This window comes from Natrix helvetica, assembly GCF_964273705.1.
Source record: "Natrix helvetica genome assembly, chromosome: 1".
NCBI lineage: Eukaryota > Metazoa > Chordata > Lepidosauria > Squamata > Natricidae > Natrix > Natrix helvetica.
In genome coordinates this window covers 9,683,266-9,805,981 of record NC_138548.1, presented here as the reverse complement: position 1 = coordinate 9,805,981, position 122,716 = coordinate 9,683,266, and the positions used below count along the sequence as shown (strand labels likewise).

The window sequence follows — 122,716 nt, the reverse complement described above, 5'->3', positions numbered from 1 at the left end:
AGTTGTTTCAGAGTTATAATACAATACAATACAATAGTAGAGTTGGAAGGGACCTTGGAGGTCTTCTAGTCCAACCCCCTGCCTTAATACAGAGATGTTGTTACCTCTAGCCTGAGTGTGCCTTTCCTTTCCCCCATCTAACAGTAGGATGGAAGGATGGATTTGCAGGCTCAAGCTGAGAATGGCTGCAAACAGGCAGTGCACTAAGCCAGCTCACTTATTTCTTTCTATTTTGTGTTTTAAACCGCCCATTTCCCTGGTGGCTGCATTTTCACAATCTTGTGCGTGGTGTGAGTGTCATCCCTTCGAAGGAGCTTTCAGAAAACCTGGACCTATTTCAGATTTGGGTAGGTCCGGTTGAATGAAAAGAAGGACCTCCTAGGGGGTAACGGGATAGCGGTTTTCCGATATTTGAGGGGCTGCCACAGAGAAGAGAGGAGATCAACCTCCAAAGCGCCCGAAGGCAGGACAAGAAGCAACGGATGGAAACCAATCAAGGAGAGAAGCCACCTGGAATTAAGGAGACGTATCCCGACGGGACGATGAATCCCCGGAACGGCTTTGCCTCCAGAAGTTGTGTGTACTCCAACACTGGAGGTTTTGAAGAAGAGACTGGGCAGCCATTTCTCAGGAATGTTATAGGGCTGTGATGGCAAACCTCGGGCAAACGTACCACAGGTGGCATGCTTAGCCCTCTCTGCGGGCACGCCTCCTGCCAGCCAGCTGGTCTTTAGGTCTCGGGGCGCAAGCACGGGGGGGCACATGCATGGGGTGGGTGCTTGCATTGCATTTTGGGGGCTCACGCATCGCCCCCGCACCCTGTTTTGGCTTTCAGGTTGGTGCAGGAGGCCTTCCAGGCCCAATGTCGGAAGTGTTGGAGCGGGGGGAGCCCACAGGGTTGCAAATGCACGCACGGGGAGGGGGGTGTCACACCTGCATGCAATGGGGTAGGGGCAGGGGTGGGTTCCTGCCAGTTGTAACCTCTTCTATAGAAGAGGTTCCACAAATCTACAGTGCCGTTTAGAACCGGTTCCAGCTCCCTCCCCCCGCCCGTCTGCACATCATCAAGATGAAAAGCGAGAGGAGGAATTCTGGGAGTTGAAGTCCACAAGTCTTAAAGCTGTCAAGTTTGAACACCCCTGGCGTTTTTTTTTTCTAAAGGGTTAGGGTTGCAAGAGTCTTGTAACCTGACAGCTTTAAGACTTGCATGCTTCAATGCCAGAGTTCCCGAGCCAACATGACTGGAGGAGGAATTCTGGGAGTTGAAGTCCACAAGTCTTAAAGCTGTCAAGTTTGAACACCCCTGGGTTTTTTTTTTCTAAAGGGTTAGGGGTGCGAGGGTCTTGTAACTTGACAGCTTTAAAACTTGCACACTTCAATGCCAGAGTTCCTGAGCCAACATGACTGGAGGAGGAATTCTGGGAGTTGAAGTACACAAGTCTTAAAGCTGTTAAGTTTGAACACCCCTGGGGTTTTTTTTTCTAAAGGGTTAGGGGTGCAAAGGTCTTGTAACTTGGCAGCTTTAAGACTTGCGTGCTTCAAATGCCAGAGTTTCTGAGCCAACATTTTGGTTGCTAAGCAAGAACGTTGTTAAGTGAGTTTCACCACATTTTACAAGTTGGCCATGCCCACCTGGTCACATGGCCGGCAAGCCACTCCCACAAAGCAGGCCACACCTACAGAAGAGGTTCTAAAAAAATTTGAAACCCACCACTGGTGTGGGGTGTGCTTTCGTGACGACAAAAAGGTTAGCTGTCACTTGACTAAGGGTCTCCTGCTTGAGCAGGGAGGGGGGTTTGGACTGGAAGACACCCCCCCCCCCAAGGCCCCTTCCGAATCTGTTGTTCTGTTACTCACTTGAGCTGTCAACACTGCAACCGCATTGGATTCTTGGATGGCCGTCCTGGAACTCAACAACAATGCCGTTGCTTGCCTTTTAACTCACACCCAAAATTGTGCAAATCCCAGAGAGGGATTTTTGGGCAAAGGGAAGGCCTTCCCCGGGAGACAGACAGTGGCGGAAAAAGATTGCACTCCTCGTCGTGGGTTTCCACCACACCGTTGGCAACCTGTCGTGGCGGAGATGGGCAAATCTGGAAACACAAAGGCGGAGAGAGAGAGAGAGAGAGAGAGGAAAGTGTGTGACGGGCGGCGGGAGCTGGCTGGCGCTCCCTGTCTTAACATTCCAAATTCTTGGCACAAGCGCAGGCCAAGGAACGTGTACAGACAGACACGTACTGGCTGTGCAAAACACACACACACACACACACACACACAGAGAGAAATTTCCTGGAAGGAAAACCTGGATCCAGACACACAGAGTGTGTGTGTGTGTTTGTGTGTATGTGTGTGAGAGAGAGAGAGAGAGAAGGTCCAGCAGGTACCAAGGAGAGCCACAGAAGTGGTGTTACTGCAAAACAGCGTTGTGGCATTCCCGCTCACCTGCTTCCTTGCAGAATCCAGAGGGAAACTTGGAATAACAATTTTTTTAATGCTGGTTTTTCTTCTCCCCCGGCCTCAAAAGTGTCAGCCAAACTTTGCTTCCATTTCTCTGCAGATCTTGGACAAAGATTGCCGAACGCGTCGCAGGTAGTCCCAAACGTACGACCACATTTGAGTCCCCAAAACTTAACGTTGCTCCGTGAGAAATTTGTGAATTGTGAGTTTTGTCCCATTTTTCTGGTTTTTCTCGCCACATTTGCGAAGCGAATCACTGCAGTTGTTAAACGAGTAACGCTGGCTGTTAAGTGAATCTGGTGTCCCGGTTGATTTGGCTTGTTGGACGGTCGCAAAAGGGGATCCCATGACCCTAGGACATTGCGACCGTCGTAAATGTGAGCCAGTGGTCAAGCATCTGAATGTAAAATATATCCCCGTGCGGATGCTGCAATGGTTGTAAGTGTGAAAAACGGTCACAGGTCCCTTTTTTCCAGTGCCGTTGTAAATTCGGTCACTAAATGAACCGTTGTAAGTCGAGGACTGTGTACAAAACCCCGCTGCTGAAACCGGACCCAACGGTGGCGATCACAGGTAGCCCTCAACTTATAATAGTTCATTTAGTAATCGTTCGGAGTTACAATAGCCCTTACGAAAACTTACGACCGTTTTTCACACCTATGACCGTTGCTGCATCCCCATGGTCGTGGGATCATAATTTGGACACTTGGCAACTTGACTCATATTTATGACGGTTGCAATATCCAACTGTCACACGATCCACTTTTGCGACCTTCGAACAAGCAGCGTCAATGGGGAAGCCAGTTTCACTTAACAACCTTGTTACGAACTTAACAGTTATAATGATTCACTTAACAACTGTGGCCCCAAAGGTCACAAAACGGGGCAAAACCCACTGAACAACTATGTTGCATAGCAGCAGAAATGTTGGACTTGGTCATGGTTATAAATCAAGGGTTTTCTTGCATCATTAAACAAGTAGTCCTCAACTTAGTTACAACCATTCGTTTAGTGACCAAAGTTACCATAGCACTGGAATCCATCCGTCCGTCCACCGGTGGCTGTATTCTCCCCTTCCTTTCCACCCTTCTCAGCATGATGGACGTCTCCAGAGAGCTATGGAAACCAAGGAGCACCCCAAAAATAATCTTCCCGGAGTAAGTCCACTCCCCCCTCCCAAATGGACCTCACTTATTAGCTGGTCATTCAGGGTCAATGGTGGTTACAAATAAATGCAATAATACAATAGCAGAGTTGGAAGGGACCTTGGAGGTCTTCTAGTCCAACCCCCTGCCTAGGCAGGAAACCCTATACCGTTTCAGACAAATGGCTATCCAACATCTTCTTAAAGACTTCCAGTGTTGGGGCATTCACAACTTCTTCAGTTGTTCCACGGATTAATTGTTCTAATTGAAATTTCTCCTCAGTTCTAAGTTGCTTCTTTCCTTGATTAGTTTCCACCCATTACTTCTTGTCCGGCCCAACAGCTTGCCTCCAGAAGTTGAGTGATTCATCATTGGAGGTTTTTAAGTAGATGTTGGATAACCATTTGTCTGAAGTGGTGTAGGGTATCCTGCCTAAGCAGGGGGTTGGACTAGAAGACCTCCTCTTCCCTTCTATTCTCTTTAATGATCTTTCACCCAGGTGCTGTGGAGAATAGACTGACCCCCCTTTTCTCTCCCAAGAGCCCCTCGAGTGCTGGAAGGCTGCTCTCATGTCGCCCCTAGTCCTTCTCGTCATTAGACTAGATGTTCCAGTTTTTGCAATTGTTCATTGTATTTTAGCTTCCAGAGCCCTAATCATCTTTGTTGCTCTTCTCTGCATTCTTTATAGGGCAGGGGTGTCAAACTCAAGACCCGGGGCCCAGACCCGGCCCGTGGGGTACTTAGATCTGGCCCACAGACCTTTCCTGGAAACAGCGAAGGACTGGCCCACGATGCGATCCTCAATGAATTCGGGTTTGACACCTCTGTTCTAGGGTATCAGCATCTTTGAAGAATAACAGAGTTGGAAGGGACCTTGGAGGTCTTCTAGTCCAACCCTCTGCTCAAACAGGATACCCTATACCATTCAGACAAATTATCTTGATTTATGCACCAAATGGAATCAGAAATCAAACGCCTTTTTTTTCCTTTTTCAATTTTCCCTGCAAATTTTTCTTCCCTTTTCCCTCCCTTATTTTTCTACAATTTTCTTTTGCATTTTGTATTATAAACTAATAAAGAAGATCCATATGATTGTTTTTTTTTTCTAAATCAACATCTAATTTTAACTGCATGACCAAGCAACCAGTTTGCTTATTATTATCATCATCTCCATTATTTTGACTGCACTAGCAACAAGCAAGGCAGTCGAATTCTTAAGGATAATGCTGTTACTATAATGAGGGACTGTTGCTAGCACCTTTGAGGAATACAATCAAAGGTAAACAAAACTGCATAAACTTGATCGTGCTTTTAACAGTTCAAAGGGTGCTAACGTCGGCCTTAATTTGGGAGAATAAGTGATGCCAAAGCTGCTGCTTGTGTTTTTCTGGGTTGTTGATGTTTTTTTTTTCAGCTGAGTTGGTCTCTTTTTTGTGTGAATGAAAATGGAATTATTTATTTATCACACTGTTTTCCTCATGTCCTGCAGCCAAAAAGAGAGGGAGTAAGAGAGACATAGAGAGAGAAAGAGAGAGTGTGAGAGACAGAGAGGGAAAGAGAGAGACAGACAGAGAGAGAGACAAATACAGAGAGGGAGATAAATACAGAGAGAGAGAAACACAGAGACAGAGAGAGAGACAGAGAAACACACACACAGAGAGAGAGAGAGACAGAGAGAGAGACAGAGAGAAACAGACAGAGAAAGAGAGAGAGAGTGACAGAGAGAGATTTAGAATTTATGGATACGATCCACAAAGAAATGTCTGGTTTTTTCTTGCTTACATTTTAAAAGACACAACAGGAAAGAAAAGGGCAGGAGGAAAAAGGCTTAGGTTTACTTCCTTACATTTCTTTCTTTCTTTCTTTTTTAATAAGAGCTGGAAGGAAAAACAATGCTCCCTTTTTACAAATGTCCGTGACCCTGCAATTATAGAGGTTGTTTTAAAAACAAAGGCAATTGTGCAATTGAGGGACACCTTTCGTTTACACATGTTGAATGGGCAAAGTACAGTAGCTAAATCTGAATAACAGAATTGGAAGGGATCTCGGCGGTCTCTTTATCCAACCCGCTGCTCAGGCAGGAAATATTATCCCATTTCAGACAAATGGCTATCCAATCTCTTCTTAAAAACTTCCAGTGTTGGGAGAACGAGCCAGACGTCGCGACGACACAACAATTAATTGTTCTCACTGTATTTCTCCTTATTTCTAGGTTGGTTCTCTAGGTTGATTAGTTTCCATCCATTGATTCTTCTCCTGCCTTCAATTGCTTTGAAGAATAGGTTGGGCCTCTCTTCTCTGTAGCAGCCCCTCAAATATTGGAAGACTGCTATCCTGTCTCCCCTGGTCCTTCTTTTCATTAAACTAGACCTACCCAGTTCCTGCAACTGTTCTTCATATGTTTCAGCCTCCAGTCCCCTAATCATCTTCATTGCTCTTCTCTGCACTCTTTCCAGCATCTCTGCAGCTTTTTAATGATATGGTGACCAAAACTGGATGCAGTATCCCAAGTGTGGCCTTACCAAGGCATTATAAAGTGGTATTAAGACTTCACATGATCTTGAGTCATGGGCTCAAGCATGAGAGAAGACATGATAGCAGTGTTCCCATCTTTGAGGGGCTGCCACAAAGAAAAGGGAGTCAAGCTATTCTCCAAAGCCCCTGAGGGCCGGACAAGAAGCAATGGGTGGAAACTAATCCAGGAGAGAAGCAACCAAGAACTAAGGAGAAACTTCCTGACAGTGAAGAAGACAAATTAACCAGTGGAACGACTTATTACCTCCAGAAGTTGTGAAGGTTCCAACACTGGAGGTTTTCAAGAAGAGACTGACTTTGTCTGAAATAGTATAGTGTCTCCGGCTTGAGTAGGGGGTTGGACTAGAGGACCTCCAAGGTCCCTCCCAACTCTCTTATTCGGGTATCTGTTGCATATTTGACAATAGACTTGAAATTAAACGACCATGGACACTAGGGGGCAGTCTAACCCTATATCTTTAAATTGCATTGGCAAAGGAACAGACATTTGAAAAAAAATAAATCTGGGAAACGCTTCCCACTTTCCATCTGTGTGTGTGTGTGTGTGTGTGTGTGTGTGTGTGTGTGTGTGTGTGTGTGTTATTGCAAATCAAAGGGAGAGTTTTCTCCAGACGTTCTTTAAACCGGAAATCCAGTTTGTTTGCTTGACAATAGAGGAGAAGCAGCGCCTGGCTCTATTCCCAAAACAGGCTTAGCCCCTTGTTACTGAATTACCATTTCTTAGCTTTTGCAATGGATGGCTGTGAAGGTTGGACCATAAGGAAGGCTGAGCACCAAAGAATGGAGGCCTTTGGACTCTGGTGCTGGAGAAGACTCCTGCACTGAGTCCCTTGGACTGCAAGGAGATCCAACCGGTCAGTCCTAGAGGAGATCAACCCTGACTGCTCTTTAGAAGGCCAGATCCTGAAGAAGAAACTCAAAGACTTTGGCCACCTAATGAGAAGGAAGGACTCCCTGGAGAAGAGCCTCATGCTGGGGGAAGATTGAGGGCAAAAGAAGAAGGAGGGGACAACAGAGAATGAGGTGGTTGGATGGAGTCACCGAAGCAGCAGGCATGAGCTTAAATGGACTCCGGAGGATGGTAGAGGACAGGAAGGCCTGGAGGAACGTTGTCCATGGGGTTGTGATGGGTCAGACACGACTTCACAACTTACAACAAACCTTTTGCACAAGACATCAAATCTTAACATTAAGCCAAGGCTTGGATTCACATCTTTCGTTCATTTAGTGACCATTTGAAGTTACAACAACACTGAAAAACATGAGCTTTTTTCACACTTATGACCACTGGAGCATCTCCATGGTCACAGGCATCCAAAAATCAACTGACTCGTACTTATGACGGTCGCAGTGTCCCTGGGGGGGGTCACATGATCCCCTATGGCAACCTCCTGACAAGCAAAGTCAATGGGGAAGCCGGATTCAGTTAACAACCGAGTGACTAACTTAACAACAAGCAGGGATTCTCTTGCCACCCGTGCCGAGGAAAGTCGTAAAATGGGGCAAAATTCGCTTACCAAATGTCTCACTTAGCAACAAAAATTGGGGGCTCCGTCGTGGCCCTTAATCAAGGACTAGTCTTTGACTTACGACCCCAATTGGGACCCCAAATTCTGTTGCTAAGTAAGGCAAAGAGAGTTGCACCTGGTTTATCACCGCTTTTGCCACGGTTGGTAAGCGAATCATTTCAGTTGTTAAATGAACCATGGGGTTGTTAAGTGAATCTGGCTTCCCCCACTGGTTTTGCCGATCGGAAGCCAGCTGGGAAGGTCACTGCAACCGTCATAAGTACATGCCAGTTACCAAGTGCTCGGATTTTGATCATATGACTATGGGATTGATACAACAGTCATAACAGCGAGGACCAGTCCTAAGTCCCCTTTTTTCAGTGCCGTTGTAACTTCGAACTGTCACTAAATGAATGGTTGCAAGTCAAGGGCTACCTGCACCTCTGGGTATTAATACAATCGGACCACCAGGGGGCAGCAAAGCAATACTCATCCTGGTACTCATCCTCTTACCATTCTATCTATAAACCCGCCTCAATTCTGGAACTGCTATGATGTCACATAGCTTCTGACCAATCACTGTGCAAGGAAGGGAAAAAGTCTTTTTAGGGCCCCATCCAGAAAATTATTGGATCCCATTGAGTTTCATTTGGAAAGAAAAGCAAAATGCCCGAAGTTTTCTGCAATGGAAGAATCAAGGCTGTGTTTTGGCCTGGCAGTGAAATGCATCGTTTCAAGTCTCCTCCCACCCCAAATTATGATTTTTCTCCATCAATTCTCTGCACAGATACTTCCCTCTGCAGCTGTGTTTGCCAACCGGCGACTTTTAAGACGTATGGACTTCATCTGCTACCTACTACTATATAAAGTAGAAGAATGTGGGTTGGACAGCATCACCACCAGATGGACTCGTAACTGGCTGACCAACCGCACTCAACGGGTAGTTCTCAATGGAACTGCATCTACATGGAGGGAGGTATGCAGTGGAGTACCCCAAGGCTCTGTTTTAGGCCCAGTACTCTTCAACATCTTCATCAATGATTTGGATGAGGGAATAAATGGGGAACTCATCAAATTTGCAGATGACACCAAGCTGGCAGGAATAGCCAACACTCCAGAAGATAGGCTTAAGATACAGAAGGATCTTGACAAACTTGAACATTGGGCACTATCTAATAAAATGAAATTCAATGGTGAAAAGAGTAAGGTTCTACATTTAGGCAACAAAAATGAAATGCACAGGTAGAGTATAGGTGGTGCCTTGCTCAACAGTAGTAATTGTGAGAGGGATCTTGGAGTCCTAGTGGACAACCATTTAAATAGGAGCCAGCCGTGTGCAGCAGCTGCCAAAAAAGCCAACACAGTTCTAGGCTGCATCAACAGAGGGATAGAATCAAGATCACGTGAAGTGTTAATACCACTTTATAATGCCTTGGTAAGGCCACACTTGGAATACTGCATCCAGTTTTGGTTGCCACGATGTAAAAAAGATGTGGAGACTCTAGAAAGAGTGCAGAGAAGAGCAACAAAGAGGATTAGGGGACTGGAGACTAAAACATATGAAGAACGGTTGCAGGAACTGGGTATGTCTAGCTTAAGAGAAAGAAGGACTAGGGGAGACATGATAGCAGTCTTCCAATATCTCAGCGGTTGCCACAAAGAAGAGGGAGTCAAAGTATTCTCCAAGGCACCTGAGGGCAGAACAAGAAGCAATGGGTGGAAACTAATCAAGGAGAGAAGCAACTTAGAACTGATGAGAAACTTCCTGACGGTTAGAACAATTAATCAGTGGAACAGAAGTTGCCTCCAGAAGTTGTGAATGCCCCAACACTGGAAGTCTTTAAGAGGATGTTGGATAGGCATTTGTCTGAAATGGTATAAGGGTTCCTGCCTAGGCAGGGGGTTGGACTAGAAGACCTCCAAGGTCCCTTCCAACTCTGCTATTGTACTGCATAACTCCCAGAATTTCCCAGTCATCCATCCATCGATGCTTGCTGGGGAATTCTGGGAGTTGAAGTCCACTCGTCTTAAAATAATGGAGGTTGACAAACACTGTTCTATAGACGTTGTCACTTAGCAAAGATCTATGTAGGTAGCCAAGACTTTAGCCTCCTGCTTATGAAAAAGAAATCAAGGGTATTCATTTGGCTTGCTTCTCTCTCTAACCAGGTTTGTGCCCTAGTCGTAGGGAAAACATTTTATCTGGAGAGAAATTCAACATCCTGATGTAGGAAAGTTAGCACCCACCCTTCTCCTAGGAAAATGAGGTGTTTTAGGAAATATTAAAAGGGCAGAATATTTCCCCCTGAAAGGGAGGCACAAACTCACACACACCCCACCTTTGTCAATGGGCCATTAAGGCCTGAGTCAGTCTATTCTACATAACAAAGATCTCCCTCCTTCAGGCAGAACCATAATAGGAGTCCCAAAGCCCCTTCATTACATCATCACCCAGCAAGAGTCAACCAAGCTTGGGGAAAGTGACTTTGGATCGTTTTTCACCCTTAAGACCGGTGCAGCATTCCCACGGTCACGTGATCAGAATTCAGATGATTGGCAACTGATTCATATTTATGACGGGCGGAGTGTCCTGGGGTCATGTGATCCCCTTCGGTGACCTTCTGGCGAGCAAAGTCAGTGAGGAAGCCAGATTCACTTAACAACCGTGTGACTAACTTAAAACCTGCAGTGATTCACTTAACGATGGTGGCAAGCAAGGTCGAAAAATGGGTCAAAACCCGCTTAACAAATGTCTCACTTAGTAAGGGAAATTTTGGGTTCGATTGTGCTCGTAGGTTGAGGACCATCTGCATTCCCAATTTGGCATTTCAGGAGAGTCTGCACTAAAACCTACATGGAATATTCTCCCTCCACCAAGATTTCCATTCCGACCCCAAGTTGAGATTCAGTGTCCAATCCACTCACACACACGGGAGGGCAAAAAGGGAGTTAATTTTTCCCTAAAGATTTTCCTTTTGCACAAAACACAGGAATTTGGATTTTTCTCTCCGCTGCCTCGCCTTTTTCAGCTTCATAAAGATCGACAAATCCAGAAAGAAAGACAGGAGCAGAAATCCATAGCAGATTTAAACAGAGCCGTTCTCTAAAAAAACCACACCTAGCTTAATCTGTGAAAGCAATTTACTTGCAATTTTTATTATATTTATATCTATTGCATTTATACAGAGTCCTGAGTTAAATTCAGAAGCTCAAGGCAGCATACATGCAGGGAGTCTCTGACTTACGACCATATTTCAGGGCAGAATTTCCATTGCTAAGCAGGAGTTGTTAGAGCAAGACTGGAAATCCCAGTCCCCTGGTGATTGGACCAAGGTCACCCGGCTGGCTTTTGCCCCTAAGGGAGGACTAGAACTCCCAGTCTCCTGGTGATTGGCTCAAAGTCACCCAGCTGGCTTTTGCCCCTAAGGCAGGACTAGAACTCCCAGTCTCCTGGTGATTGGCCCAAAGTCACCCAGCTGGCTTTTGCCCCTAAGGCAGGACTAGAACTCCCAGTCTCCTGGTGATTGGCCCAAAGTCACTCAGCTGGCTTTTGCCCCTAAGGAAGGACTAGAACTCCCAGTCTCCTGGTGATTGGCCCAAAGTCACCCAGCTGGCTTTTGCCCCTAAGGGAGGACTAGAACTCCCAGTCTCCTGGTGATTGGCCCAAAGTCACCCAGCTGGCTTTTGCCCCTAAGGCAGGACTAGAACTCCCAGTCTCCTGGTGATTGGCCCAAAGTCACTCAGCTGGCTTTTGCCCCTAAGGAAGGACTAGAACTCCCAGTCTCCTGGTGATTGGCCCAAAGTCACCCAGCTGGCTTTTGCCCCTAAGGGAGGACTAGAACTCCCAGTCTCCTGGTGATTGGCCCAAAGTCACCCAGCTGGCTTTTGCCCCTAAGGCAGGACTAGAACTCCCAGTCTCCTGAGAGTTCAGCCAACGTTCATGCCTAAGGCGGGACTATTACCCCCCAGTGTCCTGGCGATGGGCACAAAACCAACCAGGACTAGAACTTACAGACCCCAGTTTTCTAGCCGGGCGCCTTCACCCCTAGATTAGACCCAACGGCTTCATTCCGAAGTAGAGTACCCCTGCACATGGAGGCTCTACCCACATTTGAGAAGGGCAAGAATTGGGCTGCGGGATGCCAGCCGAAAAAGAAAACCATCTGGGAAAGCGTTTCTAACCGCATTGTCAAGGGTTTTCCTCCCCCCCCCCCTTAAATACTTTATAAAGTAAGGCTGAGAGTAAAAGAGGCCCTGGGAGAGAATGTCCTTGTCCTTCCCCTCTCCAGTCCTCCCCCTTTTTAAAGGGTTACTCAAATCCCAGACCTCTAATAGTTCCAAGGTTAGCTAATTATCCTCTCCAATCCTTTAGCTGTTAAGCTGCTCGTCCCCTCCCACTCGCAGAATTAATTCCCTTCCCCTTCAGCCCTTTTAAGCTTTAAATCCCCCCTCCCCTCCCCTCCCCTCCCTCTGCCTTGGGAAAGAGCAATGCTTCCCCCCACCCCTTTTTAAACTCCACACCCGGCTCCAGATCCGCTCCCCCTCCACTTCTTCCCTGGGGGTTAAATCAATTCTCGCCTCCCCCCCCCCTTTCTTTCCATTCCCAGCTTCAGCCCTCCAGACCTTAATCCAATTTTCTTCCCCAGTCCTATTAAATCAATGCACGGAACAAAGGCACTAGTCCTTTTGAGGCGGCCAATCCTCTCTCTCTGTCTCTGTGTCTCTCTCTGTCACACACACACACACACACACACACACAAACAAATAACACGGTTATTTGGAGCCTTAAAAAAACCAGAAGGGTCCAACCAATTCAGCCGGCTCTTGGCTGTTCAGGGGACGCGAGCGTTCCTCGACTTACAACCGTTCAATGTAGTGACCGTTCAAAGTTGCAACAGCTCACTTAATGGCTGTTCCGACTTATAACAGTTCATTCAGTGACCCTTCAGAGTTACAAGTGACAGTGAAAACAGGGACTTGTGACCGGTTCTCACACTTACGACCGATGTAGCATCATTACGTGATCAAAATCCAGACACTTGGCTGCGGACTCGCATGTATGACGGTTGCAACGTCACGTTGCTTCTTCTGACAAGCAGAGTCAATGGGAAAGCCAGATTCGCTTAGCGACCGAGTGACCAACTGCAGTGATTCATTTAACAACTGTGGCCAGAAAGGTATGGGGAAAAACTCGATGCTTAGCAACAGAAACTGTGTGGGCTCAATTGTGGTTGTACGTCGAGGACTTACGGTAGCTATATGCTCGGAATCCCTGGCCTTACGCATTGAAATGGCAAAGAAATTATATATATGTAATTCAGGTTCAAATCCCAGTAAGGGTATGGCTAGCTGATAAGAGCTAAATAGCTTGAAATAGATCTATACTGGTCGCCCTTTACTTATTTACCAGCACAAATACAACACAAACATAGCAAAGGCAACATTAAAAATATGGTTTTCCGCCTGGATGGTCTCCTGGAGTGAGCCGAAAGACAGAAAAGGGAAGCAGTGTGTTCCCTCCCATATTTGGGCATACCAGGGGTTGTGACACAATACATCCCACCCACCTCGATTTTCTGCATTGTGCTCATCAGAACAACCTACGCATGATTATGTGAGTCTGTGGTTTTCCGAATTCACCTAATCCAGGGGCCGGCAAACTTAAACACCCAAAAAGCCATTTGGACCCGTTCCCTACAGAAAAGAAAACACCGGGAGCCACAAAGGTCCTAACTGGAAGCCCCCTGTTCAATTCTGGAGCTGACCGGAAGTTCAGTTCCCCCACCATAGAGTCTCCTCCTAGAGTGGCATACTTTTTCCTCTACCTGTCATAACCGAAAGCCCTATCAATGGTGGAGACAACTGGAAAACCCTCCCCTTGCCATAGAGTCTTCTCCTGGCGCACTGTGCTTCTCTCCCCCCACCCCCACCCAGAAGCTCCTCTCAAAATTCTGGGGTCGACCGGTGACGGAGCTGCAGCAGAGGGAGGAAAGAGCCACATGTGGCTCCAGAGCCGCAGTTTGCTGATCCCTGACCTAGGGCAGTGTTGGCAAACCTTTTAGGCACCGAGTGCCAAAACGGAAGGGTGTGCGTGTGTGTGCCGGAAACCAGAAAACCGGACGGCCAGAGCACATGCGCGCACCAGGAAGATGAACTTATGGTTTCTGGCATGCGCATGCCAGAAACTGGATGATCCTCTTTCCGGCCCGTGCATGCACACCCGGCGGCTGCGTTTCCCGTTTCCGGCACTCCCGTGCGCATGAAGACCATCTGGTCTTCAGAGCAACGGGTGACAGCTCGCGTGGCCAGAGACATGGCTCTGCGTGCCACTTCTGGCACGCGTGGCCTAGGTTCGTCATCACAGACCTAGGGATCGCAATTGCAATTTGGGCCAGCCCGTCTTATATACCTGCCAGTTTCATTCAGTGAGACGACAGAACTGAGCAAAGCGCACTTCGTCCTTGACTTACACAGCAACGCTTGGGCCCAGAATTTCTGTCGCTAAGCGAGATTGTTGTTAAGTGAGTTTTGCCCCATTTTACGACCGTTCTTGCTAGAATTGTTCAATGAATCACTGCCGTTGTTAAGTCAGTAACACAATTGTTAAGTGAGTCTGGCTTCCCCATTGGTTTTGCTGGCCAGGTCACAAAAAGGTGATTAGATGACCGCAAGACACTCCTGTTGTGGCCCGCCAGTGGATCTGGCAGCAGATTCGGAGAGTGAGGAGGTTGGGGAGGAAGATGGGCCAGTCCTGGAGTCTGGGGAAGGCTCTGTTGAGGGATCTGTGTTGGAGGCAGAGAGGGGGCCAGGGCCGTCTGACAGTTATCAGCTGCCTTCGGAGTCAGAGATCAGTGAGGAAATGACGGTGAACAAAGGTAAGTAAATCAGTTTGAGGGGAAAGGGGAACCGTCGGATCACTGCAACCGCCATAAGTACATGCCAGTTGCCAAGTGTCTGAATGTTAATCCTGTGATGCTGCAGTTGTCGTGAGTATCAAAAATGGTCCCAGGTCACTTTTTTCAGTGACGTTATTACTTCGGTCACTAAACGAACTGTTGTAAGTCGAGGACTACCAGTTATGTAGTCTTGCCTTCAGAGGTTGTGAATGCCCCAACACTGGAAGTCTTGAAGAAGATGTTGGACAACCATTTGTCTGAAGTGGTATAGGGTTTCCTGCTTGAGCAGGGGGTTGGACTAGAAGACCTCCAAGGTCCCTTCCAACTCTGCTATTGTATTGTATAGGAACCATGCTTAGCCGCAGACCTGCAGATTCAATGAACCAACAAAGCTTGCTTTTTCTGCGCTTGGGAGGTGAACAAACCACCATTCCAGGATTAAATACCCTCCGTATAAAATGGAACTCTTCAGATACAAAATTTACAACAAATCCCCGAATTATAGGATGAGGTGGAGGGAACCAGGCAGGTTAGTGTTGAAATGTTCAATCACTGAATCCTCCCAAATTCAAGGAGAGGGTCTTTTCAGACTCAAATCCTGGGGGAGGAGGGGTTTCTTTGGACACTCTCTGTTGTGGCCTGCCAGTGGCCAGCAGAGTCGGACAGTGAGGATTGGGGAGGAACATGGGCCAGTCCTGGAAGCTGGGGAAGGCTCGGACAAGGGCTCTGCGTCGGAGGCAGAGACACGGCCAAGGCCGTCTGGCAGTGATCAGCTGCCTTCGGAGTTAGACAGCAGTGAGGCAGAGGAACAGCTGGAGCCTGTTCCCAGTGTGCGCATGCGCCGAGCGGCCAGAAGAAAAGAACAACTGAGAAATCAGGGTCGACTTGGGAGTAAAGTCACAGGTGGAAGGTGATTGGCCCCTCCCATAGGAAATAAAAGAGGAGCGAAAGGGGAGTGGGATTTTGCAGGAAACAATTCCTTCGTTCGGTCATTCGATTTGTTTCAGGAGTGTGAAGATCTGTCCTTGAATCTCCGAGACTCTGTGCCCAGTCTTTCCTTGCACAGCACCTCCTTTGGGAAAATATTGACCTGGCAGCTTTCCAAGCTAGATAAGGTCTGTGGTCATAAATACTCCTTGGAAAGACTGTTTGCCAGGCCTTGCTGAATGTGAATGAGAGGAATTCACATTCGTTTAATAAAAGGGGTTTTGCCGGGACCAGGACTCTCCCTCGTGCTTTTTGGGGAAGCCTTGATCAGAACATCTCAAGGGATTTCCTTTGGCAAGGAAAGCCACTAGGTTTCTTCAGCAGATCTATTTATTTTATTTATGCATCATTCAGAGAGGGTCCAAGCCACTTGGGACAAATATAAAAATCCCCCCCCCCAAAGAAACAAAGGGAACACATTTAGAAACAGGGGGGGAGGGGAGAAACCATAGAAAATGCATAGAAAGATATGGTCAAATATATAACATTCACTGCTTGTCTGGTTTCCCGCTTATCCATTAGTCTCCATTGCCGTGTTTCCTCATCCTGGGGCCCTTTTAAGCCGTGTGGACTTCAACTCCCAGAATTCCCCAGCTCGCTTGCGGAGGCTGGTAGGCTCCATTTTATAGGGGGGGGGTAATTTTATATGAGAGTTTGTTTAATTCTGGAATGGTGGTTTGTTCCCCGGCCAAGAGTTCATTGAATGTACACGTCTGTGGCTAAGCATGGCTTACATAAGGGAGGTAGTCCCCGACTTGCAACAGTTTGTTTAATGACCATTCAAAGTTATAACATCACCGAAAAAAACTGACTTGGTTGGGATCATTTTTTGATACTTAACGGCCGCGGCTGCATTCCCGTGGTCACCTGGTCAACATTCAGACACTTGGCAACTGGCATGTACTTACGGCGGTTGCAGCAACCAAACAGTTCCCCCTTTCCCCCAAACTGATTTACTTACCTTTGTTTGGCATCATTTCCAAGATTCTAGTCCTTAAGCTGCAGTCACTCATTTAAGTGGTGATGTCTGTTTTCTCCTTGCTCTGAGGGCTTTCAGATCGAATTCTATTTTTCTGTCCAGATTGAATTTTATTTTATTTTTTGTACGGGAAAATATATAAGACTACCTGCATACCCATGCTCCACTACAAAGCTATGTGATCGGGCTTGATAAATTGATACTTACAGCTTGAAAATTAATGAATAGTTATGACCGGCGTCTCCTCTCCCCTTCTCTCCCTCAGACTTGCCCCAGAGGCTTCTCTATCCTATCCCCTTCTCTCCCTCAGTCTAACTCCTTAGCATTAGAGTGTTTTTCAGGTGGGGAGGGGAAGTAGAATGTCTAAAGATGAGTCACATGCTGGCCATACCTATGCCCAAGTGGCAGTTGGAACAGAATTCTTTTCAGGTGGGGAGGGGAAGTAGAATGTCTAAAGATGAGTCACATGCTGGCCATACCCATGCCCAAGTGGCAGTTGGAACAGAATTCTTTTCAGGTGGGGAGGGGGAGTAGAATGTCTAAAGATGAGTCACATGCTGGCCATGCCCATGCCCATGCCCATGCCCAAGTGGCAGTTGGAACAGAATTCTTTTCAGGTGGGGAGGGTGAGTAGAAGGTCTAACTCCTTAGCATCAGAGCATGTTAATAATAATGTAAGAAATACTAATGATCTGTTGGTCGTTTCAGAAAATCCTTTGTTAGTGAGCACCTAGAAGCCAAGAGGAACATACGTGCCGAATTTCAAGTTAGTAGACTTTACGGTTCTGGAGATTTCATGATGATGCATGAGTAGTATTTCGCTTTTATATACTGTACATAGATTCACGGTTGGTCTGGTTTCCCGCTCATCCATTAGTCTCTATTGCAGTGGTGGGTTGCAGGCGGTACGCCCCGGTACAGGTGTACCAGAGCCTGCCCGGAACACCGGGTACCGTTCCGGTACGGTGCTCTAGAGGGCCCACCCGCCCGCCTGAGCTCCTTACCTGTCCTTTAAAGCCTTCGGCGCTCATGGCATGTACAGCGCCTGCGCAACGCTCCACCGAGCACCTGGCGCATCGTGGAGGCTTGCAGAGGCGTTGCTGGCAGGTACGACACATGCGTGCGCCACTTGCGTGTGCACGCACACTACACACCTCTATGTGGGGGACGCCGGGCCCGTTCCAACTGCATCGGTTGGAACGGGGTCCGGAATCCACCACTGCTCTATTGCCTTGTTTCTCATCCTAGGCCATGTTAAGCCGTGTAGACTTCAATTCCCAGAATTCCCCAGCCCGCTTGAAGTCCACACTGCTCTAATAAATGTAATTTTTACTCCCTTTTTCATCCATAATTCCTTCTCACCCTCTGGACAGGTAAGAGTTAATCCTTCCTCTGGGAGATCTTGGAAGGGTTAACCTGGTTGATCTCCTTCTCACTCCCCTGGCCTTGGGGGATTCATTTACCTCCCCCTTTCCACACCCCTCTATTTTTTCCCCCTCGGGATTTTCCTCAGACTTTAACCCCGTTTTTCCTCTGGTTTGTCGTCCCCCCCCCTGCTCCCCCCCCATTCTTGACCAAACTGAATCCACAGAGCCAGGCCTTTGAGAAGCTTGCTGTCCCACCCCCCACAGCCCCCCCTTGCTTTGCACTCGTTTCCTTCTTCTTTCCTTTCTAAAGGTTAAAAAAAATCACCTTCCTTCCCTAAGTCCAGACTTTGCAAGAGTTCAACTGCTCCCCCCCCCCTTCCTCCGCTGCAGTTTGTCCTGGAAGCTTTCTGGCTCTTGAAGGGTTAACTTGTTCCACATTGGCTTGACCTGTGTCTTTTCCCCTCCTGTTAAGAAAAATCTCTCTTCCTCCTCTCTGCCCTCTTTTCCCCTGTTCCCCCTGCCCCCCTTTTCTCTTTGTCCCCTTTCCCATCTGTCCCCCCTTTCTCCTGTCCCCCTTTTTACCCTGTCCCCTTTCCCCTCTGTCCCTGCTTTTCCCGTCCCCCTTTCCCCTCTGTCCCCCTTTCCCCCCCATCCCTGCTTTTCCTGACCCCCCTTTATCTGTCCCTTTCCCGTCCCCCTTTTCCCGTCCCCTTTCCCCCGCTTTTCACCCTCTGTCCCCTTTCCCCCCTCCCTGCTTTTCCTGTCCCCCTTTTTCCCTCTTTCCCCCTTTTCACTCTCTGTCCCCCCTTTCCCCATCCCCCTTTCTTTATTCCCCCTTTTTCCCTCTGTCCCCGCTTTCTCTTTGTCCCCCCTTTTTCCCTCTGTCCCCCTTTCCCATCCCCACTTTTCCCTCTGTCCCCACTTTCCCGTCCTTCTTTTCTTTGTCCCCCTTTCCCGTCCCTGCTTTTCCTGTCCCCCCTTTCCCTGTCCCCACTTTCTCTTTGTCTCCCTCTTTCCCCCTTTTCACCCTCTGCCCCCCCTTTCCCCATCCCCTTTTCTCTTTATCCCTTTTCCCTTTTTCCCCTTTATCCCCCTTTCTCCATCTGTCCCCCCTTTTCCTGTCCCCCTTTTCGTCTTTCCCCTGTCCCCCATTCCCCGTCTGCCCTTTTCCCTGCCCCCCTTCCCTTGCCCTCTTTTTACCTTCTGTCCCCCGTTTTCCCTGTCCCTCAATGTCCCCATTCTGTCCCCCCCTTCCCCTGCTCTCTTTTCACACTCTGTGCCCCCTGCAGCCCCTCTCCCCACTTTCCCCTCGGCCCTCCCTTTCTCCTTCCGTCTCCCCTTTCTCCCTCTGCCCCCCCTTTTCCCTTTCCCTCCTGATCTTAAAAGGGTTAAAACAAATCTTCTCTCCCTCCCCCTCCCCCCTCTCCCCCCTGCCCCCCTTTCCCCTCCCCCCTCTCAACTTTTCCACCCTTAACCCCTTTCGCCTCTCCTTCCCCCTTTTCAAGGGTTAAACCAATTTTCATCCCCGCCGGCACTTCAAGGGTTAACCTAAAAAAAAGAGAGAGAGAGAGGAAAAAAAAGAAGCGGGAGAGCGAACGAGCGCTTCCCTTCTCTCCCCCCCCCCTCCTCCTCCTCCTCTCCTCTCGGCTACCTCGCGTTCTATCCAGATTGACACATTTGCTACGGGAAGCCGCGCCGGACCAATCAGGCGCGTCCTGGGGTTTTGTGGCTTTCCCCCCCTCCTTCCCCCGCCTCCTCCTCCTCCCCCCCACGTGGGCCGCGAGCGCCTTATTTATTTCTTCCCTTCCCTTCCCTTTCTTCTCCTCCTCCCCCCCGCCCCTCTCTCCCCCCCTCCCTTCCCGGCGCTCTGATTGGTTGCGGCGCGTTCGACTGTGGCGAAAGAGAAAGCGGCAGACCCCACGTGGAGCTGGCGGGCGTTCCATTGATCGCTTCTCCCCCGCAAAGCTGCCGCGGGGGGGGGGGAGGCGTAAAAAAAAGAGAGAGAGAGAGAGAAAGCGAGGAAAGGAAGAAGGGGCGTTGAAAAGAGGGGGGGGGGGCTTCTCTCTCTCTCTCTCTCTCTCTCTCTCTTTTCTTTCTCCCTCTTGCAAACACCCCGACAGGGCAGCCCTGACCCGGAGCCACCCCGCCCACGCTCTCCCTTTCACCCCCCCCCCGCAAAGGAGGAGGCGCGGGCGAATCCTGCGATCCCGGGTGAGTGTTTCCCCCCCGTCCCTCTCGCGCGGTGGAGGTAGATCTCCCCTGTCTCCTTCGGGTCCGTCTCCCCAAAGGTGCAGTGGGTGGGTGCAGCGCTTTCAACGGTAGGCGGTGAGGTTTAGGAAAGGGAAGGGTGGATCTCTTTCCTGCTGGGGGATCTACTCGGTCGTACCTGCTGGCTGCTGGACTATTGTTAGGCTGGGAGAAATCATTGGGGGGGGGGGGCGATTTTGTATCCGGGACTTGCTTTGGTTGTTGTTTTTTTTAAAGAAGGGTAGGGGGGCTTCCTAAATCGGACAAGACGCGAGTTCCTTATTCGTGGGAAAATAGGTGGCGGTGGTTAATTGGGGCGACGGTTAATTGGGGTGCTTGCTTGGTGTGTGTGGTGGTGGGGGGTGCTGTTCCTGTTATTTCTTTCTTTAATACAAAGAGGCATCTGGGGTTAGGAAACCCCCTCCCCGCATCCCCCTTGTTTTATCTCGTGCAGCTCCCCTTCCTCGCCAAATACCCACGAATTAAACTGTGATTAATGTTACTTTGCTCCTGGTTTTTTTTTCCTCCTCCCGTTAAGCTGGGTTTCCCTGGGAAGCAAGCAAGAGAGGGCTGGTTGCCAGCTTCAGGGGCGGCAGCATCTCTCTTAAGTCCTTGAAATCTCAGCCCAGTGCCTATATTTTTATTTAAATTTATTATTTCCTCCCCCCCCCCCTTCCTCGTGGCACAAGGGATAATAGACCACCCTGAACATGTGCCGAGTGCTTTTTCCTGGCTCCTGAAAAAAGAGAGCCAGTTCTACCTTCCCACCCATAAGGACTGGATGGGGTGGGAGTCTGTTGGGACAGGGTGCTGGTGGTGAGGCAGGTTTTAAGATCCTTTATTCAAGATCCGTAGAGAGCATTTTGTTTGATGTTGTCTATCAGTTTGCAAGAACTTTGGAGAAAACAAGCTTGCATTGTTAATTACCCTGCCAAAGATCCCCACTGGGTAAGATCAAATCTTAATAGGCGGTCTACACGCTTTTCTGAAACCAGGACTAACATCGGTGGCCCACAACATGGTTAGATTGGAGGTTTGGGGGGGGGGGTGTATTCAGACAATACAGGTAGTTCTGGACGTACGACCGTAATTGAGCCTCCAAATTTCTGTTGCTAAGTGAAACGTCGGGGAAGTGAATTCGATTTTTCTCGCCACTCATGTTGTTAAGTGAATCGCTGCCATTGTTAAGTTGGTTAAGACGGTTGTTAAGTGAACCCGGCTTCCCCGTGAACTTTGCTTCTAAGAAGGGTGGCAAAAGATCACACGATCCCGGGACGCTGCAACCGTCGTAAGTATGAGTCCGTTTGTTGCCAAACATCCGGATTTTTGGAGGCATGTGACCATGGGGATGTTGCAACGGTCGTAGGTGTGAAAAACAGCTGTAATTTGCTTTTTTGCAACACCGTCGTCACTTTGAAGCGTCGCTAAATGAGCTGTTGTAAGTCGAGGACGTTTAGCCTGCTTAGAGAAATGAACTTTTAGTCTGTTTGTGTGTTTAGGGTTAGGGTGCATTGATTTGTTAGGCGGGATTTGCCCAGCAGACAAGAGAAGACTTAAATCATCATTAAAGGTGAACAGAATAGAGCCCACTTTGCTTTCAGATGCTTTATGAATTGTGCAAACGCTTCCTTTTCAATCATTGACGTCTTTTCCCTAAATTGGGGGAGAGTAAGAGGCACATGCAGATGTGAAGTTTCCATTTGTTGGGACTTTTGGCCTGGGAGATGGAGACTCCAGATGCAGAAGCAGTCTATCTCCCACCCTTTCACTTCTTTTCCCCAATCTGTCAATGCGCCTCCTTATTAGAGTCAAATTTCTAAGTTGTAGTGCCAGTGCTGTTTTTTTTTATATCTCCATCTGTTTTTTTTCCAATCCCAATTTGGGATTCCAGCTTTTTTATTTCAGAAATTCATTAAAATATGAGTTTTTTCCATGCATTACAGCTAGTCCTCAACTTACAACAGTTCGTTTAGTTACAACGGCACTGAAAAAAGTGACTTAGGACCAGTTTTCACACTTAAAGACCATCGTAGCATCTCTGTGGTCACTTGATCAAAATTCAGACTCTCGGCTCGTATTTATGACGGTTGCTGTGTCCTGGGGTCACCTTGGCGACCTTCCAACAAGCAAAGTCGATGGGGAAAACCAGATTCGCGGAACAAACGTGCGACTACTTTTAACAACGGCAGTGATTCACTTAACGAAGGCGGCGAGAAAAGGCGTAAAGCGGAGCCAAACTCGCTTAAAATGTATCAACGTACGTTTCGGGGTCGATTGTGATCGTAGGTGGAGAGGACTGCCTGTCTGCTTTTATCTGCAGGCGACATCTCGCCTTCTGACTGCATCAAAGTTCCAGTTTCAGACGGTGGTCGTATGTCGAGGACTGCCCGTTCCTTCACGTAGTTGATAAACCGGTGAAAATAATTGAGTTTAAAACTGATTTATTGTGGGGTGCTTTGTTGTTGTTGTCTGGTTGTTGTTGTTGTTTTAAGGAAAACCCTGCAGGCAATCCAAGTTTGAGGGTCCTTACACACACACACACACACACACACACACACACACACACATGCCTTATGCCTTCCTTCCCCTGGGGTTTTGCACATCCTTCCTGATAAAAGCTGGCTTTGGTAGGAGGAATTGGGGAAAGGGGGGTGTGTAGTCAGGAATGGCTGCAGCTGGGAGGGTTTTTATATCCTTACCTGCGAAGCAGGCAATAACTTGGGGGGGGGGGACGTTAAAATTAATCGAGGGGCGCATGTAAGGACAGCTGAAAAGAGGGAATGGTGTGTGACGGTTAAAACAAAAAAATGAAATAGAAAAGAGCCGCGTGGGGTTGGTGGGTGGTAGGTCTCTTTCTCCCTGGAGAAATTAAAAAGGGGAGGGGGGTGAGTTGTGGCTCCTCCTCCCCCACCCACCCACCCCCAGTCACACATGTGTTAAAAAGGAAATTTATGCTTCCTGAAGTCTGCAGCCTTGGGAATTGGAAGCGGGAGGAGGGGGGAAAAAAACACGCCCTTGACATGCCCAGAGGCGGCCTTGTTCGCCCTGTAATTTCCTTCTGAGCAGACAACAGATATCCTTCCGGTCTGCGAAGGGCCTTGGAGGGGTCAGCATCTCTCAAACCGATGATGCGTTTGGGGTTTTTATCGGTTAGGGCAAAAAGGGTGGCTTTCCAGCAGTCTTTGGAGGTAGTCCTCGACTTACGACCGCCGTTGGGGACCAGAATTTCCGTTGCTAAGCAAGGCGGTTGTTTAAAAGAGTCACGCTCGATTTTACAACCTGGTGGTGGTTGTTGTTGTTGTTTTTTGCCTTGGTTGTTAAGCAAATCGGTGCGGTTTTTAAGTGAATCGGGTGGTCGTTAAGCAAACCCGGCTTCCCCCATTGACTTTGCTTGGGAAGGCCATAAATGGCGATCATAAATGCAGGCCGGTTGCCAAGCTCCCAAATTTTGATCATATGATTGGGGGAAATGCTGCAATGGTTGTAAGTGCAAGGACCGGCCATAAATCATTTTATTCAGCCCCCGTTCAGTCGCTAAATGGATGGTTGTAAGTCGAGGACTACCTGTAATTGCTACAGGCCTCAGTGGACACAATTTGGGCTGCTGAAGGAGGGGGGTCTTGTAATACTTTGTGGCTTGTGGATCTTATTGCTTTTGGTTGTTTTATTGCTTTTAAAAAAAATAGAGCATGTTTTAGTGATTTAAACTACAATTTTTCCCCCATGATGGGTCCCTTATTGCTATCCTAAATCAGGATTTAAGCCATGATTGCAAAGAAGAGAATGCAATGGATAAACCATAGTCCAGGGGTGTCCAAACTTGAGAACTTTAAGACTTGTGGACTTCAATTCCCAGAATTCCCCAGCCAGCATGGCTGGCTGGGGAATTCTAGGAGTTGAAGTCCACAAGTCTTAAAGTTCCCAAGTTTGGACACCCCTGCCATAGTCGAATGGTGTAGAAGGGCTTCCTACAAGAGGCGATGACCCCATACTTTGGAAAGGAGAAGAGAAACGTGTGGCAGGCTTTCTGGGGTGCTAGTCCTCATGAAGCTCTGTTTTCCTCACCAACAGAAGGATGACGCTTATCCCCAATACATGACTTGTGGGTTTCTTTTATTTCTTGTTCATTAGTTCCCGTTGCTTCGACGATGTGGCGTAAAATAAATTAGGTGTAAAATAAATAGATGCCGATAGGCAACTCTGTTCAGTCCCAATAACGGCGCATTTTATGACTGCTGGAATAACATTCACGGCTCATTTTGAAAATCTCGTCCGCCATTTCTAGACTGCTTTTTGCTTACAGCTTTGTACTAAAAAGGTGCTTAAAATTCAGAGTTTCACCACCTTGGCAAGTTTTAAGACGGGTGGACTTCAACGAACAGAATTGCTCGTAATTTCTGACCTGGGACCAGGACAAGATAACGGATGCTTCCAATATAACCATGTAACGTCTTCTTCTCCCTAGGTTACCCCCAGAACGTGGGTTTTCCCCAAACCGGAGACGTAGTGGCCTTACCTAAAATCACAAACCTATGGTTGATTTACAAGGATGTTCTCCCAGAATAGGCCCCCGGTAAGTTATCTCTGGGTTGTTTTTCTTTAATTTCCCTTCCACCTCCAATCTTTAGGTTCCCAACTCCAGCCGAAAAAAATAAAAATATACTTTATTTTAGGTTGATTGAACTCCTTATGCAAATGTCAGTGCTTCAGTGATGTGTTTCAGACGGTTGGGATCTTTTTAAAAAAAAGTTTATTTAATTCATGGTCCCTCCTTTATTACTTTTTTGTTTTAATAAATAACTCCAGCCAGCCAACATCCCTTAATATTCTTTCCTCCTCCCCGTTTTCCTCAGAAACAATAGGTGGGACAGTCTGAGACTGAGAGACTGGGCCAAAGTCACCCATCCGGCTTTCAGGGCTAAGGTGGGACTAGAACTCACCATCTCCTGGTGATTGGCCCAAAGTCACCCAGCTGACTTTCAGGGCTAAGGTGGGACTAGAACTCACCATCTCCTGGTGATTGGCCCAAAGTCACCCAGCTGGCTTTCAGGGCTAAGGTGGGACTAGAACTCACCGTCTCCTGGTGATTGGCCCAAAGTCACCCAGTCGGCTTTCAAGGCTAAGGTGGGACTAGAATTCACCATCTCCTGGTGATTGGCCCAAAGTCATCCCACTGATTTTTGATGGCTCGGGCTGTGTTTTTAATTGGGGGAGGGGGTGGGCAGAATGGGAATTTAACTGATGACCTTACAGGAAAATATAAGCCTTTCATGAAGACTCAACCTTCTGAAATACACGTAGTCCTCGGTTTACAACGGTTCCTTTAGTTCAAAGTTTACAACGGCCCTGAGCAAAGTGACTTATGACCGTTTGTCACGCTTACGACCATTGTAGCCACCCCATGGTCGCAGGATCAAAATTCTGGCACTTGGCAACCAAACTCAAACTTGACGACGGTTGCGGTGTCCCGGGGTCACGAGATCCGCTTTTGCGACCGCCTGACGAGCAAAGTCAACGGGGAAGCCAGATTCACTTTACAACCAGGTTACTGATTTAACGCCCGCAGTGATTCACTTAACAACAGTGGCAAGAAAGGTTGTAAAATGGGGCACCCGCCCTGCGGCCTGTTTTTTGTTCCAGGAGGTCCAAAATGGATCATAGGGGGGGGGTGGCATCCCTCCCCACCTGTGGCTCATTTTTGCTCCCAGGAGGCTGCAGAGAGGCAGTATTGCACTATGGGGGTGGATGCGCGGCTTCACCACGCGGTGTCCAAAAGGCTCACCATCACTGACATAGACAGATAAACTCCATGAAGATCTGTCCCCCTATCTGGTCCTTCAGATCTTCCACACCTGCCCAACTTCCCGCTGTAAATCAAGTCCATTCCCCTTGATTCTGGCCCCCCCTCCTCGTCTTCTCTTTCCTTCCCTCTTTCCCAGGATCAAAACCTTCTCCAGGGAGTTGAGCTTTTGCATCGATTGACCAATTAACTGCACACTAACAAATCACTGTCAGATAGATGGATTTTGTCCAGCTTGGTTCTTCGGCTCTTCCGATGATGCCTCCATCTCCATTTCCACTTTCCGTGTGCTGGTGCCCCTCCTCCTCCTCTTCCTCCTTCTTCTTTTTTCCCTTCCACCCTTCCCAACATCAGAGCCTTGGCCGGAGAGCAGAGTCGTCGCTTCGTATGGCTGAAAACATAAATAGGATCCTGTTCATTCCTGCTGCACCATGGAGCAAGAATTGTTCTGTGGTTTTCTTGACTGTGCGTAGAATAGAAGAATAGAATAACAGTTGGAAGGGACCCCGGAGGTCTTCTAGTCCAATCCCCTGCTTAGGCAGGAAACCCTACATCACTTTAGACCAGTGTTTCTCAACCTTGGCAACTTGAAGATGTCTGGACTTCAACTCCCAGAATTCCCCAGCCAGCGAATGCTGGCTGGGGAATTCTGGGAGCTGAAGTCCAGACATCTTCAAGTTGCCAAGGTTGAGAAACACTGCAAATGGTTATCCAACATCTTCTTAAAAACTTCCAGTGTTGGGGCATTCACGACTTCTGGAGGCAAGTAGTTCCATGGATTAATTGTTCTCACTGTCAGGAAATTTCTTCTTAGTTCTAAGTTGCTTCTCTCCTTGATTAGTTTCCACCCATTGCTTCATGTTCTGCCCTCAGGTGCCTTGGAGAATAGTTTGACTCCCTCTTCTTTGTGGCAACCCCTGAGATATTGGAACACTGCTATCCTGTCTCCCCTAGTCCTTCTTTCTATTAAACTAGACATACCCAGTTCCTGCAACCGTTCTTCATATGTTTTAGCCTCCAGTCCCCTAATCATCTTTGTTGCTCTTCTCTGCACTCTTTCTAGAGTCTCCACATCTTTTTTACATCGTGGCGACCAGAACTGAATGCCATATTCCAAGTGTGGCCTTCCCAAGGCATTATAAAGTGGTATTAACTCTTCACGTGATCTTGATTCTATCCCTCTGTTGATGCAGCCTAGAACTGTGTTGGCTTTTTTGGCAGCTGCTGCACACAGCTGACTCATAGTTAAATGGTTGTCCACTAGGACGATAGTCTTCTCAAGTGTCTTCTCCAACATTGCCTTCAAAGCCATCAATGTTCTTCTTTTCCAGCTTCTTCAAAGTTCCACTTTTAATTCCATAAAAAGTCGTATGGAAGATCCTACCTTGCGCAATTCTGATCTTTGTAGGTCTAAACTTTGCTTTAAATCCATTGCAGATTTCTTTTTTTCTACAGTGCTTCCGAGGACATAGAAATAAAAACAGCTCGTGGCCAAAAAAAATAAATAATAATTGGCATGTCAATTGCGGATATTCCTCGACTTGCAACCATTCATATAGTGACCGTTCAAAGCTACAACGGCACTGACATCACGTGATCAAAATTCAACATCATATGATCAAAATTCAGACATTTGGCAACCGACTCATATTTATGACGGTTGCAGTGTCCTGAGGACATGGGATCACCTTTTGTGACCTCCTGACAAGCAAAAGTCACATGAGTCATCCAGATTCACTTAACAAACATCTTTGCTAACTTAACAACTGTAATGATTCACTTAACAACTGTGGCAGGAAAAGTCGTAAAATGGGGCAGACTTCGCAGTGCTTTTTACAGCCCTCTCTTAGCGGTTTACACAGTGAGTATCTCGCCCTTCCAACAATCTGGCTCCTCAATTTACCAACCTCGGAAGGATGGAAGGCTGAGTTAACCTTGGACTTAACACATGTTTCACTTAGCAACAGAAATGTTGGGCTCAACTGCGGTCGTAAGTCGAGGGCTATCTGCATTATATACCTGGTGGTGTAAAGATTTCTAGTGGGCGAACTCCAATGCTTGGAAATTCTTTTCTGGAACTTTGTTATAAAACGCCGAAGTGGCAAATGTTTAACTGGCTGGGATGAACTCCTGCCTTAATGCCAAGCAAAGTTCGTTGGAGGGGGGGAGGGGGGCTTGGTTTGTGGGAAATCACCTCTAAGCCGATTGGAATGTCAAAATTAAAAAAAAAAATATTTTGCATCGTTTTGAATGCTGAAAATTGCCCTAGGACATCTGGAGCAGAAGCAGTAATTCATGCACAAATGGGGGGGGGGGGGGGATGAGTGATGTGCCTTGAAAACAAATTTTCTGGTGTGGGTTGGATAAGGCAGCGGTCACCAACTGGTGGTCCATGGACCACTGGGAGAAAATGTTGCTGGTCCACAGGCAAATTATTTGCATTTTTTAATATTGCACTAAATCAGAGGTCCTCAAACTACGGCCCCTGGGCAGGATTCGTGCAGTGAACGCTTGTGTTGCTGCAGAGAGTCTCTCCCTTCGGGGTCTTTTTGTGTAGGTCGAAGGGGGACAGGAATTCCAACTTGGGGTCTGCTTCAGCTTCCTGGTGGGGGGCTTTGGGCGAAGGCTGGAGGGAAGAGCCGCTGGTGGCGAAGAGCCGGAGGGCCTCGTTCCAGTGGGACTGCACCGTGGCCTGGAACTGGCTAACCATCTCAGCCCGCTGAGCCTCCAGGCGCCGGTACCTGGCCTTGCACTCCCGCAGTTCTTCCCTCTGCTTGGAAAGCCCATGCTCCTAGTCCTTAGTGAGGTGCTTCTGCTGAGCCTCCTTCTCGGTCAGATCCAATGTGAACTGAGCTGTTTTGTCGACTCTTTCTCAATGGGGGCTGCTTAGCTCCAGCAACTGCTTCCTGTTGGGGCCCTAAGGAGCCCGGGTGACAAACGAGTAAGAGGCTGGTGAGGGGCCCCTTGACGTGAGTGACATCAAGCTGGCCACGCCCACCCAGTCACATGACCACCTAGCCACACCCAGCCAGCCGGTCATTGGGCAGATCATATTAGCGGTCCGCGGGGTTTAAAATTATGAATTGAGTGGTTCCTGAGGTCCGAAAGGTTGGTGACCCCCTGGGTTAAAGGATTTCTCGATTTATAAAAGTTTTCCTCCAAGCAATTCTTTCATCTGGGGATGTCAAACCATGTCAACTTTTAAGTCTCGTGGACTTCAACTCCCAGAATTCTCCATCGTTATGCAAATCCACTGTCATGAAGTGACCCCATTGTTCACAAGGGGGCCGATTTGCAGACGAATTGCAGAGGATGCTCATTTAACAATCGTTGTGCGACCGGGCAAATGGAGGACCGCTTAATGGTGGTCATTAAGCGAATCACCCTTGGGAAAGCGGGAAGGGGGCAGGCAGGCAGGCAGGCCTCTTTCCAAAGGGGGCAACAGAATGGGAGGGGAACGAGGGCCGGCGCATGGTGCTTGCTCTGCCGTGGGTCATTTTGCCACTGTCTCTCGCTGTCTCCCTCCCAGGCTCACCTACAGACGCCACCTATGGCCACCACGGCTGTTGCTGCCACGGCTGCCGCCAGTGTCATATCCACCACCCCTCAGTCTTTGAAACTGACTTACCCGGAGATTTTGGACCGGATCAAAGAAGAATTCCAGTTTTTGCAGAACCAGTACCACAGGTAAAAAAAAAATAGATGGCCGTTTTCCCAGGGGATGTTGAGCTGAGTGGATGGTGTGGCTTCTTCCTTTGATCCTGTTTGTGTGTGTGTGTGTCTGTGTGTGTATGCGTGCACCGAAGCCAGCCTTTCAATTCCTAATTTAATCCTCGGAGCTGCCATGAAGTGTTTGGATGATTTTGTCCCTCTGGGTAAGGAGCCTTTTGCAATCCAAAGAGGCTGTAGTCCTTGACTTAACAACCACAATTGAACCCCAAATTTCGGTTGCTAAGCAAGGCTGTTGCTAAGCAGATTTGTCCCGTTTTATGACCTTTCTTAAAAGGTCTAAGGGACACGGTGGCTCAGTGTCTAAGATGCTCAGCTTGTCGATCAGAAAAGTCGGCCGTTTGGCCGTTGTAGTGCCGCATAACGGAGTGAGCTCCTATGACTTGTCCCGGCTTCTGCCAACCTAGCAGTTCGAAAGCACGTAAAAAATGCAAGTAGAAAAATAGGAACCACCTTTGGCGGGAAGGGAACAGCGTTCCGTGCGCCTTCCGTGTTTAGTCATGCTGTTTAGTCATGCCGGCCACATGACCACGGAGACGTCTTCGGCTTTGAAACGGAGATGAGCACCGCCCCCTAGAGTCAGGAACGACTAGCACATATGTGCGAGGGGAACCTTTAACTTTGCCTTATGACCTTCCTTGCCACAATTGTTAAGTGAGTCTCTGCAGTTTGATCATGGCAGGTTGTACTGCAACATTGTACTTGTAGAAAGTGGTCCTAAGCCGCTTTTTTCAGTGCCGTTGTAACTTCGAACAGTCACTGAACGAATGGTTACAAGTCGAGGACTACCTGTAAAGTCTGCGTGGCCTCCCATAAGGGCTTGTCCTGCAGTTTGGGCCACGTTTGGATCGCGCCAAATTCGGAAAATCTATTATATAGAACAGACATAAAATTCCTGGCCTATGGAATATTCATAAATTTCATACATTTTGAAATATTCATAAAATTCCTGGTCTTGGGAATATTGAGGCCGAGCTGTGTTGACCCCCACTGGCACTGGTGGACGCCCCAGGCTGCCTATTTCACTTTTCCCCATCAAATTTGACCCGTTTATCTGCTTGAATCAATACTTCCTACTTTTGAAAACAAGCAGAAGATGCTCTGTCGGCAAACTACAATTCCCATCAGCCTGAGGTCCAGAAGGATGGGAGTTATAATCCCAGGAGATGCCAAAAGGCTCCGTATTCTGGGTCAGGCATCCCCAACATCTGGGCCACAGCCCATTCAGAATCGGGCCGTGGAAGCAATAGATACACAAAGCAGAAAGGATGGAGATGGCTGCTCTGGATCCTTGAGTGGCAGCTGTCTCTTTGACCCGGAGAGGGCCCAAATCAGCGTTGAAATGCTACCGGTTCGGACTGGTAGCATTTTACTACCTTGAACCGGTAGTAAAAAAAATGCTAAGGTTTGGGCAAATCGGTATTTCCGACGATCAGCTGTGACGTGTGATAATATATTAGCCGAGATCATTGGATTTCCTGCTTCCTAGCTAATCTATATTGCGTGTCACAGCTGATCATTGGAAATCGAAGGCCCTGCGCATGCATGCGCGCACACATTTGCGGACCGTTAGCAAAGGTAGGTTGATTTCACCCTTTGGCCAAATCAAATCAAGGTCGCTGTGAAAATCCGTCTTGACTTATTTATGTAGTTCAGCGATCCCCACTTTTCTGGCTCTGCGGACCGGTGGGAAGGGAAGGGATGATTTCGTGTGAACGATGTGTCACTGTGCGCGAAGCTCCATTTGCACAAACGGCAGCCACATGTGTCGGCCGCGAGCTTTGTGCACCTACACACTCGCCCACTACTCGTTCAAAGGTCAAGACCTAGGGGGTTAGGTAAAGGTTCCCCTCGCACATATGTGCTAGTCATTCCCGACTCTAGGGGGCATGACTCTAGGGGGCGGTGCTCATCTCCGTTTCAAAGCTGAAGAGCCAGCGCTGTCCGAAGACGTCTCCGTGGTCATGTGGCCGGCATGACTCAACGCCGAAGCCACACAGAACGCTGTTCCCTTCCCACCAAAGGTGGTTCCTATTTTTCTACTTGTATTTTTTAAGTCCTGTTGAACTGCTAGGTTGGCAGAAGCTGGGACAAGTCACGGGAGCTCACTCCGTTACACGGTGCTAGGGGTTCGAACCGCCGACCTGCTTCCTCATCGACAAGCTCAGCGTCTTAGCCACTGAGCCCTGATTTAATTCATCGATTTATTAATTGTATATGCCGCCCATCTCACCGTTGGAGCGACTCTGGGCCACTTACAAGAGGCTGCAACGATAAATATCAAACCGCTTAAGCTGAATGAAGTGTAGAGTTTAACCCTAGGGTCCGTAGGTCTTTAGTTTTTAAGCTGTTCAAGTTTCTAGGACTCATGACTGCGCATGGTGCTTGAGGACACCGGACAGTGCGAGGAGGGCAGCTAAAATGGGACGAGGGGCGTGGTGGCGCAGTGGTTAGAATGCAGTATTGCAGGCAAACTCTGCCGACTGCCAGCAGTTCTCACTGGTTCAAAGGTTGATTCAGCCTTCCGTCCTTCCGTGGTCGGTAAAATGAGGACCCAGATTGTTGGGGGCAATACGCTAACTCTGTAAAGGAGTGGTGCGGTGGCCTAGAGGGGGAGCTCTTGTCTCACTATCGGGAGGCTGTGAGTTCGATCCCAGGTAGAGGCAGATATTTCTCTCTCTGGGCGCAATGGGAATAAATCTGCTGAACAAAAGTCCGCATTGGCGACAGGAAGGGCATCTGGCCATTAAACGTTCTGCTGGCTCCATTCAGTTGCTCATACTCCACCCCGCAAGGGATTATGGGGTCATTAAATGATGGTGGTGATAGGCTGACTCTGTAAACCGCTTAGGGAGGGCTGCAAAGCACTGTGAAGCTGTATACAAGTCTTAAGCGCTATTGCTTTTGCTTCAACCAAAGCAATTTTGGGGAACGCGGCCCTCTTTGCTGAAGCCGTGAATAGATTATGCAAACTAGACAGGGGCTAGAATACATTATGCAAATGCGGATCTGTATTTGCATGATTTATACAGGGAGCCGCATCGAGGTTTTCTTCCCTGGGAAAACGGTATCTTTGATCGGCACCGTTATTTTGGGGTTTTTTTTTTCTAAAAGGGAAAGGCAATTTAGCAGGAATGGGGTACAAGGTTAGGCTGGGCTTGTTGTGTGAACCGGGCCTTCTCAAGCGCCTAGAGCAGGGTGTCAACCCCGAAGCTGACCTGACCGAAGCCATCTCGGAGCTTCATTGTTTCCACACTGGAGTTGAAGTATAGGGAGAAGGGAATAGAGACACGTAGCTGGGGTTTTTGTAGCCAAAATAAAATGCTTTCTCTTGGGAACCAAGGACATTCTCACACCTGGCCAGAGGAAGGAGGAGTGATGTCCCCAGGCAACCAGCCAGCGCCTTGATTGGACCATGTGACCGACTGGGGTTGAGGGAAAACTTTCACTTTTAATTAGGTGGAAACCGCGGGAACCTTCAGAGTGGGTTTTCACCAGATCTGTGCCAATAGTTTTTATGGAAATAGTGGAAGTTTTTAAGAAGAGATTGGACAACCATTTGTCTGAAGTGGTGTAGGGTCTTCTGCCTAAGCAAGGGGTTGGACTAAAAGACCTCCAAGGTCCCTTCCATCCTCTGCTATTCTATTGTAATCTATTGAATTCTATTGTGTTCTATGGTATGCTACCCTACCCTATCCTTATTCTCTATTCTACCCTACCCTACCCTACCCTACCCTACCCTACCCTACCCTCTTGTTCTGCTCTATTCTACTCTACTCTACCCTAACCTACCCGACCCTCTTGTTTTGTTTTGTTCTATTCTATTCTACTCTATTCTGTCCTACTCTACTCTACCCTACCCGACCCTCTTGTTCTGTTCTACTCTACTCTACCCTCTCCTACCCGACCCTCTTGTTTTGTTCTACTCTACCCTCTTGTTCTGTTCTATTCTACTCTACCCTACTCTACTCTACCTACCCTACCCTCTTGTTCTGTTCTATTCTACTCTACCCTACTCTACTCTACCTACCCTACCCTCTTGTTCTGTTCTACTCTACTCTGTCTACTCTACCCTCTTGTTCTGTTCTTTTCTACTCTACCCGTCCCGACCCTCTTGTTCTGTTCTACTCTACCCTCTTGTTCTCTTCTACTCTATTCTACCCTACTCTACTCTACCCTACCCTACCATCTTGTTTTGGTTCTACTCTACCCTCTTGTTCTGCTCTATTCTACTCTACCCTACTCTACCCTCTTGTTCTGTTCTTTTCTACTCTACCCGATCCGACCCTCTTGTTCTGTTCTACTCTACCCTCTTCTTCTCTTCTACTCTATTCTACCCTACTCTACTCTACCCTACCCTACCATCTTGTTCTGTTCTACTCTACTCTCTTGTTCTGTTCTATTCTTTTCTGTTCTACTCTACCCTAACCTACCTCTTGTTCTGTTCTATTCTACTCTACTTTCTTGTCCTGTTCTATTGTATTCTACCCTATCCTACCCTTTTTCTGTTCTATTCTACTCTACTATACTCTCTTGTTCTGTTCTATTCTATTCTATTCTATTCTATTCTATCATACCCTACCTACCCTCTTGTTGTGTTCTGTTCTATTCTACTCTATTCTATCCTACTCTACCCTACCCTACCTACTCTCTTGTTCTGTTCTACTCTCCTCTACTCTCTTGTTCTGTTCTATTCTATCCTACCCTACTCTCTTGTTCTGTTCTATTCTACTCTATTCTATCCTACCCTACCCTACCCTACCTACTCTCTTGTTCTGTTCTACTCTCCTCTACTCTCTTGTTCTGTTCTATTCTATCCTACCCTACTCTCTTGTTCTGTTCTATTCTACTCTATTCTATCCTACTCTACCCTACCCTACCTACCCTCTTGTTCTGTTCTACTCTCCTCTACTCTCTTGTTCTTCTCTATTCTATCCTACCCTACCCTACCCTACCTACCCTCTTGTTCTGTTCTGTTCGAATTCTATTCTACTCTATATATCCAATAATGCTATTCTTTGAGGAATCTAGCTGCCTCGGAGTTGTGCTTGCTATGGATCTATTACTTGAAACCCTGACACAGAGGTCCCCAAAAACCGGGCGGTGGCATGCCCAAAAAACCAGGCCACGCAAACAAGCAAAGTCCCATCTGCGGGATGCAGGCAGCACACGAAACCACGTCCCCTCCGGTCCACGGGAAAATCCTCTCTCTACAGAACCGGTCCCTGGTACCCCAAAGGTTGGGAGGGGGGGTCTCTGGCTTAGAGGATCATCCAGACGCCTCTGTTTCTTTGAAGAAGCTCGAAGGATGGTGCAATCTGTGGTCTTCCTTTTATCTTCCCAGCTTGAAGCTTGAGTGCGAGAAACTGGCCACGGAGAAGACAGAAATTCAGCGACATTATGTCATGGTGAGCAGCTTTTATGGTGCTGATTAAATGCCAGGCTGAGCTTTCCAGGAAAGGGAGTTTTAGAGCCCTCCCTCTTGCCTCTTCGTTGGCCTGTAGCCGAGGATGATGGGAACTGTAGTAGAAAGCTATCATCAGGGGAGCGAGTGGGAAGGTTTGACACTGCTGCAGGGTGTATTTTCCTGTTTTTTGGGGGGTACAAGGGCTACGTTTTTCCAGCTGAAAAAAAATCTGTTCTGACCCAGCTCCCCAACCACGACAAACCGTCTGATGTGAACTCAAAAGATTCCTTGATTTTGCCGGGAGCCCCAACAAAAAGTTTCTCTGTTACCATAGGCTAACAAGTCCATCCGGCAAAAAGATGAGTAGTTGTCTGCCACCTCTATTCATCTCCGCCCTCTGCCTTTTATCCCCAGAGTTAGGGTAGGGGCTTGCTAGCAGCGGTAGCTCTTCCATCCCAAGAACCGGCCCATAGATTTCCACTGTTCTCCTTTCCTCTGCCTTTTATCCCCAGAGTTAGGGTAGGGCCTTGCTAGCAGCGGTAGCTCTTCCATCCCAAGAACCGGCCCATAGATTTCCACTGTTCTCCTTTCCTCTGCCTTTTATCCCCAGAGTTAGGGTAGGGCCTTGCTAGCAGTGGTAGCTCTTCCATCCCAAGGACTGGCCCATGGATTTCCACTGCTCTCCTCTCCTCTGCCTTCTGCACATCCGTGCGTCAGGCACTGGTCCCAGCTGTTCCTCCTCTTCCTCATCAGTCACCTCCAGATTTGGGGGCTGTTGACTCTCCATCTGTGGGCTGACGGACGGCCCAGGCACCGCCTCTGTCTCTCTCTCTCTGACAGCTCCATTCCCTCTTCCCCCTCGGAGCTCTCAAGTTTCCTTGATGTTCACCCTCACTCCCACACCTCCTCCTCCTCATCTGATTCGGTTGCTGGAGGTGCCGGCGACCGACAGGCGACAACACAATCATCCCCGACATACAATCACAATTGAGCCCCACATTTCTGTGGCTAAGTGAGACATCTGTTAAGTGAGTGTTGCCCCATTTTACGACCCCACCAGTCCCAGGTGCTAAGTGAATCTCTGCAGTTTTTAAGTTAGGAACACGGTTGTTAAGCGAATCTGCCTTCCCCCTTGACTCGGCTTGCCAGAAGGTCTCCACAGGGGATCACGTGACCCCGGGACACTGCGGCCGTCATAACTACGAGACAACTAGGAGTAAATCACGTGACAGTGGAGATGTTGCAACAGCCGCAAGAGTGTGAAAAACTTTCCTAAGTCACTTTTTTCAGTGCCGTTGTAACTGCGAACGGTCACTAAAACGAACCGTTGTAAGTCGAGGACTACCTGTACTGTATTTGCAAAAAAAGGAGAGTAAAGTAGGGTGCGGGGGGACTGGCTGTGGAGGTCAGTGCTCCCTGGCTTCTCCATCTTGACCCCTCCCTTCCAGAAATAACGGTCCTCGACTTACGACCACAATTGAGCTCCACATTTCTGTTGCCAAGCAAGATAGTCGTTAAGTGACTTTTGTTGCTTTTAACGGCCTCCCTTGCCCCAGGCGTAAAAGGGAGTCCCTGCAAGTTGTGATTTGACACCTGCAGTTTAACAGGGGCGGGAAACTGGCCTCTTGGCGTTTCAAAATCCTTTATAGAAATCCCATGGCTGACCTTGGATTTCTTTTTGTCTTCCAGTATTATGAAATGTCCTACGGGTTGAACATCGAAATGCACAAGCAGGTAAGTGGACCCGCGTGTTAGAGGCAGGGGTCAGGAACCTCTTTTACTGCTCCAGGGAGTTCTCGACTTACGACCACAATTGGAACCAGAATTTCGGTTGCTGAATAAAGTATATACCGTATTTTTCGGAGTATAAGACGCAACTTTCCCCCCCAAAAAAGAGGGTGAAAATCTGGGTGCACCTTATACACTGAATGCAGCATGTTTGGCCACCCGAAACTCTGCCCTCTTCACAAAAATGGACGTGCAGAGGCTTTGGGAGGCCTGCAAAGTGCTCCTGGGGGCTGGGGAGGGCAAAAACAAGCAGAAAATGTGCCATTTTTTGCTCTCCCCCCTCCAAGTCCTTAGGAGCACTCTACAAGCCTCCCAAAGCCTATGCATGCCCTGGTTTTTTTGCAAAAAAAAGGGGCTGTTTTTTGCTCTTCTTTGCCCCCACCCCCAACCTATAGGATCACTTTGCAGGCCTCTCAAATTCTCTGCCTTCCCCATTTTTCACAAAAAAACAAGGCGCGCAGAGGGTCTGAAAGGCCTGCAGAGTGCAAAAACTTTTCTTTTTTATTTACCTCTTCAAAATCTTGGTGCATCTTATATTCCGGTGCGTCTTATAGCCTGAAAAATAAGGTATACAGAGAGAGCTGTTAAAGCAGGGGTGTCCAAACTTGGGAACTTTAAGACTTGTGGACTTCAACTCCCAGAATTCCCCAGCCAGCATGGCTGGCTGGGGAATTCTGGGAGTTGAAGTCCACAAATCTTAAAGTTCTCAAGTTTGGACACCCCTGTGTTAAAGGAAGCGTGTTTGATTTTACCACGTCTTTCGCCACGGCTGCTAACCAAAACGCCGCAGTTGTTAAGTGAATCACGCAGTCGTCCATTGAATCCAGCTTCCCCCCCCCCCCCCCCCCGTTGACTTGACTCGTCAGAACCTGCCCGGAAGGTTGCAAACCCAGCATCCTAAATCCAGACAGTCCTCGACTTACAACACTTCATTTAGTGGCCGTTCAAAGTTGCGACAGCGCTGAAAAAAAGCGACTCATGACCATGCATCATGCTTATGACCGTTGCAGCACTCCCGCGGTCGTGTGATTTACATTCGGCTGCATGACAACTGACTCACATTTATGACGGTCGAGCGATTCCCCTTTCTGACAAGCAAAGTCAAGGGGGAAACTGGATTCACTTAATAACCGGGTGACTAACCTACATGCCAAGCGCTGCAATTTGGACCATGGTCGCCCCAGGGAATGCTGCGACGGTCATAAGGGCGAGGACCTGTGTCGTAAGTCCTTCCTTCGGAGCCCTCGCAACTTTGGACAGTCGCTAAATGAATGGTTGCAAGTCAGAGATTTGTCTGAAGTGCTGTGGGGTTTCCTGCCTAAGCAGGGGGTTGGACTAGAAGACCTCCAAGGTCCCTTCCAACTCTTGTTATTCTAAATAGAACAATAGAAGACTGCATCGATTCTTTTGTTATGTTCAAAATGGGGATGTTTTAATTCTGAACGAGGGACCGTGGGAGCTCTCCCGATTGGAATTTTCATCCTGATTTGTTTTGATTTTCTCCTTTTTTCCATTTGCTGAAATTTAACCTTTAAAGGTGCACTGGGGGGGGGGCTCCATGCAAGCTTAGCAGCTCGATTTAGATTAATCCTCTCGCCAATCTGTCGAAAATCACGCCCCCCCCACCCCTCCATAAATGTGACAGGTTCCGAGGAGCGGAGAAAGGGCATTTAGCCCCCACCCCACCCCTGTCCGCGGTACGGAAGACAGGCGAACCCAGGTTTTGACGGCATCTGTCTTCCAAATCTGAACCAGCCTCTCGTATTGGGCGCAAATCGCCCCTCTGCAGGGATGAGGAGGGGGCCAGCTTCCCTCTTCCCATCTTGGAATCCCGATGATCCACAGCTGTGGTGGATTCTGGATTCCGTCGCAACTGGTGCGCTGCGCATGGGGGCGGGCGGCCTAGTCGGGCATGTGCACGCGACCGCCCTGCGGCACCCAGCTGCTCGGCGGAGGTCACGCAGGCGGTGTGCCCATTTGCGTCGAAAACCGGGAAGGAACGTGGGCAGGTGGATGGGCCAAATGAGCCACTGTTCCGGTGGCCGCTGCTCCCAGCTACCACTGGTACGCCCGTACTGGGCCATACCCCCCGGAACCCACCACTGATCCACAGAATAACAGAGTCGGAAGGAACCTTGGAGATCTTCTAGTCCAGTGATGGCAAATCTGTTCGGCACCTGCCGAAAAGAGAGCACTTCGTGCTCATCTGGGCCGCGACCAGGAAGAGGAGCTGCCCAGGAGGGGAGGGATGCGTGTGCTGGAAAATGAACTTCCTGTTTCCGTCGCGCGCATATACATCGGCCAGCGAGTCTTCCGGTTACTGCCGCGCATGCTGACGCAACGATCAGCTGGCCGGCGGACATGCTCACGCCGGAAACCAGAAGACCAGCTCTTCTGGTTTCCGGCACTGTTGCATGGACGAAGGCCAGCTGATGGTTGCATACACATGCGCACCAGAAACCCAGAAGAGGAACAGATGCTGCAACACTTGCCAGGAGACATGGCTCTGTGTGCCACTTCGTGCATGCGTGCCATCACGGTTCTAGTCCAACCCCCTGCTGAAGCAGAAAGCCCTAAATTGTTTCAGACAAGTGGCTGTCCAATCGCTTTTAAAAGCCTCCAGTGCTGGAGCATTCACAACTTCTGGTGGCCAGCTGTTCCACTGGTTAATCGTTCTCACTGCCAGGAAATTCCTCCTTCATCCCCGGTTGCCACTGGTTAATGGTTCGAACTTTCAGGAAATTTCTCCTTAGTTCTAGGTTGCATCTCTGCTAGAGTTGGAAGGGACCTTGGAGGTCTTCTAGTCCAACCCCCTGCTCAAGCAGGAGACTCTATATCATTTCAGATAAGTAGTTGTCCAACCTCTTCTTAAAAAACCTCCAGTGATGAAGCACTCACAACCTCTGGTGGCCAGCTGTTCCACTGGTTAATTGTTCTCACTGCCAGGAAATTCCTCCTTCATCCCCGGTTGCTTCTCATAGGTTTCCATCCATAAGTTTCCACCCATGGGCAACCCGGAAGTGAAGGGAAGCCTGGTGAAACCTCCCCGGTAGGGGGGGGGGGCAGAAGGCACCTTTTTTGCCCTTCTCAGGCTCCTGGAAAGCCTCTGGGTTGTGCAGGGTCGCACACGCATGCACACGGGGGGGGGCATAGTATTATAAGTGTGGGCACGCCTGCGCATGACTCCCCTGCGCTCCTCCTGTTTTTGGCACGTGATGGGAAAAAGGTTAGCCATCACTGACTGAGACTTATATACCACTCCATAGTGCTTTCATAGAATACGATAATAAGTTGGATGGGACCTTGGAGGTCTTCTAGTCCAACCCACCAGCTCAAGCATTCCGTTCCAGATGGAATGGCTATCCAACATCTTCTTAAAGACTTCCAGTGTTGGGGCATTCACGACTTCTGGAGGCAACTTCTGTTCCACTGATTAATTGTTCTCACTGTCAGGAAGTTTCTCCTCAGTTCTAAGTTGCTTCTCTCCTTGATTAGTTTCCACCCATTGCTTCTTGTTCTACACTCAGGTGCTTTGGAGAATAGTTTGACTCCCTCTTCTTTGTGGCAATCCCTGAGATATCGGAAGACTGCTATCATGTCTCCACTAGTCCTTCTTTTCATTAAGCTAAACACACCCAGTTCCTGCAACCGTTCTTCATATGTTTTAGTCTCCAGTCCCCTAATCCTCTTTGTTGCTCTTCTCTAAACTCTTTCTAGAGTCTCCACGTCTTTTTTTACATCGTGGTGACCAAAACTGGATTCCAAGTGCAGCCTTATAAAATGATATTAAAAGCCGATGTTCCATATCCCTCTCCTTTCTCTCTCTCTCTCTCTCTCTCTCTCTCTCTCCCTCCCCGTGTGTGTTTCCTTGTGATGTTGTGTGTGCTGTTGCATGGCAGAATTTACAACCAGCTTCAGGTGCTGCTGGCCTGGCCGGTTGCCAGAAATCTGTCACGGCTTCCCTTCCCTCCCCCTGTTTTATTTTAAGGAGAAACTCATAACTCCGGGCTGTGACAGCCTCCAGGTGACAAATGAGAGCTGGCCTGATGTATAAGCTTTGTGGTTATCCCCTCGGCCGGCTGGCCAGCCCGTGCTGCTCGATCCCTTCTCCCCTTTCTCTATTGGAGACCCCCCTCCTCTCTCTCCCCCAAAGGCTGGCGCCTCCCCTTCGATTAGATTTGCCCAGCAGGTGTCTTTTTAATGTTATTCAAGGCGCCCCCCACCCACCCTCCCCAGGCCCATCCTCCCCCCCCCTTCCCTCATCACCTGCTTTATTGCCAGCATAAAAAGGTCACACCATTCCGTTTGATCCCGGACGAAGCCTCCTCTTAGAGTAAGCTGCTTGGTGGTCGGGTTGCGGTGGTGATGTGGGTTTCTTGATCTCCCCTCCACCCTTCTATTTCTTTTTTTAAAAAATTATTTTTCCAAAAGACTCTGCCTTCCTGTCGGGGAAAATGGTGCTCAGGGATGTGCGTAGGCAGGAAAACAGCTTGACGAAAAAATATAAAGAGGGGAGAGAGAGACACACACAGACAGAGAGAGGGACAGAGAGAGAGAGAGAGAGAGAGAGAAACAGAGAGACAGACAGAGAGAGAGAGACAGAGAGGGACAGAGAGATAGAGAGACAGAGACAGAGAGAGAGAGAAAGAAACAGAGAGAGACACACACAGAGAGGGACAGAGAGAGAGAGAGAGAAACAGAGAGAGACAGACAGACAGAGAGATAGAGACAGAGAGGGAGAGAGAGAGAAAGAAAGAGACAGAGTAATATAGAGAGAGAGAGACACACAGAGAGAAACAGACAGACAGACAGAGAATGGGACTGAGGGAATGAGGCAGAGAGAGAGAGAGACAGGGACAGAGAGAGAGAGACAGAGGGACTGAGAAAGAGAGAGACAGACACACAGGGGGGACAGAGAGAGAGGGGGGGATAGAGAGACAGAAAGAGAGAGAGAGAAAGACAGAGAAGGATAGAGACACACAGAGAGAGAGACAGAAAGAAACAGACAGAGAGACAGTTAGACAGACAGAGGGACAGGGGGACTGAGAGAGAGAGGCAGAGAGAGAGACAGGGACAGAGAGAGAGAGACAGAAGGACTGAGAAAGAGAGACAGAGACAGAGTCACACACAGAGAGAGGGGGGGACAGAGAGAGGGACAGAGACACACACAGAGAGAGGGACAGAGACAGAGGCAGAAGAGAGAGAGAGAAAGACAGAGACGAGAGAGACAGAGAGAGAGAGACAGAAAGATACAGAGAGAGAGAGAGAGAGATGCAAATGAAAGGAATCTCTGAAGAAATGAAAGCTAGGAAATTGAGGGAGGGGTTGCTGAAGTGGGTCTGTTAGCAGAAAATAGGAGAATTGCAATGGGAGAAATTGTCATTCTTAAGGCAAGAGCCCCCGCCCCCAAAAAGGTAAAGGTTCCCCTCACACATAGGTGCTAGTCGTTCCCGACTCTAGGGGGTGGTGCTCATCTCCGTTTCAAAGCGGAAGAGCCAGCGCTGTCCGAAGACGTCTCCGTGGTCATGTGGCCGACATGACTCAAAACCGAAGGCGCACAGAATGCTGTTCCCTTCCAACCAAAGATGGTACCTATTTTTCTACTTGCATTTTTACGTGCTTTCCAACTGCTAGGTTGGCAGAAGCTGGGACAAGTAACGGGAGCTCAGTTTAGCAATGGCCGTTCGTTTAGCCATTTGGCATTTAGTCATGCCGGCCACATGACCACGGAGATGTCTTCGGACAGCGCTGGCTCTTCGGCTTAGAAACGGACATGAGCACCGCCCCCTAGGGTCGGGAACGACTAGCACATATGTGCAAGGGGAACCTTTACCTCACCTTTAATGATGTAGCTTGATGTGGGTGTTTTTTAAATTTCAGTATAGGTAGTTTTGACTTACAACCATCATTAGCCCAAAATCTCTGTTGCTAAGTGAGACAGTTGTTCAGTGATTTTTGCCCCATCTTATGACCTTTGTTAAGTGAATCACTGCAATTGTTAAGTTAGTAACGCCGTTGTGACTTTGCTTTCCAGAAAGTTGCCATAAGGGGAATCACTTGACCCCAGGACACTGCAACCGTCATAAATGTGAGTCGGTTACCAAACGTTCGAATTTTGATCGCGACCGTTCCAAGTTACAGAGCACTGAGAAAAGTGACTTACGACCGTTTTTCATACTTAAGGATGGTTGCAGCCTCCCCAAGGTCATGTGATCAAAATTCAGCCACTTGGCAGCTGACTCATATTTATGACGGTTGCAGTGGTTTGGGATCAAGTGACACCCCCCCCCTTTGCAACCTTCTGACAAACAAGTCAATGCGGTAACCAGATTGACTTCACAACCACGTTCCTAACTTACAACCGCAGTGATACCCTTAACAACTGTGGCCAGGAAACGGAGCAAAGGTCCCTTCGCAAGTGTCCTGCTTAACATCAGAAACCTTGGCTTCAATTGCGGTCGTAAGCCGAGGACTGCTTGTATTCCAGGAAGGAGTTGGGACATTTTTTGGGAAGGGGAGGGGGAGTAGGGATGGGAAGGAATCCAAAAGGAAAGATATTGTGTGTATATTAGTGTGTTCCTTCTCCTTTGCACGCTGGAAGGGCGGACGGATGGATGGAAGCATGGCAAGCAATTTTAGGCCAGGAGCAGGAAATCTGGGCAGGCAGTTTGATCGTTTCTCATCCGGGCAAGCGTTAAAAGGCCACTAAATTGAACATTAACGAGCTGAAAGTGAATTGGAGACAGCTTCCCCTCCTGCGCCCCCTCCCCTCCACCGGAGGTGCCTGGCCACAAGTGCATTACAAAGGCAAATCCATTATGCAACCCCCAAGAGAGAATTAAATTTTTTCCCAGAAAGTACTTACTGTCTCCGTTCCTCTCTTTTCTCCTTCTCTCTCTCTCTCTCTCTCTCTCTCCTTCCTTTTCTCTCTCTCTTTTTCCTGGCAAGTGCTATCTTTTTTTTAAAAAGCTTTATATCCCTGCTAAAATGAATTCAGATGCTAATGGGGAAGGCGAAAGTTTTAAAAACTTTGCCGCTTTCCTGACCAGTTTTTCACGCGTTGGCGGGTTTCCATGGCGAAATAGAGACCGATGAGAGCAAGGCTCTCTGTGCATGCTCAGAGGTCCTCTTATGCCTTAAATTACTGATGGCGATCCCGTTTTCGCGTTTGGAGAACTTCAAAGCAATGGCGTGCTTCTCTCTGGCAAGGGGGCGAAATACAGGGAGTCCTCGAGTTGCAACCGTTTGTTTAGCAATCGTTCGAAGTTACCACGGCACGGGAAAAAGTAATTTATGACCGTTTTTCATACTCACGACCGTTGCAACATCGTTCGAAGTTACCACGGCACGGGAAAAAGTAATTTATGACCGTTTTTCATACTCACGACCGTTGCAACATCCCCCTCCGTGGCCACGCGATGAAAATTCAGGCGCTTGGCAACTGGCTCATACTTATGACGGTTGCAGTGTCTCCGAGTCATAGGATTTCCCTTTTGCGACCACCTGAACAGCAAAGTCAATGGGGAAAACCTGGTATTTGCTTTACAACCATATGACTGCAGGGATTCACTTTACAACTGGGGCAAGAAAAGTGATAAAATGGGACAAAACTCGCAAATACAGGTAGTCCTCAACTTACGGCCACAATAGAGCCCAAAATGTCTGTTGCTAGGTGAGACACTTAACAGCCGTCTCACCTAGCAACAGAAATGTTGATTTGGGGATTAGAATATCATGGAATTATACAATAATACAATAGTAGAGTTGGAAGGGACCTTGGAGGTCTTCTAGTCCAACCCCCTGCCTAGGCAGGAAACCCTATACCGTTTCAGACAAATAGCTATCCAACATCTTCTTAAAGACTTCCAGATTACTTATAGAAGATTACTTATAGAAGTAATATGGATCTTGCAGGAAAGCTAGTCGTTTGATGTGCATTTCTTTCATTTTTATTTTTGCCGATTTGAATTTTGGAGCTGACCAGTGCTGGCGTTGTTTATTTCAAACTAATTTAATTTCAAATAAATTCAATTGATTTCATTGGAAGGAATCAAACTGCTCTCTACACGGGGCTTGTAACCCTTGGCTCAAAATCTGCGTTTGGTGGCTAGCCAAGACTCGTGAAACCGCAGGAAAAATAACAGCCGAGATCATAAAACCTGTCCTCCAATTATGACCGTCAACGGACTCTGACCACTGTGGTTATTTTATAGCCGTCATGACTTAATGACCTTCATGAGCGGGCTCCGTGACGGTCGTAATTTGAGGAGTACTGGGAAGTTGAACCCAAGATCCCGGAGAAAGGCAGTGGGAATGCTGCTTTGTCAGGCTGGCGAGCGGGCGAAAGCATTGTGGTGAATGAGGACGAGGCTTAGCCTGATTTCAAAAGCAGAAAAATGCAAAGGACGGGTTGTCAGTTCAACAGGGCCTGCGTTACTCCCTGCTGGATTTTCAGATGGCGCGATCAAACTTTGAGGAAAACAAAATAGTCCATGGACCATGTTAAAGATTAAAAGCAGAAAGTTTTGCATGAAAAGCAGATAAGCACTGGAATCTAAGGAGAAATTTTCTGACAGTGAGAACAATCAAACCATGGAACAGAAGTTGCCTTTGGAAGTTGTGGGAGCTTCATCCCTGGAAGCTTTCAAGAAGAGACTGGACTGCCATCTGTCAGAAATGGTGTAGGATCTCCTGCTTGGGCAGGGGGTTGGACTAGATGACCTACAAGGTCCCTTCCAACTCTGTTGGTCTGTTCTATTCTATTCTTTATTTTCTATTCTATTCTATTTTTTATTTTCTATTCTATTCTATATTTCCTATTCTATTCTTTATTCCCTATTCTAGTCTATTTTTATTTCCTATTCTATTCTTTATTCCCTATTCTAGTCTATTCTTTATTCCCTATACTATTCTATTTTATTCTTTATTCCCTATTCTAGTCTATTTTCTATTTCCTATTCTAGTCTATTCTTTATTCCCTATTCTATTCTATTCTTTATTCCCTATTCTAGTCTATTTTTTATTTCCTATTCTAGTCTATTCTTTATTCCCTATTCTATTACGTTCTTTATTCCCTATTCTCTTCTCTTCTCTTCTATATTTCTCTTCTAGTCTATTCTTTATTCCCTATTCTATTCTATTTTTTATTTCTTATTCTAGTCTATTCTTTATTCCCTATTCTATTCTATTCTTTATTCCCTATTCTCTTCTCTTCTCTTCTATATTTCCTATTCTATTCTTTATTCCCTATTCTATTCTATTTTTTATTTCTTATTCTTGTCTATTCTTTATTCCCTATTCCAGTCTATTCTATTCTTTATTCTCTATTCTATTCCTTTCCACTCCACTCCACTCCATTCCTATTCTATTCTTTCTATTCCATTTCTATTCCATTTTGTGGGAATTCAGGGGGATAGACTGTGATGGCCTTTTCCCTTTCTCCTGCCCTCTCCCCCCCTCCTCTTTCCCCCTTGCAGACGGAGATTGCCAAGCGGCTGAATGTCATCTGTGCTCAGCTCATCCCCTTCTTGTCTCAGGAGGTGAGTGTCATGATAGGTTATTCCTTTCTCCCATCCTACTTGCAGATAGGATGTAAGATTTTTCAGCTTAAAAAACAAACAAATCTGGGAACCAGTTTGGTCCAGTGATGAAGGCACCAAAGCTAGAAAAAGGCAAGTGGTGAGTTCTAGTCCCATCTTAGCAATGGAAGCCAGCTGGGTGACTTTGGATCAGTCACCAGGAGACAGTGAATTCTAGTCCCGCTTTAGACATGAAAGCCAGCTGGGTGACTTTGGACCAATCACAAGGAGATAGTGAGTTCTAGTCCCACCTAAAGCACAAAAGGCAGCTGGGCGACTTTGAGCCAATCACCAGGAGACTGGGAGTTCTAGTCTCACCTGAGGGATGAAATCTGTCTGGGTGACTTTGGGCCAATCACCAGAAGACTATGAATTCCAGTCCCGCCTTAGGTATGAAACCTCTCTGGGTGACTTTGGACCAATCGTGAGGAGACTGGGAGTTCTAGTCTCACCTGAGGGATGAAATCTGTCTGGGTGACTTTGAGCCAATCACCAGAAGACTACGAATTCCAGTCCCACCTTAGGTATGAAACCTCTCTGGGTGACTTTGGACCAATCGTGAGGAGACTGGGAGTTCTAGTCCTGCCTTAGGCACAAAAGTCATCTGGGTGACTTTGGACTTGTTTAATTTCAAGTTTATTGTCAAATACGTTCTTGAAACAATTACTTTATTGCTGGGTTTTGTCCCAGATCCAACCTGGTCCAAATTCAGCATGCAGGTTCTTAGTTCGGTCCAGTAGTTAAAGCACCAGGCTACGAAGTGAGAAATCATGAGTTCCAATCCTGCTTTAGCCATGAAAGCTGGCTGGAGGACTTTGGGCCAGTCACCAAGAGACTGTGAATTCTAGTCCTGCCTTGCGGGATGAATGCCGGTGGGGTGCCTTTAAGCCAATCACCAGGAGACTGGGAGTTCTAGTCCTGCCTTAGGGGCAAAAGCCAGCTGGGTGACTTTGGCCAATCACCAGGAGACTGGGAGTTCTAGTCCTGCCTTAGGGGCAAAAGCCAGCTGGGTGACTTTGGCCAATCACCAGGAGATTGTGAATTCTAGTCCTCCCTTAGGGACAAAAGCCAGTCTCTAAGTGATTCTGGGCATCTTGGACGTAAGGAGGAAGATAAATCCACCGCTACGATGATTTAAAATAGACCCAGAGTATCCAAAGTTTTGTAAATGATAATCATGTTTCTCGCCCCTTTTGTTTTTCGGTAGCACCAACAACAAGTAGTCCAGGCGGTGGAGCGGGCCAAGCAGGTGACGGTGGCAGAACTGAATGTGGCAATCGGGGTATGTAGGACTCTCTCTCTTTTTTGCCGCTTGTTGTGGTTTTCTTGATGCCCAGAAGGACTATGATGGTTTCTGGTGAATCGGGCCCATTTGGCATCTGTCACGCTTCTCTGCGTTTAAGGAGAAACGTCTCATCGCTGGGAGTTGTACTAGATGACACAACTTTGCTTCTAGGTGTTGGGAGTTCACCACCACTGGTGGTTTTGAGGAGACAGACGGACACTTCTCAAGCGTGACTGAATTGTTTTCTGGGAAGCACAAAAGTGGACTAGATCAGGGGTGTCCAAACTTGGCAACTTTAAGACTTTAACTTTAAGCTCTGCTGGCTGGGGAATTCTGGGAGTTGAAGTCCACAAGTCTTAAAGTTGCCAAGTTTGGACACCCCTGGACTAGATCAGGGGGTCAGCAAACTGCGGCTCTGCAGCCGCATGTGGCTCTTTCCTCCCTCTGCTGCAGCTCCGTCACCGGTCGGCGCCACAATTTTGAGAGGAGCTTACGGTGGGGAGGGGGGGAGAGAAGCAGAGTGCGCCAGGAGGAGACTCTATGGCAAGGGGAGGGTTTTCCAGTCGTCTCCACCATTGATAGGGCTTTCGGTTAGGACAGGTAGAGGAAAAAGGACGCCGCGCTAGGAGGAGACTCTATGGTGGGGGAACTGAACTTCCGGTCAGCTCCAGAATTGAACGGGGGGCTTCCGGTTAGGACCTTTGGGGCTTCCGGTGTTTTCTTTTCTGCGGGAAACAGATCCAAATGGCTCTTTGAGAGTTTAGGTTTGCCGAACCCTGACCTAAGCAGCCATGATTGCTGCCTCCCCAACCAGCCAGCCAGCCCCACCTGACCTGCTTCCTGCCTGGCCAGCCAGCCCACAACCTCACCGTTCTCCTCATTGTAGTCCTCCCTGCCCCAGCAGCAGTGAGCTCCGCAGGACAGGCACTCATTCCTGCCCCAGCGCAGCAAACTCCGGCGGGCTGGATGCGGGTGGGAAGGGCCTGGCCCCACAGTGCTTCCTCGCTCAGTTGAAGGCCTTGTTCAGCCTCCAAACAGTAAGCCTGGCCCACCTAAGCGAGCAGCGCAACAGGTCCATGGACAGCGTTGGTGTTCTGATCTAGGCTTCCCAGCTGCACGAAGCCAAGTCCTCGTCCCGATAAGCCTCTTTTATTTAATTTACAGTCACAGACCTTATCTAGTTTGGAGAGCTGCCAGGATGATATCTTCAAAACTTGGCAAGGAGTCTTGGAGAGTCACGGACCAATTAAGGGAACTAATTGTCTCCTGCAAACTCCACTCCCCTTTTGCCCCTCTTTTATTCCCTATGGGAGGGGCCATTCATCGTCCACCTGTGGCTTTACTCCCAAGTCAACCCCTGTTCTTTAGCTGTTCCCTTCGTCTGGCAACTCTGCGCATTCGCCCACTGGGAACAGGCTCCAGCTGTTCTTCTGCCCCACTGATGTCTGACTCCGAAGGCAGCTGATAACTGTCAGACGGCCCTGGCCCCCTCTCTGCCTCCAACACAGAGCCCTCCTCAGAGCCTTCCCCAGACTCCAGGACTGGTCCATCTTCCTCCCCAGCCTCCTCAGTGTCTGAATCTGATGCCAGCTCTGCTGCCTGCTAAGGGGCCGCAACAATTAGTTCCTGCACCCGGTTGATTCCAATTCCACAGTCAGCCATAAACACGAGCAAAACTCACTTACTCAATTTCTCACTTAGCAACATTACATTTTGGGCTCCGCGGTGGATAGGATAGGATAGGATAGGATAAGGAATAAGGATAGGATAGAATATGGAATAAGAATAGGATAGGATAGGATAGGATAAGGAATAAGGATAGGATAGAATATGGAATAAGAATAGGATAGGATAGGATAGGATAGGATAAGGAATAAGGATAGGATAGAATATGGAATAAGAATAGGATAGGATGGGATAGGATAGAATAAGGAATTAGGATAGGATAGAATATGGAATAAGAATAGGATAGGATAGGATAGGATAAGGAATAAGGATAGGATAGAATATGGAATAAGAATAGGATAGGATAGGATAGAATAAGGAATTAGGATAGGATAAGGATAGGATAGAATAAAGAATAAGGATAGGATAAGGAATTAGGATAGGATAGGATAAGGAATAAGGATAGGATAGGATAGAATGAGGACTAAGGATAGGATAGAATATGGAATAAGATTAGGATAGAATAAGGAATAAGGATAGGATAGGATGAGGACTAAGGATAGGATAGAATAAGGATAGGATAGGCTAAGGAATTAGGATAGGATAAGGAATGAGGAATAAGGATAGAATAGAATAAGGAATAAGGATAGGATAGAATAAGGAATTAGGATAGGATAGAATTAGGATAGGATAAGGAATGAGGACTAAGGATAGGATAGAATAAGGATAGGATAGGATAGGATAAGGAATGAGGAATAAGGATAGGATAGAATAAGGAATTAGGATAGGATAGAATAAGGATAGGATAGGATAAGGAATGAGGAATAAGGATAGGATAGAATGAGGACTAAGGATAGGATAGAATAAGGATAGGGTAGTCTAAGGAATAAGGATAGGATAGGATAGGATAAGGAATGAGGACTAAGGATAGGATAGAATAAGGATAGGATAGGATAAGGAATGAGGACTAAGGATAGGATAGAATAAGGAATTAGGATAGGATAGAATAAGGATAGGATAGGATAAGGAATGAGGAATAAGGATAGGATAGAATGAGGACTAAGGATAGGATAGAATAAGGATAGGGTAGTCTAAGGAATAAGGATAGGATAGGATAGGATAAGGAATGAGGAATAAGTATAGGATAGAATAAGGAATAAGGATAGGGTAGGATAAGGAATAAGGATAGGATAGAATAAGGATAGGATAGAATGAGGACTAAGGATAGGATAGAATAAGGATAGGATAGTCTAAGGAATAAGGATAAGATGGGATAGGATAAGGAATGAGGAATGAGGAATAAGGATAGAATAAAATATAGAATGGAATAAGAATAGAACAGAACAGAAAGGAATAAGAATGGAATAGTAGAATAGGATAGAATAATTTTATTGTCACTTTGAATGTACACTAATCAACATGCATTGAAATGAAATTTTGTGGCATATACAGCTCTCAGAGGGTCACCACTTCCAAAATATACACTACATACTAAATTCTGACCCCAATTGTGGTCGCAAGCCGAGGACCTTCCGTATTTCTTCGCCTCGTTCGCTTGTGCAAAACGCTTGCGGGGTGCGAGGAATGTCCCTCGGATCAGCTACCTTGGCGATTTCCGGGTGCTTTAAAATCCCCCCCTTTTTTGGGGGGGGGAATCTTAAAAATGCCTTGTATTTTTGAACGCCCTGCCTGCCTGCCTGCCCGTTGTTCCGGAGTAGGAGAAGAAGAAGAGAAAGGAAGGTTTCTATGCCCTTGGAAATTGCCAACGTAGCTGGCTCCATCTCAACTGCACCGAAGCCTTTGTGGCGATTCGATTGCTTCTTTTCTTTAATATTTGATTTGAGGGCCGTAATCGAGGGCGAGAGGAGGCTCGGCGGTCTAAATTGGATCCTAATGGATGTCTTGCTTCTTCCTGGCTCTCCCCTCCCCCCCCTCCACTTCCTTGCCCGATTTGCTGCAAATTCGGGCTGAGCCTTCCTCTTTCTCCCCCCCCTTCCTTTTTTTTTTTGCAAGGTTCTTTTTGAGATCATTCATTATTTACCGAGCTGAGCCTCCTCGCAGGCTCTCGTCTCCTGCAAACTTTGATGGATTTTGCTGCGTTCTCGGGAATTGTATTTTTTTTGTTGTTGTTGTTTCTGTTGTCCAAATTGTCTTGGCCTTCATTCGTGTCTTTGCATCTTTTATGGGGAATGCACAGGACAGGTTTGGGGGGGGGGGTAACACTCCCTTTGCAGGAAGGTAACTGCAAAATTTAGGGTGAGCATGTGTAAGTGTGACCCATAAGCCCCAGATGGGATTCATAAAGGGAGAAAGAGATGCAGCTGCCTAACTGCTAGGTATTAATTCAATCAAAGATATTTTGATTTGTGGCATCCTTGGTGGTCTCTGAGCTTGGTTGTTTTCTTGGAGGCGTTTCATGACCCAACGAGGTAACATTATCAGGACTAGAAAAGAATGGGGTTTGTGCAGAGGAGGAAGAGGACTGTTCTGACCTAGGCTTCCCAAAAGCACAAAGACAACTCCTCGTCCTGATAAAACCCCTTTTATTTAGTTTAAAGGGAATTCCTCTCCAGCAAAGTCCCAGCCAGGAGTCTTTCAAGAGATTTCACAACTACAGAGCTTCATCAGGCTTGGAGAGCGGCCAGGTTGATATCTTCCAAACGCCACTCGGTAGCAGACAATACTTGGCAAAAAGTCAGGAACAGATCTTCACCCTAAGGAATTGAACTAATTGCCTCCTGCAAACTCCACTCCCCTTTCGCTCCCATTTATTCCCTATGGGAAGGGCCATTCACCCGTGCCTTTACTCCTGAGTCAGCCCTTGTTCCTTAGCTGTCTGGCAACTCTGCACATGCGCACACTGGGAACAGGCTCCAGCTGTTTTTCTGCCCCACTGATGTCTGAGTCCGAAGGCAGCTGATAACTGGCATACGGCCCTGGCCCCCTCTCTGCCTCCGATGCAGAGCCCTCATCAGAGCCTTCCCCGGACTCCAGGACTGGCCCATGTTCCTCCCCAGCCTCCTCACTGTCTGAATCGGCTAAAATAAGCCCTCCCCAAAAATATTGCAACACAGCAGCAGCCTTGAGGTGACCAGGCTCGCCGTCTCCTGCACCTCAAAAACGATAAGACCTCCCCGAAAATAAGGCCAAGCGCTTATTTCAAGGGTCAAAAGAAAGTTAAGACCCTTTGTTTTTTCTTGAAGACGTTTCGCTTCTCATCCAAAAGGCTTCTTCCGTTCTGACTGAATGGCGGGGAATGGAAGGATTTATATTCCTTGCAGTCCTGTGATCGTTAGCATTCTTTCTGAGAGTATTTGAGGCCACTTGGACATTTATTCTATGCAGGTGACTCCCAAGGGCACAGATAAAGCTCCAAGTGGCCTCAACGACTCTCGAGAATGTTAATGATCAGATGAGTACAAGAAATCTAAATCCTTCCATCCTCCACCATTCAGTTACTGCCTTAATCACTGCAGGGATTCGCTTAACAACAGTGGCAAGGAAAGGTCATAAAATGGGGCAAAAATCCCAGGACTGTCTTGCTTAGCAATGGAAATGTTGGGCTCAATTGTGGTTGTAAGCCGAGGACTCAGCGGTATTATGGAGCTTGCCCATTATTAGTCATGACAGTCGTAAAGCAAATGACCCACCCAATTTTTCGACATTTGTTTGCAAAGGTCATTAAGTGAATCACCATGATCATTAACTGGATCCATGGTGAACCCGTTACTTGTTATGGGGCATTTTTGCCTAAAACTGTAAATGTGGATTGATTGCCCAGGGTCTAAAATGCGATCCCGTGACCATGGAAGGCAAGGGGGGTTGGATTCATTGAAGCTTTGGAACCTTGGGCTAAGTATGGGTAGTCCTCGACTTACAACAGTTTGTTTAGTGACCGTTGCAGGATCTCCATGGTCAGGTGATTTACATAGAATAGAAGAATAGAATAGAATAATAACTTCATGGTCACTTTGAATCAGTGGTGGGTTTCAAAAATTTTTTGGAACCTCTTCTGTAGGTGTGGCCTGCTTTGTGGGAGTGACTTGCTGGCCATGTGACTGGGTGGGAGTGGCTTGCCAGCCATGTTACTGAATGGGAGTGGCTTGGCAGTCATGTGACTGGGTGGGCGTGGCCAACTTGTAAAAATGTGGTGAAACTCCCTTAATAACGCTCTTGCTTAGCAACCAAAATGTTGGCTCAGAAACTCTGGCCTTTGAAGCACGCAAGTCTTAAAGCTGTCAAGTTACAAATTTCCTGGCAGTGAGAACAATTAATCAGTGGAACAGCTTGCCTCCAGAAGTTGTGAATGCTCCAATACTGGATGTTTTTAAGAAGATGTTGGATAACCTCTTGTCTGACGTGGTGTAGGGTTTCCTGCCTAAGGAGCAGATTAGACTAGAAGACCTCCAAGGTCCCTTCCAACTCTGCTATTGTATTTGTATGAGGGTCGCAATGTCCTTGGAGTCATGTGACCACCTACAAAGGAAAGCCAAGGGGGAAGTCAGATTCACTTAACGACCGTGTTTAAGCACTACCCCGATTTAACAAAGGTGCCGAAGACAGGTGTTGAAACGGCGCAAACTCCCTTAACAAATTTCTACATGGGGCTGCCCTTGGGACGCGCCCGGAGACTGCAGTTGGTTCAGAACGCAGCCGCGCGGGCTGTGATGGGGAGTACGAGGTACTCCCACGTAACACCTCTCCTGCACGAGCTGCACTGGCTACCTGTGGTTTTTCGGGTGCGTTTCAAGGTGTTGATTACCATCTTTAAAGCGCTCCATGGCACGGGACCTAGTTACTTGCGGGATCGCATCCTCCCACATACATCCCTGCGGCCAATTCGCTCACACAGGAAGGGACTTCTCCTGGTGCCGTCCACTAGGCAATGCCAACGGGCGACACCAAGGAGTAGGGCCTTCTCTGTGATGGGCCCAACCCTCTGGAATGACCTCCCCCCCGACATTAGAACCACTTCTGACCTCCGCTCCTTCCGGCAAAAATTGAAGACTCACCTGTTCCGATTAGCAGGCCTGGCATAATTACAACTGTCCCTCCTGGCAAATGTATTATTATCTGGTTATTTTAGGGTTTTTTTTTTTTAATCTGTTGTGTCTGTTTTAGGGATTTTAAAAAATTATATTTATTCAGCTTTGTACAGTTCTTTTAATTGCATTTTAACCTCCTCCAAACTGTACATATTTAATTTTTTATTGTATTTTTGTGATATTCTCTATGGACTGTACACCGCCCCGAGTCCCTTCTGGGAGAGGGGGCGGTCTAGAAGCACAAATAAATTGAAATTGAATTGAAATTGAACAAATTTCTTACTCAACAAACACACATTTTGGGGGCTGAATTGTGGTGGTTGAGGTTGAGGACAGCCTGTAATTTTTGGCAGGGATCTGTTGTAACTTTGAAGGGTTGGTTGTATATATATATATTTTTTAACCACACCCCCTGTGGAAATCTCTGGGGACGCTGCCTTGCTCAGATAATCTGCCTTTGAAGGGTTGGCTGACAGCTGTCCCTTATCTTCCTAGCTGCCCATCTCTGCTTTCCATTCAGCTGCCAAGGCTCCTCGCAGCTAATATCTAATTAATAAAAATTAATGTAGCAATAACGGCATAAACCATAAAAGGGGATGCATTAAAACCAGCCCTTGCTGTGTCTCAATGCAAACATGGCTGCATTGTTTTATAGCAGTGTTTTCCAACTGGCGTGCTACATACGCAGTTGTGCCAGGGGATTGTTTTTCGTGTGCCATGAGGTTTTTCCCCCCTCCTATTTGCATTGTGTGTATTCTGCACAATAGAATGAGGTGGGATTCAACAATTATTAATATCCCTGGGACGGTGAATTCTAGTCCTATCTTAAGCCCAAAAGCCAGCTGGGTGACTCTGGGCCAATCACCAGGAGACGGTGAATTCTAGTCCTATCTTAAGCACAAAAGCCAGTTGGGTGACTCTGGGCCAATCACCAGGAGACGGTGAATTCTAGTCCTACCTTTAGCTCAAAAGCCAGTTGGGTGACTCTGGGCCAATCACTAGGAGACAGTGAATTCTAGTCCTACCTTAAGCTCAAAAGCCAGTTGGGTGACTCTGGGCCAATCACCAGGAGACGGTGAATTCTAGTCCTATCTTAAGCCCAAAAGCCAGTTGGGTGACTCTGAGCCAATCGCTAGGAGACTGTGAGTTCTAGTCCCTCACTCTCAGTCCAACCCACCTCACAGCGTGACGGTTGTTGGGAAATTAGGAGGTAGGATGATTAAAAATGCTAGCTGCCTTGAGTTACTTACAAAGTATTAAAGGCAGGATTTAAGAAACCAAATAAATACTCAAGGCAAACTTCAAAATGTTAAAATGCAAACGTAGAAACAACAGCGCTTTTTGTGAACCATAAAAAAAAACCACCCAGTTGCACGACCTCTAAGGCTCTCCAATTGCTTTCTGTCTCCCCAGCACCAGCTCCAAGCTCAACACCTCTCCCATCACGCACCCCCCATCCCGTTGACCCCTCACCCGTCCAGCGTCCAGTCTGCCAGCCTGGCGACCCTTGGTAGCGCTTCTGGGCTGCTGGCGCTGTCTGGAGCATTGGGGGCGCAGGCCCACCTGGTTGCCAAGGATGATCGAGGGCTTCTGGATGCCGACCGAGGTAGGTTTCTCCAGATAATGTTCGTTCTTTGAGAGAGAGCTATGAAGGGTTTTCCTGATTGATCAAATTTGCCTAACTTGGGTGGAGGGGAAGGCTGGGTCTAGCTAGTACAGTGTTTCTCAACCTTGGCGACTTTAAGTCCTGTGGACTTCAACTTTCAGAATCCCCCAGCCAGCACAGCTGGCTGGGGAATTCTGAGAGTTGAAGTCCACAAGACTTAAAGTCACCAAGGTTGAGAAACACTGAGCTAGTAGGACAGGCTTGGCAACTTTAAGGTATGCAGACTTCAATTCCCAGAATTCCCCAGACACCATTTGTGGACTTCAACTCCCAGAATTCCCTAGCCAACATTTGTGGACTTCCAACTCCCAGAATTCCCTAGACACCATTTGTGGACTTCCAACTCCCAGAATTCCCTAGACACCATTTGTGGACTTCAACTCTCAGAATTCTGCAACAAACATTTGTGGACTTCAACTCCAAGAATTCCCCAGGATCATTTGTGGACGTCAACACCCAGAATTCCCCAGCCACTGTTTGTGGACTTCAAATCCCAGCATTCCCTAGCCCAGTGGTGGGCAACCTTTTTTTTCAACTGAGCCAAATCTCGCCAAAACCACGATTGAAATTTATTTTGAGAGCCACATTTTTAAAACCGAAAATACATAGGATGGTACACTGTTTTTAGTTTCAATAAGTTTTTATTGAGAATATTCTGCATGCAAGTATCCACATAGGTCGGGAGGATACAAATAACACAACTAATAAAACAAAAACTTTAGAACGATATTATTTATCGATAACGTTAAATTCCGTAAAATTTGCCTTACAATGTAGAGAAAATTACATCCTGACAATGACTGACAAAGTCACAACCACTAATGTGAACATTGGCCTTGCATTTCCTTGGATAGTTTGAGTAAGTCAGGTTTGTATGTTGTTGTTTTTAATTTCATCTCTCTGTCCCACTTTCTTTCTTTTTTTCTTTTTCTTTCTCTCTCTCTCTCTGGTTCTTTGTCTCTCTCTCTCCCTCCCTCCCTCTCTGTCTCCCTCTGTCATTTTCTCTGGGTGTCTATCTGTCTCTCTCTCTCTCTGTATCTCTGTCTCTCTCTCCTCCTTCCCCCATCTCTGTCACTCTGTGTGTGTGTCTGTCTGTCTGTCTCTCACTCACTCTCTGTGTGTGTGTGTCTGTCTCTGTCTCTCCCTCTGTCTCTCTCCCCTCCCTTCCTCTCTCTCTGTCACTCTGTGTATGTGGGTGTGTCTGTCTCTCACTCATTCACTTAATCACTCACTCTGTGTGTGTCTCTCTGTCTGTCTGTCTATCTTTCTCTCCCTCCCTCCCCCTCTCTGTCTCTCTCTGTGTGTGTGTGTGTGTGTGTGTGTGTCTGTCAGTCTCTCTCTGATTCCCTCCCTCCCTCCCTCTCTCTGTTCCTCTCTCTGTCTGTCTGTCTCACTCACACACACACATACACTGTGGTCACCTTGTTGAGTGTTCCAATCACATTTGAAACACTCAACAACTGGCCTGCATTTATGGTATTTTGCAGCATTGGTCCTATGACTGCAGAATGCTGCAAAATACCATAAATGCAGGCCAGTTGTTGAGTGTTTCAAATGTGATTGGAACACTCAACAAGGTGACCACAGTGTGTGTGTGTGTGTGTGTGTGTGAGTCAGACAGACAGACAGACAGAGAGAGGAACAGAGAGAGGGAGTGAGGGAATCAGAGAGAGACTGACAGAGTCTGACAGAATCAGAGAGGTACTTTTAACTACCTGGCAGTGGCGTTTTGCCTTGGGGGGCTCCTCAGAACATCCCAAGACTTCGGAGGGAAGCTTACAACCCGGAGCAGGAGCAAAGCCCCTTTCCCAACTGGCCCTTCCTCCCTCGGAACGCTTCGGAGGGAAGCTTCTGCAAAAGCCCGGGCGAGTGACAACAAGTTCCCGCCGTTACGAAGTCTCCGAGGCTGTAATTTTCTGAGCTGTGCGCGCGCTCCTGTTTTCCACGCCGTAGAGCAGCGGCTAGGTTCTGCGCGGCGAGCGATGATTCCGGGGGCCATCCGGGAAGATGAGGAACGCGAGGGGGGACCCTGCCCCCCCACTGATGGCCTCCGGAATCATCGCTCGCCGCTGCTCCACGCCGTGGAAAACAGGCGCGCGCGCACAGCTCAGAAAATTACAGCCTCGGAGACTTCGTAATGGCGGGAACTTCTTGTCACTCGCCCGGGCTTTTGCAGAAGCTTCCCTCCGAAGCCCGAGAGGAGGGAGGGGAGCGGGCGCCCGGCACACAGAAGAGCCGCATTAAAGGGTGTAAAGAGCCGCATGTGGCTCGCGAGCCGCGGCTTGCCGACCACTGCCCTAGCCAATATTAATAGATTTCAGGTCCCAGAATTCTTAAAAATGTCTGAAGAGCTGTCCTGTTTGAGAAACATTGCTGTAAAGCTCGTCTGCTTTCATTGTGCTTCCTCATAGATATGCAGAAACACTGAATGTCTAGTTTAAAACATTGTCTGATATTTGGGTGGGGGGGAAGAGGAAGGGAAGCATGCTGGTTTGGGAATTCTGGAGACTTTAAAGTTGCCAGGTTTGAGAAAATGCAGTACTGGTGTTTTGAGTCGGTTTGAAAGAATGCCTCGATCTTACAAAATCTGTTTGCTGCTGTGCATTACGCTTGCTATTCCCTGTGAAATGAGCTTTATAAGGTGAGAATTTTGAGGCTCCCAACCAAAAGTTAGAAATGAGGAAAAAAATGTCAACTGTTCCTAAAAGTAAAAGAAGTGTAAATGTGGAGCAGTTAGCCGATACCTGTTTGAGTTTGCGGTTACTACCTTATTTATTTATTTCATTCAGTGTATTTAGCTCAAGGGTGTCCGACTTTAAGACTGGTAGACTTCAGCTCCCAGAATTCCCTAGCCAGCATGAGGAATTTCCCTAGTACAGCTGGTTGCGGAATTCTGGGAATTGAAGTCCCTAAGTTTTAAAGTTGCCAACGTTAGACCCCTCTGATTAGTTCATGCTAGGTAGTTTTATCACCGGGACGCGGTGGCTCAGTGGCTAAGACACTGAGGTTGTCGATCAGAAAGGTCGGCAATTCGACGGTTCGAATCCCTAGCACCGCGTAATCGAGTGAGTTCCTGTTTCTTGTCCCAGCTTCTGCCAACCTAGCAGTTCAAAAGCACGTAAAAATGCAAGTAGAAAAATAGGAACCACCTTTGGTGGGAAGGTAACAGCGTTCCGTGCTCCTTCGGCATTGAGTCATGCCGGTCACATGACCACGGAGACGTCTTTGGACAGCGCTGGCTCTTTGGCTTTGAGATGGAGAGGAGCATCGCACCCCCTAGAGCAGTGATGGCGAACCTTTTTTGGCTCGCGTGCCACAAGTGGGGGGAGTGCAGGGGGGTCGAGGGCAGGCGTGCCGCACCCATAATGCAACGTGCGACCCCCCCAGTGCGCATGCGCGCAAAACTCGCGACCCCCCCATTTTTACATGTTTTTTTTTGCCCTCCCCATGCTCCAGGGGCTTTATAGGAGCCTGGGGAGGGCGAAAAGAGCCTCCCCCGACCCCCCGGAGGCCCTCCAGAGGCTTCAGGGACTGTCCAGAGACTTCCCTGAAGCCTTCAGAGTGCTTAAAACCACCCTCCGAGCAAACCGGAAGTGACTTCCGGGTTGCTCGGAGGGTCGTTTTAAGCGCTCCGAAGGCATCAGGGAAGCCTCGGACGGTCCCTGAAGCCTTCGGAGCGCTTAAAACCACCCTCCGACCAAACCGGAAGTGACTTCCGGGTTGCTCGGAGGGTCGTTTTAAGCGCTCCGAAGGCATCAGGGAAGCCTCGGACGGTCCCTGAAGCCTTCGGAGCGCTTAAAACGACCCTCCGAGCAAGGGTGGTTTTAAGCGTTCCGAAGGCTTCAGGGACGGTCCCTGAAGCCTCCGGGGGGGCGGGGGAGGCTCTTTTCGCCCTCCCCAGGCTCCTAATAAAGCCTCTGGAGCCTGGGGAAGGCGAAAAATAGCTTTTAAAAAGGTGAAGTCAGCTGGCCAGCGCGCGCATGCGCGCTGGCTAGTTGACAGGGCAGCACAAGTGGCACGCGTGCCATAGGTTCACCATCACGGCCCTAGAGTCAGGAACGACTAGCACATATGTGCGAGGGGAACCTTTACCTTTAGTTTTAGGAGTTGATATATGATAGCTTTATTGATTAGCCTATAGGCCACATCAAAGCGCAAGGTTCAAACACATATCACCAATCAAATCTTATACAAACCATTTAAAATAAGAGTAAGGTAAAATACAATAGTTATAGGAGAAAATTTAGATAGTTTATTAATGGACGATTTATAGGTAGTCCTCGACTTACGACCATTCATTTAGAGACCTTTTGAAGGTAAAACGGCGCCGACAAAAGTGACGTATGACCACTCCTTGTACATATGACGGTTGCAGCATCCTGGGGGGGTCACATGATTGCCATTCGTGACCATCCCGGCCTACTTCCGGCAAGCAAAGCCAATGGGAAAGCTGACAGGGAAGGCTGCAAATCTTTATGGTGTGATGACTCACTTAATGACCGCAGTGATTCCCATAACCAGACTTAACAGCAAAGAAAAAGAGATCGTAACTTTGCTGAGCACCGGCAAAACCTCATAAAATCAGATGCAGCCCCATGATGCTTTGCGTCGCGGCTGCTCCGTATAAGCGACACATTTTCCTGGTCGTAAGTCGAGGACTACCCGTATTTCTTAGATTATCGGCTGCAAAGGTTTACCCGTTTCAGCCGTCGAGGAGAAGAGAATTTGGAGTCCTTTTTGTCGCTAATCACCAGGTCCCACTTTATCGCTGGCCCGAGGCAAATGCCATCCTTCCCATAGAGATCATTTTAGGGGTGCAACTTTGACAAGGAATGAGCAAAAAAATGCATCAATTGGGGGGGGGGGCTCCTCCTTCCCAAATGTCCTTGAAACCCCCCCCCTTGAAACCCTAATTAAAGAGGCGGAGACTTGCAACCATGTAACAATTCCGTTTTCACCGTTTGCGGGAGTGTTTTTATGCACAGTTGCAGGCGGGATGGGTGGCTTTTTCTTCGTGTTTTGATACTAAAACCCATCTCTTCTTGCCTTGTTGCCGTTCCGTGTTGCCATGGCGACAGAGAGAGACCCCGGACCCGTAAGTCTCTTTGCTTCCCCCCTCCCATCCTTTCTTTCTCTGCACCCCTCCCCTCCCAATTGTTTCTCCTTCCTTCGAACCGCCAGCGGGAAAGGAAGGCTCTGAGCCAAAGAGAATAGGAAAAGGCTCTTTATCTCCAATGGAATATGAATGAATGAAAATAAATATATATATATATATATATCACAAGGCTCTGATAAAGATGGAAGTAGGGTGATGCTTGCACAAGACAATCAATAAGAACCAAGAAGCTTGTAAACAAAAATCCTATAATTTGAAATTTGCTTGGGATTTTTTGGCCTTTAATTCAAATAATTGGAGACAATCAAGAAATAAGGACCAAGAGGCTTGCACAAAAATAGGATAATTTGAAATTTTGTGTTGGTCCTTATTTTTTTGGGGGGGGTCTGAATACAGATAATTGGGGACAATCAAGGAATAAGGGCCAAGACGCTTGCACAAAAATCTGACAATTTGAAATTTTCTTAGGGTTTTTTGGCCTTTAATTCAAATAATTGGAGATAATCAAGGAATAAGGGCCAAGACGCTTGCAAAAACATCTGACAATTTGAAATTTGCTTGGGTTTTTGGGCCTTTAATTCAAATAATTGGAGATAATCAAGGAAAGGGACCAAGACGCTTGCAAAAACAATTTGAAATTTGCCGGCCCCGGGGGTGGGGGTGTTTGTCCCTGAATGCAAATAATTGAGGCTCTTTCTGGACCGGATTCTGCAGGCTGAGCCCCCAACCACTTTTCTCCACTCAGAGCTCCCTCCCAAAACGTGTACACTCGGGGGTGACATGTTCATCAATCCTGTACAATACTTTTTTTTTTCCTTGCCAAGCAAAGCGAGAAGGCAAAAATCAGAAAAAGGAGAAACGACCATTAATGCTTTGGCCTCTTTTATGGTTATTTACAAGCGTTGTGATCACGTTTTACGACGCTTTTCCCGAAAAATTGATATTTCTGGTTTTTGGCAAAACGATGCCCATAGAAAATCACCGATTCACCTAACGACTGCCTTGCTTGCTTAATGACCCCTGCAAAAAAAAAAACACCAAAAAAAAACCAGATCGTAAAATCAGCTTAGTGGTGCAATCTGCCCATGTTATGATCCTCACTTATTTGCGTCCATTGTGGTCGTAACTCGAAGACTTACTGGCAGCAGAGTCAGCACAGTGCGTGGAAACAGCCTCCCGCTCACACAGAATTTTTGGTCACGTTTTTTCCCCACCCTATTTCGTTTGCCGTTATCCTCTCCCTGCCTGCCTGGCAATTAAGACAGGAGGAACCCTGGCTTGGCTTTACCGCTATAGTGGGGAGGGGTCTTCGGGGGTCCCAGCCCCTCCTGTTGTAGGTGCTCCATTCTGCACTTCATTTTATTGGGGGCGCTGAACTCTCCTCTCCACTGAACTTGGCTCTGCAGCTTTTCCGCACACGCACACACACACACACACACACACAAATCCATTTCATGAATGAAATATGGAAAGGACGAGAGTCTTCTTTGTTTTACAAGTTCATTGATGGAACTGTGAAATGATGGGCCTTTTGTTTTTGAAAAGGGATTTAAGGCTGCGCTTGGAAAAAGTTCTCTGTCTTGTAAGCAGCCTGGACTCACTTAATAGTGAGATCGGCAGTATGTAGATATAATAAATAAACAAACAAATAAATAAACTTCCCTTCCCTCTCCATTTACTTCCCTTCTCTTCCTTTCCCTCTTCCCTTCCCTATCTTCCTTTCTTTCCTTTCCCCTTCCTCTTCCCTTCTTTTTCCTTGCCCGTCCATTCTCCTCCCCTCCCCTCCCCATTCCTTTCCCCTCCCCTTCTTCATCAATTCCTTTTCTTTCTCCTCCACTTTTTTCCCACTCTTTAGTTTGCTTTTGTTCCTTCCTCCCAAGTCAACGAAGGGAAGGCAGATTTACTTAACAACCGTGTTATTATTAGTGATCCACTGCAGTGATTCACTTAACAGCTGTGGCAAGAAAGGTCGTAAAATGGGACAAAACTCACTTAACAAATGTCTCACTTAACAACAGAAATGTTGGGCTCCGTTGTGGTCGTAAGGCGAGGACTACCTGTATAGACTTATTCTTTGTTACTCTGCTAAATAACCCACAGATTTTTCACAGCAGGTTAGGCTAGAGTTAAAACAGGGCAATAGAATGGAATGGAATAGAACAGAAAGGAACAGAACAGGGGATAGAATAGAACAATAAGGGATAGGATAGGATAGGATTGAATTGGGGATAGAAAAAGGGATAGGATAGGATAGGATAGAATAGAACAAAACAGAATAGAATAAAATAGAATAGAATAAGGGATAGAATAGAATAAGGGATAGAATAGAATATGGGATAGAATAGAATAAGGAATAGAATATAATAGAATAAGGGATAGAATAGAATAAGGGATAGAATAGAATATTATAGAATAGAATAGAATAGAATAGAATAAGGGATAGAATAGAATAGAATAGAATAGTATAGAATAGAATAAGGAATAGAATAGAACAAGGGATAGAATAGAATAAGGGATAGAATAGAATAGAATAAGGGATAGAATAGAATAAGGGATAGAATAGAATAAGGAATAGAATAGAATAGAATAGAATAAGGGATAGAATAGAATAAGGGATAGAATAGAATAAGGGATAGAATAGAATAAGGGATAAAATAGAATAAAATAGAATAAGGGATAGAATAGAATAAGGGATAGAATAGAATATTATAGAATAGAATAAGGGATAGAATAGACTAGAACAGAATAGAATAGAATAGAATAGAATAGAACAGAGAATAACAGAGTTGGAAGGGACCTTGGAGGTCTTCTAGTCCAACCCCCTGCTCAGGCAGGGACCTTCAGATACTTGATGGTCCTCAACCATGATTTGTAAGTCGAGGTTTAGTGGTTTACTGACCATTTGAAGTTACAGCAGCCCTGAAAAAAGGGACTTATGGCTACTCCTCCCACTTACGACCGTTGCAGCATCCCCACAGTGACATGATCGAAATTCAGACACTTGGCAATCAGCATGTCTATATGACATCTGTCCTGGGGTCCTATAGTCCCCAATTGTGAGGTTCCCCCATCTAGATTCCAACACGCCAAGTCAATGGGGGGGGGGGAGCCAGTGCATTTAACAAGCACAGGGTTCACTTAACAGCTAAAGTGGTTCACTCAACAACCGTGCCAAATAGGTTGTAAAATCGGATGTGATTTACTTAACAGCCACCTTGCTTAGCGATACTGGGAACGATTGTGGTCGTAAGTCAGACACCGGCTGTATTTTGAGGGGAAAAACCACTCACTGGCTTAGCGTGTTATCGGAACGCTGAAGTTTTATGTCCCTTCGGGTTTTTCTTCCGCAGAGCTCTTTAATGCTGTCGAACGGAGAAAGGATGCGAGCCATTTCGGATTACTTGAACAGTAGCAAAAAAAGGAAGACGGAAAAAGAATACGGCACGGATTACGTGAGTGGCTTCCCTTCTTGGAGCACGCAGGCTTTGGGAACAAGGGTGTCCTGACCGAGGCTTCCCGAGAGCATGAAGCAAATCCCTGGTCCTGACAAAAGCCCCTTTTTATTGATTGATTGCGAATTCTGCTCATTCACATCCAGCAAAGTCTTTCCAGGAAGGATGTACGGTCACAGACCTTCTCTGGCTTGGAGAGCTGCCAGGCTGATATTTGCAAAACTTGGCAACGAACCAATGAAGCAAACTAATTTGTCTCCTGCAAACTCCACTCCCCTGTCGTTCCCCTTTTATTTCCTCTGGGAGGGGCCATTCATCGTCCACCTGTGGCCTTCCTCCCAAGTCAACCCTTGTTCCTTAGCTGCTCCCTTCGTCTGGCAACTCTGCGCATGTGCACACTGGGAACAGGCTCCAGCTGTTCTTCTGCCTCACTGAGGTCTGACTCCGAAGGCAGCTGGCAGGCCACAACAGAGACTTTGGATGTTACTGAACAACTTCTCTGCAATCCAGATGTTTTGCAAGTGGGTGACGGCGTCGGATTGTGTCATCGGTTGCCTAATATTGCAACCAAAACCTGGATATTTTTCCTCCCTTCTAAATCTTGTAGCTCAGATGAAGATACAGGTAGACCTCGACTTACGACCACAATTGAGCCCAAGATTTCTGCTGCTAAGCGAGACAGTTGTTAAGTGGGTTTTGTCCCATCTTATGACCTTTCTTGCCACCGTTGCTGAGTGAATCCCTGCGATTGTTAGTAACACGTTTGTTAAATGAATCTGGCTTCCCCATTGACTTGGCTTGCCAGAAGGTCGCAAAAGGGGATCACATGACCTCGGGACACTGCAACCGTCATAAGTATGAGTCAGTTGCTAAGTGTCTGAATTTTGATCACACGACCCTGGAGATGCTGCAACGGTCATACGTGTGACAAATGGTCGTAAGTCACTTTTTTCAGTGCCGTTGTAATGTCGGATGGTCACTAAATGAACTGTTGTAAGTTGAGGACTACCTGTAGCATACTGGACAGGCAGTTCTTGCCTTAAAACAACTCGTTTAATGACAGAAGTTACAACACCACTGGGGAAAAAAGAGACTTATGACAAGTCCTCATACTTACGACTGTCGAAGCATACCCGTGGTTGCAGGATTAAATTTTGGCAGCCAGCCACCAGCATATATTTATTTATTATTTATTATTATTTATTATTATTATTATAATATTTTATATATTTACGAAATGCATCTGATATGGTTGCAGTGTCCCCAATTCATATGACCACCATTTTCAACCTTCCCAGACATCTTCCAACGAGCAGAGACAGTGGGGGGGAAATCATATTCGCTTAACGACCATATGATTCACTTAACAACTATGGTGATTCCCTCAACGACCACGTGATTCCCTTAGCTACAGGGATTCGCTCAACGACCGTGTGATTCACTTCCGAACGGATGTGTTTCGAGGGACAACCATGGCAAAAAAAAAAAAGGGTCATCAAATCATGCGTGACTCACTTAACGACCGCATTGCCTGGCAAGGAAGTTCCGGTCCCTAATTGTGGTTATAAAGTCAACAATTTTTTTTGCTGTTCTTCTGTAGGTTGCTCCTTTAAACGGGGGCTCCTGCTCCAATGAGCCAAATGTCCCCTCTTCAGTTTGCATCCCCCCCACCCCACCCTCCCGCCCACCCACCTCCACCCATCCTGAAATAAATCTCTTTTTTTCCCTGTTTTTCTGCCCTCCCTTTTTATTTCTTTCAGGGCAGCGATGGGGAGAAAAGTGAAGACAACTTGGTGGTGGATGAGGTTTGTGTGACTATATTTTATTTTTATTTTATTTTAGAAAATTTATATTGCTGTCTACTCACTCAGGTCGGCTTACACAATATATACTGGGGGGCGGGGCAGTTTTAAAAATGCTTTGAAGAGCAAGAAAGCTGGGGGATGGGGTCTCTCTTGGCACATGGAGGGGGTTACACCAGTGAATTTAGGGGGAGCTGGAAGAGTGGGCTATACATCGAAGCAACATTGAACGGCTTAAAGGAGCAGTTCTCAAAAGTTGGCTGCTTTAAGATATAGTGGACTTCAACTCCCAGAATTCCCCAGCCAGCATGGCGGAGTACTTAATGATCTTTATTGTCTCCTTCAGGGGGGGGGGGGCTCCAACCTTGGCGACTTTTAGACTTGTGGATTTCAACTCCCAGAACTCCTGGGAAGAAGAGCTGGCTGAGGAATTCTGGGAGTTGAAGCCCACAAGTCTTAAAGTCGCCATGGTTGGAGACCCCTGCCCTTCAGTAGGAAGCAGGGTGGACTTGATGATCTTTATTGTTCCCTTCAGTTTTACAATTCCAAGAAAGGGAGGTGTAGCAATACAATACAATACAATAGTAGAGTTGGAAGGGACCTTGGAGGTCTTCTAGTCCAACCCCCTGCCTAGGCAGGAAACCCTATACCGTTTCAGGCAAATGGCTATCCAGTGTTGGGGCATTCACAACTTCTGGAGGCAACTTCTGTTCCACTGATTAATTGTTCTCACTGTCAGGAAATTTCTCCTCAGTTCTAAGTTGCTTCTCTCCTTGATTAGTTTCCACCCATTGCTTCTTCTCCTGCCCTCAGGTGCCTTGGAGAATAGCTTGACTCCCTCTTCTTTGTGGCAACCCCTGAGATATTGGAAGACTGCTATCCTGTCTCCCCTAGTCCTTCTTTCTATTGAACTATACATACCCAGTTCGTGCAACCGTTCTTCATAGGTTTTAGTCTCCAGTCCCCTAATCCTCTTTGTTGCTCTTCTCTGCACTCTTGGAAGTGTCTTGGAATAATGTCTCCAAGTGTCTTGGAATAATGACCAGCAACCCCAGTGGTGTCTGGGGAATTCTGGAAGTTGGAAGTCCAAACATCTTAAGGAACCCTTCCTGCCCCGCTCCTTCCAGGAATCCCCTAGCAGCCCATTTTTGCTACTAGGAGGCTGCAGGGAGGCCCACTAGGCTCAAAATGGGGCACGGGGGGGGGGGGGCAGCACCCCCCGGCTCATTTTTGCTCCTAGGGGGATGCAGGCCACTGGCGGGGGGGGGAATGATGAAATATGAGGGGACGGGGGCATAAAACAGGGAGATGAGGAAGATTAAAACCTAACCTCTCTTCTCCCTACCACAGGATCCTTCTTCGCCCCACAGCGTTCAGTCTTTCTCCTCCCGAGAAAATGGGATCGATAAAGCCACCCTGCATCGGAAAGAGCTGGGCCACCACAGCCCCACATCCATGGCATCTTCCAGCAGTGCCTCCCCAACTCGTCCCGCCAAGGAGCTGACCACAGTACGTCACGAGGAGGGATGGGTTCCTGGGGGTGAAGGTGTGCAGATCCCCCAGGCAGATGGGCCGACAGTGAGAGCTGTCCTTCCACATCGTGCAATAGCATCCTTCTTTGATACTAATTTTCATTTACGCCCGGTGCCTCCTAGAGGTTGGTGCAACTACAATTCCCAGAAGTCTTTGCTGCCTGGGAAGGTTGGAAGGGCAGGATTCACACATGGGGGAGGAGGACACCAGCTTGGAGAGAGTGCGGGGTCCTTGGTTCCCTCTGGTTGTTTTTCTTGAAGACGTTTCATTACCAAACTAGGTAACACCATCAGGGAGTGGGGTTTGTAGAGTGGTGGAGAAGGGAGGGAAGAAAGGAAAAGAGGCGGAATGTGGGCAATCTTTGGTGATCCCTGACCTTGGTTGTTTTTTCTTGCAGAACTTTCATGACCCAAGTAGGTAACGTCATCAGTGCTAGGAAGGAGTGGAGTTTGTAGGGAGGAGGAGGAAGGAAGAGAGAAAGATTGTGAGATCCTTGGGGCTCACCAAGGTTTAGGCGTTTTATCAACCAACTAGGCAACATCATCAGTGCTAGAAGGGGCTTGCCCTATCAATATTGGTGTGATATTGGTGTGACTGGTGTTGGTGATTCCTCGATTAGGGCTGTTGTTTTTTGCTGACTTGTTTGGCCGTTGTTTAATCGGGGTATTGTTCACTTCTTGATTGTTGGTTGACAGGTGTGAATCTGTGCTTACCTGGGGGTTGATTGCTGGTGTTTTGGCCTTTTGGTTTCCTCTTTGGTTTTCTGACTGTCCCTTTTGAAGGGTGTGAAGACGCTGTCTCTCTCTATGTGCCTGTGGATGACCCATTCGCCTGACTGCCAGGCTTACAGGAATTCTCTAGCATTTTGGGACTTTCGGCTTGGTCTAAGAGAGTCACGGTTTCCCAGTTTTTTCACATCTAGATCTTCCATTAGATCAGGGTTTTTCAAACTTGGCCATTTTCAAATGGGTGTGTTGTGGCCTGCCCAGCAGCCAGCAAAACTGCCAGCGGATTCGGACAGTGAGGAGGTTGGGGAGGAACATGGGCCAGTCCTGGGGGGCTGAGGAAAGCTCAGACGAGGGCTCTGCGTCAGAGGCAGAGAGGAAATTAGCCAGCAATGAGGCAGAGGAACAGCTGGAGCCTGTTCCCAGTGTCTGCATGCGCAGAGCTGCCAGAAGACAAGAACAGCTAAGAAAGCAGGGTCGACTTAGGAGTAAAGCCACACCTTGGAGGTGATTGGCCCCTCCCACAGGAAACAAAAGAGGAACGAATGGGGAGGGGGCTTTTGCAGGAAACAATTTGTTCATTCGGTTGTTTCAAGAATGGAAAGGTCTGTTTGTGACTATAAGAGACTCTGTGCCAAGTTTGCCTTGCCCTGCATTTGGAAGCTAGTTATCTGGCAGCTCTCCAAGCGAGATAAGGTGCGTGTGGATAAACATCCCTTTGAAATACTGTTTGCCAAGCCTTGCGGACCGTGAATGAAAGGAATTCACAGTCGTGTAAATGAAAGAAGTTTTGTCGGGACCAGAACTTTTTGTTTCTTGCTTTCTAAGGAAGCCTGGGTCAGAACAGGGTGGACCTCAACTCCCAGAATTCAATTCTGGGAGTTGAAATTCGCAGGTTTTAAGAGTTAGGAGTGCGGAGAAACATCTAGATCAGTGACGGCAAAACTTTTTTGGCTCACGTGCCAAAAGCGGGGGGGGGGGAGTGCAAGGGGGGCGTGCGCAGGCATGCCACACCCATAATGCAATGCGCAACCCCCTGCGCGCATGACCAGCGTGACCCCCCCATTTTTGGCATGCTTTTTTCGCCCTCCCCAGGCTCCAGAGGCTTTATAGGAGCCTGGGAAAAGTGAAAACAGCTTCTCCTGCCCTCTGTCCCCCCGCCCCCCCGGAAGGGAAGCTCTTGAAACCTCTGGAGGGCCTCGGGTGGGGGGGGGAGGCTGTTTTTGCCCTCCCCAGGCTCTTATAAAGCCTCTGGAGCCTGGGGAGGGCATTTGTCTGAAACGGTGTAGGGTTTCCTGCCTAGGCAGGGGGTTGGACTAGAAGATCTCCAAGGTCCTTTCCAACTCTGCTATTGTATTGTATTGTATTTTAATCCCCCCCCCGTTAATAAAAATTAAAGGCATGCATTTAGTGACCTTTTGAAGTTCTGACAGCACTTTTATCAGTCCCGTTGTAACTTGGAACGGCCACTCGACGCATTGTTGTAAGTCGAGGACTGCCTGTATGAGCCCAAAGCCCCAATTTCGTAGTACGGGAGAAGGACTTTAGGCGACAGCTGTTTTCTGCTCCCTCGCCCTTCCGCAGCTTGCAAAGAAAGGAGGGATGTGGGTTTGTCAGAATCCCTCCCCGAAAATCAGGGCCGGAGGGAGGCATCCCTCAAACGGCTCTCTTGGGACCCCGGAGGCTTTCCAGACCCTGATTTTGGCAACATCGGCACCGACGGCTGCAGGAAAGTTTGGGGAAGCCGGCTGCTGCTGGATTTTCCACATTTGAAGACATATCGGACTTCTCTACACACACACACACACACCGCCCCCTCCCTTGCAACTCTCCTGGCCACCCCCCTCCTCCTCTCTGGCAAGATGCCCCCAAAGGCCTGTCCTTCCTCCAAAACTGAAGCTTTGCTGTGGCCAGAATGCCAAATTCTGAACAGCCTTTTATGAAGACCCCTCTTCCCTTCCCTTTTTCTCTTCCTCTCCTCTTCTCCCCTCCTCTCACAGTCCATCCATTTCATCCATCCATCCCTTTCTTTTCTTTCCTTTCCTTCCTTTCCTTTCCCTTCCTCATTCTTTGCTTTCCTTCTCTCCTTTCCTTTCCTTTCTTTCTTTCCTCTTTTCCTTTCCCTTTCCTTCTTTCTTTCCTTTCCCTTCCTTTCTTTCCTTTCCTTCCTTTCCTTCTTTCCTTTCATTCTTTGCTTCCTTCTCTTTTCCCTTTCTTTCCTTTCCTCTTTTCTTTCCTTCTTTCTTTTCCTTTCCCTTTCCTTCTTTCTTTCCTTTCCCTTCCCTTCCCTTTCCCTTCCTTTCCTTCTTTCCTTTCATTCTTTGCTTTCCTTCTCTCCTTTCTTTTCCCTTTCTTTCCTTTTCCTTTCTTTCCTTTCCTCTTTTCCTTTCCCTTTCCTTCTTTCTTTTCCTTTCCCTTCCTTTCTTTCCTTTCCCTTCCTTTCCTTCTTTCCTTTCATTCTTTGCTTTCCTTCTCTCCTTTCTTTTCCCTTTCTTTCCTTTTCCTTTCTTTCCTTTCCTCTTTTCCTTTCCCTTTCCTTCTTTCTTTTCCTTTCCCTTTCCTTCTTTCTTTTCCTTTCCCTTCCTTTCTTTCCTTTCCCTTCCTTTCCTTCTTTCCTTTCATTCTTTGCTTTCCTTCTCTCCTTTCTTTTCCCTTTCTTTCCTTTCCTCTTTTCCTTTCCCTTTCCTTCTTTCTTTTCCTTTCCCTTTCCTTCTTTCTTTTCCTTTCCCTTTCCTTCTTTCTTTTCCTTTCCCTTCCTTTCTTTCCTTTCCCCTCCTTTCCTTCTTTCCTTTCATTCTTTGCTTTCCTTCTCTCCTTTCTTTTCCCTTTCTTTCCTTTTCCTTTCTTTCCTTTCCTCTTTTCCTTTCCCTTTCCTTCTTTCTTTTCCTTTCCCTTTCCTTCTTTCTTTTCCTTTCCCTTTCCTTCTTTCTTTTCCTTTCCCTTTCCTTCTTTCTTTTCCTTTCCCTTTCCTTCTTTCTTTTCCTTTCCCTTCCTTTCTTTCCTTTCCCCTCCTTTCCTTCTTTCCTTTCATTCTTTGCTTTCCTTCTCTCCTTTCTTTTCCCTTTCTTTCCTTTTCCTTTCTTTCCTTTCCTCTTTTCCTTTCCCTTTCCTTCTTTCTTTTCCTTTCCCTTTCCTTCTTTCTTTTCCTTTCCCTTTCCTTCTTTCTTTTCCTTTCCCTTTCCTTCTTTCTTTTCCTTTCCCTTCCTTTCTTTCCTTTCCCTTCCTTTCCTTCTTTCCTTTCATTCTTTGCTTTCCTTCTCTCCTTTCTTTTCCCTTTCTTTCCTTTCCTCTTTTCCTTTCCCTTTCCTTCTTTCTTTTCCTTTCCCTTCCTTTCTTTCCTTTCCCTTCCTTTCCTTCTTTCCTTTCATTCTTTGCTTTCCTTCTCTCCTTTCTTTTCCCTTTCTTTCCTTTCCTCTTTTCCTTTCCCTTTCCTTCTTTCTTTTCCTTTCCCTTTCCTTCTTTCTTTTCCTTTCCCTTCCTTTCTTTCCTTTCCCTTCCTTTCCTTCTTTCCTTTCATTCTTTGCTTTCCTTCTCTCCTTTCCTTTCCCTTTCTTTCCTTTCCTCTTTTCCTTTCCCTTTCCTTCTTTCTTTTCCTTTCCCTTCCTTTCTTTCCTTTCCCTTCCTTTCCTTCTTTCCTTTCATTCTTTGCTTTCCTTCTCTCCTTTCCTTTCCCTTTCTTTCCTTTCCTCTTTTCCTTTCCCTTTCCTTCTTTCTTTTCCTTTCCCTTCCTTTCTTTCCTTTCCCTTCCTTTCCTTCTTTCCTTTCATTCTTTGCTTTCCTTCTCTCCTTTCTTTTCCCTTTCTTTCCTTTTCCTTTTTTTCCTTTCCTCTTTTCCTTTCCCTTTCCTTCTTTCTTTTCCTTTCCCTTTCCTTCTTTCTTTTCCTTTCCCTTCCTTTCTTTCCTTTCCCTTCCTTTCCTTCTTTCCTTTCATTCTTTGCTTTCCTTCTCTCCTTTCCTTTCCCTTTCTTTCCTTTCCTCTTTTCCTTTCCCTTTCCTTCTTTCTTTTCCTTTCCCTTTCCTTCTTTCTTTTCCTTTCCCTTCCTTTCTTTCCTTTCCCTTCCTTTCCTTCTTTCCTTTCATTCTTTGCTTTCCTTCTCTCCTTTCTTTTCCCTTTCTTTCCTTTTCCTTTCTTTCCTTTCCTCTTTTCCTTTCCCTTTCCTTCTTTCTTTTCCTTTCCCTTTCCTTCTTTCTTTTCCTTTCCCTTCCTTTCTTTCCTTTCCCTTCCTTTCCTTCTTTCCTTTCATTCTTTGCTTTCCTTCTCTCCTTTCTTTTCCCTTTCTTTCCTTTTCCTTTCTTTCCTTTCCTCTTTTCCTTTCCCTTTCCTTCTTTCTTTTCCTTTCCCTTCCTTTCTTTCTTTTCCCTTCCTTTCCTTCTTTCCTTTCCCTTCCTTTCCTTCTTTCCTTTCATTCTTTGCTTTCCTTCTCTCCTTTCCTTTCCCTTTCTTTCCTTTTCCTTTCTTTCCTTTCCTTCTTTCCTTTCCCTTCCTTTCTTTCTTTCTTTTCCCTTCCCTTCCTTCTTTCCTTTCCCTTTCTTTCCTCCTTTCCTTTCCCTTTCTTTCCTTCTTTCTTTTCCTTTCCTTCCTTCCTTTCTTTTCCCTTCCTTTCCTTCTTTCCCTCCCCATCCTTTCCTTCTTTCCTTTTCCTTCCTTTCCATTCCGTTTTTGCAACAATTCAAAATTTTACTGTGTGTTTTTCATCCCCTGGATCTTATCTACCATGCCTTACAACTAGCTGTTGTAATTTCCTTTTTACCATTCAGGTGTCGCTCAGCTTTTGTTTATGGGCTACTACAGGTAGATTTACAATGGTTCATTTGAAGTATTACAACAGCACTGAAAAAAGTGACTTAAGACCATTTCCCACCCCCACAGACACTGCGGCATCCCAATGGTCAGACGATCAAAATTTAGACGCTTGGCAACTGACTCGTTTTTATGACGGTTGCAGTGTTGTCCCGTGATCCCCTTTGGCGACCTTCTGGCAAGCAAAGTCAACGGGGGAGCCAGATTCACTTAACGACCGGGTTACTAACGGAACAACTGCAGTGATTCACTTAACAACTATGCCGAGAAAGTTCATAAAATGTGGCGAATCTCACTTAACAAATGTCCCATTGAACGACATAAATTCTGGGCTCTATTGTGGTCGTAAGTCAAGGACTAGCTTTATGGCACCCAAAACGAAGTCATCAAAATGATTTTACAACAGGCATGTTAACATTCTTGGCAAACTTGCAGTGCCTGGGTGAAAATCAACTTCCTCTCCAGCTTTAGGGTGGTGGGCATTCAGTTTTGGTCACCATGATGTAGAAAAGATGCAGAGACTCTAGAAAGAGTGCAGAGAAGAGCAACAAAGAGGATTAGGGGACTGGAGACTAAAACATATGAAGAACGGTTGCAGGAACTGGGTATGTTTAGCTTAAGAGAAAGAAGGACTAGGGGAGACATGATGGCAGTCTTCCAATATCTCAGGGGCTGCCACAAAGAAGAGGGAGTCAAACTATTCTCAAGGCACCTGAGGGTAGAACAAAAAGCAATGGGTGGAAACTAATCAAGGAGGGAAGCAACTTAGAACTGAGGAGAAACTTCCTGACAGTTAGAACAATTAATCAGTGGAACAGAAGTTGCCTCCAGAAAATGTGAATGCTCCAACACTGGAAGTCTTTAGGAAGATGTTGGAGAGCCATTTATCTGAAGTGGTGTAGGGTTTCCTGCCTAAGCAGGGGGTTGGACTAGAAGACCTCCAAGGTCCCTTCCCACTCTGTTATTCTATTCCATTTGTGTGTGCGTCGTTTTAACACTTTCTAACAGATTTGGAGGCACGGCTTCGTTTCAGAGAAGTCCCCTTTGTTTTCCTGGCCTTAGGAGATGAATGGTGGTTGGGAGGCAGATTCCGCCATGTGCAGATAAATGGAGGATTTGTGTTGCAAGGATAAAAAGCTTCGCCCGGCCTCTTTGAACGCAAGCTGCGTTCAAGGTCACTGTCTGAAAAACAGGCTGTTTTCCTAGCGGCAGTTTCCCCCCAAGCATTTTACCAAGGACGTCTCAACGCCCACGTTTCAACAATGCAGCGTGACCGCAATTGTTCTCAATATGGAGACGCTATCTTAGAGGTCGGGGGTGTGTGTGTCAAACTGGATTTCTTCGAGGACCAGATCAACAGTGTAGTTCTACTCCGCGGGCCGGCTGGGGTGGGGGGAGACGGGATGGATGCTTCCTGCAGCACTTTGCTGGCCAAAATGGGGCGTGGACGGGGGGGGGCTGGCAGAATGCTGCAGGGAGCTGTCCGGGCTGAAAACGGGGTTTGGGGGGTACCATGTGGGGGGGACGCGCCCCCATTTTGGCTGCCAGGGGCATTGTGGGCCAGTACTTTGCTATTTCCAGGCTTACACCCCTGAGACTCCAGAAAGAGTGCAGAGAAGAGCAACAAAGAGGATTAGGGGACTGGAGACTAAAACATAGGAAGAACGGTGGCAGGAACTGGGTATGTTTAGCTTAAGAGAAAGAAGGACTAGGGGAGACATGATAGCAGTCTTCCAATATCTCAGGGGTTGCCACGAAGAAGAGGGAGTCAAACTATTCTCCAAGGCACCTGAGGGCAGAACAAGAAGCAATGGGTGGAAACTAATCAAGGAGAGAAGCAACCTGGAATTAAGGAGAAGTTTTCTAACAGTGGGAACAATTAACCGGTGGAACAGCTTCCCTCCAGAAGTTGTGAATGTTCCAACACTGGAGGTTTTCACGAAGAGTTTGGATAGCCATTCCATCTGCAACGGAATGCTTGAGCTGGGGGTTGGACTAGAAGACCTCCAAGGTCCCATCCAACTCTGTTATTCTGTTATTCTCTTAGAGCGCTATGGAGTGGTATATAAGTCTTAAGTGTTATTGCTATTACGAGTGCAGAGAAGAGCAACAAAGGTGATTAAGGAAGCCATGGATGGAAACGAATCAAGGAGAGAAGCAACCTAGAACTAAGGAGAAGTTTTCTGACAGTTAGAACAATTAATCAGTGGAACGACTTGCCTCCAGAAATTTTGGGTGCTCCAATAATGGAGGCTTTTAAGAAGAAATTGGACAACCATTTGTCTGAAATGGTGTCGGGTTTCCTGCCAAACTGGGTTGGACTAGAAGACCTCAAAGGTCCCTTCTAACTGTGTTATTCTATTCTATTCTGTTATAGGTGGTCCTAAGTTTACAAACCTTGTTTTAATGATCGTTCGAAGCCACAATGGTATTTTTAATGTCTGTTCCTCGCACTTATGTCTGTTCCTCGCACTTATGTCTGTTCCTCGCACTTATGACCGTTGCAGCATCCCCACGGTCCCTTGATCAAAATTCAGGCGCTGGGCAGCCGGCATATATTTAAAACAATTGCAGTGCCCCGGGGTCATGTGATCAGTCAATCCATCAGAATAGAGCCAGAAGGGACCTCAGAGGTCCTCTAGTCCAACCCCCTGCTCGAGCAGGAGATCCTATACCATTTCAGACAAGTGACTGTCCAGCCTCTTCTTGAAAACCTCCAGTGATGATTGGAGTGGAGCACCATTTTGTGACCTTCCCAGACGGATTCTGACCAGTAAATTCAAATTTGATGACACAAATTTGATCAAGTTTGATGACGCAGAAAAGCGGTAAGTTTTGTGAAAATCGTTTTATCGGTTCATTCAGTTACTTTTGATGTTCCAACTAACCCTGGGTAAGGTCCCAATCCTTAGCTTATGACAAAAACCACAAAATGCAAACAAAAATAGACAGGAAAAAATGCAAATGATTTTGAGGGCCGGTGTTGCCCATGGAAAGCTAAGGCGTCAAAATAGAAATAAATAAGCATTTTACTTTATTTTCTATTTTCATGACAATAAATAAGCAGTATTTTGCAGGTAGAAAAAGCAGTCACCCCCGGTTTGAAGTCGAACACCCCAAATTCCCAAGGCGAAGGAACCATGCCTGGATCTTCTGGCACCCTCCCCCAGTTCCGTCCAGGAGTAACGAAGCAGACGGTGGAATCACTCGGTAATAATCCTCTTCATTTAACGACCCCACAATCCCTTGCAGGATGGAGTCTGGGCAACTGAATGTTGTTTCAGTTTAGCAGAGTGTTTTAATGGCCGGATGCCCTTCCTGTTGCCAATGCGGAGTTTTGTTTGGCAGATATATTCTTATCGTGCCCAGAGAGATAAATATCTGCCTCTACCTAGGATCGAACTCACAGCCTCCTGCTTGTGAGGCGAGAGTGCCACTTCTAGGCCAACGCACCATCCCCGGAGTCACTTGGTAATGAGGATGGTGTAAAGGGATGCTGGAAGTGATAGAACCAGGTTTAGGGGAAGATTCAGTGATGGGTTGCAGGCGGTACACCCCGGTACACCCCGGTACAGTTGTACCAGTGCCTGCCCGGAGTACCGGGTACTGTTCCGGTACGGTGCTCCGGAGGGCCCACCCGCCCGCCCATCGTCCTTACCTGTATTTGAACTCTTTGGCGCTTCCGTGCATGGCACATATGGCGGCTACACGACGCTCCGCCGAGCAGCTGGAGCGTTGCAGAGGTATCGCTGGAGGGTAGGAAACATGCACGCGCTGGGTGCATTCGTGGTGGATGCCGGGCCCCGTTGCACCATACCGGTTGCAACGGAATCCGGAACCCACCACTGGGGAGTTTGCACCTTGCTACAATTCTTAGGCCTCTCCTGTTGTGGTCCACGGGCGGCCTGCGGAGCTGGCAGCAGAGTCAGACAGTGAGGAAGGTGGGGAGGAACATGGGCCAATCTTGGAGTCTGGGGAAGGCTCGGAAGAGGGCTTTGCGTCGGAGGCAGAGAGGGGGCCAGGGCCATCTGGTAGTTACGTGCTGACATCAGCAAGGCAGAAGAACAGTGGGAGCCTGTTCCCAGTGTGCGCACGCGCAGAACTGCCAGAAAGCAAGAGCAATTAAGACAAAAAGGGTGACTCGGAAGTAAGGCTTGGAGATGATTGGCCCCTCCCATAAGACATAAAAGAGGAGCAAATGGACAGTGAGCCTTTGCAGGAAGCAATTAGTTCATTCTAGTCCGGTTCAAGCTCTGAGACATCCTGTTTGACTCTGTGCTGTACTACCGTATTTTTCGGAGTATAAGACGCACCGTTTCCCCCCTAAAAGAGCGTGGAAATGTTGGTGTGTCTTATACACTGAATACAGCCATTTTGGCCTCCAGAACCACCGTCCCCGCGTCCCATTTTTGTGAAAAATGGGCAAAGAACGGGTCGCTTTTCACCAAAATGGGGATGTTTTTGCCTTCCCCCACCCCCCCAGAAGCACTCTGCAGGCTTCAGCAGGGCTGGGGAAAGGGGAAAATGCCCCCATTTTGGTGAAAAACGGGGGCGTTTTTGCTTTCCCCCAGCCCTGCTGAAGCCTGCAGAGTGCCCCTGAGGGCCGGGGAAGAGAAACACTTTTTTTTCTTCCCTCGTCGAAATCTTGGTGTGTCTTATACACCGGTGCGTCTTATAGTCCGAAAAATAGGGTAATTGGCAATTCGATCTCTGGCAGCATTTCAAGGGAGATAAAGGAATCTTCACAGAATGTTTGCGGATCATTACGGGCTGTGAATGACCATAATTCACAGCCGTCTAAATGAAAGAGGGTTTTTGGGGACTAAGTTTGTGATTTATGCTTTCTCAAGAAGCCTAGGCCAGAACATCTCCCAGCATTGAGAAAATTAGCACACACTTGCTAGTTTTCTGACTGCGGGTTGGGAGTTGGTAATAGAGTCCCTGATGAAAAACCAACGCAACATTTTAGGATAGGAGGAATGTCTCCTACCTCACCTTAACCCAGTGTTTTTCACAACCTAGGCAAATTGAAGATGTCTGGACTTCAACTCCCAGAATTCCCCAGCCAGCGAATGCTGGCTGGGGAATTCTGGGAGTTGAAGTCCGGACATCTTCAAGTTGCCAAGGTTGAGAAAAAGACTGCCCTAACCCCTTTCTCTCTCTTCAGTTTTCAAAACTTTTTAAACAAAATTAAGCTATGATTGCTGTGTGAAGTCTTAAGAAGCCAGAATGAGTCATGAATAGTTGTGGAGTCAGCAGTATAACAAATCTCCCAAAAAGAGGGAGAAATTTTCATACTTACTTCCCTGGGTGAAGAAAAAAAATGTACTTTTGGAGGCAAAAAAATAATAATAATCTGAAGTCTGGAGAACTCCCAAAAATAGTGGAAAAGGTTTCCCAGCACAAGAAAGATTCGTTAATAAAATTTCTGAATTCTTTTTGCCATACGGACTAAAGGCTTCAGTTTTCTGGGCATCAGATCGATGAAGAAAAATCTATTGTCCTTTTAATCGTTTTAAAAACAAGCCAGTATTGAGAAATTATCCTGGTCCTGTTTCACAAATGTCTGCATTCATCATAAGGACTAGAAACTTGAAGCAGTTCCCATTGGATTAACAAAGAAGAGTTGCAAAGAGGCTTTTTTTGGGGGGTGGGGAAGCATTTGTGGCAGGAAGTCACCACTGTAGGGCTGTTAAGAAGGCAGTAAAACAAATAAAATGAAATGGAGGACCAAGGTTAGCTGAAGGAAGAGGCAGAACTGATGAAAGGACAGTTTTAAAGCACCCCTGTCAATAAGCTCATAAAAATTACTAGCAGGCTACAGTGGTTGCCCAGAATGTTAATTGGCTTAGAGTGTGTAACTCGCAGCTTACTCATTTGTTAAGGTTGGACCTGTGAGTGTGGGTGAGAGTGAGAGAGAAAGGGGAGTTAAATTGAAATGCAGGCCTGCTTTTAAGACTGTATTTCTCAGCTCCAGCAACTTTAAAGAGGTTTGGACTTCAACACCCATAATTCCTCAGCCCAGATCTGTGGACTTCAAACACCCAGAATTCCTCAGCCCAGAACTGTGGACTTAAACTCCCATAATTCCTCAGCCCAGATCTGTGGACTTCAACACCCAGAATTCCTCAGCCCAGATCAGTGGACTTCAACTCCCAGAATTCCTCAACCCAGATCTGTGGACTTCAGCTCCCAGAATTCCTCAGCCCAGATCTGTGGACTTCAATACCCAAATTCCTCAACCCAGATCTGTGGACTTAAACTCCCAGAATTCCTCACTCTAGATCTGTGGACTTAAATTCCCAGAATTCCTCAGCCCAGCTCTGTGGACTTCAACTCCCAGAATTCCTCAGCCCAGATCTGTGGACTTCAACTCCCAGAATTCCTCACTCAATCTGTGGACTTCAACTCCCAGAATTCCCCTGACTGACTGGGGAATCTTGGGAGTTTCAGTCCATACAGTTGCTAAGGCTGAGAAACAGGGCGAATTTGAAGCAATTGTGGAAAATGAACCAGAGAATCTTCTCTTTCGGTTTCAGCTTTGAGCCTTCGGAATCCGCTCACCGTCCAGAGCTCCTATCAAGCCGCTTTTAACGTCGCCCATGTTTCAGTCAACGGTGACATGGTGGGCACCGGAGCCTACGCCGGGCTGCACCTGGTCTCCCCCCAGCTGAACGGGGCCGCCGTTGTAGGGACGGGCAGCTACGGGCGTTCCCCCTTGGTGAGTCTGTGGGGAGAAGTCCCCTTGCAGGGGAGGGGTGGGTGGGCTTCCCTGGTATTAACCGGAGTTCCTCCGTCCTTCTAGGTAGCGTATGATCCTCACGTGCATTTGAGGGCTTCCAGCCTTTCAGCGGGGATGCAAGCCAGCATGTCTTCCGCCAAGCCGTAAGTGTGTGAAGGAGCTCAGCAATCTGCCCCCTTTGAGAGCAGGGGGTCTGAATCAAGGCCTGCCCCCCTCCCCTCCCCTCCCCTCTGGGACGGTAGCCCTGGACATAATGCATGGCACAAATTCCAAAGTCCCCTTCTTTCCTTCTCTCTTTCTTTCCTTTGCCTTCTCCCTTCCCTTGTCTCCTTCCCTTCCTTTCCCCCTTTTCTTCCTTTTCCTTCCTTTCCTTTCCCTCTTTTCTTTCCTTCCCTTCCTTCTTCCTTTCCTTTCTCTCTTCCTTTCTCCTCCCTTTCTTTGCTTTTCCTCTTCCCCTCTTTCTTTCCCTCTTTTCCTCCCTTCCCTTTTTCTTTCCCTTCCTTTCCCTCTTCCCTTCCCTTCTCTTTCTTTTCCTTTTTTCTTCCATCCCCTTTCCTTCCCTCAATTTCCCTCTTCCTTTCCTTTCTCCTCTTCTCTTCCCTTTCTTTGCTTTCCCTTTTCCTTTCTCTTTCTTTCCCTCTTTTTCTCCCTTCCCTTTTTCCTTCCCTTCCTTTCCCTCTTCCCTTCCCTTCTCTTTCTTTCCCTCTTTTCTTCCCTTCCCTTTTCCCTTCCCTTCCTTTCTCTTCCCTTTCTTTGCTTTTTCTCTTCCCTTCCCTCTTCCCTTCCTTTCCCTCTTCCTTTCTTTTCTCTCTTCTCTTTCTTTCCCTCTTTTCTTCCCCTTTTCCTTCCCTTCCTTTCACTCTTCCTTTCTCTTCCCTTTCTTTGCTTTTTCTCTTCCTTTCCCTCTTCCTTTCTTTTCTCCCTTCTCTTTCTTTCCCTCTTTCCTTCCTTTCCTTTTCCTCTTCTTTTCCTTTCTCTCTTCTCTTTCTTTGCTTTCCCTCTTCCCTTCTCTTTCTTTCCCCCTTTTCTTCCTTCTTTCCTTCCCTTGTCCTTCCCTCCCTTTCTTCATCCATCCAGCTACTATTAAACTGCCCTTAATGTGTGGGGGAGGGGGATTGTAAACATTTTAGCCAAGATCCAAAATAGAGAGAAATAGCAAGAGCTGAGACTGTCAAAAGACTGGAATATCAACAAGGCCAGCAGTTCAGAACTTCAAAGAGCTGGGCTGAACATCTGATCTCGCCTTCCAGATGTTGGTCGGTTGCAGCCACCCGAGCGGCCCTGTTCCCCAGGGCCCTTTGTGGGCTGCCTGCGTAAGTGAGCCGTGTCTGTCCTCCCACCCAGAGCCTACTCCTTCCACGTAAGCGCTGACGGGCAGATGCAGCCGGTGCCCTTCCCTCCTGACGCCCTGATCGGCTCCGGCATCCCGCGCCATGCCCGGCAGCTCCACACGCTCTCCCACGGCGAGGTGGTCTGTGCCGTGACCATCAGCAATTCCACCCAGCACGTCTACACGGGGGGCAGAGGCTGCGTCAAGGTCTGGGATGTGGGGCAGCCGGGCACCAAGACCCCCGTGGCACAGCTGGACTGCCTGGTAAGCCAAGCGGGAGCCTCCCTGACTGGTTGGGTGCAAACCTTTGGGGTTGGTTGAATTTTATGATGCTTCTTCTCCAGTACTTTCTTTTTCTTCCCTCCTTCTCCTTACTCCTATCTCTTCCCTTCCCCATCTTTCCTTCCTTCCTGCCTTCATTCATTCATTCACTTCTCCCCTTTCCTTCCTTCCCTCTCCTCTCTTTTTCCTTCTCTCCTTCCTTCTCTTTCCCTTCTTCTCTTTCATTCCTTTTTCCTTCCTTCTCTCTTTCCTTCTCTTACCTTCCATCTTCCTTTGCTCCCACTCTCCTCTCTCCTTCTTTCCTTGTCTGTCTTCCTTCCTTCCTTCTTTCCTTCCTTCCTTTCTTTCTTCCTTCCTGTCCCCCATCTCCTTCTCTTCCTCCCTCCCTCCTTTTTTGTTGTCCCCATCTCCTTCCTTCCTTTTCTTATTTTTCCTTCCTTCCTTCTCTTCTTTTTCCTTTCTTCCTGTTCCTTCTTTCCTTCCATTTTCATTTTTCCTTCCTTCCATTTTCATTTTCCTTCCTTCCTTCCTGTATCTATCTATCTTCCTTCCTTCCTTCCTTCCTTCCTTCCTTCCTTCCTTCCTTCCTTCCTTCCTTCCTTCCTTCCTTCCTTCCTTCCTATAGTAATCAACTGAAAGGAAATCCACCCACCCTAGCTATTTCCCTAGCTTTCAATCTCTCTGGGCAAAGCTCAGCCTCCCCCAGAAACGCTTATGGTGTTTTATAGCATCAATTCTTCACGCTGGCATCTAGATTTAAAGTTGGTCTCTCTTCTTTTTACAACTGGCTCCCCTCCCTTTCCTCCTGCTATTCATCCTCACCGAAGGAGCTGGGAACTTTTCTTTTGCAATCCCCTCGAATTCTCAAGAAAGAAGGAGCGGAATCTTTTCCCGGAGAGCAAATTGGTGGGCCCCCAATGCTGCCCCTCAACAAGGGATGGGAATGCAGTTCTTTCCCCCCTTTCCTGATTTTCCTCTTTTCTACCCCCCCTCTTCCAGAACCGAGATAACTACATTCGATCCTGCAAGCTTCTTCCCGACGGCCACAGCCTCATCGTTGGGGGCGAGGCAAGCACCTTGTCCATCTGGGACTTGGCGGCCCCCACGCCCAGAATCAAGGCCGAGCTGACCTCCTCCGCCCCGGCCTGCTACGCTCTAGCCATCAGCCCCGACGCCAAAGTCTGCTTCTCCTGCTGCAGCGACGGCAACATTGTGGTCTGGGATCTGCAGAACCAAACCCTGGTTCGGTAAGGACTCTTGTCTGGGCCGAGGGGCTGCCGTGACCGCTTGGCACGGGGAAGCACCAACTCCGGGCTTCCACTGATCACAGACTTTGGCTGGCCCGTCCTCATCTCACCTTAAAACAGACCTGGGTGTTATGACCCAGGCTTCCTTAGAAAGCAAGAAGCGGAGTCTGGGTCCCAGCAAAACTCCTTTTATTTACACGACTGTGAATTCCTTTCATTCACCGTCCGAAAGACTTGGCAAACAGTATTTCAAAGGAACGTTTATCCACACGCACCTTATCTCGCTTGGAGAGCTGCCAGATAACTAGTTTCCAAACGCAGGGCAAGGCAACACTTGGCACAGAGTCTCTTATAGTCGCAAACAGAACTTTCCACTCTTTAACTGACCGAAGGAATGAATTGTTTCCTGCAAAAGCCCGCTCCCCGTTTGCTCCTCTTTTGTATCCTATGGAAGGGACCAATCACCTCCAAGGTGTGGCTTTACTCTTAAGTTGACTCTGCTTTTTAGTTGTTCTTGTCTTCTGGCATCTCTGCGCATGCGCACACTGGGAACAGGCTCCTCTGCCTCACTGCTGTCCGATTCTGAAGGCAGCTGATAACTGTCAGACGGCCCTGGCCCCCTCTCTGCTTCCGACACAGAGCCCTCATCAGAGCCTTCCCCAGACTCCAGGACTGGCCCAGGTTCCTCCCCAACTTCCTCACTCTCCGACTCTGCAGCCAGCTCCGCTGGCCGCCAGTGGGCCACAACAACTGGGCAGAAGTTGAATTTAATGTTGAATTTAATGTTGCAATTAAACAAAAAGGGTTAACTGAAATACTTCCATATTTCTGGATTATATCAATGAAAAGGGAACGTAAAAAATAGTTCCATAACACAAAAAACAATCAATCTCCCAAAAGATGCCAATTATTTATAGGGTGTCTTCGATACTGACAATTTCCTTCTAGTTTGGGTATTTCTAGCAGGCATGGCTGTGAAATGCACTTGGGTACACTTTCAGGTCCATAAGGACTAGGAGCTTGTATGAGTTTGGTAAATGAGTTTCTGAAGATAATTTTACATCCGTGGAATGGGAATGTATTTTTTTTTTTGCTCACGATTCTCCTTTCCTTTCTCTTCCTCCATTTTTCTTTTCTTCCTCTTCTTTTCCCCTCTTCCTTCTCTTCCTGCTCCTATTCTTTTTCCCTTTCCTCTTCTCCTCCTCCTTCCTTCTCCCTTCTCTTCCTCCTCTTCCATTTTTCTCTTATTCTTCTCTTTCTCCTGCTCTCCCTCTTCCTCCTCCTCTCTTCCTGCTCCCATGCTTCTATTCTTCCTTCTCTTTACCCTCCTCCACCTCCTCCCTCTTCTCCTCTTCCTCCTCCTTTGTCTTCTCCCCCTCCACTTCTTCTCCTCTCCCTCCAGACAGTTCCAGGGTCACACGGACGGGGCGAGTTGCATTGACATTTCCAACGATGGCACCAAACTCTGGACCGGCGGTTTAGACAACACCGTCCGGTGCTGGGACCTCCGCGAAGGCCGGCAGCTGCAGCAACATGACTTCAGTTCCCAGGTCAGCTGGGAGAAAGGAGGGGAAAACCAGGTTGGGGGGCTCAGAAGGATGGCCCAGTTACATCATTGGGGACTTGTGGTATTTAATGTCAGAAAGTCTGTAAAATACAGATAGTCCTCGGCTTACGACTACAGAATTTCTGTTGCTAAGTGAGAAATTTGTTAAGTGAGATGGGACCCATTTTCTTGGCCACAGTTGCTAAGTGAATCACTGCAGTTGTTAAATTAGTAACACGGTTGTTAAGTGAATTCCCCATTGACTTTGCTTGTCTGAAGGTCACAAAAGGGGATCGCGTGACCCCGGGACACCGCAACCGTCATAAATATGAACCAGTTGTCAATCGTCTGAATGTAAATCATGTAGCACCTGAGGATGCTGCAACAATCCTGAGTGTGAAAACGGTCACAGGTCACTTTTTTTTCAATGCCGTTGTAACTTAGAACGGTCACTAAACGGATTGTTGTAAGTGAAGGCTTCTGCCGTCCTTCTGCTCTTGTTAACTTTGTCTCTCGTGAAAACCATCCTGCCTTTTATCTGGCTTTTGGTCAGATTGCAACCTCATCAAGCTTTGGTCCTCATGAGGACTAGGAACTTCGAACTGAATTTGGGGCCGCTTTCAGTTTCTGTTTCTCTTTCCTCTGCTTGGGTTGCAACAAGTATCCCATCTTTTTCCTCCTCTCTCTCCAGATCTTCTCCCTGGGCTACTGCCCCACGGGAGAGTGGCTGGCCGTGGGGATGGAGAGCAGCAACGTGGAAATCCTCCACGTGACCAAATCGGAGAAGTACCAGCTGCACCTTCACGAGAGCTGCGTCCTCTCCCTGAAGTTCGCTTCCTGTGGTGGGTGTCCCTCCTTTCACCCTTGGCATGCCTGTCTCTGCGGGAAGATGCGCTCCCTCCGGGTTTTTCCACTTCTACCCTCAAAACGACACTATAGAGCACTGCACCCCAGAACAACTAGGCACAAGGACAGTTTTTTCCCCCAAACGCCATCACTCTGCTAAACAACTAATTCCCCCCGACACACAAATAGTAAAAAATATTTACTAAGACTATATTACTATTCTCGTCCTTCCGATTACCTATCTCCTCTTTACTTCCTCTTTATTTAGGACTAGTACCATGTTTCTTGTATCTTTACCATTTGTATTGTTTTATTTAGTTTCCTAGTATGATTTTGATTGCTTATTTAGTATCCTATGACTACCACTAAGTGTTGTATCTTTTATTCTTGACGAATGTATTCTTATTCTCCTTATGTACACTGAGACCATCTGCACCAAAGACAAATTCTTTGTGTGTCCAATCACACTTGGCCAATAATTATTCTATTCTATGCCATTCCATTCCACTCTTTTCTTCTTTTTTCTATTCTACCCTATCCTATTCTATTTTATTCTTTTTTTTTCTAATTCTTATTCTATTCTTCTAGTCTAATCTTATTCCTTATTCTATTCTATTCTATTATTCTATTCTATTCCATCCCATTCCACTCATTTTTTTCTTCTTTTTTCTATTCAATCCTATCCTATCCTATTCTATTCTTATTTTATTCTAATTCATATTCTATTATTTTATTCTAATTCTTATTCTATTCTTTTAGTCTAATCTTACTCCTTATTCTATTCTATTATTCTTATTCTATTCTATCCCATTCCATTCCACTCATTTTTTCTTATTTTTTCTATTCTACCCTATCCTATCCTATTCTGTTCTATTCTATTCTTATTTTATTCTATTTCGTATTCTATTCTTTTAGTCTAATTCTTATTCTATTCTTTTAGTCTAATCTTACTCCTTATTCTATTCTATTTTATTCTATTCTTATTTTATTCTAATTCGTATTCTATTCTTTTAGTCTAATTCTTATTCTATTCTTTTAGTCTACTCTTACTCCTTATTCTATTCTATTCTATTCTATTATTCTTATTCTATTCCATTCCATTCCACTAATTTTTCCTTCTTTTTTCTATCCTATCCTATTCTATTCTATTCTAATTTTATTCTAATTATTATTCTATTCTTTTAGACTAGTCTTATTCCTTATTCTATTCTATTCCATTATTCTTATTCTTATTCTATTCTAATTATTCTTATTCTATTCCATTTCATTCCACTCATTTTTTTCTTTTCTTCTTTTTTCTATTCTATCCTAATCTATTCTTATTTTATTCTAATTCTTATTCTATTCTTCTAGTCTAGTCTTATTCCTTATTCTATTCTATTCGATTATTCTATTCTTATTCTATTCCATTCCATTCCATTTCACTCATTTTTTTCTTCTTTTTTCTATTCTATCGAATTCTATTCTATTCTATTCTTATTTTATTCTATTCTTCCAGTCTAGTTTTATTCTATTCTATTGTATTGTATTCTATTGTATTATTCTGATTCTATTCCATTCCGCTCATTTTTTTCTTCTTTTTTCTATTCTATCCTAACCTATCCTATTCTATTCTAATCTAATTCTTATTCTATTCTTCTAGTCTAGTCTTATTCCTTATTGTATTCTACTATTCTTATTCTATTCTATTATTCTATTCTATTCTATTCTATTCTATTCTATTCTATTCTATTCTATTCTATTCTAGACAAGTGGACTTCTGGGAGTTGAAGTCCACCTGTCTTAAAATGGCAGAGTTTGCAAAACACTGCTCTGACTGATGGATTTTATTGCACATTGCCCTAGGTTACCCAGAACCATTGAAGACCGTGTTTCAAACAAACTCCCTAACGGAGTTTGTCTCAGGTTGGCAAAAGCTGGCCAGGATCAGACCTGGAAGAGACCTACAAGCTTGCTTCTGTTTCTCTCACATACAGGGAAATGGTTTGTCAGCACCGGGAAGGACAACCTGCTAAATGCCTGGCGGACTCCTTATGGAGCCAGCATCTTCCAGGTAAGGTGGGGAAATCTCCAACACTGGGGTTTTTTTAAAGAAGAGATTGGGCAAGCATTTGTCTGGAATGGTAGTGTTTCTCAACCTTGGCAACTTTAAGTCCTGTGGACTTCAACTCCCAGAATCCCCCAGCCAGCACAACACAGCCGAAAATCAGCTGACCGGCGTGCACATGCGCACTGGAACTGACAGCTCGCGTGCAAGCAGATTTGGCTCCACATTCCACCTGTGACACATGCGCCATAGATTCGCCATCACGGATATAGAGTTTCCTGCTTGAGCAGGGGGTTGGACTAGAAGACCTCCAAGGTCCCTTCCAACTCTGTTATTCTATTCTACTCTATTCCATTCTCTATTCCCTTCTCTTCCACTCCACTCCACGTTCCTATTCTATTCTATTCCAGTCTTATTCCTATTCTGTTCTATTAATCTTCTACATTTTATCCTGTAAATTGGAATTTTAGTATAGGTACGCCATGTATAATTGACCGGCTGGATTTTTATCACAGATCTCAGTTGTTGTTTTATTATCTTATGCTAGAATTTTTAATTGTATATTCACTGAGTGTTTTTATTTGTTCTGGTCTATGACTTTCATAAACTAAATTGAAATTGAAGATATAATCGTCTACATTTTTACCCTGTGAATTGGAAAGTGGGAGGGTCACAATCGCTCCTCATGAAAAAACCAATTTTGTGCTTGTTTATTGATTAAAAGAGCTAAAAGGTCGCAAAAGGGGAAATCACATGACCCCAGGATCCTGCCCCCGTCATAAATATGAATCCGTAGCCAAGCACCTGAGTTTTGATCTCGTAACCATAAGGAAGCTACAAAGGTTAATCACTGTGAAAAATGGGCGTGTCACTTTTTTCAGCGCTTTTGTAACTTTGAACAGTCACTAAACGAATGGTTGCAAGTCGAGGACTGCCTGTAGAAAGTCCAGTAAGCCAATAGCTACAGGTAGTCCTCGACTTACAAGTTGTCCGTTTACTGACCGTTTGAAGTTACGACGGCACTGAAAAAACTGGCTTATGACCGTTTTTCACACTTATGGCTGTTGCAGCATCCCCACTGTCACGCGATTTACTCGTAGTTATGACGGTCGCAGTGTCCTGGGGTCATGTGATCCCCTTTTGCGACCGTCTGACAAGCAAAAGTCAAGGGGAAAACCAGATTCACTTAGCAACCATGTGACTCACTTAACAACCACAGTGATTCACGTAAGCAACGTGGCAAGAAAAGTCGTAAGATGGGACAAAACTCACTTCACGAATGTCTCCGTTAGCAACATACGTTTTGGGCTCAATTGTGGTCATAAGTTGAGGATTTATCTGTATTTTGCGGGTAGGATGGTGGTGATAATTCCTGTAAAATCAGATGGCGTCAAAGGCTACGAGGAGGTTAGCTTGAGAGTCTCTTAAATCACCGGCTGGATTGCAGGAACTTCTTCCGATGCCCTCAATCCGTTTACTCGAGTTATTCCGGGCAGGAAGAGAACAAAAGAACATTGCAAAAAAAGGCCTAAACAAAATTGTTTTGCATCCAACAAAAAAGCACAGGTGCCTTTGGAGTCAAGGTCAATGCCCCAATGTTTTCACTAATTGTGAGTTTTGCTGATATTGACCGGTGGGGAAATAGATCTTCATATTATGGGAAATAGTCTGTCAATATGCAGAAGAGAACTGGGAGAAAAGTCAAAATATTAACCCTATCATGTGGGTGAGTGGGAAGAAAGGAAGGGAAAAACAGAAGGAAGATAGAGGGAATGTGGAGGTGAAAGGAAGAAGGAAAAAAAGGAAGAGAAGAAGAAGAGGGAAGGAGGAGGGAAGGAATGGGAAAGAAAGGGAGGGTGGGAGAAAAGGAAGGAAGGAAAAAACAGAAAGAAGAATAGAGGGAGTGTGGGGGTGAAAGGAAGAAGGAAAAAGAGGAAGAGAAGTAGAGGGAGGGAAGAAGGAAGGAAGGAATGGGAAAGAAAGGGAGGGAGGTTGGGAGAAAAGGAAGGAAAAAACAGGAAGGAAGAGTAGAGGGGGGTTGGGGGTAGAAGGAGAAAGGAAAAAAGAGTAGAGGAAGGGAGGGAAGACGGAAAGAAGGAATAGGAAAGAAGGGAGGGAGGGAAGAAGGAAGGAAGGAATGGGAAAGAAAGGGTTGGAGAAAAGGAAGGAAAGAAAAAACAAGGAAGAGTAGAGGGAGGGTGTGGGATAGAAGGAAGAAAGGAAAAAGGAAGAGTAGAGGGTAGGAGGGAAGACGGAAAGAAGGAATAGGAAAGAAGGAGGGAGGGAAGAAAGAAGGAAGGAATGGGAAAGAAAGGGAGGGAGAAAAGGAAGGAAGAGTAGAGGGAGGGTTGGGGGTAGAAGGAAGAAAGGAAAAAGGAAGAGTAGAGGGAAGGAGGGAAGACAGAAAGAAGGAATAGGAAAGAAGGAGGGAGGGAAGAAAGAAGGAAGGAAGGAATGGGAAAGAAAGGGAGGGAGAAAAGGAAGAGTAGAGGGAGGGTTGGGGGTAGAAGGAAGAAAGGAAAAAGGAAGAGTAGAGGGAAGGAGGGAAGATGGAAAGAAGGAATAGGAAAGAAGGAGAGAGGGAGGGAGGAAGGAAGGAAGGAATTCCATTTTAGCCAAACTTGGAAAATGATTTTAAAAACATCTTCCTGTGAATCTTCATTGTGATGAGTAGTAAGTAAATCCATCTCCAAATGAGACGAGATACTGCGGAACAGGAAAAGACACAAAATAATAATAATTTGGATCCGCACTTATACTGTGCCCATACATAAGGACAGCTGGGAGGAACACAATACCTATAGGCAGTCCTCAAGTTATGAACGTAATGGAGCCTGCCCATTACAGTCATAAGGAGTGGCACTTGCAAAGGAGGTCATCGTGTGAACAAACTTTCTTTTTTTTGTAGTGGTGCCTAACTCAATCATTACGGTTGTTAAGCGAATCCAAGGTTGTTAAGCGAACCCCGTTTACTATGGTGTGTTTTTGCCAAAATCCAGAAGTCCATGCCAGTTTTGGCAAAAAAACATGTTAATTATAACCATGGGATACAGATACTCCTTGATTTGTGACCACAAAAGCCCAAAATTCCTGTAGATGAGCGAGACAGTTGTTAAGTGAATTCTGCCCCATTTTGCTACCTTTCTTGCCACAGTCGTTAAATGAATCACTGCAGTTATTAAGTTAGCCACAGGGTTAAGGGAATCTGGCTTCCCCATTCCCTTCGCTTCTCAGAAGTTTGCAAAAGGGGATCATGTGACCCCGGGACACTGCAGCCGTCATAACTATGAGGACTTGCCAAGCGTCTTGAGTTTTGAACACGTGACTGCGCGGAGGCTGCAAGGGTCATAAGTCACGTTTTTTTCAGCGCTGCTGTCACTTCAAATGGTCACTAAACGAGTACGTCAAGGACTCCCTGTGCTTGAAATGCAGTGTCATATAATCCGCTTTTGCGACCTTCGGACAAGCCAAGTCAATGAAAGAAGCCAGATTCGCTTAACAACCCCGTTACTAATGTTAACAGTCGCAGGGATTCGCTTAACGCAGGGGTGTCCAAACTTGGGAACTTTAAGACTTGTGGACTTCAACTCCCAGAATTCCCCAGCCGGCTTAAAGTTCCCAAGTTTGGACACCCCTGGCTTAACGTCCGTTGTGGCAGGGAAGCCGGTAAAATGGAGCCAACCTCACTTAACAACTGTCTTGCTTAGCAACAGGAATGTCGGGCTCAATCGTTGGAATTAGAATAACCGAGGTGGAAGGGACCTTGGAGGTCGTCTCGTCCAGGGGTTCAACAAAGCAAAGCTGGCTGAGGAATTGTGGGAGTTGAAGTCCACAAGTCTTAAAGTGGCCAAAGTTGGAGACCCCGGTTCTAGTCCAACCCTTAGATTGAGCAAGAAACCCTACACCCGCGATGGCGAACCTACGGCCCGCCTGCCACAGGTGGCACGCAGAGCCATTTGTTAGGGCACGCAAGGCGTTGTCCTGTCAGCTCCTGTGCATTGGCCAGCTGACTTCGGCCATTTTTCTTCCTCCGGAGGCTTCAGTCTGTTCCTGAATTTCCAGTTTGCATGTTGGGTTGTTTTTCGTCCTCCAGAGGCTTCAAGGAAGCCTCCTGAAGCCTCCGGGTTGGGGGGAGGCCATTTTCACCCTCCCCAGGCTCCTAGAAAGCTTCTGAAGCCTGGGGAGGGCGAAAAACAGGTCCGTCACGCACCAAAAGCGGGGGGGGGCGGGAGTCACGCATGCATGCGTGTGGGGGGGTGTCGTGCACATAGAATTATGGGTGTGTGAACCCCCGCCCATGCTCCCCCCCTTTTGGCACGCGATGGCAAAAGGGTTAGCCATCACTACCCTATACCATTTCGGACAAATTGTGGTCATAAGTCAATTTCTGACCGAGGCTTCCCAAGAGCCTGAAGCCAACTCCTTGTCCTGACAAAAAAACCCTTTTATTCACTGACTGTGAATTCTGCTCCTTCACATCCAGCAAAGTCTTTCAAGGGAGGATTTATGATCACAGACCTTATCTGGCTTGGAGAACTGCCAGGCCAAGATCCGCAGAACCTGGCCAGGAGTCTCGGAGAGTCACAAACCAATAAAGCGAACTAATTGTCTCCTGCAAACTCCACTCCCCTGTTGCTTCTCTTTTATTTCCTCTGGGAGGGGCCATTCATCATCCGCCTGTGGCCTTACTCCCAAGTCGACCCTTGTTCTTTAGCTGTTCCCTTCGTCCGGCAACTGCGCATGCGCACACTGGGAACAGGCTCCAGCTGTTCCTCTGCCTCACTGATGTCTGACTCTGAAGGCAGCTGATAACTGGCAGAAGGCTCTGGCCCCCTCTCTGCCTCTGACACAGAGCCCTCATCAGAGCCTTCCCCAGACTCCAAGACTGGCCCAGGTTCCTCCCCAACCTCCTCGATGTCCGAATCTGCAGCCAGCTCCGCCGGGCACTGGCGGGCCACCACAGTCAAGGCCCGCAGAGCCATCTCCCTTTGTGTAACCTTCCTTTCTTCCTGTCTCCTCAGTCGAAAGAAACCTCGTCCGTCCTCAGCTGCGACGTTTCCACAGACGATCAATTCATCGTCACCGGATCCGGGGACAAGAAAGCCTCCGTTTACGAAGTCATGTACTGAGGAGAATCGCCACGTTGCTTCAGAACTGACCCCAAAGGGAAGGGGGGGCTGCTCGTTTGGCACCCCTTCTCGGTTGTTGTTTTGTTTTGTTTTTTTCCAGCCAAAGAATTCCCCTCACAATCCAGGAAGGGAAGCAGGGATCCGGAAACCCACCACGAGGACGCTGGGTGGGTTTGTGGGAAGGCAGCTGCCCCCCCATCCCCTCCGTCTTCCACTCAACCTGAGGCTTTCGCGGAGTTTCGTAGTGGTTTTCTCGCCAGGTTGTCCTTATCCTGGCAGGGTGGGAGTTAAGGGTTGGCGCTGTCTTTTGGTGTGTGTGTGTCTGCGCAAGTGTGTGTGCGTGTGTGTGTGCGTGTGCCCACATTGAAATTCCTTTGGAAAAGTTTGTTGTGTATTTTAACCTTTTTCCTTTTTTTAAAGAAAAAAATTAATAATAATAATAATAACGGACTTTCAAATAAAGAGATGATGGTGTTTGGGTTACCGGCCCATCTGGATCGCTTCTGTTTCTGTGAGGTTCCTTAGCGCAGGGGTGTCCAAACTTGGGAACTTTAAGACTTGTGGATTTCAACTCCCAGAATTCCCCAGCCAGCATTGGACACCCCTGCCTTAGCGTGAAAAAGCTGGTGGGGCTTCCCTCCAACGCTGGGGGCCGCCATCGTGACTCGATTGACCTACCCGGGTTTTTTTTTCTGACATTACAAGTTCGGTATGGATACAGGTAGTCCTCAATTTATGACTGATCACTATCTATCTAAATCTTCCTATAGCTATCTATGTTTCTGTCTGTCTGTCTGTGTATCATAGGCCTGTCTATTATCTATCTGTCTTATCATCTGTCTATTATCTATCTCTATATCATCTATCTATCATATATATATGTCTATATAACTATCGTCTATCATCATCATCTATGTCATCTGTCTATCATCTATCATCTATCCAGCTATATATCTATATATCATCTAGCTAGCTAGCTATCATCTAGCTAACATCTAGCTAGCTATCATCTACCTATCTCCTCTATCTAGCTATATATATATCATCTATCTATCTATCTATCTATCTATCTATCTATCTATCTATCTATCTATCATCTACCTATATAGCTATCATCTAGCTAGCTATCATCTATATCTATCATCTAGCTATCATTTATCATCTTATCTATCTATCTATATATCTATCTATCATCTATGTCTCTATCAGTTATCATCTATCTATATTTATCTATCATCTATCTATCTATCTATCTATATATCATTCATATATCATCTAGCTAGCTAGCTATCATCTATCTATCATCTATCTATATATCTATCATCTATCTATCAATCTATATTTACCTATATATCTATTTCCTATTTATCATCTATCCAGCTATCATCTATCTATCTTATCTATCATCTATCTATCTATCATCTATCTATCAATCTATATTTACCTATATATCTATTTCCTATTTATCATCTATCCAGCTATCATCTATCTATCTTATCTATCATCTATCTTATCTATCATCTATCTTATCTATCTATCTATCTATCTATCTATCTATCTATCTATCTATCTATCTATCTATCTATCTATCTATCTATCTATCTTACCTACCTATCTATCTATCTATCTATCTATCTATCTATCTATCTATCTATCTATCTATCATCTATCTATCTATCTATCTATCTATCTATCTATCTATCTATCTATCTATCTATCTATCTATCTATCTATCATCTAGAGCAATCCTCCCAGCCAAGCATGCACAAGCATGGGGGGTGTTTTGCTTTCCCCAGGCTGTGGAGGCTCTCCTGAAGCCTGGGGAGGGCGAAAACGGCCTCCCCTGGCCCTCCAGAAGGCCGAAAACCAGCTGGTCGGTGTACACATGCACACCAGAGCTGAGGCTCCCAAGGGCTGCCGTGCTGGCAAATATGGCTACAGGTGGCACACGTGCCATAGGTTTGCCATGACGGGTGTAGGAGATCTCCAAAGCCCCTTCCACTCTGGTATTGTTAATCTATTAACTACAATTTTGAAAAACGTAAAAAAGCAGCAAAGAAAATGAGGGGAGGGAGGGGTGGAAATACTGGACGAAAGGCAAGATAAAAGGGTAGAAAGTGTGTGTGGGGGAAGGAACAACTTCCAACTTTTTTTTCCTTACAGATAATAGATCAAAACATACATCTGACTCTTTAACATTAACAACAGTCTCCATTACGTCTATAATCCCCTGTCATTCTAATCCTCCAAACCCCAAATCAAAGGTTTGCTTCTCTTGGTGTCCCATAAAGAGTCCAAGAGAGATTTCCAAGTCAGAATTAAAAAGTCTTCTTCAATCAAGGCTGTCAGTTTTGCCATTTCTGCCAATTGCATTAGGTAACTAAAAGTCTGGATCTGAAGACGACTCGGGGAGGGGCTTCAGGACCCCTTTTGACCGCCAAAATTTCTTGCTTTGTTGATTAGCTGGGATTGGACTTTTTCCCATGTGCTCCAGTACAACTTTTTTTGTCTGCTTCAGGACACAAAGGAACTCCTCAGCCAATAGTGGAACTCAACTCCCAGAATTCTCCAGCCAGCATCAAGGGATTTCAATTCCCAGAATTCCCCAGCCAGCATTAATGGATTTCAACTCCCAGAATTCCCCAACCAGCATTAATAAACATCAACTCCCAGAATTCCCCAAACAGCATTAATGGACCTCAACTCCCAGAATTCCTCAGCCAGCATTAATAAATGTCAACTCCCAGAATTCCCCAAACAGCATTAATGGACTTCAACTCCCAGAATTCCCCAACCAGCATTAATGGACTTCACCTCCCAGAATTCCCCAAACAGCATTAATGGACTTCACCTCCCAGAATTCCCCAAACAGCATTAATGGACCTCAACTCCCAGAATTCCTCAATCAGCATTAATAAACGTCAATTCCCAGAATTCCCCAAACAGCATTAATTGACTTCAACTCCCAGAATTCCCCAACCAGCATTAATGGACTTCAACTCCCAGAATTCCCCAACCAACATTAATGGATTCTGGGAGTTGAAGTCTGCACATCTTCAAGTTGCCAAGAATAAATAATACTAGTCTAAGACATTGTCCATAAAAGTTTGTTCTTTTAAAAAAATAGCTTCACAATTTTTATGTATTTTTATGTTTATTTTTCCCTCTATTCACGTAACATTTGGAAAGTTCTTTCCATAAACATTTCGAGCTAACAAATTTTTGCACATTATGTTCAAAAGTGCAAAAAGAACATCGGAGGCATGCATCTGTGGTTTTCCCGTTGCCGCAAAGCAAGAGCCGTTGTAATCTGGGCTACCGATCTTACTGACCAGGATTTGTGAGAATCGGTGGCCAATATTAATGTTGGCTGGATTCTCATCATGTGCTTAACCAGGTCGGTGGTGGAGATTCTCATGTGGTCCTGCTTATTTGCTGGGTGTTTGGAAAAGCAGCAGACAGGTTCAACTTTAAATCAAGGTAATTATGAATCAAATCAACTTGGGTCAACCAAAGTAGACAATGCAAAAGCCTAGGCTAGCCCACTCGGTCCTCCAAGAAAAAGAGAGCAGCTGAAACAATTGTCCAGTCCAGCCCATTTTCAAAAAAAATGGGCTAATTACAGATAGCCCTTAACTTACAACCGTAATGGAGCCAATGGAGTGGTTTTTTTGCCAGAAATTGAAAATAAACACCGGTTCCCAGCAAAAACGTAAACTGTGACCATGGGGTGCAGCAAACTGCTGTAAATGAAGACCTGGTCAAAAAGTAGTTATTGGTGACAGGACCACAGGGGTGAAGAAGAGGTTGCAACTTCAAAACCAGGTCACAAGTTCCAGGGTCTGTCGTAACTTCCAACAGTCATTAAGCAACCGGTCATAAGTCAGGGACGACCTGTAGATCTATTTGCGAGGCGTAAATGCAGCCTATTTTTTTGCTTGCACTCAAAATTGAAAATATGGACTGCAGCCTTTGGGTGGTTGGAATGTGGGCGGGGCTCCGAGGATCCCGATGTGGATTGGCCCCTCAGCATGTCAAACTTTGAGGTGATCTTCCCGCCCCTTCTGGGGGGGTATAATGACAAGATTTTGCTCCATTGGGGATCTGAAAAGAAATTTGCTTCTTGAGGGGAGGAAAAATATCTTCCTGAGACTCTCAGCTCTTTTAAGTTTCTAGTCCTCATGCGTCTGCAAGGAGGGTTGGAAGCGCAAAGTCCGTTTCAGCACCACGGTCTCCGAAGCCGGTGGAGGAAATACATTATTCCCAGGGAAACGAAAGCGTTTGGATCTCCTAGTCATCCAAAATGAGGAAGGTGGCTCAGTAGACCAGCTCATAAACCGTGGCTTTCTTGTCTCCTGATCCGGTCACGATAAACTTGTCATTAGCCGAGATGTCGCAGCTCAGAACTGAGGAAGATTCTTTGGACTGCAAAAGGAAGCAGGGAAATGAAGAGAAGAAACGGACTGGTTCTGCCAACGTTCAACCGGGAAACTCGCCCGATTTTCACAAAGACGTCTTGCTTGGCAACGCGGATTATTGGCGTCTCCTTTTGGCAACCTAGAACTCACCTTCTCCTAGTGACTGGCCCAAAGTCACCCTGGCTGACTTTCATGGCTAAGGCAGAACTAGAACTCAATGCCTCCCAGTACCTTAATCATTAGACCAAACTCTTCAATAGAGAAGAAAACCAGTCACCAGGAGAAAGTGAGTTCTAGTCCCATCGTCAGTATGAAAGCCAGCTGTGTGACTTTGGGCCAATCACCAGGAGAAGGTGATTGCTAGTCCCAAATTAGGCATGAAAACCAGCTAGGTGACTTTGAGCCAATCACTACGAGATGGGGAATTCTAGTCCTGCACCTTAGGCATGAAAACTGGCTGGGTGACTTTGGGCCAATCACCAGGAGATGTTGAATTCTAGTCCCACCTTAAAAGAAAGCTGGATGACTTTGGGCCAATCACCAGGAGATGTTGAATTCTAGTCCCACCTTAAAAGAAAGCTGGGTGACTTTGGGCCAATCACCAGGAGATGTTGAATTCTAGTCCCACCTTAAAAGAAAGCTGGGTGACTTTGGGCCAATCACCAGGAAACTCTGTGTTCTAGTCCTGCGTTAGACATGAAAGCCACCAAGAGGACTTTGAGCCAATCACCGGGAGATGATGAAGTTCTAGTTCTGCCTTAGACACAAAAGCCAGCTGTGTGACTTTGGGCCAATCACCAGGAGAAGGTGAGTTCTAGTCCCAAATTAGGCATGAAAACCAGCTAGGTGACTTTGAGCCAATCACTAAGAGATGGGGAATTCTAGTCCTGCACCTTAGGCATGAAATCTGGCTGGGTGACTTTGGGCCAATCACCAGGAGATGTTGAGTTCTAGTCCCTCCTCAGGCATGAAAGAGAGCTGGGTGACTTTGGGCCAATCACCAGGAGACTGGGAGCTCTAGTCCCTTCCATTCCCCACCATCCTGTCAGAGCTGAAGAAGCTTCTTGCATGAGAAGCGAAACATCTTCAAAAGGAAAAAAAAAACAGAAAGTGCAGTTGCCTCCAGAAAAAGCACCTTTGGGACAGGTCTTCTATGGTAGCTCTAAGAAGCGAGCCACACTGCAACCTGGGTCCTCTTAAAACCCAACCTGGCTGAATCGTACAGGTCTCTTTTCCATCCAGAAATCCCGCAATCATTTTGTATTTTCGGCAGAGAGCGAAAGTGTTTAGCCCGGGGGTCTCCAACCTTGGCAACTTTAAGCCTGGAGGACTTCAACTCCCAGAATTCCCCAGCCAGCCGGCTGGGGAATTCTGGGAGTTGAATTCCTCCAGGCTTAAAGTTGTCAAGGTTGGAGACCCCTGGTTCAGCCAGCAGCTGTGCAAACCTCGGTCTCCATTACCTGAAAGATGCTGGCGCCATAGGGAGACCGCCATGCGTTAAGCAGATTATCTTTCCCGGTGCTGATAAACCATTTGCCTGCAGCGAGAGAGGAGAGGAAAAACAGAGAGATGATCCGGTCTGTGTGCACAAGCTTTACAGAGGATGAGAGCGAGAGAGAGAGATCCTTCTGAGGTCCCAGGAGCTGTTTAAGGGTCCTCGACTTACAATCATTCATTTAGTGACCGCTTGAAGTTACAAGCGTCAGGACTCCAAGTAATAATTCCATAGAAAACAGAACTCTGAGGCAGGCATATTCCTCAAAGAACAGTTTTATTGGAGATATCATATTGGAGCAAACTGGTGAAAACCAACTCTGAAAGTTCCCACGGTTTTCCCCTTTCCCCAAATAATCGGTCACATTGTCCAATCGAAGAACTGGCTAGTCGCCTGGTAACCGGACTCCTCCTCTCTCCAGCCATCTGTTGGAATGACCTTGGTTCCCACGAGAAATTATTTTGTTTCGGCTACAAAAACCCCCATCTGACTGTGCTCCCCCTCCCTATCCCATTTTCGCACTGTGGCAACCCAGGCAGGTTCGCTTCAGAGTTGAGAACAAGGGTACTGAAAAAAGTGACTTGCAAACCAGTCCTCACATTTACGACCATTGCAGCATTCCCAAAGTCACGTGATCAGAACTCGGTTGTTTGGCAACCCGCGTGTATTTTATGACAGTTGCAACATGCCGGGGTCATGTGAATTCCCATTTGAGACCTTCCCTTCCGACAAGCAAAGTCAGACCTGCTTAATGACCGCATTATTCACTTAAAAACTGTAGCAAAACAAAAAGGGTGTCCCCTCAGGTGTCACTCATTTAACAACTATCTTTGCATAGCCATGGAAATTCTGCCCCAATTGTGGTCGTAAGTCGAGGACTACTTGTATAGCAGTTTAAAAAAAACGATAGAGGTTACTATAACCTCGACTTACGACCACAACTGAGCCCTGCATTTACATTGCTAAGTGAGAAATTTGTTAAGTGGTTTTTGCCTCATTTTACCGCAACTGTCCTAAATATGAGTCAGTTGCCAAGCATTCAAACGTGAATCATGCGACCAAGGGGAAGCCGCAACCGTCGTAAGTGTGAAAAATGGTCCCAAGTCACTTTTTTCAGTGCTGTTGTAACTTTGAGTGGGTCAATAAGTGAGCTGTTGTAAGTCGAGGACCCCCTGTACTTCCCTGCATTTTATTGCGGTGTGTGACTGTGACTTGGCTAAGAGGGTTGTGTGAATGCAGCCAGGATGATGGCAGATGGGGTTAGCAAGGACGCCTGGAGCTCCACCAGCTGCCTCGTCTTTCTTACCCACGCAACCTACCACAGGAAGCGAACTTCAGGGAGAGGACGCAGCTCTCGTGAAGGTGCAGCTGGTACTTCTCCGATTTGGTCACGTGGAGGATTTCCACGTTGCTACTCTCCATCCCCACGGCCAGCCACTCTCCCGTGGGGCAGTAGCCAAGGGAGAAGATCTGGAGAGAGAGGAGGGAGGGGGGAAGGAAGGAAGGAAGGAAGGAAGGGAAGGAAGGAAAAAGAAGATAAGGGAGAAGGAAGGAAGGAAGGAAGGAAGGAAGGAAGGAAGGAAGGAAGGAAGGAAGGAAAAAGAAGATAAGGGAGAAGGAAGGAAGGAAGGAAGGAAGGAAGGAAGGAAAAAAGAGACGGGAGGGAAGGAAGGAAGGAAGCAAAAAAGATAAGGGAGAAGGAAGGAAGGAAAGAAGAAAGGAAAGAAGGAAAGAAGAAAGGAAAAAGAAGAGAAGGGAGGGGGAGGTACAAGAATGCAGGCAAAGGAAGGAAGGAAAGAAAGAAGGAAGGAAGGAAAAAGAAGAGACAGGAAGGAAGGAAGCAAGCAAAAAAGATAAGGGAGAAGGAAGGAAGGAAAGAAGGAAGGAAGGAAGGAAGGAAGGAAGGAAGGAAGGAAGGAAGGAAGGAAAAAGAAGAGAAGGGAGGGGGAGGTACAGGAATGCAGGCAAAGGAAGGAAGGAAAGAAGGAAGGAAGGAAAAAGAAGAGAAGGAAGGAAGGAAAAAAAAGGGAGAAGAAGGTAGGTAGGTAGGTAGGTAGGTAGGTAGGTAGGTACAGGAATGCAGGCAAAGGAAGGAAGGAAAGAAGGGAAAAGAAGAGAAGGGAAAAGAAAAGGGAGAGGGGGCAGGTACAGGAAGGCAGGCAAAGGAAAGGAAGGAAGGAAGGAAAGAAAGTGTGGAAGGAAGGAAAGAAGAAAAAAGAAAGAAAGAGATAGGGAAAAATAGAATGGAAGGAAGGAGGGAGGGGGAGAGAGAGAGAGAAAGATGGGAACAGTTGAAGATTAAAGCTTTAAAAGGTTTGAGGGCCAGCATGGTGCATTTGAAACACACAAAGCAAAATCCACAGCCAAAGATTCTAGTCCTGATGCCTGCAAAGTTAACAGCAGGAGAAAGCCTTCATTTACATAAACTAGATTAATTCAAAGCCAAGTTATTACACTTTTACAACATGCTAAATGTAAGGTGTTTTTTTTTAAATAAAAAACCACTTTGTCAAATTCTTTTGGGGAAGGGAGTGACTGACGGGGTTAGAGGAAGTCAGCCCTTGATCACTGGGGAAGCTGGTAGGAAGTTGAAAGTTGCAATATGAAGTCCTCAATTAATTGCCACCACCACCCCCTTCCTGTATCGCAACAGTCATCAATGAACATGATTGTTCAACATACAACCACCTCACTTAACAACAGGGTTCCCAGTCCCAATTACTGTCCTTAAATGAGGACCACCCAAAAATACAGCAGCCCTCCCTTACTGACCACCTTCTTTATCAACCGTTTGAAGCCGCAATGGTGTAAAACAAAGCATCACAACAGGCTGCCGGTAAACACAATTCGTGAAGAACGTGGAAGCAAAAATAGCAATTTTGGGGAGTGGGGGTGTCACATAAGGCCTTGGTTAAAAACCCCAACGATCGGCTTCACCACCAAACAGGAGGTGAGATGGTTACGCCCACTAAAGTCATGTGATTTTTCCACTTAGTGACAGAATTGCTGGTCCCCTTGTGATCGCTAAATGAGGATCGCCGGCTTGTCCAATATCGGTGTGCCAAGATCCCGCCCCTTCCCAGGACTGATTGGTTGCCATCAGAGGCCCCACCCACTCAAAGGCTGTCCATCAAAGGTCTCCACCCCTTTCCCAGCTGACCTGCGAGGAGAAGTCGTGTTGTTGCAGCTGCCGGCCTTCGCGGAGATCCCAGCACCGGACGGTGTTGTCCAAACCGCCGGTCCAAAGTTTGGTGCCATAATTGGAGATATCAATGCAGCTCGCCCCGTCTGTGTGACCTTGGAACTGCCTGCAAAGGGAGGCAGAAACCAGCAAGAGCTCCTCTTATTTATTTCTATTAAATCATAATACTGTCACAAATCTGAACTAAGCTCCGCAATGGCAACAGGAACAGCATCTGGCCAGTAAACACTCAGCTTCATTCAGTTGCCCAGATTCCACCCCACAAGGGATTATGGGGTCATTAAAAGAAGATGATGACACTCTCATAAATAAGTGCATAAATCAGGGGGGGTCCTATGATCACCCTCGATTTACAACCGTCGTGACTTAAGGCAGAAATTCCAGCCTCTGTTACATAAAACGAGAACTACCTGTATTTGATTTGGGGCTGGGAGAAGCTTAGCCAGTGTGGTTTTCTGAACGAACCAGGTTTAAAACAATGGGTGGTTTGAATAAATATCAGCAGAAGAATAAAATTAATAATACGTAAGTCGTAGTCCTTGACTTACGACCACAATTGAGCCCCCAATTTTTGTTGTTAAGTAAAACATTGGTTAAGTTGAGCTTTGCCCCATTTTACGACCGTTCTCGCCACAGTTGTCAAGTGAATCACTGCCGTCGTTAAATTAGAAACACGGCTGTTAAGTGAATTCCCCATTGACTTTGCTTGTAGGAAGGTCGCAGAAGCGGATCACATGGGGATGCTGCAACGGTCGTAAGTGTGAAAAATGGTCATAAGTCACTTATGTCAGTGCCGTTGCAACTTCGGTCACTACGTGAACTGTTGTAAGTTGAAGACTACCTGTAGCGACAGCGACAGAAACATCAAAGAACCGAAAACGTTTGTTTACTTCTTACTAAGGTTGAAGAAATATTTTAGTTTTTTCTGCTTCAGGAAGGAAGGAAGGATTTTAAAAACTGGTAGTCCTCGACTTACGACCTCAGTGGAGCCCATCATTTCCACTGCTAAGCAAGACAGTTGTGAAGGGAGCAATACCACAGTTTGCAACCTTTTTTTTTTGCCTCAGCTATTTAGTGAACCACTGCAGCTGTTAAGTGACGCATGCCGTCGTTAAGCGAATCAGGCATCCCCCCCCCATTGACTTTCCTTGTCGTAAACCGGCTGTGAGGGTCACAAATGGACCTTGAAACCGTCATAACTACGCGTCAGTTGTCAAGCGCTCTGAATTTTGATCACGTGACCAGAGAGAGGCTCGCGATGGTTACGAATGTGAAAACTGATCCTGTCACTTTTTTCAGCGTCTTTGCAACTTTGGACGGTCACTAAACAAACGGTTGTAAGTCGAGGATTACCGGTAAGGCTGCCTGCATTCCCTCCTCAGCGTTCACAACCAGCATCCTGCCGCTAAACGTCTCTAAAACGATCTTGGGAAATGCCAGGTTAGGCATTCATGGCTCTCTCACCTAACCATGGTTTGGTTCTGCAGATCCCAGACCACGATGTTGCCGTCGCTGCAGCAGGAGAAGCAGACTTTGGCGTCGGGGCTGATGGCTAGAGCGTAGCAGGCCGGGGCGGAGGAGGTCAGCTCGGCCTTGATTCTGGGCGTGGGGGCCGCCAAGTCCCAGATGGACAAGGTGCTGGCCTCGCCCCCAACGATGAGGCTGTGGCCGTCGGGAAGAAGCTTGCAGGATCGAATGTAGTTATCTCGGTTCTGGGGGGAGAAAGGCAGAAAATGATACAAATCTTGTCAGAGTTTGTTGCAGCCAGAAAGCAAACACAGGGAACGGATTCAGCAGGATTCATTCACTTCTCTTTATATATAATATAACACACGATGTAAATATACAATACCAAAAGCAGGTTTTCCAACGTGGTAGCAAATACAAGCAAAGACAGGCAGAAGGAGAAAAGTTTCAGTTTCAATTCAGAGCGGCAGACTACTTCAGAGCTCAGCACAGACTCAGAGCTACAGAGCTACGCCACGTGCAGGCTCCTTGCTGTCTCCTTGTTGCTCACACAGCAAATACTGTTTCTGTTTCCAAACAGCCCTTATTGGCTGACCCAGTTGCCATGTCTCTTCATTGGCTGACCTTGTTGCCCTGTCTCTTCATTGGCTGACCTTGTTGCCATGTCTCTTCATTGGCTGACCTTGTTGCCCTGTCTCTTCATTGGCTGACCTTGTTGCCATGTCTCTTCCAGTCATCCAGGACCTCGCGGGAATAACGGAGACCTGGTTGGGCCACGAGGGAGGTCTTCCCCTCGTGGAAATGTGCCCACCAGGATACCGAGCATTTCACCAGCCCCGGGCCCAGGGAAGGGGCGGTGGGGTGGCAGCAATTATTCGGGAGGACTTAGAGCCGAGGGAGTCTACTGTGCCACAGACGTCCGGATGTGAAGCCCTTGTTGTGAAATGGGGGCCTGGGAGACAGTTGGGCCTGCTGATAGTATACCTGGCTCCTCGCTATACATCAGCGGCCCTGCCTGAACTACTCGAGCTGATCGCATCGGTGGCGGTTGAGACCCCCAAACTTTTAGTGATGGGGGATTTTAACCTGCCGTCGGTGGGAGAAGCATCGGAGGGGGTTCGGGAGTTCATGGCTTCCATGACAGCCATGGACCTGACTCAAATGATTCAGGGCCCAACACACGAGGGAGGACACACTCTGGACCTTGTTTTTGTCTCTGGCCAGTGGCTGAGTGATCTGGGAGGAGGGGACTTAACCATCACTCCCCTGTCATGGTCAGATCACTCACTCCTTCGTCTTGACTTCCCTGGTGCTACCTCCCGCCGCGGGGAGGCGGAACCGGAAAGTTCCAGATGGTTCCGCCCCAGGCGCCTGATGGAACCTGATAGGTTCCAGACGGAGCTTGGGCCACCTCCTGTAACCTTGACCCGCCCCCGGGTAGGGGACCTGGTGGTTGCGTGGAATAATGCAACTACCGGGGCCTTGAACCGGATGGCGCCTTTGCGGCCTCTCCGGCGGCAACGATCCACCCTAGCCCCTTGGTTTACCGAGGAGCTGAGGGTGATGAAATGCCGCAAGAGACATCTAGAGAGTCGTTGGAGATCCTCTCGCTCCGAATTTGATCGAACACAGGTACGAGCCCATTTAAGGACGTACCCTGTGGCATTGAGAGCGGCCAAACGTCAATATTGTGCCACTCTCATTGCGTCCGCGGAGAACCGCCCTGCCGCCCTGTTTCAGGTGTCCCGCTCCCTCTTGTTTCAGAGGCCGCGGGAGGCCCCTTTACAGGGCAGGGCAGAGGAATTTGGTAAATATCTGCAGGATAAAATCGCTCAAATCCGGAGAGACTGGGTTCCAGTCAGTGGTCCAGTGGAGACGCCCACGGCGAGTCTTGAGGTTTCGATCTGGGAGGAGTTTGACTTGGTTGCCATCGAGGATTTGGACAGATTGCGTGGACGACTGCGACCCACCACATGTTTATTGGACCCGTGTCCCTCCTGGCTTGTACTGGCATCCTGGGAGGTTACACGAGACTGGCTCCTGGGCCTAGTGAATGCTTCGTTGGGCGAGGGGTCCCTCCCGGCCGCCTTGAAAGAGGCGGTAGTGAGACCCTTGCTCAAGAAGCCTTCCCTGGACCCTTTGGAGCTAGCCAATTATCGTCCTGTCTCCAACCTTCCCTTTTTGGCGAAGGTTGTAGAGAGTGTGGTGGCCTACCAGTTCCCACGACATCTGGAGGAAAATGATTATCTAGACCCGCGCCAGTCCGGCTTCCGCCCCGGTCACAGCACGGAGACGGCCTTGGTCGCGTTGGTGGATGATCTCTGGAGGGCCAGAGATAGAGGTTGTTCCTCTATCCTGGTCCTATTAGACCTCTCGGCGGCTTTTGATACCATCGACCATGGTATCCTGCTGCGCCGGCTCGAGGGGCTGGGGGTCCGGGGCACCGTCTTGCGGTGGTTCGGCTCCTTCCTTTCTGACCGGACGCAGCGTGTGTTGACAGGAGAAGAGAGGTCGACCCTACGCCCCCTTACTTGTGGGGTGCCACAGGGGTCGGTCCTCTCGCCACTCCTGTTCAACACATATATGAAGCCGCTGGGTGAGATCATACGTGGTTTCGGGGTGGGATACCATCTGTACGCTGATGATACTCAGCTGTACTTTTCCACCCCGAACCACCCCAACGAGGCCATCGAAGTGATGTCCCGGTGTGTGGAAGCCGTACGGATCTGGATGGATGACAACCGACTCAAGCTCAACCCTTCCAAGACGGAGTGGCTGTGGGTACCAGCCCCCCGGTTCAGCCAATTAATCCCATCATTGGCCATTGGGGGCATTCATCTTGCCCCCGTGGAGCGGGCGCGCAATTTGGGCGTCCTCCTGGATGCCCGGCTGTCCATGGATGACCATGTGACAGCCGTGGCAAGGGGGGCGTTCCACCAGGTTCGCCTGGTGCGCCAATTGCGCCCCCTACTGGACCGGGATGCCTTGCGCACAGTCACTCATGCGCTGGTGACGTCTCGCTTGGACTACTGTAACGCTCTCTACATGGGGCTTCCCTTGAAATGCACCCGGAGGCTTCAGTTGGTCCAGAATGCAGCCGCGCGGGTAATTATGGGGAGTACTAGGTACTCCCATGTGACACCGCTCCTGCGCGAGCTGCACTGGCTTCCTGTGGTCTATCGGGTGCGTTTCAAGGTTTTGATAACTATCTTTAAAGCGCTCCATGGCTTAGGACCTAGTTACTTGCGGGATCGTATTCTGCCCCATACATCCCTGCGACCAATTCGCTCGCACAGAGAGGGGCTCCTCCAGGTGCCGTCCGCTAGACAATGTCGTGGGGCGGCGCCTAGGAGTAGAGCCTTCTCTGTGGCGGGCCCAGCCCTGTGGAATGACCTCCCCCCGGATATTAGGAATACCTCTGACCTCCGCTCCTTCCGTATTAAGCTTAAGACCCACCTATTCCAAGCAGCTGGCCTGGCTCAACTTTGATCTAACCATATCGCTCCTGACGGGTTTTTAACCGGGTATTTTAATTATATTTAATTTCTAGGGGTTTTATATTTTGTATTTTAATTGTTTTTATCAATCGACCTCCTCCTTGTGTATGTCTCAGTGTATGTTTTTGCTTTATGTTTGTTTTGTTTACATATTTATTTCGTATGTTTTGTTGTACGCCGCCCCGAGTCCTTCGGGAGAGGGTGCGGCTAAGAAATAAATATATTATTATTATTATTATTCATGAACTCTCAATACACTGACAAATCTCATAGCTTAGCTTCCCACCATCCGAATCCCTGGCATCTCTCAAATCACGTGGTTCGAAACATTCTTTACACTGCTAAGGACTAGAAACTTGGCGAGGGCTTTTTTTTTAAGTGAAAGCACCGGAGGAAGATGATTTCACAGAATAACCAAGTTGGGACCTTAGGGGTCTTCTAGTCCAACCCCCTGCTCGAGCAAAGAGAATCTATACCAGTGTTTCTCAACCTTGATGGCTTGGAGATGTGTGGACTTCAACTCCCAGAATTCTATGCTGGCTGGGGAATTCTGGGAGTTAAATATCCCACATGTTTAGGCTGCCAAGGTTGAGAAACACAGGTATAGATTCTCTTTGCTCGAGCAGGGGGTTGGACTAGAAGATCTCTAAGGTCCCAACTTGGTTATTCTGTGAAATCAGCTTCCTCCGGTGTTTTCACTTAACAAAAACCCTCGCCAAGAGAGATGAGAAACATTGCTATGGCATTCTGGAGAAAGAGCTCTCCAATTTCATAGGAGAGGAGAGGAGAGGATAGAAAATCTGGAATGGAATAGAATAAATAGGAATAACAGAGTTGGAAGGGACCTTGGAGATCTTCTAGTCCAACCCGCTGCTCAGGCAGGAAACCCTACACCACTTCAGACAAATGGTTGTCCAATCTCTTCTTAAAAACTCCCAGTGTTGGAGCATTCACAACTTCTGGAGGAAGTTAAGTTAATCAAGGAGAGAAGCTTCTTGGATGAGAAGTGAGAGGTCTTCAAAGAAAAAACAGAAACTCCAGTTGCCTCTTGGAGAGAAAAAAAACACCTTTGGGATTGCAGGAATTGGGAATTCTAGTCTAGTGAAAAGGAGGAATAGGGGAGACATGATAGCAGTCTTCCAATATCTCAGGGGCTGCCACAAAGAAGAGGGAGTCAAACTATTCTCCAAGGCACCTGAGGGTAGAACAAGAAGCAATGGGTGGAAACTAATCAAGGAGAGAAGCAACTTAGAACTGAGGAGAAACTTCCTGACAGTTAGAACAATTAATCAGTGGAACAGAAGTTGTCAATGCCCCAACACTGGAAATCTTTAAGAAGATGTTGGATAGCCATTTGTCTGAAACGGTATAGGGTTTACTGCCTAGGCAGGGGGTTGGACTAGAAGACCTCCAAGGTCCCTTCCAACTCTTGTTATTCTGCTAAGTGCTGTATGAGTACTTGATACAGAAAACCTGAATCCTGAAAAACCAAAGAAATTATCAAGGGAGTCATCCCATTTTCGACCCAAAACTCAGCCAAACGGCTTGCATGAATGAGAGCAAAACCTTCTCCGATCAAATCACCAGGACTTGCAAAATGACGGTAGGCATGATCACAACAGCGACTAATTGTCGGACCATCGTAAAAAGAGTCTTCCTTGTACATACCAGGCAGTCCAGCTGTGCCACGGGGGTCTTGGTGCCCGGCTGCCCCACATCCCAGACCTTGACGCAGCCTTTGCCCCCCGTGTAGACGTGCTGGGTGGAATTGCTGATGGTCACGGCACAGACCACCTCGCCGTGAGAGAGCGTGTGGAGCTGCCGGGCGTGGCGTGGTATGCCGGAGCCGATCAGGGCGTCGGGAGGGAAGGGCACCGGCTGCATCTGCCCGTCAGCGCTTAGGTGGAAGGAATAGGCCCTGTCAGGATCCAAGAATTAACTGCTGTTACATCTAGTCCTCGGACATACGACCACAATTGAGCCTAAAGTTTATGTCGCTAAGCAAGACGGTTGCTAAGCCCCCTTTTGCGACCATTCTTGCCACCATGGTTAAATGAATCCCGGCAGTCGTTAAGTGAGTAACACGGTGGTTAAGCGAATCTGGCTTTCCCGGTGACTTTTCTGGTCAGGCGGTCGCAAAAGGGGATCGCATGACTCCAGCACACGGCAACCGTCATAAATATGAGTCAGTTGCTAAGCGTCTCAGTTTTGATCACATCGTCATGGCGATGCTGCAAAGGTCTTCAAGTGTGAAAGATGGTCATAAATCACACATTTTTCGGTGCCGTTGTAACTTTGAACGGTCACTAAATGAACTGTTCGTAAGTCAAGAAGTACCTGTACTTCTATTTCTTGTTTTACTGATAAAAAGCTGCCTGATCCAAAAGCTTTGGAGATCCCGAGCCTAAATCTCCAATAGTTAAATCAATGTTATTCTTTAAATGTTTTAATGTCTTTATCTTTTTGTTTTTATTGGTGATAAATCTTCTAGATCTAGAGTCCCCTCTGGGCAAGATAGAAATAAGCACAGAAGGAAATGAATAAAATACATAAAATGCTGCCCATGCTTGCAATCACCAAGAAAAATCACACACACACACACACACACCGCTCTCAATCAGGAAACCGGACTTACGGCTTGCTGCCAGAAATAGCAGGGAGGGAGGCCGAGGGGGGCGATCCCCGCAAATGTGGGTGAGATTCAAAAGCCACCTGTGGAAACCAAGGAAGGAATCCGGGATCAGCTGGGACTCGTGAGGAAAATCTGCTTTAGCTTTGGAAGCTATCCAGCTTAACGCCCAGCTTTGATGTTGTAGAAATGACTAGTACAGGCGAAGTATGGAAAAAATGCAAAATTCTATATATAGACAAAGGACCAAGCTACTGCAATACAATGTCCTTACTTCATTCATCCCTGTTCTGACTGAGGCTTCCCAAGAGCATGAAGCGAATTAATTGCCTCCTGCAAACTCCACTCCCCTGTCGCTCCTCTTTTATTTCCTCTGGGAGGGGCCATTCATCGTCCACCTGTGGCCTTACTCCCAAGTCGACCCTTGTTCCTTAGCTGCTCCCTTCGTCTGGCAACTCTGCGAATGCGCACACTGGGAACAGGCTCCAGCTGTTCTTCTGCCTCACTGATGTCTGACTCCGAAGGCAGCTGATAACTGTCAGACGGCTCTCGTCCCCTCTCTGCCTCCGAGCCCTCATCAGAGCCTTCCCCAAACTCCAGGACTGGCCCAGGTTCCTCCCCAACCTCCTCACTGTCCGAATCTGCTGCCAGCTGTGCTGGCCGCTGGTGGGCCACAAAAATCCCCTCAGCCAACTCGAACACTCAACAAAGCAGAAAGGGTTCATACACTCATAACCATGAGGACTAGGGCCTCACGTCTTCCTTAAAAGAAGGAGCGAGGGCCTCGGTTTGATGTTTTAGCGCAGTGATTTCTCCAACTTGATCACTTTAAGATGGGTGGGCTTCAGTGCCCAGAATCCCCTAGCCACCTCTGTTAGCCATTATTCTCAGACACCTGCTACCTCCCAGTCTCTGAGTTGTAAAGTCGAAGGGAACAAGAAAGATCATTGAGTCCACCCTCTCCTCGTGCTGAAGGGCTTTGGCAACTGGAATATGTTATGGCCCATCAGCGGTAGCAGATTCGTACAGTGAGGAGGTTGGGGAGGAAACTGGGCCAGTCCTGGAGTCTGGAGAAGGCTCTGATGAGGGCTCTGTGTCGGAGGCAGAGAGGGGGCCAGGACTGTCTGACAGTTATCAGCTGCCTTCGGAGTCAGACATCAGTGGGGCAGACGAACATGGGAGCCTGTTCCCAGTATGCGCATGCGCAGAGTTGCCAGATTAAGGGAACAGCTATAGAACAGGGGTTGATTTGGGAGTAAGGCCACAGGTGGACGATGAATGGCCCCTCCCAGATGAAATAAAAGAGGAGCAAAAGGGGAGTGGAGTTTGCAGGAGAGACAATTAGTTCGCTTAATTGATTCCTGACTCTCCCAGACTCCTGGCCAAGTTTTGAAGATATCGTCCTGGCAGCTCTCCATACTAGATACTGTAAGGTCTGTGACTGTAAATTAAATAAAAGAGGCTTATCGGGACGAGGACTTGGCTTTGTGCCGCTGGGATCAGAACACCAACGCTGTCCGTGGACCTGGTGCGCCGCTTGCTTAGGTGGGCCCGCCTTAGTTTGCAGGAGACAATTAGTTGGCTTAATTGCTTCGTGACTCTCCGAAACTCCTGGCCAAGTTCTGCAGATCTCGGCCTGTCAGCTCTCCAAGCCAGAGAAGGTCTGTGGCCGTAAATCCTCCCTTGAAAGACTTTGCTGGATGTGAAGGAGAGGAATTCACAGTCAATGAATAAAAGTTTTTTTTTTGTCGGAACAAGGAGTTTGCTTCATGCTTTCGGGAAACTTAGGTCAGAACAGAAGACTTGTGGACTTCAATTCCCAGAATTCCCCAGTCGGCCCTGCTAGGCATTATCCTGTGACGCCTGCTACCTTTCCCTGTTTTGGGAATTATAAAATTGAAGGGAACAATAAGAATCATCATGTCTACCACCCCTCCTTATAGTGAAGGGGCCAGTAAAGATCATCAAGTACTCCCCATACTGGCTGGGGAATTCTGGGAGTTGAAATCCACACGTCTTAAAATTGCCAAGGTTGAAAAACACCGTTTTTATCCCAAGACACCTGCTGTTCTGAGCCAACTCCCAAACACGACAAGCCCTTTGTAGTTAACCAAATGTTCCCTTTATTTTTCTCTCTCACAGCGGCCGACAAAGTATCCAAGTCTCCCCCCTCTCTCTGTCTCTGTCTCTCTCTGTGTGTCCCACTCTCTGTCTCTCTCTCTCTGTCTATCTTTGTCTCTCTCTCTGTGTCTCTCTCTGTGTCTTTGTCTCTCTCTCTGTCTCTCTCTCTCTGTCTATCTTTGTCTCTCTCTCTGTGTCTCTCTCTCTGTGTCTTTGTCTCTCTCTCTGTCTCTCTGTGTGTGTGTCCCACTCTGTCTCTCTCTCTCTCTCTCTCTCTCTGTTTCTGTGTGTGTGTGTGTGTGTGTGTGTGTCTCCCTCTCTCTGTCTGTCTCTCTCTGCCTCTGTTTTGTCTCTGTGTAAGTGTGTGTGTGTGTGTGTGTGTGTGTGTGTCTGTCTCTGTCTCTCTCTCTCTCTATCTTTGTTTCTCTCTATGTGTGTGTGTGTGTGTCTCCCTCTCTCTGTCTCTCTCTGTCTGTCTCTTTCTGTCTGTCTCTCTCTGCCTCTGTTTTGTCTCTGTAAGTGTATGTGTGTCTCTCTCTGTCTCTGTCTCTCTCTCTCTCTCTCTATCTTTGTTTCTCTGTGTGTGTGTGTGTGTGTCTCCCTCTCTGTCTCTGTCTCTCTCTGTCTTTGTCTCTCTCTGCCTCTGTTTTGTCTCTGTGTAAGTGTGTGTGTGTGTGTGTGTCTCTGTCTCTCTCTCTGTGTGTCCCACTCTCTATCTCTGTCTCTCTCTGTCTCTCTTTCTCTCTTTGTCTCTCTCTGTGTCTCTCTCTCTGTGTCCCACTCTCTGTCTCTGTCTCTGTCTCTGTCTCTGTCTCTTGCTCTCTCTATCTTTGTCTCTCTGTGTCTCTCTCTCTTTGTCTCTCTCTGTCTCTGTCTCTTTGTCTCTCTCTCTCTGAATTCTGATAATTTCCAGACAGGATTCGGAAGTGCAGGCTATCAGTGGTTGACCGGCAGGGAGGTGAATAATTATCTGCCACATCTATTCATCTACACCCCTGCCTTTTATCTCCAGAGCTAGGTGGGGCTTCGCTAGCAGTGGTGGCTCTTCTGTCTCAAGGACCGGCCCATAGATTTCCACTGCCCTCCTCTCCTCTGCCTTTTGCACATCCACGCGTCAAGCACTGGACCCAACTGTTCCTCCTCTTCCTCATCAGCCACCTCCAGACCTGGGGGCTGTTGACTCTCCATCTGAGGGCTGATGGACGGCCCAGGCTCCACCTTCGTCTCTCTGTCAGCGCCATTCCCTCTTCCCTTTCAGAGCTCTCAGGTTGCCCTGATCCCACACCTCCTCCTCCTCCTCCTCCTCTGATTCGGCTGCCAAAGTGTCCGGCAGCTGACAGGCCACAACACCTGCTACCTCTGGACTGGGGGATGGCCACTGGCTATTTTTTTACCTCATGGATGAATGATTGTCAGATAATTTGACCTAATTAGGTTTCATCTCAATCTTCCCCCTCCCTTTTTAGAAACCCAGTTGGGAAGGCTGCCCCGATGCTCACCAGAGGAGACCGTCCGTACCCTCCGGGGCCTGCAGAAAGATGGATGCTGATGTAGGAACTCGGTGCAGACAATTCCCCGTTGAGGGTAGCGTCAGGCATCACCCCAAAGGACGAACCAAAATGGCTGGTGAAAGAATTCAGCGGACTCCGCAAGGCTGTTTTAGAGAGAAAGAAGAAGAAAAAAGGTCTGTTCCTTGTTTCAGTTAAAACAGAATACAGGTAGTCCTCGATTTACGACCACAAATTGAGCCCAAACATTCTGTTGCTAAGCGAGACCGCGGCGAAGTGAGTTTTGTCCCATTTTACAACCCTTTTTTTGTCACACCTGTTAATCACTGCCGTCGCTCAAACAGCCGTTGTTAAGCGAATCTGGCTTCGCCACCGACATCATGTCACAAGGTTGCAAAAGCGAATTGCGTGACCCCAGGACACTGCAACCATCGTAAATATGAGCCACTGCCAAGCATCCAGATTTTTATCGTGCTGAGCATGGGGATACTGTAATGGTCGTAAGTGTGAAAAACGGTCATCCGTCACTTTTTCGATGCCATTCAGAGGTGGTATTCAGCCGGTTCGCAGCAGTTTGCCCGAACCGGTGGCAGGAACTTTACCCAGTTTGGCGAACCAGTAGCGATGGCTGGCTGGCCTCGCCCCCGAACTGGTCCCCCTGTCACCGGTTGCTCACCCTGCCTAGCTGGTCACCGCGGACTTGCAAGGCAATGGGATGCTTCATGAGTGAAGAAGATGACGGCGATGGCAGCTGACCAGAGGACTTTTCAGCGGCCTGCAGCCAGCCGCCGGCCTCTTTGAGAGCCGCTATACAAAGAGCCAGCGGCTGGGAGGCTTCTTTGCCAGCCAGCTGCTTCCCAGCAGTAGTAGCGGCTGGCTGGGGGCCGCCGAAAACTCCGGTCAGCTTGCCTTCCGGACTGAACCAGCCGCCCCGGAATGTAAGCAACCAAAGAGGTGGGGAGGGAGCGGGGAAACGTGGGCGAGTAGCGAAGGGAAGGCGGGGGTAGATAGGGAGAATTTTCCAACCTTTTCCTGTGGGTGTGGCTAGTTGGGGGGGCATATGACTAAGTGGACGTGGGTGTGAGTGATGTCATGTTGGCCACGCCTACTTAGACACATGCCACTATACACACACACACCCCTAGCCATGCCCACCGAACCGGTAGCGAAAATGTTTGAATCCCGCCACTGGTGCCATTGTAACTTTGGTCCCTAAACAAATGGTTGTAAGTCAGAGGACTACCTGAACATTGAAGCAACTTCTGAGCATGCCAAGAGTTCTTCAGAAGTCAAAAAGGTGGCATGTTCTCACATCAAGGACCCCAATACCAGTGGCTGGAAGGAGGAAGCATTTGGGGGTGGGGAGCGAGCACTAGAGAGGCCCATCGCTGTTGCTGCCCCCTCCCCGCCTAAATTTTCCTAGCTCAGGGTATACAGCAAATGCCGCCATTATTCAGATGACCTTGGCAAACAACAAGATTGATATACAGAGACTGGCAGAAATTACTGAAGCAGAAACCGGGAAATTAAATCAATGACTCACTGATAACATCGGTGGTGGATGGTTTTGCAATCTGAGGCACGTAACTCGGGCCGGGCCGGGGAGTGAGTATTTCGGAGACTGGAGATAAACTGGCTGATTTGCAAGGAGCTGGATTGGTTTCATTCTGAAAAGAAAGAGGTTGATTTAAATACTGAAGTGTGCCCAAAGGCTTTTATCAGTTTGTTTGATGGAACTTCCAGGAGCTTTGATAGTCTACCTGAATGGGACAGATTATGGAGGGGTGCGTGTCTTACCTTTATATCCTGATTCAATTATCTCATTGGTCACTTTTGGAAACAGGATGTGGGGACTTTGACTCCCAGAATTCCCCAGCCAGCATTTGTGGACTTCAACTACCAGAATTCCTCAGCGATCATGTTTTCCAAATATGGCAACTCATTCAATTTTCCGCAATGCTGGCTAGGGAATTCTGGAAGCTGGAGTCCACAAATGGCAGTTGAGGAATTCTGGGAGTTGAAGTCCACAAATGCTGGCTGGGGAATTCTGGGAGTTGAAGTCCACAAATGCTGGCTGGGGAGTTCTGGAAGCTGAAGTCCACAAATGCCAGTTGAGGAATTCTGGGAGTTGAAGTCCACAAATGCTGGCTGAGGAATTCTGGGAACTGAAGTCCACAAATGCTGGCTGGGGAGTTCTGGAAGCTGAAGTCCACAAATGCCAGTTGAGGAATTCTGGGAGTTGAAGTCCACAAATGCTGGCTGAGGAATTCTGGGAACTGAAGTCCACAAATGCTGGCTGAGGAATTCTGGGAACTGAAGTCCACAAATGCTGGCTGAGGAATTCTGGGAACTGAAGTCCACAAATGCTGGCTGGGGAGTTCTGGAAGCTGAAGTCCACAAATGCCAGTTGAGGAATTCTGGGAGTTGAAGTCCACAAATGCTGGCTGGGGAATTCTGGGAGTTGAAGTCCACAAATGCTGGCTGGGGAGTTCTGGAAGCTGAAGTCCACAAATGCCAGTTGAGGAATTCTGGGAGTTGAAGTCCACAAATGCCAGTTGAGGAATTCTGGGAACTGAAGTCCACAAATGCTGGCTGAGGAATTCTGGGAACTGAAGTCCACAAATGCTGGCTGAGGAATTCTGGGAACTGAAGTCCACAAATGCTGGCTGGGGAGTTCTGGAAGCTGAAGTCCACAAATGCCAGTTGAGGAATTCTGGGAGTTGAAGTCCACAAATGCTGGCTGAGGAATTCTGGGAACTGAAGTCCACAAATGCTGGCTGAGGAATTCTGGGAACTGAAGTCCACAAATGCTGGCTGAGGAATTCTGGGAACTGAAGTCCACAAATGCTGGCTGGGGAGTTCTGGAAGCTGAAGTCCACAAATGCCAGTTGAGGAATTCTGGGAGTTGAAGTCCACAAATGCTGGCTGGGGAATTCTGGGAGTTGAAGTCCACAAATGCTGGCTGGAGAGTTCTGGAAGCTGAAGTCCACAAATGCCAGTTGAGGAATTCTGGGAGTTGAAGTCCACAAATGCCAGTTGAGGAATTCTGGGAACTGAAGTCCACAAATGCTGGCTGAGGAATTCTGGGAACTGAAGTCCACAAATGCTGGCTGAGGAATTCTGGGAACTGAAGTCCACAAATGCTGGCTGGGGAGTTCTGGAAGCTGAAGTCCACAAATGCCAGTTGAGGAATTCTGGGAAGTGAAGTCCACAAATGCTGGCTGAGGAATTCTGGGAACTGAAGTCCACAAATGTCAGTTGAGGAATTCTGGGAACTGAAGTCCACAAATGCTGGCTGAGGAATTCTGGGAACTGAAGTCCACAAATGCTGGCTGAGGAATTCTGGGAACTGAAGTCCACAAATGCTGGCTGAGGAATTCTGGGAACTGAAGTCCACAAATGCTGGCTGAGGAATTCTGGACCGATGGGTTAGACAGTCCAATCAACGCCACTCTATTTTCCCACCGTCCCCAAGGTTTACAATTGCTGCAATCTTGCCAGCAGCCATCGATCAAATCTGCACAGGGGGTTTGGTGCGATCGATGATTGCGGATTTGACCCCTGCACTACCCTCTTAAAAACTGTGTCCGGTCAACAGAGACCATCGAACTGCATAAGCCTCCTTTTCCTACACCGCCCAAGGTCTTTCGGTGTCAGTCAGCTTCTTGGAGGTGTAGTAAGCGCAGGGTTGGAGTTTCCCCCTCCACATTCCACTGGAGCAGGACAGCCCCGGTGGTGGGATTCAAATAATTTAACAACCGGTTCGCTCAGGGTCAGGTTGACTGCCATGAGAGGCTAGGCCCACCCCCATCTTCCAGCTCCACCAGACATGCGGGATGTGCCTAATGCAACAGCAAACCGAACCCTGGGTGAACCGGTTGTTAAATTACACGTCACACCCCCTACACACTATCAAAATGGATCCTTGGCACTGTGCTGCAATGGAGAAACAGGAAACGGAGCGGCCGTCATGATGGAAGGAGGAGGAATAGGGAGAAGAGAGAGGGAAAGCGGCCTTTTTCCCTCACGTCGGTCACTCTGTTGCCCATTTCTCCATTGCAACGCAGCACCCAAGATTCACTTTGATAGCGGGGGGGGGGGGGGAGGGAGCTAATTTAACAACTGGTTTGCCTGAACTGGTGCGAACCGGCTGAATCCCACCACTGGATGGCCTCCACTGCTATATCGCTAGCATTGGCCTGTATTACAAATGGCTCCTCCAGTTTTGGGTGCTTGTGGGTCGGTTCTGTTGTGGCCTATCAGCAGCCAGCAGAGCTGGCAGCAGATTCGGACAGCGAGGAGGTTGGGGAGGAACATGGGTCGCTCCTGGAGTCTGGGGGAGGCTCTGATGAGGGCTCTGTGTCGGAGGCAGAGAGGGGCCCAGGGCCGTCTGACAGTTATCAGCTGCCTTCAGAGTCAGACATCAGTGAGGCAGACGAACAGCTGGAGCCTGTTCCCAGTGTGCGCATGCGCAGAGCTGCCAGGAGAAGGGAACAACTAAAGAACAGGGGTCGACTCGGGAGTAAGGCCACAGGGGGACGATGAATGGCCCCTCCCAAAGGAAATAAAAGAGGAGCGAAAGGGGAGTGGAGTTTGCAGGAGACAATTAGTTCACTTCATTGGTTCGTGACTCTCCTTGACACGTTTTGCAGATATCCGCCTGTCAGCTCTCCAAGCCAGATAAGGTCTGTGACTGTAAATCTGCCCTTGAAAGACTTTGCTGGATGTGAATGAACAGAATTCACAGTGAATTAATAAAAGGGTTTTTTGAAAGCCACTTGACATTCCATAGTCCAATTAAGAGGCTGGTCGGTTTGGGCTTTATCCCTGCTCCTCCCATTTTTAGTAGCTCAGTGATGAGCAGGGCTTTTTGTGGACGTGATGAACAGCCGACAGAAGTTGTCGAAGCCCAAGGAGCTCCGCAGTTCCCTTCTGGTTCGTGGGGCTCTAATATTGTCTTCACCTTCAGATAAGGAGAGCACATCTTTCTTCTTTTGTCCTGGCCACTTTTAACCAAGGCACAATTGTTTAACAAACTGCATCACTGTTTGGTTTGGTGGCAGCTGTACCTCAGATAGAAAGTCCCTACAGAGAGTGGTGAGGACAGTGGAGAAGATTATAGGAAACTTGCTTCCCGTTATTCAGGATACTATTTCAAACGCTATGTGCTTAGAGATCAAAGTGTTGTGAGAGACCCCACACAGACCCACTTTATGGTCTTTTTCTGTTGCTCCCCCCTGGGAGGAGGTTCCGAAGTGTTTCTGGCAGATCCTGTAACAGCTTTGTTCTCTATGTCATTTGTCTGGTAAACTCGCAAGATTCGTTTTTCACATCATGTACATGTATGCATCCGAACTAGACTGTGTTGTTTCTCTGTGTCATATAATATAGATGGGTATATGCATAATTTTGTATGTATATATGTATTTATTTATGTATTTAGTTATGCATTTAGTTATGCATTTAGTTATGTATTTAGTTATTTAGTTATTTAGTTATTTAGTTATTTAGTTAGTTATTCTGTCATGGTTATGTAGTGTATATTGGAAGTCAGGGACGTGCGGTCAGGGGAGGCAAGGAAGGCAGAGCCTCACCTCTCTTCATGAAATAATAGTATATAATATTATATACTATATATACATATATATAATATTATAATATTATACATCCGTCCGGGCGCGCCCGGGAGCTGCGGAGGGCGGAGGCAGAAATGTTGTTGGCGCTCCCGGATGACGAAGGCACAAAAGCGACAGTCGACAGTCGCTTTTGTGCCTTCGTCATCCGGAAACGCCGACATTTCTGCCTCCGCCCTCCGCAGCTCCCGGGCGCGCACGGACGGAGGTAGGCAGAATGGCGCCGAGCCAGTCCGGCGGGCGAGCGACCGAGGATCAGGCTGCCTCGCTCGCTCTTTTGTCCGCCCGGATCGCCTCGGTGTCGCTGTGGCTACCTCCGTCCGTGCGCGCCTGGGAGCTGCGGAGGGCGGAGGCAGAAATGTGTGCCTCCAGCACACGTGGTCCCATTCCCCGCCTTCCTGATGACGTCACCAGCCTCACCAGCCATTAACCTCACCGCACGTCACTGTTGGAAGTGGTGATTCTTTGAGAGCTGTAGGCAACGAAATTTTAATGTATTTTAATGTATGCCGATTAGTGTGCATTTAAAGTGAAACAAAAAGTAATTCTAATCTATTCTCCCAAAGGTGCTTTTTCAGGAGGCAACTGGACTGTCTTTGTTTTTTCTTTGAAGACGTTTCGCTTCTCCTCCAAGAAGCTGGTCATTTGCATCCTTTTTAGAGGGTCGTAGAGGCCACTTGGAGTGAGGACCGTCTGTGTCCTCAGGGTCACCTGAGTGGTGCAAATGATTCCTGCAGTCTGCAATTTTTTCCATTCTGGAAATCCGTTCCTTCTCCCACTCCCTTCGAAAGGTGTTCATCCCAAATTGTAGAGCTAAAAGTCTTAGAGATTCTCAGTCATCCAAGGTCCTGGTTGTTCCAAAGGTGCTTTTTTTCAGGAGGCAACTGGACTGTCTTTGTTTTTGAAGATGTTTTGCTTCTCATCCAAGAAGCTTCTTCTGGAAGGAGAGGCCGCCGAACGGGTGGGTTTACTCCGCAATGAGGGGGCTCCGGAATTTTGGGAATGTGGACGCCCTCCTGGAGGAGCTTTGAGTCAGATTCGAGGACCCCACGCAAGCCTTCCTCTGGGGTTCACGCGGTCCAATGATAAAACTTTTTTGTCTGCTTGTTATGGGGACAGTCCATTTCTCCATCAAGCACCTGCAGGGATCACCTTGGCATTCTGGAGGCTCTCACGGTCCGTGAACGAAGTCTTGGCATTCCCCGTTTCCTCCCTTCACATTCCACCCTTCTCCCCCCCCCCGCCAACCCACCTTTTCGTTGGCAAGTTGAATAGTGACAGAGGCTAGGAGGCAATAAAGCGATTCAATCTTGACACAGTTTGTACCCATCAAGAAAGAGGGGAGGGAGGGGAGCAATCCTGGAAAGGAGAGAGAGGGGTTTTCCCAGGCTGCAAAATAAGAAATCAAGGGTGGGGGGGGGAGGAACAGGGCTGCAAAATTGATCCCCACTTTGTCCTGTTCCCCCCCACCCCTTTTACTCTCCAAGCCAGCCCAGATGGTCTAAATCTCTCTCTCCCTCTCTGTCTCTTTCTGACTCTCTCTCTCTTTCTCGCCCTCTCTCTTTCTCTCCCACTTTCTCTCTCTCCCTTTCTCTCTCTCTCTCTCTCTCTCTCTCTCTGTCTTTCACTCTTTCCCCTCTCTCTCTTCCTGTCTCTCTTTTTCTCTCTCTCTCTTTCTGTCTATCTCTTTTTCTCTTCTCTCTCTTTCTCTCCCTCTGTCTCGCTCTTTCTCTGTCTCTTTCTCTCTTTTCCCCTCTCTTTCTTTTCCCCTCTCTCTTTCTGTCTTTCACTCTCTCTCCATTCTCTCTTCCTTTCTGTCTCTTTCTCTCTGTCTCTCTCTTTATATCCCTTTTAATCTTCTCTCTTTCTCCTCCCTCTCTTCCTGACTTTCTCTCTTTCTGTCTCTCACTTTCTCTGTCTCTTTATCTCTTTCCCCCTCTCTCTTTCTTTCCCCCTCTCTCTTTCTCTCTCTCTTCCTGTCTCTCTCTTTCCCTCTCTTTCTCTCTCTGTCTCTATCTTTCTATCCCTTTTAATCTTCTTTCTCCCTCCTCTTTTCCTGTCTCTTTCTTTCTTTCTCTCTCTCTCTCTCTCTTTCTCCCTCTCTTTCTATCTCTTTTGCTCTGTCTCTTTCACTCTCTCTCTTCCTGTCTCTTTCTCTCCCACTCCCACCCTTTCTCTTCTCCCTCTTTCTCCCTCCCTTTCTTTCTCTCTCCCTCCCTCCATTCATCTATCTATCTATCTATCTATCTATCTATCTATCTATCTATCTATCTATCCATCTATCTATCTTTCTTTCTTTCTTTCTCTCTTTCTCTGTTTCTCTCTCTCGCTCTCGCTCTCTTTCTCTCTCTCTCTCTTTCATTCTCTCTCTGTCTGTCTGTCTCACACACACAGACTAAATAACACACAGATTCCTTGGCCAGCCCTTCCCTTCCCCCTCCCTTCTGCACGCCTGCCCTAATAGCAATTAATTATACATTAAAATCCTCCCTGGAATTCAAAGCCCTCAGTGGGCTGCTAATTAACGGAGCTCCCCAGCTTTTGAGGAGGGGGCACGGGAAGCCCAGCGGAGCCGAAGGGGGGAACGGGGAAGGGGAGGGGAGAAAAAGGGAAAACATGCAGAGAGGGAGCCTAGCAACGGGTGTCACCAGAGCCACAGAATTGCAAAAGCATTTTCCCAGCCCAGATGTTCTCTGTCTCTCTGTCTGTCTGTGTCTTTCCACCTTGCCAGCTGCCCCTTATTCACATTTTATTTTTTTTCCAGTTTGTGGGTTTGGATTTTTGATACGGCTGACAATGCCTCAATCCTATCTGGTTTATTCATCCAGGGAGTTGTGTGGACGTAAGTTGGAAACCGGTCTGGACGTAATTCTCCAACGCATGGTTTGCTTTTAAGATCTTTATGCCTTGCGATGGTCGACAGTCCTCGACTTGCGACCGCAATGGGGCCCAAGTGTTCCGTTGCTTAAGCAATTATTAAGTGAGCTTCCAACCATTTTCCGGCCTTTTTTTTTGCCACAGTTCTTAAGCGATTCCCTGCAGTCGTTAAGTGAACTGCGCGGTCCTTAAGTGAATCTGGCTTCTGCCATTGACTTTGCTTGTCGGCAGCCAGCTAGGAAAGATACAACGGGTGATCACATGACCCGGGAGAACAGTTCAACCGTCATGAATACATTCCAGTTGTCAAGTATTTGATCATGTGATCGTGTGAAAATGAGTTCTATAAGTCACTTTTTTTCAGCACCATTCTAATTTTATGAAGGTCACTAAACGAATAGTTCTGAGTCAAGGACTAAAAGTCTGTAGAGATTCTCAGTCACTCAGGTGATGGTAGTCCCAAAGGTGCTTTTTTTTCAAGAGGCAACTGGACTTTCCTTTTGAAGACATTTCACTTCTCCTCCAAGAAGCTTCTTCAGCTTTGCCTGGATGGAGGGGAACGGGAGGATTTATACTCCTTGCAGGCAGCTGGTCATTTGCATCCTTTTGGGGGGGGGGGGTCCTTGAAGGATTATCTGTGTCCTTGGGGTCACCTGAGTGGTGCAAATGGTTCCTGCAGTCTGCAATTTATCCTCCGGAAATCCATTCCTACTCCCACACCCTTCCAAGGGGGTTCATCCCAAATTGTATAGCTAAAAGTCTGCAGAGATTCTCAGTCATCCAGGACGTGGTTGTCCCAAAGGAGCTTTTTTCAAGAGACAATTGGACTTTCTTACATTTTCATGGACTACTTACATTTTGCGTTTTGGTGGGATTCAGCCGGTTCGGGCCAGTACGAGCAAACCGGTTGTTCAATTGTTGGCTGGCCCCGCCCCATCCAGGAGTCCCCCCCACGCCCTATTTTTGCTCTCAGGAGGGTGCAGGGAGGCCTACTAGGCCCAAAATGGGGCACGGAGGGGAGGAGCCCCCCTCCCACAGTCCATTTTTGCTCCCGGGGGGATTCAGGAAGCCAAGTGCTGCCTATCACACTCCTGGCCACGCCCACCATGGTCACGCCCACCCAGCCAGTCATTAAGGCAGAGAACCGGTTGTTAAAATTATTTGAATCCCACGACTGTGAGTAAGAC

At 47.4% G+C, this 122,716-nt stretch overlaps 2 protein-coding genes across 5 annotated transcripts in view; one reads left to right on the top strand and one right to left on the bottom strand.

Annotated features, from left to right (window-relative positions):
- Positions 1-15,504: 15,504 nt before the first annotated feature.
- Positions 15,505-93,165, top strand: LOC309394925 (transducin-like enhancer protein 1). Of its 4 annotated transcripts, none has more exons than XM_081958642.1 (21): positions 15,505-15,656; positions 24,587-24,694; positions 29,451-29,608; positions 34,995-35,058; positions 36,747-36,791; positions 46,322-46,384; positions 47,631-47,705; positions 55,832-56,024; positions 61,163-61,179; positions 64,551-64,652; positions 66,413-66,457; positions 67,805-67,963; positions 76,591-76,723; positions 80,053-80,234; positions 80,319-80,398; positions 81,600-81,849; positions 82,867-83,114; positions 84,517-84,664; positions 85,352-85,502; positions 87,483-87,559; positions 92,575-93,165. In XM_081958642.1, the coding sequence occupies exons 2-21, from the start codon at positions 24,671-24,673 to the stop codon at positions 92,680-92,682; spliced, it is 2,322 nt and encodes a 773-aa protein (XP_081814768.1). In that variant the 5' UTR covers positions 15,505-15,656; positions 24,587-24,670; the 3' UTR covers positions 92,683-93,165. The 4 variants fall into 4 exon arrangements, with proteins under 4 accessions (XP_081814768.1, XP_081814769.1, XP_081814766.1 ...); XM_081958640.1 differs by lacking the exon at positions 15,505-15,656 and adding an exon at positions 19,769-20,085; XM_081958641.1 differs by lacking the exon at positions 15,505-15,656 and adding an exon at positions 20,118-20,162.
- Positions 93,166-95,419: 2,254 nt separating this feature from the next.
- Positions 95,420-122,716, bottom strand: part of LOC309384440 (transducin-like enhancer protein 2) — a 75,233-nt gene continuing 47,936 nt past the window's right edge. Inside the window, exons 10-18 of the mRNA XM_081938007.1 lie at positions 114,563-114,686; positions 113,011-113,165; positions 109,397-109,473; positions 108,430-108,679; positions 103,262-103,509; positions 101,756-101,903; positions 99,915-100,065; positions 98,561-98,637; positions 95,420-97,107 (exon numbers count right to left, since the gene is read on the bottom strand). Coding sequence (XP_081794133.1) covers positions 97,000-97,107; positions 98,561-98,637; positions 99,915-100,065; positions 101,756-101,903; positions 103,262-103,509; positions 108,430-108,679; positions 109,397-109,473; positions 113,011-113,165; positions 114,563-114,686 — 1,338 coding nt within the window. The 3' untranslated portion in view covers positions 95,420-96,999. The remainder of the gene's footprint in view (positions 97,108-98,560; positions 98,638-99,914; positions 100,066-101,755; positions 101,904-103,261; positions 103,510-108,429; positions 108,680-109,396; positions 109,474-113,010; positions 113,166-114,562; positions 114,687-122,716) is intronic.

Coding starts and splice junctions, on each gene's coding strand:
- LOC309394925 (XM_081958642.1), top strand. CDS start 24,671: ATGTTCTCCCAGAATAGGCCCCCG. Junction 29,609..34,994: donor TTGCAGAACCAGTACCACAG/GTAAAAAAAAAA, acceptor TTATCTTCCCAG/CTTGAAGCTTGAGTGCGAGA. Junction 46,385..47,630: donor TCCCCTTCTTGTCTCAGGAG/GTGAGTGTCATG, acceptor GTTTTTCGGTAG/CACCAACAACAAGTAGTCCA.